Source organism: Camellia sinensis, chromosome 10, assembly GCF_055761805.1.
Source record: "Camellia sinensis isolate YWXY chromosome 10, ASM5576180v1, whole genome shotgun sequence".
Classification (NCBI taxonomy): Eukaryota; Viridiplantae; Streptophyta; class Magnoliopsida; order Ericales; family Theaceae; genus Camellia; species Camellia sinensis.
In genome coordinates this window covers 177,445,079-177,581,613 of record NC_138970.1, presented here as the reverse complement: position 1 = coordinate 177,581,613, position 136,535 = coordinate 177,445,079, and the positions used below count along the sequence as shown (strand labels likewise).

The following is a 136,535-nucleotide window of genomic DNA, read 5'->3' as shown; positions in this document are numbered from 1 at the left end:
TTGATGAAACAAAGATGAAGCGTTAAAGCATTAGTTTTGTATAATTTTTCATCAAATTTAAATTTGATGAAACAAAAGATGAAGGATTGGAGATGGTGTTAAAATGTGATTTAATTGATTTTTTGTTAATAAGGCATTGTTGGAATTGATTATTTTAATTAAATTTTTATATAAAAAAATTGTGAAAAAAAAAAAATTGATGTGATAACTTATAGTGAATTTTTGACTTAAAATCAAAATTTCTAAATGAGATCTAAATTAAAACAAATAGTAATATGACGATTATAGTTGTCACACGTCTATATTTTGTTAATTATTTGAACGTGATGTAACTTGTTAAGAAGTAAAAAATTGATTATTACAATGAAAAACAGAAGGGTGAAATTAGATTTCATGCTAAGTGTACAAATGGTAAGTACACTAAAGCCTCGTTTGAGAATAAATTATTTTAGTAATTTTTTAATTTTTTGTTAAAATATGAGATAAAAAAATTAATATGTTTAAAATGATTTTTTAGTTTTTTATGAAAAGATATACAAAAAATAGAAAGAAAAGAAAATATTTGACTTTTTGATATAAGTTATAGGTTTTTTAATTTTTTTTTAAATTACTTTTTGATTTTTAAGTTAAAATAAGCACTTTTCAAATGAGGTCTAAATTTATGTTGTTTGAACATTAAATATCAATTTTAGTGTACTAATCGATTCATCAGCTAGATATAATATCAAGTAAGGCTTATGTTAAATGATAAAATCTATATGAATGTCGTATGTTTTAGTTGGTGTGTAAGTTAATATATTAATTAGTGTTTGTTTATAGTATCACTCATTCCATTTACACCTGTTAAATTTTTGTCCTACAGTCGTAGTTGACAAGAACAGTTAAAAAAAAAAAAAAAAAAAAAAAAAAAATCATAGTTAACAAGATGTGAGGAGACAAGTTTGAAGATAAATTGAACGTGTAATTGGGTGGCAGTGATAGGGACGATGTCAATGGGGACAACGGACTTTTAAACATATCTTATTTTTTAGATTATATCTTTAAGTAAATCAGTGATTTTCTCTGGATCTTATTTTTGTTGTTTAGTTAGAATGGCCCTTTGGGATCTTGATTATATACTGTTATTGTCTTTTATTAATATAATGTTTCCGATGTTCTGAAAAAAAAAAAAATTAATGTAGTATTTGGTTAGGGGATTTGAGAAATGATTTAGAAAGGCAAAAGGAAAATGTATGTGAAATTATGTGAAACGTAAGTATATTTTATTTACATTTTACTTATTTTTTTCATTTTTCTTTCTAAATCCCTTCTCAAAGCCTCAATCAAACACAGTTTAAAGAAATGAGTAATGCTATATGCAATAATTGATATACTAATTAGTATACTAACAGATGATGTAGTATAATTTTAGACGTTTTGAATATTTGTAGTTTGTATAATGAGTGTGATTATAATTTTAAAATAATATATGTTAATACACTAATTGATATATTAATTAATACATGTAATATTATTGAAAAGAAATTACTCACTCATATTTTTGTATGAAACCAAGGGTCATTGGTATAATGAAGAAAAACAAAAAAATCCCTGGATCAACCAGGCTCAACACTCGAGTTTAATTCTCGAAATCCTCTTCTCTTATTCTCGTCCTCCAAATAAAAAATAAAAATAAAAAATGGGTATGAAGGATTTAATATTTCCACATTGTATCATTTGGGGGTTGCTGAATTAAATTATAAACCAAACTCTGGTTTTCCAAGACTTGAAGACTATTGCTTCTAATCTAGCCTAGTAAAGTTTGGGTCATAGAGAGTTAATTAAAGAAATTCACAACCCACATGCAAAGTTTCAAGGGAATATAATCCAATTTATTAGCTTTTGTTTGGCTAATTTAGTTGGACTAAAAAAATACAAAAGATAAAATAAGCTAAATAAGTCAATAAAACAAAACGTTATATTCAAATTATAATCATTTCACTTTTTTTCTCACAAAAGTCAAACCAAACGAACTTTTTAATCCTAAACTAAAAAAGTCTAAACTCAAAAAAGTCAACTAAAAACAGTTAATGCCAAACCGCGACTTAGTGAATTGAGACTTTGTATGCACCTATAAACTTTATGACATTTTTTTTTCCTTTTCAAATTGTTGGCTAAAATGTTGGCTTATTTTTCCTACGAAGGAAAATATCATAAATGCGAGCGTGCCAGCAAGGATTGAAAAATCCTTACAGATTAAATTCAAGCCAATTATCAAGCGATTGTGTTGACGGTTCTTTTGCCTCAACGAAGAGGACTTCAAGATTGCCAAGTGTAAAGAAAAGAAAAATTAAAAGAAGAATGGGGAACGGAGAAAGATGATTGAGTGAACAATCAAAGTAATAATTACTTACCTCTACTCCTATGCTTCGAAATGGAAATGCTGAAAATAAATGCTTCGAAATATAAATCTATGTTAAACTACTCCTAAGATAAGGAAAATAACAAGAAATATTGAAATCAAGTGTCTTTGATTATGAATTCTGGATCCTTTACAATGTAGCCATTAATGGCTATTTATAGAAGAAAAAATACAGCAATAACTACTTAGTAACTACCCATTTCTTCCATCTTCATTCTTGTCTTGCCATGTGTCCTTCCACTCATCCACTTTGTCCTCCCACTCATCCACTTTGTCCTTCATTTTCTCCATTATCTCTATAACTTCTTTTAACTTCCAAATGAATAAGAGGATGCCACGTGTCCTGCAATTATATAAATAATAAATAATAATAAAAATTGCAGATTTATGGTGTTAACATTACCCCCCGCGGCCCTTAAAAATGATGTTTATTTGAATTTTTGAAGGGCCGAACCAAGCACATGACTAACCTAAGCAGCAAAGTGCTTCGAATGATGTAACAACACCAATAAAGTGCTTCGAATGAGTATGAAATTATGACTAGATGACTCGAATTATGACTAGTAACAAGCTTCGAAAGTGATATAAAGGACCAAAATCATTCTTCGAAGGTCGATGGAACCGACCAAAGACGAATTACATCCTCAAAAATACTCGACAAAGCTTCGAAGGTTCACAACCACCATTATTATTTCTTCGAAGCTGTTGTTGATGCAAGATAGAGAGCTTCGAAGCTTACAAAATTATGGCAAAACAGCTTTCGAAGCAACTTATGGCAAAATGGCTTTCGAAGCTGTTTTTGGCCAACCATTGTGGTTTATTCAAAGCTTATATGTTCTGGTTCACACATAATTAATGGAAATATTAATTTTGTGCTTCGAACCAATTATTATTTCTTCGAAGACACCAAAACTGTTGTTCTTCGAGCCAACTTATGATGCCAAAAACAGGCATTATTCGACAACTAATTAATTGTCATTTTACATATATTTGAAGAGATGTACACATTTCGAAAGTTTTCAAAGTTTTATACAGTTTCGAAGGTGAAGTAATCAACCTTCGAAACAACTCTTGATGTTTCGAATGTATCTTCAAAGCTTTATACAGCTTCGAAAGTAGAGTAATCAACCTTCGAAACAACTCTTGATGCTTCAAATGTATCTTCGATGCTTTGATTGTGTACATACAAACAATTGGCCATCAATTTGAAAAGATAAGCCATTTTCAACCATTTATTTAAATGCACAGGCTTTTTCTAGCCAAATTCATGCATTTTAAATGGTCATCCCTTGTTCTTAGTGCTTCGAACTCATAAGAACAATTTGTTAATTTTATTAGCCACATCATCAAAATTATATTTTGATGTGAACCACAAATCCAAAAAGGATTTTGAACACCAAAAGTCATGGTATAGTGTGACCATGAAAATTCATACTTTTTGACATTTTGAAAAATGTCAAAAATTCTGAATTCATGAACAGTGGCTTGTTCAGTATCCTTGACCATGTTTGTTTTAAAAACATGACTTTCGCCGAATTGATTTTCATAATTCTTTGGCAAAGTAGGTTGTTTTTCCATGTTAGCCATTAATGGCTTATGAAAATCCCCCATAAGAATGTTATTTTCATGACTTGACTCTCTAAAAATTGATTTTTGGACCCCCCGAGCCATGTATGAAACATCATTCTTAGCCAAATTTGGCTCAAAAACATGCTCTTTCGTTATGTTAATTTCATAATTTGGCTCTTTAAAAACGGATTCTTGAACCCCCCGAGCCATTGATGAAATCAACTCTTTGCTTTTGCTATTTTTAACCAAGGAAAAATTCTGAAAAAATTCACCAATTCCGGCCATTAAGGCCTCAGTTAAAGACTTGGTAGTGAGAGTTGATAACTCATCATTCCATTGGCGAATTTCCATATCAAGTTGATGAATTTCTCCAATTAAATGGTGTCTTTTTTCTTCCACCAAATAATATTGTAAGGGATGAAAATTTATTTCATCAAGAAAATGGATCTCTTCTTGAAGATCCAAAATTTCTTGTTTACGCCAATAAATTTCATCTAGACTATTTGAAATGGACAAATCCAATTCATTTTCCATTTATTACACTTGACGTCCCACTGGGCGTGCCAAAAAATGTTGGCTTATTTTTCCTACGAAGGAAAATATCATAAATGCGAGCGTGCCAGCAAGGATTGAAAAATCCTTACAGATTAAATTCAAGCCAATTATCAAGCGATTGTGTTGACGGTTCTTTTGCCTCAACGAAGAGGACTTCAAGATTGCCAAGTGTAAAGAAAAGAAAAATTAAAAGAAGAATGGGGAACGGAGAAAGATGATTGAGTGAACAATCAAAGTAATAATTACTTACCTCTACTCCTATGCTTCGAAATGGAAATGCTGAAAATAAATGCTTCGAAATATAAATCTATGTTAAACTACTCCTAAGATAAGGAAAATAACAAGAAATATTGAAATCAAGTGTCTTTGATTATGAATTCTGGATCCTTTACAATGTAGCCATTAATGGCTATTTATAGAAGAAAAAATACAGCAATAACTACTTAGTAACTACCCATTTCTTCCATCTTCATTCTTGTCTTGCCATGTGTCCTTCCACTCATCCACTTTGTCCTCCCACTCATCCACTTTGTCCTTCATTTTCTCCATTATCTCTATAACTTCTTTTAACTTCCAAATGAATAAGAGGATGCCACGTGTCCTGCAATTATATAAATAATAAATAATAATAAAAATTACAGATTTATGGTGTTAACACAAATATACACACATACATAAGTTATCTAAGTCCAAGAATCTTGGTCTTATTGAGTGATATGTGTAATCAGTTTCAATAATTAAAAAAAAAAAAATTGTCTTAGAGGGTTTGATCTAGTAATAAATGGAGTCGTGTACTAAGTATGATTAGTTTTAATGGTAAATAAAATTAAGAAATCCACTTTTTCTAAAAGAATTCTTGATTTTGTCTGAATTTATTAGTTATCAATTTATGACTAGATTTTTTTGTTATCCCCAAAAAAAAAAAAAATTATTTAATTATTTTTACAAAGAAAAATTTATATGTGAATTATGCATATTCACCAACACATTTATTATTATTATTATTAATATTATTGTGGGATGATGATTAGTCCCTTCTTCCCTTTGTGTAGCATTTCTTTTCTTATAAATGCAATGGGCTGGCATTTTATCATTTCTTATATGATTTCCTTTAGTTTCCATGCTCTTTCGTAACCACTAGGCACATGGCAATTATGTTCTATTATTGACTCAATTCCACTAACTTATGACAAAAAGGAGAGAGAGAGAGATAAGTGTTTTTTTCTTCTTTTCTTCTTTTTGTTTTTGGATTCAATGGAAAGAAGTTCTTGTTCAAAAAAAAAAAAAAAAGTAAGTTGTGCACTAGTAGGACTAAAAAGTGAATATAATGAAATTATTGCAAGTAATTGACCCCAACTGTTTTTTTTTTCCTTCTCTTCTTTTTGTTTTTGGATTCAATGGAAAGAAGTAAGTTGTGCACTAGTAGGACTAAAAAGTGAATATAATGAAATTATTACAAGTAATTGACCCCAACTTAGGGTATTTTCAAGAGTTGGAATGTAAAAAAAAATACCACTGATGGACGAAATGTGTGTAGCTTGAAATAATAAACCACAACCTCATAATTCACCTACAAAAATTTCTTTGAAAAAACAATATGCTATTTATATTCAACTTTTACAGGATGAAATTTATACTTAAATTGAATTGATGTCATATATTTTTTATCGATATTTTTCTCTGCATAGATATTTTGTCTGTACAATTTTCATCTATTCAATTTCAATGTAATAAGTAACACGTTTGATGTTTAGACAATATTTGGTGAGAGTTTGGTTCCCAATCATGATTTTCTTATTACGATTTTATTATACTTTTTATGACAACAAGACACGTTGAAAAGATAGATAATTCAATGGTTCAAGTTAAACATAAGTTGCAAAATTATTACAGTAAAATTATCACAAAGAGATGTATTGCAAAAAATTCTGATCCCATTGGTGAACCAACTTGAAAGCTTGTGAGTAGCTAGCTAATGACCCTAGCTTATATGATACCAATATCATTTTGCAATATACAATCTTTCAAAGTACCTCTTTGAGTTTCTTATTTCTTTATCTTTTCTTTATTTTTTGGGTCCATTAATATATGATTTGTTTAGGTGGGGGTGGTGACATGAAATCACTAATAGTGGTGTATCTAAAAATGGGTAGTAACATACATTATTTGTTGTGGACAACTAGTTAGGGACATGCAACCATTGGATCCCTATAGCAATTTGCCCCCACACTGTCTCTCTGTCCTTCATAAAAGCGCGCACACACATATATATATATATATATATATGACCATATGAATCAAGCCAAAAGCTGGTGTTATAGAATCAAAATCATACGCAGTGCATGGACTGTAGTACCCTCCATAATGCTTCAATATAAAAACAGCATCATTTTGGGGCAAAAGGAGAAGAGAAAAGGGGAATGTTATGTTCTATTTTGGGACATTATACGGTGCAGTTTATGCAATGCACTACAAAGGATCCAAATTTAATTTTATGGGTTCAGAAGTGACTCAATTATTAGGTTATTTAGGTGCCGTTTGGTAACACTTACGTTTTCTGTTTTCTGTTTATATTTACAAAAATTTAAAAAACTCAAATAAAAACTTGTTTGGTAAAATTTTTGATTTATAAATCAGTGATATCAATTTATAAATTTGGCCAAAAAATGTGTTTCCATTTTGAGTTTTCAGTTTTTTTTTTTTTACCACCCAACACTAGCCACCACCCGCCACAATTTTCTACCATCGTCTTCCGCCACCACCACCAACCACCCCCCCACCACCTGCCACCACCACTCACCACCCACCTGCCACCACCACCCACCACCCGCCACCACCACCTACCAGCCACCTACCACTACCCACCACCCACCTGCCACCCACTCGCCACCACCATCCACCCCTCGCTACCATCACCACCACCACCGCCACCCACCACCCACCTGCCATCCACCCGTCACCACCACCCACCCGCCACTACCATCCACCACCCGCCACCACCACCCGCCACCTACTTGCCACCACCACTCACCACCCACCTGCCACCACCACCCACCCGCCACCCACCTGCTACCACCCACTAGTACTACCACCACCACCCGCCACCGTCACCCACCCACCCACCCACCACCACCCACGACCACCACCACCGCTACCACCACTTGCCACCACCCACCACCAGCCGCCACCACCGCCCACTTGCTACCACCCATCACTCGCTACCGTCACCCACTCACCATCACCACCCACCACCATCCGCCACCACCCACCATCATCCGCCACCACTACCCATTCGCTACCACCCACCACCGTCACCTATCCACCCACCACCACCACACCACCCGCCATCCGCCACCCACCTGCCACCGCCACCACCACCACCACCACCACCACCACCTACTCGCTACCACCCACCACCCGCCACTGTCACCCACCCACCCACCACCACCACCACCACCACCACCACCACCACCACCACCACCACCCACCCGTTACCACCCACCCGTTACCACCCACCACCACCAGCTACCCACCGTCATCACTTTTGACCACCGTCTTCCGCCGCCACTTACCACCACTTGTTATTTCTCACTCTTTTTTATATTTTTAAATTTTTTTAAACATTTTGTCAATTACCAAACGCGTTTGTAGTTTATGTTTTTCTAAAAATAAACAAAAAATAAACAAAAACCAGTTTATAAATTTTTTGTAAATATAAACTGAAAACGTAAACGTTACCAAACATACCCTTAGCTTGTAGCCTAGAACCTACCAATTTATTTATTATTTTTATTTATTTATTATTTTTAATTTTTTATTGTTGAAGGCTCCAATTTTTTATAGCCACAATAAGATAAAATCTCATTTTAATATTGATGATGTATCGATTCCCGGGTGGATGGGTCGGACCGGCCCAGGTTCTCCAGACTCCGGCTCAGGAAGGCTGGCTCCGTCAGATGACCTGCAAGCAAGTTCAGGGGGGGAACGGGGTAGTCCCCCAGTGAACCCTCCGGTGCAAGAATTAGAAGAGCAGAGTATGAAAAGACTGTATATCGAGAGATCAAGAGAGAGAGCAACCTAACCTTCTTTTTTTTCCTCTTATCCTTGCTTATATCCTTTGGTCATCATTTTTCCTGTCTCTTGTGACGTGCTTTTTCCGCCGAAAGCCTGTGCCATAGCTCATCTTGTTTAGGGTGATGGAGGCTCTGTTCCGGCGGGGAGTGCTGTTGTAATAAATGCTGTGATGGGTTGCATTAATGGTGATGTGTTGTGATAATAACTCTGCAGATCTTTGTCTGCTGATGTGGCCCGTGTCCCACCTGCCGTGTGCCTAAATGCCGTTGGCCCTTCATGTCTAGGTGGCCTCCAGCTGTTCTGGGCCTTGTCACCCAAGCAACCGGGTTGTGCCATTGGCCCCAAGCACTGGGTTCGGGGTGGTTTACCGTGGGCCGTGTGCCTTGTGGGCCTATCCATGTCAGTAGTCCCCCATTTCCGAGTGCAGCTTTAGACCAACGAAGGGAATAGTGAGAAGGGAGAGAAGTGTGAAACGGGTGGAGAGGCCGACTGGAAGGTGGCCGAGCGGGAGAGGTCGGCCGTGAGGCGGGGCGACCACGAGGGTGGCCGAGCGGCAGGGGTCGACCGTGAGACGTGCCGATCATGAGGGTAGCCGCGCGGAAGGGGTCGGCCGTGAGGTGGGCCGACCACGAGGGTGGCCGAGCGGCAGGGGTCGATCGTGAGAAGAGCCCCCGCTAAGGTAGTCACCTCCATTTGGGCGGAGCATAACCCCCTCAGCAGGTCGGCCTCACTATACCCAGATGCCGCGCGCAGAGCTCCTTCGTCCACAATCCTCACCAGGCGGTCGGCTCCCGCCCTGGCTGGGCCTTCTTCTCCCTCCATCCTCCCAGCTACCGCGCGCGCATGATAAATAGCCGTGGCCACACGAACCCCCCCTTCCTGGGGGTCGGGCCTCCCCTGAACCTGTTCCCTCCCGCTCGGCGCCGCCCCCCCCACCCCAGCCTCCGCTTGTACTGGTGGACCCACCTCCACAACCTCCACCGTTGGGATGATCTCCACTTCCTCTGGGGCGTCCTTTGCCGCAGACTCCTCTGCATCCGTTGGGGCCACCTTCGCCCTCTTGGCCCCAGACTCCTCTGCAGCCTCCTCTGGAATTATGACTTGGAATATAGTGGGTAAAAGAGACATCGATTTTTTCTCTTTTTTTCCCGAATGAATATGGAAATCCAAAATTAACAATACGACACCAAAATGTACAATTTGGATTTGGATTTGGATTGAACACTGCCGATAATTACATAGAAAAGCCGGCAATCTTTGTCGATAATTACATTACGCACTTTGTATCTAAGTTTAACACACCAACACAAAAATAATAATAATTAAATTAAGTTCATGGCCAGCAACCACTAAAATTTATGAGTCAATATATTTATTTGGATCTTGTGATGGGGAACGGAAACTCAACAGTACTATTTAATTAAGATTACCAATTAGAGAAAAGTTACACAATGTCGTTAATGTACAACCCATGCATTCAGTAGTTGCTCAAGATTTTTTGAAACTTTAGACTATATATATTTGATGATGTATCGATTCCCGGGTGGATGGGTCGGACCGGCCCAGGTTCTCCAGACTCCGGCTCAGGAAGGCTGGCTCCGTCAGATGACCTGCAAGCAAGTTCAGGGGGGGAACGGGGTAGTCCCCCAGTGAACCCTCCGGTGCAAGAATTAGAAGAGCAGAGTATGAAAAGACTGTATATCGAGAGATCAAGAGAGAGAGCAACCTAACCTTCTTTTTTTTCCTCTTATCCTTGCTTATATCCTTTGGTCATCATTTTTCCTGTCTCTTGTGACGTGCTTTTTCCGCCGAAAGCCTGTGCCATAGCTCATCTTGTTTAGGGTGATGGAGGCTCTGTTCCGGCGGGGAGTGCTGTTGTAATAAATGCTGTGATGGGTTGCATTAATGGTGATGTGTTGTGATAATAACTCTGCAGATCTTTGTCTGCTGATGTGGCCCGTGTCCCACCTGCCGTGTGCCTAAATGCCGTTGGCCCTTCATGTCTAGGTGGCCTCCAGCTGTTCTGGGCCTTGTCACCAAAGCAACCGGGTTGTGCCATTGGCCCCAAGCACTGGGTTCGGGGTGGTTTACCGTGGGCCGTGTGCCTTGTGGGCCTATCCATGTCAGTAGTCCCCCATTTCCGAGTGCAGCTTTAGACCAACGAAGGGAATAGTGAGAAGGGAGAGAAGTGTGAAACGGGTGGAGAGGCCGACTGGAAGGTGGCCGAGCGGGAGAGGTCGGCCGTGAGGCGGGGCGACCACGAGGGTGGCCGAGCGGCAGGGGTCGACCGTGAGACGTGCCGATCATGAGGGTAGCCGCGCGGAAGGGGTCGGCCGTGAGGTGGGCCGACCACGAGGGTGGCCGAGCGGCAGGGGTCGATCGTGAGAAGAGCCCCCGCTAAGGTAGTCACCTCCATTTGGGCGGAGCATAACCCCCTCAGCAGGTCGGCCTCACTATACCCAGATGCCGCGCGCAGAGCTCCTTCGTCCACAATCCTCACCAGGCGGTCGGCTCCCGCCCTGGCTGGGCCTTCTTCTCCCTCCATCCTCCCAGCTACCGCGCGCGCATGATAAATAGCCGTGGCCACACGAACCCCCCCTTCCTGGGGGTCGGGCCTCCCCTGAACCTGTTCCCTCCCGCTCGGCGCCGCCCCCCCCACCCCAGCCTCCGCTTGTACTGGTGGACCCACCTCCACAACCTCCACCGTTGGGATGATCTCCACTTCCTCTGGGGCGTCCTTTGCCGCAGACTCCTCTGCATCCGTTGGGGCCACCTTCGCCCTCTTGGCCCCAGACTCCTCTGCAGCCTCCTCTGGAATTATGACTTGGAATATAGTGGGTAAAAGAGACATCGATTTTTTCTCTTTTTTTCCCGAATGAATATGGAAATCCAAAATTAACAATACGACACCAAAATGTACAATTTGGATTTGGATTTGGATTGAACACTGCCGATAATTACATAGAAAAGCCGGCAATCTTTGTCGATAATTACATTACGCACTTTGTATCTAAGTTTAACACACCAACACAAAAATAATAATAATTAAATTAAGTTCATGGCCAGCAACCACTAAAATTTATGAGTCAATATATTTATTTGGATCTTGTGATGGGGAACGGAAACTCAACAGTACTATTTAATTAAGATTACCAATTAGAGAAAAGTTACACAATGTCGTTAATGTACAACCCATGCATTCAGTAGTTGCTCAAGATTTTTTGAAACTTTAGACTATATATATTTGATGATGTATCGATTCCCGGGTGGATGGGTCGGACCGGCCCAGGTTCTCCAGACTCCGGCTCAGGAAGGCTGGCTCCGTCAGATGACCTGCAAGCAAGTTCAGGGGGGGAACGGGGTAGTCCCCCAGTGAACCCTCCGGTGCAAGAATTAGAAGAGCAGAGTATGAAAAGACTGTATATCGAGAGATCAAGAGAGAGAGCAACCTAACCTTCTTTTTTTTCCTCTTATCCTTGCTTATATCCTTTGGTCATCATTTTTCCTGTCTCTTGTGACGTGCTTTTTCCGCCGAAAGCCTGTGCCATAGCTCATCTTGTTTAGGGTGATGGAGGCTCTGTTCCGGCGGGGAGTGCTGTTGTAATAAATGCTGTGATGGGTTGCATTAATGGTGATGTGTTGTGATAATAACTCTGCAGATCTTTGTCTGCTGATGTGGCCCGTGTCCCACCTGCCGTGTGCCTAAATGCCGTTGGCCCTTCATGTCTAGGTGGCCTCCAGCTGTTCTGGGCCTTGTCACCCAAGCAACCGGGTTGTGCCATTGGCCCCAAGCACTGGGTTCGGGGTGGTTTACCGTGGGCCGTGTGCCTTGTGGGCCTATCCATGTCAGTAGTCCCCCATTTCCGAGTGCAGCTTTAGACCAACGAAGGGAATAGTGAGAAGGGAGAGAAGTGTGAAACGGGTGGAGAGGCCGACTGGAAGGTGGCCGAGCGGGAGAGGTCGGCCGTGAGGCGGGGCGACCACGAGGGTGGCCGAGCGGCAGGGGTCGACCGTGAGACGTGCCGATCATGAGGGTAGCCGCGCGGAAGGGGTCGGCCGTGAGGTGGGCCGACCACGAGGGTGGCCGAGCGGCAGGGGTCGATCGTGAGACGTGCCGATCATGAGGGTAGCCGAGCGGGAGGGGTCGGCCGTGAGGTGGGCCGACCACGAGGGTGGCCGAGCGGCGGGGGTCGACCGTGAGGTGTGCCGACCAGGGGGGCGTGGGGTTCTAAAATGTGCTGATGTGAAAATGGAAAAGACAGGGTAAGGGTAGGGGACAGTGCATCGTGGCCATACACGTGGCAGTGTCGTGGGGGAAGATGAAGCGTTGGGGCAGGAAATGAAGCGATAGGTCAGGGGGGGTTTTGAAAAGGCGGTTTTGGCGGTTGATTTGAAAGGTTTTGAAACGGGTGAAAATTAATGTGGATCCGTGGAATACGGGCAAAACCGTAGGTTTTAGGTATAATGCGTTTTACCTACCGTGGGACAAGAACTCAAAATATCCAACTCTTGCACGGTGTGCGACATATCTGTGTAGCATTCTCTCAACTTTCTTGTGGTTGCGTCAGAAGTGTTTTGTGAGCAAACCCTAGAAATGGCACAAGAAGGAGTAGTTAACGTGAGGGTAGACCCGTTGGGGGACGATGATGGGGAGGAGTTAGCAGCGCAGTACAGGGCAGAGGCATCGGACTTGATATTGGCCCCAAAGCCATTAAACCAGGTGGAGTCGGGGCAGTGGCACACTAAGGCGGACAGATCCACGCTCACGGTGGCGGATTTGGAGGCGATTAGGGGGCGATACCAGATTCCGGCGGAGGTAGATTTACGGTTGCCGACGTCAGAGGAAAGGCCGTCTATGGTGAAGCCAGGGGAGTTTTCCCTGTACGAGGAGGCGCTGAAAGGGGGGCTGAGGCTGCCATTGCCTCAAGTGGTGGTTGATGTGCTAAATCGCCTGGAGGTAGCGCCGGGGCAGTTGATGCCCAATGCGTGGAAGATTCTGATGGCTTGTGCGAGTGCGTGGCCTAAGGCGAATGGAGGAGAGGCCATGACGATCGACGAGTTCTTCTCATGTTACAAAGCGTCGGGGCAGCAAGAAACGTGGGTCACCCTACAAGCAGTGATGGGTAGGGGGTTGGTGGCGGGGCTGCCTACGTCGATCAAGGGGTGGCGGCCACGGTGGTTTTTCGTGTCAGTTAATGGGGGGATGGGGGTGCGCACCATGTGGAAGGTGCCAAATCGGTCGATGGAGTCTAGGCTAGGGGTGGTGGCGGAAGAGAGGGTGAAGAAAGTGAGGGAGTGGAGAGAGAGAGAGAAAGCCAGATGGGACGATCTTGTCCAGCCGTCAGCACTGTTTGAGGCGGGGTTGGGACCGCGGCCGAAAGGTGGAGACCTCGACCGGGGGGAGTTGGAAGAGAGGAGAAGAGCACAGGAGATGGAGGATCGAGCCATTATGGCCAAGGCCGCGAAGTTGATAGAGGCGCAGAGGGGCCGACCGGCTGAACCGCTCTCGCGGGAGAGGATCCGACCGCGCCCTAGGCCTTTGGGGGAAAAAGACTTGGGTAGCTTTGAGCCGCTTCCGCCGCCTGTAGACCCTATAAAGGAAAAGGCCAGAGGGGTTGTGACGGTCATGAAGAAAAAGAAGGAGAAGAAGAAGAGGGGGGCTCCAGAGGAGGCTGCAGAGGAGTCTGGGGCCAAGAGGGCGAAGGTGGCCCCAACGGATGCAGAGGAGTCTGCGGCAAAGGACGCCCCAGAGGAAGTGGAGATCATCCCAACGGTGGAGGTTGTGGAGGTGGGTCCACCAGTACAAGCGGAGGCTGGGGTGGGGGGGGCGGCGCCGAGCGGGAGGGAACAGGTTCAGGGGAGGCCCGACCCCCAGGAAGGGGGGGTTCGTGTGGCCACGGCTATTTATCATGCGCGCGCGGTAGCTGGGAGGATGGAGGGAGAAGAAGGCCCAGCCAGGGCGGGAGCCGACCGCCTGGTGAGGATTGTGGACGAAGGAGCTCTGCGCGCGGCATCTGGGTATAGTGAGGCCGACCTGCTGAGGGGGTTATGCTCCGCCCAAATGGAGGTGACTACCTTAGCGGGGGCTCTTCTCAGGAAAGCTGGGGCCGCCAAGTTGAAGGCTGAGGAGGTCAGGGTCCAGCTGGCCAAGTTGAGGGAGGATAGTGCCGACTGGGAGACTGCCTATGCCGACCTGCCAGCAGTCAAGTTGGAACTGGAGGACACACGCCGTAAGGTTGTGTCACTGGAGTTCCAACTGGCTGGTGAGCACAAAAAATTGGAAGAGTCCGAGAAGGCCTGCGCGGTGGCGGTCGAGAGGCATGAGGAGGCTATGACCAGCAATGAAGAGCTGGTCAGGCAGAAGGATGAAGCGGACTCCAGAATTGGAGACCTGCTGAAGGAGCTGGGGGAGGAGCGCACCAGAGCAGAGGAGGACAAGGGGAGGCTTCTGAGGGAATGGGAGATGGAGAAGGTGAAGATGGCGGCGGAGCTAGAGGGTCTGAGGAAGGGGATGGAAGAGGAGAGGATGACGGCAGCCGCTGGAAGGGTGGCTCTGCAAAGGGAGCTGGACGAGGAGAGGGCGAAGGCGGCGTCTGAAAAGGCGGCCTACCCTGATCTATGCGTCGCAGCAGTGGAGCAGTATAAAGGGTCCTCCGAATTTCAAATGGAGGTGGATGCTGCTGTCGCCAGGAGTCTGGCTGGTCAAGAGCCTGGGGGGTTGGGCCCGTCAAGGAAGACTGCTGGAGGTAGGACAGAATCAGAGGTGATTGAAAGCTTCCAGCAGTCCGACTGCTATAAGCATGAAATGGCCGAGTACTGGGACAGTGGTTGGAAAATGTTCAAGCGTAGAGCTGAGGAGCTGTTTCCAGACTTGGACCTGAGTAGTGTGACAATCGGCGAAGATGATGTGGCCCAGACCCCCCTGGACGAAGGCGTTGAAGAAGAGGATTTAGCATCCAGCGAGGAAGAGTAGCCAAGAAGAAGAAGAGCTGGGCGTGTTCTGTGGGGTTTGGTTAAGTGTATACATTGTAATTTTTGTGCATTGTTTTTTTTTTTTTTTTTTTTTTTTTTTTTTTTTTACATTGTAATTCTATGAGTGAATGAATAAATACGTGAAGAGTTTGGTTAAGATGAATTTGTGTACGAATGTTATTTTGTGTCTGTTGGCAGCTGACTATTTGTGCAGCAAAAGTGAATAAAAACCTTGTGCGGTAAAAATGAGTAAGAAATTTTGTGCAGTAAAAGTCCACAAATGAGGGTAAAGGGTAAGTTACAAGTAGTAGCTAGACAGTTAAGTGTAAATTTGAAAGTGAATGTGAAAAAGGTAAGTGTTATGAGGAGGTTTCAAAACGGGCGAGTGAGAGTGTAAACATGAAGGTAAGAGTAAGTAAGTGTTGTGAGGAAGTTTAAAAATGTGACCAAGTGTGAAAAGATGTAGCCTTGTTTGGTTTTGGAGTGCTTGGTCGAGTGTTCAGTCTAGCTGGGGCTTTGAAGTGCTTGGTCTGGCCGAGGCTCTGACGTGCTCGGTCTGGCCGAGGACCGAGGCTTTGAAGTGGTCGGACTGGCCGAGGCTTTGAGTGCTCGGTCTGGCCGAGGCTTTGAGTGCTCGGTCTGGCCGAGGCTTTGAAGTGGTCGGACTGGCCGAGGCTTTGAGGTGCTCGGACTGGCCGAGGCTTTGAAGTGCTCGGACTGGTCGAGGCTTTGAGGTGCTCGGACTGGCCGAGGCTTTGAAGTGCTCGGACTGGCCGAGGCTTTGAGTGCTCGGTCTGGCCGAGGCTTTGAGTGCTCGGTCTGGCCGAGGCTTTGAAGTGGTCGGACTGGCCGAGGCTTTGAGGTGCTCGGACTGGCCGAGGCTTTGAAGTGCTCGGACTGGCCGAGGCTTTGAGTGCTCGGTCTGGCCGAGGCTTTGAGTGCTCGGTCTGGCCGAGGCTTTGAAGTGCTCGGACTGGCCGAGGCTTTGAAGTGCTGAGGTTGGCCGAGGTTGTGAAGTTTTGAGTTGCTGGGATCGTCATACAAACATTTGAATTATGACAGTGTAGATCTGCAATCGGAATTTGCTTTATATATAAAGAAAAGGGGAATACAACAATATTGGTAATATAAAAATATGAACTTATTGATAGTAACGCTTCAGATGTTCTGCATTCCAGGGATGGGGCAGGTCTCGGCCTTCCATGTCTTGGAGTCGGTAAGTGCCTGGTCGTGGTCGGGCTTTGACGATGTAGGGGCCCTCCCATTTGGCTGCCAGTTTGCCCTCGGCTGGATTCTTTGTGGCGAGAGTCACTTCTCGTAAGACAAGATCCCCGACGGAGAATTCTCGAGGTCGGACTCGGCGGTTGTAGTGTGTTCTCATTTTCTGCTGGTAAGAAGCCAATCTGACAGCAGCGGTTTCTCTGAGCTCTTCGATTAGATCGAGGTGTGTTCGATGGAGCTCTTCGGCTGAGGCCAGATCCGGGTGTAAAACCCTAGGAGTGGGGAGGCCGACCTCTACCGGGATAACCGCCTCAGCGCCATATGTTAAACGAAAAGGGGTTTCGCCGGTGGGGGTGCGAGCAGTGGTTCGGTAAGCCCAGAGTACATTGGGCAGTTCCTCGGCCCAAAGGCCTTTAGCAGCTTCGAGCTTGGTTTTGATGATTTTGAGAAGGGAACGGTTGGTGACTTCAACTTGGCCGTTTGCCTGGGGGTGACCGGGGGAGGAGAAGCACGGTTGGATCTGGAGATCTGCACAAAATTTTCTGTACTTCGCGTTATCGAATTGTTTGCCATTGTCAGAGATGATGGCTTGAGGGATGCCAAATCGGCAAATGATCGATTGCCAGATAAACCTGGTTGTGTTCCGCTCGGTGATTGTGGCAAGGGGTTCAGCTTCGACCCACTTGGTGAAGTAATCGATGGCAACGATTGCGAATTTGGTCTGACCTCGACCGGTGGGAAAGGGACCGACCAGGTCAATCCCCCATTTGGCAAACGGGTAAGGACTGCAGAGTGTGATTAACTCTGTAGGAGGAGCATGAGGGATGTTGGCGAAGCGTTGGCATTTGTCGCATTTGAGCACGAAATCAGTCGTATCCTGACTGAGCGTTGGCCAAAAATACCCAGTACGGAGTACCTTCTGGGCAAGGGACCTGCCTCCTGAGTGATTGCCACAAATCCCCTCATGGATTTCCTGCATTACGTAAGTTGCTTGCGCTGGATTGAGGCAGCGTAGGTATGGCCGGGAGAAACCGCGTTTGTACAATATGTCGTCGATGATGACGTAATTGGACGCTCGGAATCGGACTTTGGAAGCCTGCTGCTGGTCTTCTGGGAGTGCTCCTGTGGTCAGGAATAGGAGGATGTCGGATGCCCATGGGATAGGTTCATTTTGAATGTGTTGTATAGCTTGTAGACTCGGTGAAACGGCCGGGTGGTGTAGGTATTCTATGCGGACGTCATGGCTGAGAGTAGGATGGTCAGCTGAAGCCAGCTGAGCCATTTCGTCTGCTTTGGAGTTGTCTGCCCGAGGAATATGTTTGATGTGGAAGGTATTGAAGAGGCGAGCAAGAGGGAGTGCCAGGTCTCTGTAGGCTCGCATCGTATCGTCCTTGGCGTCAAAATCCCCCGTCATTTGACCGACGACGAGTTGGGAGTCGCTGAAGACTCGGAGGTGGCTGACCCCTATGTCCTTGGCGAGGCGGAGTCCTGCTAATAATGCCTCATATTCGGCTTCATTGTTGCTTGCTTCAAACAGGAAACGGAGGGCACATTTGAAGTGACCGCCTTCAGGAGAGGTGAGGATGATGCCGGCACCGCTTCCTTCTCTTCGGGACGACCCATCGACATTGAGGGTCCAGGAATGAGGGTCTTCTGGCTCTGTTAGAGTTGGTAAGGGCGGGGGTGTGGTGGTCGGGGTCGGTTTAGTGAATTCCATGATGAAATCAGCTATAGCTTGCCCTTTGATTGCTGTCCGAGGTCGGTAAGAGATGTCAAACTGGCTGAGTTCTACTGACCACTGCATCAATCTGCCTGAGAGTTCCGGTTGCTGCATGACCTTCTTCAGGGGCTGGTCGGTGAGGACCACTATGGAGTGGGCTTGGAAGTATGGGCGGAGTCGTCTAGAGGCAATGACCAAGGCCAGGGATAGTTTTTCCAGCAAGGGGTAGTTCTGTTCCGCGCCCCTGAGAGCTCGGCTAATGTAATAGACCGGTCGTTGGACTGAGCCATCTTCTCGGAGGAGAGCCGCACTGACTGCGGTTTCTGATACTGCTAGGTAGAGAAAGAGAGGCTCTCCCGTGATTGCTTGAGAGAGAAGGGGGGGGTTGGCCATGCATTGCTTTAACTGTTGGAAGGCCTCTTCGGACTCAGTTGTCCATTCAAAGGTCTGCCGAAGGACTTTGAAGAAGGGCAAGCACTTATCTGTCGCGCGGGATATGAAGCGGTTAAGGGCTGCCACTCGGCCGGTGAGCCTCTGAACTTCTTTGACCGTCCGAGGTGACTGCATCTCGACCAAGGCTTTGATCTTCTCAGGGTTAGCTTCGATGCCGCGTTGGCTGACCATAAAGCCCAAAAATTTGCCAGATCCTACACCGAACGCGCACTTCTCTGGGTTGAGCTTCATCTGGTACTTACGCAGGGTGGTGAAGGTTTCTCGTAAATCAGTGAGGTGGTCGGAGGAGTATTTGCTTTTGACTAGCATGTCGTCGACGTAGACTTCCATATTCCGGCCTATTTGGTGATGGAAGATGGTGTTAACCAGCCGCTGATAAGTGGCCCCAGCATTCTTCAATCCGAACGGCATTACCCGATAATGGTAAGTACCGCGGTCGGTAATAAATGATGTGTGCTCCTGGTCGGATGTGTGCATTAGGATTTGGTTGTACCCAGAGAAGGCATCCATGAAGCTGAGCATTTGATGACCGGCGGTGGCGTCGACCAACAGATCTATGCGAGGGAGGGGGTAACTGTCTTTAGGACATGCTCGGTTCAAGTCCGAGTAGTCGACACAAAGCCGCCATTTGCCATTGTGTTTTCGGACGAGGACCACATTGGACAACCACCTAGGATAGTCCACGTTTCTGATGAATTGGGCCTCGAGGAGCTTGTTAACTTCGGCGGCTATAAGGGTGTTGCGCTCCGGATGGAAGATGCGCTGTTTCTGGCGGTGGGGTCGAAAATGGGGTTCGATGCTAAGGCGATGGGTTATGAAGGAGGGGTCGATGCCTGGCATGTCAGAATGAGTCCAGGCGAATACATCTCTGTGCTCGGTTAAGAGGGCAGTAAGGTCGGCCTTGGCTTGAGCGGGTAATTGGCTGCCGATCTTGGCGGTTCTGATTGAATTGGTGGGATCAATGTTGACTTCAACAAGTTCCTCTACAGGTTCACCTCTGACCAGCTCGTCCTCGTCTCGGACGTCAAGCCCTTCGATGATCATGGCCTCTTTTAGCTTGACTTCTTTGAGTGAGGCGACATAACACTCCCTGGCTGTGGTTTGTTCGCCTTTGACGGTTCCGACGCCGAGGTCGGTGGGAAATTTCAGGGCCAGATGGTATGTGGAAGTGATGGCTTGGAAGGTATTTAGGGCTGTGCGGCCAAGGATGATGTTGTAAGCGGAGGGGCAGTCGACCACGAGGAAGGTGAGCAGCTTAGTGGTCTGCCGCGGGTGCTCACCGATGGTGATAGGCAGATCGATGGAGCCGATGGAGGTCACTCGGTCTCCGGTGAAGCCGACCAGAGGGGTTTGGAGAGGGGACAGGCTCTCTTCCCCAACCTTGAGTTGGCGGAAGCAATTGAGGAAGATGATGTCCGAAGAGCTGCCGTTGTCTATGAGGACTCGTCTGACTTTGTAGTTGGAGAGGATGGCGGAAATGACAAGGGGGTCATCGTGTGGGTAACGGACTCCGGCACAGTCGGTATCAGTGAAGGTGATGGGTTCGATCCATTGTTTTGACTGTTTGGGAGGTCGGTCCACCGTCATTACTGCTTTGTCTGAGCCTTGTCTGATTTTTCTGAGTTCTGCCTTCTGGGCGGAGCGGGATGGCCCCCCGCAAGCAAGGCCTCCTGAAATGACTCTAATTTCGCCGACTGGTGGGGGGGGATTGCCCGGAGGTCGAGGCTGTGGTGGGGGGCGATCGCGGCCTTCGTTTGGTGGGTCTGGATTGCGGGGCGGTGTGCGTCGGCGATTGTTCCTGGGATGGTCAGTTCTTTGTCGCTGTGGGGGACGGGGGTCTGTGAATCGGCTGAGACGGCCCTGGCGGATGAAGGTCTCGATCTGGTCTTTGAGGTTAATGCACTCGTCGGTGGTATGGCCATGGTCTTGGTGGAAACGGCAGTATTTGGACTGATCTTTCCGGGTGGAAGGGCTTCGGGACGGTAGGGGCCATTTGAGGGGGTAATCCCGCTGGATCTGGTTTAGAACGTGATCCATAGGGGAGTTGAGAGGGGTGTACCGCTCGAACCGACCGGGCGGTCGGGTCGGAATCGATCGGTCAGTTCGGGGGGGGTGGTCATTATACTGGGCGGTTCTGGGCTCGGAGTCTTTCCTCTTCTCTCTGGGAGTCGGATTTTTAGGGGTTGGCTCTTGTCGAGCGGCCAGGGAATCTTCAGCATTCATGTATTTCTGAGCTTTGGATAGTAGGGTTGCCATGGTGGTTGGGGGGTTTTTGGAGAGGGAGAAGAGGAAGTCAGACGACCGCAGGCCGGCCATAAAGGCGGTGAGGATGACCTTGTCGTCATTTTCTGCTACTTGAAGGGCTTCGGTATTGAAACGGGTGACAAAGCTGCGGAGCGACTCCCCCTCTGTCTGACGAATGTTAAGGAGCTGGGTGGCCGGGCGCCTCTGACGCTGGGCTCCAATAAAATGGCTCAGGAAGGAGTCACTGAGGTGTTGAAAGGCGGAGACGGACTCCGCCGGTAGCTGGCTAAACCACAGCCGAGCTGATCCCTTTAGTGTCACTGGAAAAGCTCGGCACATGATCTCATCAGGAAAGGCATGGAGGACCATGAGGGTGCGGTAGGTTTCCAGATGGTCGACTGGGTCCGTCGTGCCATCGAAGGAGTCAATGGTAGGCATCTTGAATTTGGCAGGCAATGGTTTGTCGCGGATGGAGGCAACAAAAGGTGAGTTGGCGGTGGCCGAGGGCTTGTGCTGGATGTTCTGCATGACCCCTTGTAGTTGGAGTTTCATAGCTCGGATTTCAGCGTCCCAGAGGGGGGTGGTGTCGCCATGGTCGGCCAATGGAGGCTGGACGCTGCTAGCTTCCCCCTCAGGGGTCAGTACTGCAACCGGCGGGCGTGGAGGTGGTATGTTTTCATGTTGGGGAGGAAGGTGCTGCGAACCTTCTGGGTTAGGTGGAGGGGGCTGTGGAGCGGGATGGTCTGGGGCTGTTCCTTGGTTGGGGGGAACGTTTGGAGGTGGAACGGGGGGGTTTCTTTGGAGTAACGCATTGATCAGGGCCTGGTTTTGCTCGGCCATGCGGTTAATGCTGTTGGTGAGCTCGATGATGTATTGTGGTGGATTGATTGGGTGGGAGGGGTCTGTTTGGTGGCCGGAGGCATTGTGGTGAGAAGCCATGGACCTAGTCGTGACCATGCACCTAGATGGGCAAAAAGGAGAGGTGATAGTGAGAAGGGAGGGCTCCGGCGGTAGTGAACACTACTACCGCGCGAATAAACCAGTAATTTCCCACAGACGGCGCCAACTGATGATGTATCGATTCCCGGGTGGATGGGTCGGACCGGCCCAGGTTCTCCAGACTCCGGCTCAGGAAGGCTGGCTCCGTCAGATGACCTGCAAGCAAGTTCAGGGGGGGAACGGGGTAGTCCCCCAGTGAACCCTCCGGTGCAAGAATTAGAAGAGCAGAGTATGAAAAGACTGTATATCGAGAGATCAAGAGAGAGAGCAACCTAACCTTCTTTTTTTTCCTCTTATCCTTGCTTATATCCTTTGGTCATCATTTTTCCTGTCTCTTGTGACGTGCTTTTTCCGCCGAAAGCCTGTGCCATAGCTCATCTTGTTTAGGGTGATGGAGGCTCTGTTCCGGCGGGGAGTGCTGTTGTAATAAATGCTGTGATGGGTTGCATTAATGGTGATGTGTTGTGATAATAACTCTGCAGATCTTTGTCTGCTGATGTGGCCCGTGTCCCACCTGCCGTGTGCCTAAATGCCGTTGGCCCTTCATGTCTAGGTGGCCTCCAGCTGTTCTGGGCCTTGTCACCCAAGCAACCGGGTTGTGCCATTGGCCCCAAGCACTGGGTTCGGGGTGGTTTACCGTGGGCCGTGTGCCTTGTGGGCCTATCCATGTCAATAATCAATCAAAACTAGAAACTTATAATAAATTCAAATTTAGGGAGTACATGTAATTTTGTTGCTGTGGGCTTTTCCGTGAACGAATCTTGACATTAGCTTATAAATTTTGGATAATTTTCTAGTTTTGTTTATGGATTTGTAGAACTTCTGTAATTAATCTCAAGTCATAAGCATGTTTTATCTTCGGGTGAAGTTGGGAAAAAATACCACTACTTTAATAGTTTTGACATTATCACATTGGGCTACCTTTTAAGGTTTTAATTCACATTAAAAAAAAAAATGTATATTTGGAATAACTTTTTGACTTTTTATGAAAAGATGTATAATAAAATATTGTAACAAAATTAAAATGACAATTTTACCCTTTTGACTTTTTAACTTTTAGGTAGTTGATTTAAAGGGCAAAATAATAATTTTGCCTTAGTGGCTTCCCCACAAGCTACCCTTGAATAACATAGACTTTTTAATTTTTTCAGTAATTTTTTTGATTTTTTTTAGTTCATTTTTGTTATTAATCATATGGATAAGAAAAAAAATAATTTCACGATTGCATTTATTATATAGGGTGATGCTATGGTACATTTAGGTGTATCATACATTTAGTTATGAACTTATATGATTTTATATCATAACCTATACCATATTAGTGATAACTATCACCATATTAACTCATAACTTAGTTATATTCAATTATTTACTTATACCATATTACTTCATAACCAGGTCATTAAAAGTGACCTGCTGAACAGGTCACTTTTTATAGTTATGAGCTAAAATCATATTTCTTCATAACTATAATCAAATTGATCATAACTTAGCTATAACTACATCTCATAACCAACACCATTTTGTTCATAACTAATATCACATATTTCATAACCACATCTCATAACCAACACCATTTTAGTCATAACTAACATCACATATTTCATAATCATAATCACATATCTCATAACCAACACCACTTTGATCATAACAAATATCACATATCTCATAACTATTGATCACATATCTCATAACCACATCTCATAACCAATCCCTTTGAGTCATAACCAACATCACATATCTCATAACCACTAGTCACATATCTCATAACCAACACCTTTTTGTCATAACTAATATCACATATCTCATAACCACTAATCACACATCTCATAACTACTACCCACATACATCATAACCACATCTCATAACCAATCCCTTTGAGTCATAACCAACATCACATATCTCATAACCACTAGTTACATATCTCGTAACCAACACCTTTTTGTCATGACCAATATCACATATTTCATAACCACTAATCGCATATCTTATAATTAACACATTTTTGCTCATAACCATATCACTTTGATCATAACCAACATCACATATCTCATAACTACTAGTCACATATCTAATAACCAACATCACATATCTCACAACCACTAGTCACATAACCAATATCTCATAACTCATAACCATTAATACATATAGCATAACCACACCCTTTGACACCACTTTGCTCATAACCATTACCCACATATCTCATAACCACTAACACATATAGCATAACCAAATACCCTTTGACACCACTTTGCTCATAACCATTACCCACATATCTCATAACTATTAACACATATAGCATAACCAAATACCCTTTGACACCACTTTGCTCATAACCATTACTCACATATCTCATAACCACTCATAACTATTACCCACATATCTCATAACCACTAACACATGTAGCATAACCAAATACCCTTTGACATCACTTGCTCATAACCATTACCCACATATCTCATAACCACTCATAACCATTACCCACATATCTCATAACCACTAACACATATAGTATAACCAAACACCCTTTGACACCATTTTACTCATAACCATTACCCACATATCTCATAACCACTCATAACTATTACCCACATATCTCATAACCACTAACACATATAGCATAACCAAACACCCTTTGACACCACTTTGCTTATAACCATTACCCACATATCTCATAGCCACTCATAACCATTATCCACATATCTCATAACCACTAACACATATACCATAACCAAACATCCTTTGGCACCACTTTACTCATAACCATTACCCACATATCTCATAACCACTAACACATATAGCATAACCAAACACCTTTTGACACCACTTTGCTCATAACTATTACCCACATATCTCATAACCACTCATAACCATTACCCACATATCTCATAACCACTAACACATATAGCATAACCAAACACCTTTTGACACCACTTTGCTCATAACTATTACCCACATATCTCATAACCACTAACACGTATAGCATAACCAAATACCCTTTGACACCACTTTGCTCGTAACCATTAGCTACATATCTCATAACCACTAACACATATAGCATAACCAAACACCATTTGACACCACTTTGCTCATAACCATTACCCACATATCTCATAACCACTAACACATATAGCATAACCAAACACCCTTTAACACCACTTTACTCATAACCATTACCCACATATCTCATAACCAACATCACATATATCATAACTACTAATCACATATCTCATAGAGCAATGAAGAGAAGAGAAGAGAAGAGCAGAGAAGAAGAGAATAGAAGAGAAGAGAAGAATACCTTCGAATCGATGATTCGATCGCTGCTCGCCGCCGTTGTCGCCGATCGCCGATCGTCGCTAGCCACCACTATCGCTGCTCGTCGTTGCCTCCGTGAGAGAGAGATAGAGACAGTGTTGTTTCGAAAGTTAGGGCTCCGAAACTTGGGCTCTACAAACCTGAAAGGAAATGAAAAAAAATTGGGAAAGACGGGGAAAAAATAGGGGGGAAATTGAGGTTTTGTTAGGTTTAGATTTTCAGAATATTTTTAATATTTTAATTTTCTAAATATTTTTAATATTTTTAATGTTTATACAGGCCTAAAAAATTAATTGACAGAAAATAATTGACATAGAAGTTGTTGGAAAAAAAAAATGATTTGAAAAAAAAAATATTCAAAAAAATTACTTAAAAACAATTAATTGAAAAAAAAACATTTTTTTAGTTGAGTATTTTAAAAATAGTTTGGTTATGACTGTTGATCAAAAATACGGATATGAAGTTATGAGTTGTGTGTTTGATTATCAATTATATGTTGAATTAAGTTTTGAAAACTATTTTGAAAACTCATCACCAAACAAATTTTTTTATTTCACATGTCACATCAAACTTTCAAAACTCAATTCCACATACAATTCAAAACTCAATTCAACACTCTATTAAAAAATCATAACCAAACAATTTTTTTGTAGTAGAGGAAATAGAGCGACAGTAGTGGTGAAAGTGATGGATAAGAGGTGGTGGTGGTGGTGGTGGTGGTGATGGCGAAGGAGATTAGTGATGAAGTTGTGGTAGTGGTATGGGAGATGGAGTGGCGGCGGTGGATGAGAGGTTATAGTAGTAGTAGTAGTGGCGGTAGTGGAGTGGTGGCAATGGTAGTAGTCATGGTAGTCGTAGAGGTGAAGTGGCGACAGTGGAAGTAGTGGTGGTAGTGGAATGGCGTTTGCAGTAGTGGTGAAGGTGGTAGAGGAGATGGGTGGTGAGAGAAAGATGAATGAGAGATAGATAAAGGAGAGAGAGAGAGAGAGAGAGAGAGAGAAAGAGAGAGAGAGAGAGAGAAAGAGAGACAGAGTGATGAGCGAGAGAGAGACAAAGTGGTCGCTAAAAGTGCATTTTCTTGTAGTGGATCGATAAATCGAGAGGGAGCTCAGTAAATAGAGAAGACGGGAGGGAGAGAGTGAGCAACGCAAACATAGTAGGGGAAGAGAGAAAAAGAGAAAGAGAAAGAGATAGAGATAGAGATAGAGATAGAGAGTGAGAGACAGAAAAGAGACAGAGAGAGAAGAGAGATAGACGAGAGAGACAGATGGAGATAGAGAGAAGAGAGATGAACGAGAGAGACAATGAGAAAGATAGAGAGACAGAGAGAAAGATAAAGAGATGAGCGAGAGAGACAGAGAAAGATGAGAGATGAGAGAGGTTGAGAGAAGAGAGATGGACGAGAGAGATAAAGAGAAGAGAGATGAATGAAAGAGACAGAGAGAGAAAAGAGATGAGAGAAGAGATAGATGAGTGAGAGACACAGAGAGAGAGAGAGACAAATAGACAGACAAATAGAGAGAGAAGAGTGATGAGTAAGAGAGAGAGAGAGAAAGAGAAGAAAGAGATGGAAATGAAAAAATGGATGAAAAGATATAGACAGAGAGAGAGAGAGAGAAAGAAAAGAGCGAAAAGAGATAAACGAGAGAGAGACAGAGAGAGATGAGCGAGAGAGATAAAGAGAAGAGAGATGAGAGAGATAAAGAGAAGAAAGATGGACAAGAGACACAGAGAGAAAGAGAGACAGACAGAGAAGAGTGATAAGTGAGAGAGAGAAAGAGAAGAGAGACAGAGACATAGAGAGATAAAGAAGAGTGATGAGTGCGAGAGAGAGAGAGAAGAGAGATAGAAAGATGAAAAAATGGGTGAAAAGAGAAATGTTCAAAAGAGTAAGACGACGTCGTTTTTATTTTTTTTTTGTAACAGAAAAATACCGTTGCATTTATTTAAACCATTTTATGACTATATATATATGAAGCTATCTCAAAGCCACAATATATATATATATATTTTTTTATTTTTATTTTATTTTTTGCAACGGTACGTATTACAATCGCAAAAAACTTTTTTTTTTTTTTTTTTGCGACTGCAGCTAGTACCGTTGCAAAAACTCTATTTTTTTTTTGCGACAGCAATCTCTGCCATCGCAAATACTCTATTTTTTTTTTACGACGGCAATTTCTGCCATCACAAATACTCTATTTTTTGCGACGACAAGTTGTGCCGTCTCAAAAAGTCACATTTTTTGGCGACAGCAAGTTATGCCGTCTCAAAAAGTCACATTTTTTGCTTGAGACGGCAAGTTGTGCCGTCGCAAAAAGTTCCGTCTCATAAGCCCACTTTTCTTGTAGTGAATCGTAGATAAAATTTTTCAACACATTTTTTATTAAAATTTAGTCAAATTATTTATATGTATGTCTATGTGTATATAAATATTTTAAAATGTAGATTGTTTGTATATTACCCTTTTTATTGTATTTAGTAAATAAATCTAAAATAGAGATATGTGGTTAGTGGTTTTGTGTTGGTTATGATCAAAGTTAGGGGTTATGGGTGAAAATGATGTTAGTTATAAGATGTGGTTATGAGATATGTGATGGTGGTTATGATCAAAATGGTATGGTTACGAGCCAAAAGGTATTGGTTATGAGATGTGGTTATGAGATATGTGATTAGTGGTTATGAGTAAAGTGGTGTGGTTGTGAGCCAAAGAATGTTGGTTATGAGATATGTGATTAGTGGTTATGAGTAAAGTGGTGTGGTTATGAGCCAAAGAATGTTGGTTATGAGATATGTGATTAGTGGTTATAAGTAAAGTGGTATGGTTATGAGCCAAAGAGTATTGATTATGAGATATATGACTAATGGTTATGAGATATGTGATGTTAATTATGATCAAAATGGTGTGACTATGAGCCAAAGGGTGTTATGAGATTTGTGATTAGTAGTTATGATATATGTGATGTTAGTTATGAGCCAAAGAGTGTTGGTTATGAGATATGTGGGTAATGGTTATGAGATATATGATTGTTGATTATGAGATATGTGATTTTGGTTATGAGCAAAGTAATGTAGTTATGAGTCAAAAGGGTGTTTGGTTATGAGATATGTGGTTATTAGTTGTAAGATATGTGATATTGGTTATGATCAAAGTGATGTGGTTATGAGCAAAAGGGTGTTGATTATGAGATATGTAATGTTGGTTATGAGTCAAAGGGGGATTGGTTATAAGATGTGGTTATGAGCTATGGGGATTGGTTATAAGATGTGGTTATGAGCTATATGAGTAGTAGTTATGAGATATGTGATTAATAGTTATGAGATATGTGATAGTGGTTATGATTAGAGTGGTGTGATTATGAGCTAAAGGATATTGGTTATGAGATGTAGTTATGAGATATGTGATTGTAGTTATGAAATATGTGATATTGGTTATCAACAAAATGGTGCTGGTTATGAGATATGGTTATGAGATAAGTGATGAGAGCTCATAACTAAGTTATGATTAATTTGATTCTAGTTATGAACAAATATGATTTTGGCTCATAACTATAAAAAGTGACCTGCTTACCAGGTCACTTTTAATGATGTGGCTCAATCTGAGCCATTGATTTTCGATGTACCATACATTTTTTAAACAAAATGTACTATAGACTTTCCCCTGAAATGTGTATCTTCCTCGTTTGCCACGGTCACTCACACTATCCATGTTAGCTGTAATCTATATTAGAAGTTGAGATATATATATATATATATATTTAAAATTTTATAATTTTTATAATTTTATTTTAAGTTCATCCGGGATAGTAATTTGGATGGTCTTGTTTGTAAATAAAATTTAACATTTGATTTTTTTAGTGAAATGTAATGGTTGTGACCAACTGGACTAGTTTAATTTATTTATTTGTTTTCATATTTTTTTGCTTTCATGGTTTGTTAAGTTTAAATGGGAAAAATAAAATAAATCAAAACCATTAGAAAATAGCCAATGGACAATCCTAAATCTCTCCTCAGAAAATAGCCAAATACTTGTATTTTCCTTCAAAACTAAAACTATATTTTTTTATTATTTATTATTTATTTTATTTATTTTAAACTGATTACAAAGGATTGAGAAACCAACACAAATTAAAATATCAACAATGCTACTCTTTGTAATAAATCTTACTAAAAAGAGTTGATTTAAAGGTTATTCAAGTTTAACTTGAAATTTTAATGCGTTTCAAAATGTATTTAGCCTCTGTTTGGGATTGGCTTTTTTGAGCTTTTTTGGCTAAAATAGCCACAAAAAACAAAATAGGCTATTTTAGCCACAAAAAACAAAACATCAAATCCAACCCATAATCATTACAATCCTCTCTCACAAAAAAAGCCAAAAAAGCCAAAAAGCCAAAAAGCCCTTCCCAAACCAGGCTAAAATAGCCCAGGCTAAAATAGCCAAAAAGCCAAAAAGCCAACTCACTTCCCAAACGGAGGCTTAAGTTTAATTTATTTATTTTTAAGTAGATCTCAAATTAATTTTTAATGAGATAAACATGAGTAACTTGGTTTTTATAAACATAGAAGCTTATCGAGCTAAGTTCAAAAAATTAACTGAATTTTTAAACTAATTTGTTTATACAACAAAAAGAATACAAGTTGAACTCATATAACTTTATGCGTTTTACATTGTTTTTGAAAAGCTAAGTAATAGACCATGTGTGCAATAGAGGAAAGAGTCTTGCTGCATACCCCCAGTGGGGGTCGCACCCCCAGTGAGGTGGCGAGCCCCCACTGGCCGAAACTCAAAAAAAAAAAAAAAAAAAAAAAAAAGACAGTTTTTTTTTACCCAATTATAGTGCGCCACCTCACTGGGGGTCGACCTCCAGTGGGGGTCCGAAGCATTTTTCTAGAGGAAAATGGGTGGAGGCTCATTGATTGTTGCCAAAAGATGAAAAGTCTGTTTGGATTCCAGAATTGAGGGATTTTCCATATACTCCTGTGATTAAAAATTGAGGATGCTATGTGCAGCGAAAGAGATTGGCTTGTGCCAGCAGATCCTCTTTTTTGGCGGTCGTACGTTCGAGTTATAGGAGTCATCGGTGGATTCCATTGGTCGTCATAGTCTATCAATTGTGGAGAGAGGATAGGGTCTCCACCAGGCTGTTGTTTTGGTTGGCTTTGAAATATGCTGGATTGTGCCTCGTTAGGCAAGTAGTTTTTTTAGTTAAATAATTAAAAAGTCACTAAAAAAATCAAAAAATTAATAACTAATACTAAAAAATTAAAGATTCTCTTTTCTCTCTACTTTTTGCACATCTTTTCGTAAAAAGTCAAAAAGTCATCCCAAACATACTAATTTTTTTTAGCTCATCTTTTAGTCAAATAGCCAAAAAGTTACTAAATTAACATGTTTCCAAACGAGGCCTAAGGATGGCCTCGCAAGAACCAGATCATCTGCGGTTTCTGGGTCGCCTTAGTGGAGATAGACAAAGTTTAGTAGTGTGGGTTCATGGGAGGGTGGAGAAAGGTCGTCTGTCCAACTGGTGGTGACTGTGGGAGACCATAGAGAGCAAGTCTTCATTCCTATGTCGGTTTATGGGGATGGTTAGGAGAGATTGGCCTTGGTTCTGAAGGGTTTCAAAATGGGGGATGGATGAGTGAAACGGTTTGCTAGTTTGCAAGGCAAGATTGCGATGGTGAAAGAGGTACCGTTAGAAGCTTCCCTAGGTAAGGTCGTTTCTGATGAGGACTTCGCGACACCTTGTATTGAAGTGGGATGGTTCAGGTTACTGGACAGATCTTTGGTGGGTACAATGGAGGGATGAGTTGGTTTGAGGGCTATGCGTGCATGGGTTAATCGGTGGTGGCAGTCTTCAGACAAGGTGGAGGTACATCTGTTAGGGAACCAGGCTTTCTTGTTTGTGCTCACCATTAAGGATGAGGCAGAGACTCTGATGAGGCAGCGGTGGACTATTGAGAGGAGCGATCTGAACTTGGAATGGTGGTTGCCTTTGGCTCTTTGTGTTTCCAGTCAAGCACCAGCTCTGGAGAAGAGTGTTTGGCTTCGTGTGATAGGCCTTCCTGTACATCTTCGCGGTGAAATAGTGTACCGTGACATCGGTGACCGGTGTGGTGGTTTTGTAGCGGCAGACGAGTCAATGGCTGATCTGGATTGTATTCAGCTAAGAGTACGGAGCTCTGAATCGACACCGCCACACATTTTGGTTCGGTGGAGGTCGTGGCAGTTCACTCTTCCAGTGTGGGTGGAGGTTAGGTCGTCGGTGGAGTGTGTAGCATTGTCAGTAGAGTTGTGTGTGGACAATGGTTTTGGTTTGGAATCCCCAGATCTAGGTGTACTTAGGGGGATACAGTGCGCCATTTGGGGTTTAGTGATTATCTTCACAGATTTGGGCGTGAATTTAAAGGTAAGGGTAAACGGGCCAACCCAACCCGAAAAAGGCCCAATCGGGGAAGTACCGGTTCCTTAGGCCAACCATCAACCCAAACTGTTGTGGGCCAAAATGTAGGCCAAGATATGGGTCAACACTGTTGGGCTATAAAAAAAGGTAGTTTAGTGGTGCCCAATGGGCTTGATATTTTGGGTAATCCTTTGGTACAACCTGTTGTGGGCCACATTATGGGTTAACATTGTTGGGCTATAAAAGAAGGCAGTATGGTGAACAATGGGCTTAATGTTTTAGGCCAGTAAGGCCAGGTTGGTGGATCTAGGAGTAGGTCAAGCAGTGGGTCTAGTCATTCTGACCCGAACTCGATTAGCTCATCGGCTTCTTTTATGTCGAAAGTGCAGCATGATGGGTCTGGGCTTAGATAGGTGGTTGACTGTGGGGTATGATCCATGTTCGCAATGCGAAAACTGGCAGGATGTGTGGGGTGCTCTTCACTGGATCTTCGGCAGGCTGACGGTACTGCTATTTTGGGAAGTTTGCATGAACTGGATTGCCAACAAAGAGTGTGACCTTTCGGGAGGCATTGGACGATCGACAACAGGGGACTGTGGTAGAGGCATTGGATAGTCGTTTGGTCTGTTCGATAGAGAAGTTGGCTTTAGTGGTTCGACCAGAGGTAGTGATTTCTAAGACAGAGGTAGTGTATGTAGGTGAGGAATTTGCTGACTCTGTGATCGGGGTGGATTTTCAGGGAGCTGTTCCTCCGCAGCCTGAGGAGGTCTCGGCTTGGGTGTTATCTCGCATCCATGAGGTTAGTCAGCTCTTGGGTGTTTCTTTTGAGGGTCATGAAGTTGAGGCTCTAAAATCATTCTCGATTATAGAAGAATCTTGGAGAGAAGGTGCTCCATTATAGGAGGAGATGCCATCGGGAGGTCAAAACACGAAAAATTCCAGGGAGCTGCATAAATAGGAGTGTTCGATAAATTATGATTGGCACAAAGAAAGGGGCAATCGTGGTGTTAGAAAGGGTCGCAGTGAACAATTATTGTTACCATGCAGTTAAAAATCTTATCCTGGAATGTGCGTGGTTTGAATGATAGGGAGAAGAGGGTTTCGGTAAGATCCTCATTGAGAAGTGTTAAAGCAGATGTGGTATGTCTTCAGGAAACAAAGTTGGAGTGCATTGGGAAAGAGACTGTCAGGGAGTTATGGAGGGGGGCATTTCGCGGATTGGACTGTCTTGCCAGCAATGGGGGTTGCAGGGGGTGTTCTTCTATGTTGGGATCGACAGGTGGTGGAAAAAGAGGATAAGGAAATGAGGGCTTATTCGATATCTTGTTTGTTTCGTAATATTTCGGATGATTACCACTGGGCCTTCACTGGGGTATATAGGCCCCGTGAGGTGGGTGAATCGGGCTAGCTTTTGAAAGGAGTTACATTGTGTAGCTTTTCGATGGGGGGTTTCTTGGTATGTGGGGGGTAATTTTAATGTAGTGCGCTATATGGCGGAGAAGAAAAGGGCGATCAGTTTCAGGCTCCATTCAGGCTTTCTCTTTATTTGTTGATGAGTTGGGTTTGGTGGATTTGCTATTACTGGGGGGTGGTTTTACTTGGTCTAGGGGAAGGGTGATGTCCCGTATAAATAGATTCCTGGTTACTAGAGATTGGGAGGAGCATTTCTCACAAGTGTCACAATCGATGATGCATCGGCTTGTTTCTGATCATTGGCCAGTTTTATTGGATAGTGGGGGGGATTATGAGTGGTCTGACGTCGTTTTGATTTGAGAATATGTGGCTTCATGCGGAAGGGTTTGGCGAGACAATTTGAGGGTGGTGGGACAGTTATATGGTGCTTGGAGATCCCAGTTCCCGCCTTGCTCAGAAGTTTAAGCTCCTGAAGTCTGATTTGAAGCAGTGGAACAGGGAGGTGTTTGGACGGCTCGAGACTCAGAAAGCTAACGCCTTAGCAGTTATTCAAGGGCTGGATGAAAAAGAGGAAGTGGGTCTCTTGTCTGGAGAGGATATGGCTCGTCGGGACTTTAGGCAGGTGGCTCGTATGGAGGAGATCAGCTATCACCAAAAATCTAGATGCTCGTGGATGAAAGGCGGAGATTGAAACATGAGGTTCTTTCATCGTATGGCTAATGTGCATCGCGGGGTGAATCAGGTGAGGAAGATACGGGTCAATGGGGTAGAGTCTTCCACATCATAGAAGATCAAGAGGGCTATAGTGGGCTTCTATGAGCATCTTTTTCAGCTAGATGAGGATGTTTGGCAGCCGCGATTAGATAGGGTTTTGTTTGATGCTATCTCTGAGGAGGATTGTTTTGTGTTAGAGAGGGCCTTCATGGAAGAAGAGGTGTTTGTAGAGCTGCGGAGTATACCTAGAGATAAGGCGCCTGGGCCAGACGGTTTTTCCATATCTTTTTTCCATCATTATTGGGGGGTGGTCAAAAAGGATGTTATGGCTATGTTTGTGCAGTTCCATCGGACGGGACAGTTTGAGAGGAGTTTGAATGCCACTTTTATCGCGCTGATCCCAAAGAAGGGCGAGGTAGAGGATATTCAGGACTTTCGACCTATCAGTCTTTTGGGGAGTATGTATAAGTTGCTAGCAAAGGTGCTGGCAAATCGGCTTCGAGGGGTGTTGGAGGGGGTGGTTTCGGAGTCTCAGAATGCTTTTGTAGGTGGCAGGCAAATCTTGGATGCAGTATTAGTGGCTAATGAGTGTGTGGATTCGAGGTTGAGGCAAGGGAATGAGGAGGTCATTTGCAAATTAGATATTAAGAAGGCCTATGATAATGTTAGTTGGGGTTTCTTGCTGTATATATTGGACAAGATAGGTTTTGGGGTTACTTGGAGACGATGGATTCATTATTGCATTTTCACTGTATGGATGTTTGTTTTGGTCTATGGTTCTCCAGCAGGATTTTTTCCTACTTATCGCGATTTGCGGCAAAGAGATCCTTTATCCTCGCTGTTGTTTATTCTAGTTATGGAGACTTTGGGACGTTTGCTGTCCAGGGCTGCTCATGGAGGTTTGCTGCAAGGATTTAAGGTGGGTTCGAGCCCTGCTTCAGTGCTTGTTTCGCATCTTTTCTATGCAGATGATGCTCTTATATTTTGTGATGTGGATGTAGACCATATTGGACATCTTAGGTGTGTGTTGTTGTGTTTTGAGGCTGTGTCAGGTTTGCGGGTTAATCTTTCTAAGTCTGAATTGATCCCAGTTGGAAAGGTGGCTCGGTTGCCTACTTTGGTGACCATTTTGGGGTGTAAAGTGGTTTTGATGCTGGTGTCGTATCTAGGTCTTCCGTTGGGAGCTTCCTTTAAGGCTTGAGGGGTATAGCATGGAGTGGTAGAACGGGTGTAACAAAGGTTAGCTGGCTGGAAGCGACAATACCTATCAAAAGGAGGGAGACTTACATTGATCAAGAGTGTCTTGTCGAGTATATCGACTCATTTTATGTCTGTTCATGTGATTCCGGTGGCAGTGGCCAAGAGGATTGAGAAGTTACAGCGAGACTTTTTATGGGGTGCTAAGGGGGTGGTTTTTCATTCCTATTTGCTGGCTTGGGATAGGGTGTATGTCTCAAAAGAGATAGGGGGTTTAGGGATTAGGCGGTTGGTCTTGTTTAACTTGGTTTTGTTAGGTAAGTGGTTGTAGCGTTTCGTGGGAGAGCGGGAGCATTTATGGAGGAAGGTAGTTGTAGCGAAGTATGGTTTGGGTAAAAGGGGGTGGTGTTCAGGATGGGTGGAGATGACTTATGGTCGAGGTGTTCGGAAAGGAATTTGGTTGGGTTGGGAGGAATTTTGACGGCGGGTGTGGTTGAAGGTTGGAGTGGGGGATAGAGTGCACTTCTGGCGTGACAGGTGGTGTGGTGATATTTCTTTAGACCAGATGTTTCCGTTGATTTTTAGGATTGCAGAAGATTGTGAGGTCATGGTAGGGGATGTTCGGAGTGGCCAGGGTCAGAAGATTGTTTGGAATGTCCGGTTGGGCCGTTCTGTTCAAGATTGGGAGGTGGATCAGTTAGTGGACCAGTTGGGTTTCTTATATGGGTTGCGAGATGGGAGTGTAGGGAATGATTCGATGTTTTGGGCTTGCCCGGGTTCCAAAGGGCTGTTTTCTGTGCCTTCATTCTATCGTGGGCTTGTTCCTGTAGTTACAGATCTCTTCCCTTGGCAATGTGTGTTGGTCTTAAGTACACCCACCAAGGTAGCTTTCTTTGTCTGGACGACGACTTTAGGCCGTGTTCTGACCATTGATAATTTAAGGCGACGTGGGCATATTATCGTCAATTGGTGTTGTCTGTGTTGTGGAGATGCCGAGTCAGTAGATCATTTGCTTATTCACTGCCCAGATGCTTCTAGGTTGTGGATGCTTCTTGTTGCGACTTTTGGCATGGTTTGGGTACAGCCAAGCACGATGTCGACAGTTTTACAAAGTTGGGCTGGGAGTAGGGTTGGGCGAAGGCGTTGGAAAGCTTGGATGATAGCTTCTCACTGTTTAATGTGGCTTCTTCGATGGAACGCAATAGGCGGGTTTTTCCAAGGGGTGTCACACTTAGTTGCTTGGTTGGAGAGACGGTTGTTTATGGTGTTATATAATTGGGTTACAAGGTTGGTTGATCCAAATATTTTGGCTTTTGTAGATTATATGGAGGATTTATTATCTTAGTTTTTCTTTAAGAGCTTGATTTTTGTATTCTTTGCATCTTCTTGATGCTTTTCTAATAAAGTTCACATATTTATCAAAAAAAAAAAAAATAGACCATGTTTGCATATAAGGGTTGGCATCAGATTGGACCAGGCCAATAAATTGTGCTGAAGCTCGCCGAATGAGATTTTTTTGTCAGACCAACCGATGACTAAAACTTTAGACCCAAGCTCTGCCCAACGAGCTTGGCCTATAGAGGCTAGTGGACTAAACCCAACAAGTCAAGATTCAGGCTCACTTTTTTTGTCAAGCTAGTGGGCCAGGTTGGTAGGTTGACATGTGTCACGAGCCAATGGGTTGAGCCTAGGCAGTATGGGTGTGGGTACGGATATGGATACGCTGATACAGTAAATTCTTTAAAAAATAGGGTATGGATACGAGTACAGGTACGACTAGGGTACGTCAAATTTATTTATTTATTTTTAATTTATAGCTAAACATCCAACAAACAAATCAAAGTTTCAATATCAAAACTAAAAAGAGAATAACTTGTCTAAAAAGTTATATAATTTTTTTTTTTTCTTTTTTGATTGTCTAAAACAAGATGCAAAAGATAGTAAAGCCATGATTCATAGGTAAAGGGTGTTGGAAACAATTTGCCTGATGATTTTCAAAATTGAAAGAAGAATAATAAAGATTGCAACAAATTCTAGCAGCTGTAAAAAAAATAAAAAGCAAAAAATCACTATGTTGTACTCAAAACATATCTAGTCCGTACCCACGACGTACTCATGTTGTATCTATGACGTACCCAAACATATCTACTGTACCCAACATGTATTTGGTGTACCCAATATGCGTGCAGTTGGACCGGTATGTGTACTCATACCCGGTAAGTATCCAGTACTCGTACGACACCATTTTTAGAGTACCTATGTTTCATAGGATTGAGCTAAGCTAGACTTCAACACCTAGGCACATGTCCAACTGAATCCTTATTTGAACTATCCCACTCGCGCGAGATATAAGTTCAAACCAAGTAAAAGAGGCAGACCTTCAAACCAAATGAAGACCTTTAGATGTGACTGAATATATATTCTAATATATAAAGTGAAGGCTCTTAGAGTGGGTGTCTCTATTTACACACCACCTTTCATCTCAAAGCACACTATTAATTAGTTTATTTTTTATTACAATATTAACCTAATGTAAAATGACCACAAAGGACAAAGGGCTATGATATACACCTTATGTAAAATTATCATAAAGGATAATAATGAATACAATACACACATTTCTTCTGAAACGTTACTTACGTATCTTCTCTCTCAATAACCCAAAAACCCAAAAACAAAAATCAAAAACCCTTAAAGAAACAATAAAAAATATACATATTATTGAAAATTTTGATTAGGCTGAATGATGGATGTATTTGGTAATATTGGTTTGAAACAATGGAGCAAGGAAAATGTTAGTTTTTCATTTTATTTTTTTTCGTTTTCATGTACTTGCCGAATGGTAAACCGTTTGTATTCGTTCTGATATCCAGATTTGAACAATGTACTAATGTTCGACTATCTACAACCAAACAAGTTCTAATTATTCGATTTTCTAGTGTTGAACATAGTCCACATGTTCGGTTAATAAGTTCCTAACTTATATAATAGCATTTGTTCGGTTTTCAACAGTCGAACTTTTGATCTTAGCTCAACTTTATATTTCCGTACACTTATAACAATTTTTTTTTTTGTTTTTTCGGGTTTTTCCATAACTGTGCATCCATAGAAGGGGTCATGAACCAGAGAAGAATGGAGTGGAGTCGTCTTCAGCATGAATGGAGATCGGTTTAGATTGGTTCCTAAACCTCTGGGATGACAATGAAACAGAGAATGGAGGGGAACATTGTGTGTGTTTTTGAAGTGGAGGTGTAGAATATGGAAGATTAAAAATTGTGGATGGGGTGTGTGAGTGAGTAAGGGTAAAGATGGAAGATTCTGGATGTGGTGTACGAATAAGGGTAAAGATGGAAGATTGCGGTGTATATTGAATAAATTTCTTGTTTATCAAATTACTAAAGGTGTGCATTGAGTAGTGATGCGCCTTGAGATGAAAGGTGGTGTGTAAATAGAGGCACCCTCTTAGAGTATCTCCAAAATTTACTCTTTTTTTTTGTCAAGTTTGAGTAAAAACTTGATCTGATATCGAGCGTTCCAATGAAATTTCATTAAATCACCGATCGACCGAGAGGACGACAAGAAGGACATCCGGTCGGTCACTCGGCCAGTATAAATTTTTACTGTAAATTGAAAGGAAGGTGGACGTCCGAGGGAACAACCAGCCAGACATCCGACCGGTTGTCCGGTACTACTGCTGCTTTGCATCTGCAAAGATTATGTACAGTATTTTGATGATTTGCTCTAGCCATCCCCAAGTTGATGAAAAGTTGAAGATATTCTCAATTTGATACTGATTTGATGACAGCGTTGGAGCACCAAAACTAAAGTCTTTTCACCAAATTTAAATTTGATGAAAAAAAAGATGCAGCGTTGGAGACGCTCTTAGTGGTGTTGACATATTTGTGTCTCATATTTTGAATTTTTCAAAATACCCTTGTAGTTGATATTTATGTAAAGAAAAAAAAAACAAGAAAAAAAAAATAAAACTTGAAATCAAGATCATAAGTTTGACAAAATAAGTCCTTACCACTTAAGCAACAAACACTATATATACATGTTTTTTTAATCATTATTTTTACACTATTAGCAGTCCGCTAATATATATATATATATGTATATATATAAAAGGATAATTATGCAAATGTACCATAGCTAACTTGCAAGAATTTTTTTTTTAATATTCTAAAAAAAAAAGACTATTTAGAGAATTGACCTACTTTTTAAACTATTTGGAAAACTAATCTACTTTTTGACATCGCATTTTAAAAATGCAATTTTGAAATTGAAATTACATTTTCAACATACAATTTTACCTTGAAATTGCAGTTTGAAAAATGCAATTTATGATGACATGGTAAAATTGTATGTTAAAAATGCAATTTCAATGGAAAACATATTTTTAACCTGTGATTTCAATTGAAATCGCATTTGAAATTACATATTGAAAATGTAATTTTAAAAACAAGTTAGTTCCCTAAATAGTTTGAAAAGTGAGTCAATTCTCTAAATAATTTTCTTTTTTTTTAGAATATTAAAAAAAAAACTCAAACTTGCAAGTAGGAATAGCAACGGGGCGGGGCGGGGTGGGGCCGGGGATCACCCTCCTGTCCCCGATCCCCGATGGTGGAAATCCCCCCATCCTCGGCCCTGATCCCCAACGGGGAACCTATATCTGCCCCCGCCTCCTAACAGGAATCGGGTTTCCCCGACCCCGAAAAATCCTCGACAAAAAAAAATAAAATTAGATACAACAGATTTGTTCATCATCAACAACAACAACGTAGAGAGCGATATATTCATAATTATCATACAGATCTGTTCACCATTAACAGATCTGATGAGCTCAAATGTAAATAAAAAAAAAATTCAGATCTAACAGATTTTTTCATCATCATCATCAACAACATAGAGAGAGAGAGAGAGAGAGAGAGATCTGATGCTCAAATTTAATATATATATATATAACAAATCGATCGATCGATCGAGAGAGAGAGAGAGAGAGAGGAAAAGTGCTCAAACAGTGGTGGCGTTGTGGTGGCTCAATCGGTCGTCGGAGATAGTGACGGAGGTCGGGGAAGGAGAGTGGAGATCGGTAGATGAGGGAGAGGAGGGCGATCGGTGAAGGAGGGAGAGGAGGGCGATCGGCGGAAGAGGGAGATTGGCGGGTTAGAGAGAGAGAGAGAGAGAGATGAGAGGCAGTGATGAGTGTGTGAGGTGCACAGTGTTGTGTGAGTGAAAGGGATGGTTTATATATCTATATAAAGAGGGGTAAAATGGTAACTTTACTTTGGGGAAATTCGGGGCCGGGGCCGGGAACGGGAACGGGCCGGGGCTTGAACACTGATCACCGTCCTCGGCCCGAAACTGATCGGGGATTTAATTTCGAATATCATCCCCGTCTCCACGGGAGTATTTTTTGGAAAAAAACCATCCTAATCGAGGTCGGGAGATCGGGTTCTCGTCGAGCCAGGTTTAAATTGCCATCCGTACTTGCAAGGCATTAAAAAAAAATGGAGAGACCCATGTAGCACATGGGCTGGTTTCTGATGATAAAAAAGCCACAGAGCCTCGTGGGCCACCAGTAACTAGGTGGGTGAGTACAGGACTAAACAATTGGCTTTGTATGGTTGTTTTCAAAACACCCATTGGATCACGAGATTTGATTCCCCCCTTTCCTCTCCCTTATCTATCTATTTTCATTCTCTTTTTCTACTTTGACAGCTACAAATACATTACATGCCAAAGACTCAATGAAAGAAAAAGCAAGAATCTCATGCAAAATGTATGAAAACAATGAGATCTAACTCAAATATGTGAGAAACTATTTGGAACCCTCTAGTTTGTGGAGGGACTTGCTATGGCTTTTGACAACATGATCTTATGGGAATCCTAATCCATCCTCATTTGGAATTTCATGATAGATCTAAAATCTGAAATGCTCACTTCTTGATATTTGAGCATAATAAAGTCACATTTAGATAACAGGCTAGTTTCTAAGAATACAATTTTCGATACGACATACCAACAAAGTAAATTAGACATAAAATTAGAATTGACTGGTTCATAACTAGTTCTCAATATGAACCAGTGACATGACCCAATAACACGGAAAGTAAATAGCTCAAATTGGTCTCAATCTCACGTAATTAGTTTCAAATTAGTCTCTATTTAATAATATTGTGTTAAACAGCAATTACTGTTTGTCCATTCCTATTTTTTATATGTTCTTTTTATCCTAATTTTTATCTTGATTTTAATCGAATTCTTTGATTGAAGGCTTTATAATCCGTTAAACATGATCAATGTTAATCGTGCTATCTGTTTCAAATTTACATTGACATGTTTATATGCAGGTCGGATTAGTGTCTAGATATTTGACACAACTAGTTAAATATGCCATGTAAATATTAAGGGGATTCTGACACAAGCTCAAGATTACACAATAGAACATGACCTCGACCCCACCCGATTCTCACTGCTATTCATCATCATCATCATCAACAGATTCTCATCCATTCATCAGTTTCAACACAAAAGTGCAGGTAAAATAACATATATGTTAGATGGGGAATACATCCAGAGGAATGAAAAATAATTGAGGGTGCAAAAATTCATCATTATCACCAGCAAATTCTCATCCATTTGTAAGTACCAAAACATAGGTGCCTCTAATTGATCAGTTATATGCTAGAAATAAAAAAAACAACTCCACAAATGGGGACAATAGAATGGGAAGACAAACCCAAGCAACCTGCTTCCATGCCTCACTATTAAAACATTTCAGTCTACTTTCAAGTAGCAAAATAGTAGTTCCAGAAAATGAACATCAAGCAGAATTTTTCCATATCGTTAAATGACCCATAACTTATTTACCAAAGCAGCGAGCATGGGAACAACATCGTTGGCTATATAAATTGAAGGATATAAAAATATTGAAACTCCTTCAGTTGTATTGTGGATTTTGTTTTCGTAGTTGATACTAATGCAGAAGTGTAGATATAGCTTCTCTACACACACTGGATCCATCAAGAGTGAAAGGTTTAATAGAAAGGATGCTATGTACCAGTGGCATTGAAGATAAATGTACTCATCAAATTCATATTTTCAAACTTATTTAAGAACAAAAGGAAAAACTTCGACAAAAATAATTCACTAGTACTTTCCCACATGTTATATAATGTCAGTTTTGAATCATATTTCCATTGCTGTAGTAAACAAAGCTACCAAGAATTGCAGCTATTATGAAAATCTCTGATAAATATTTTACAATTAAAACAAAAGGGCTTCTTGTTTAAGAGAATTAATGCTGCTTAATAATCAAAACATGTCTATAATCAACATATTCTAGATCTAAACTCTACTTCAAGATTTGTGTTCCTTCGACCTAAAACATTCAGCTAGTGACAAATATAAGCAGAAGGTCCGCAAGTCATGTGATGTAGGATGAGTAAGGATTACTTTCCTAGTAGTGAGCCCGGGTTATGTATACTGCCAGTAGCAACCATAGACTTAGGGTGTGTTTAATTGGACGGACTAGATAAGGGATTAAAATCCATCAGATTAGAATCTTGGGACTGGGAATCCCCAGACTATTTGGTTGGATTGAATGGGTATCCCGTGTTTGTTTTCTCATGGGATTTGATGTCTAGAAAGGACTGTTTTTAGTAAATCCAATGTTTAGTTGGACGGATTGGATAAGGAACAATGTTCGAAAGACTATTTTACTATTGTAATTTACAATTTATATATTTTTTTTAATATATAATTTTAAACTTGTAATCTATAATTTATAATTTATTATTTAACAACACTAAAAAAATTTAACTTATAAGGCCATAATTTTTAATTAAATTTAATTTATAATTTATATTTTTTATTTAATATATATTTTTAAATTAGCAACACTAAAAAAATAATTTTATTTAATATATAAATTTAATTTTTTAACAACACTAAAAAAATTTAATTTATAAGGTCATAATTTTTAATTTATTATTTTTAATTAAATTTAATTTATAATTTGTAATTTATATTTTTTATTTAATATATAATTTTAAATTAACAACACGAAAAAAATAATTTATAAATGTTCAACTATTTTACCCTTTTCCAATTGTTTACTAAGTAATAGTATGAGAGTAAAACAAACATTTCACACATTAATCTCATGAGATACCAATCCCATAGAAATAATCCCCCCCTCCCGGATTGTTTAGTCCCTCATATGAGGGATATGGAGTCCGGCCAGACTCCATGTCCGGCGGATTAAAATTGCACCACACGATGGACATCCCTCTCTATTGGATAAGCAATCTGAACAGTAAATGATCCTCCCCTAATCCCTTGAATCAAACACACCCTTATAGGGCTAGATTTGGAAGAATTTTGTGGCTACAAAAGTATTTAAAACATAGGAGTTTAAGAGTTTATAAGAGGATAGGGTTTTGGGAATGAAAACACACAAGTGTTTAGGAACAGTTGGTGGTTGTTCTAAGCACTGTGAACAGTGACGTCAACAGTAACCTTGCTGGATAGAAGAAAAAGAGAGAGAGAGAGAGAAGTGCTTCACCCTCACAAGGGATAGGCCAATCATACAAACACAATCTTAAATTTTCATAATATTAACTCTTCTATTGAATCATTAACATTACACATATATTTATACGCTAAAAAACTCTCCTAATTCTATAAGGACTATTTCTCAAATTTAGAAACTAAAAATATTTAGTAATTACTAATATTCTAGACCAACTATGACTTCCAATTCTACTTCAATCATAATAGGACATTTTAATGACTTCTAATTCTACTTCAATATCAAAATAAGAAACTTGGAATTTTGACCACTAAGATTATTTTATACATAATAAAACTTATATATAATAACCCATTTAATAACTTGACCCAAAATAAAATCCATGGGTAACCCCTACAACCCATGTCCAACAATTATTGGAATTACCATTATACCCTTAATTACTAAAATCTACTATAATGACATAAAGACTCAAAATTATTCCAAATCTTTAATTCTTGATACCCTAAATGTGCTTCATATGAAATTTCAGATTTGTTCTTTTTTTTCTTTCCATGATCTTCATCATTATGGTATGAACGAAAGAGCATGAAGTTGTCATTTGAAATGTTAGAAATATTAATACAATCACCTCAACTGGATTTCATTTGCTTTATGAAGGCTTCTATCATCTCAACCGCATCATACATATTCTTCTTCTTGATTTCATCCAAAAGCAACCGACATGTCTGATATCTTGGTGTTATGTCGTGATCTATCATTTCCTTGAATAGGAGGTATGCCCATTCACATTTGTTAGCTCTACAAAGCCCATGAATCAAAAGTGTGTAAGTTGAGATATCAAGACTAATGTGATGTTTATTAACCATGTCATCCAACAAGCCGCTCAACCAACTATCTGTCTTCCCAGTCTTAAAGCACAACTTGAGCAATGGGTAGTATGACTGAGCATCGGGTTTACAAAATGGAGAATTTTCCATCTCCCTAAGAACATTTAAGGCTTGTAGGCGTTCACCATGATGGCAAAACATCGTAATCATTGAATTGTAGGTAGATGTATTTGGTGTGACACCAAGTTTGGGCATTTCCACTTCAAAAACGTAAGCAGCTTCTTGTAATCGGTTAGCTCTCCCCAGTGTATGAATCAAGGCATTGTAAAAAAGTGTATCAGGTATACATCCCGCGGATTTCATTCTCACGCGTATTTGCAAGGCTTCCTCGAACTCCTCCGACTTTGCCAGTGCACACATGATAGTGGTGTAAGTAACAACATTTGCTGGGCATCCTTGAACTTGCATATCATCAAGGAGTCCATAGACCTTATGGAAGCTGGATTGATGACAATAAGACTGGATGATCGTTGAGTAGCTGATGACACAAGGGCGACAACCATGTCCCTTCATCTCCTGGATTGTCCAGACAGCCTCATCAACCCGATTGATTTTGCACCAACCATGAATGAAAATGTTGAATGTGTGAGCATTTGGTGGGATGTGTGATTTGAGTTCCAAGAAGACTGCACGGGCCTGCTCAACTTTGTTCTCTTTGCAAAGGGTGTCAAGCAACAAGTTCATAGATTCTGTATTTTTCTCCAACCCAAAAGTTCCCAAGTCATCGAATGTCCTCACAGCATCTTTCCAATCTCCTGCACCAGCAAGCCTTCGCATAACCTTAGCTACAGTGCTAAGCGTCACAAGATGGGTTTGACGCATTTCATCTACCAACTCCTTCATCTTATCTATTTGTTTTGCTTTACCCAGTATGTCCACCAACATATCATATGATTCTGGTAGGGGCTTATAGCCAGGATGTGATGATACCCATTTAAAAACACCTAATGCAGACTTCCAATCATCTTTGAACCGATAGAGTAATTTATCAACAATTCTGTGAGAAATCTGTACGGCATTGCAAACACGGTCATGGCTGAGTGAATGAAATATTTCATCTACGCTAGTTGCAGCACGGACTTTGGCTATGAGAATGTCAAAGCCCGAACATTTAGTCAACTCTGAACTTCTCTCTTCTTGACAGTCAATTTGAGTTTCCCTTAAGGAGGAAGAGTCCAGTGGGTAAGGAAACGACAATGAAGAATGAAAGCAAGACAAATTTCCGGAGGCGGCATGGGAAAAGGTGCAAGATACAAACAAGTCAACTAAGAAGCCATTTCTTTTAATGTGATTCCGGACACGAAAGATCATAAAGGGGGATTAAATAAGAAAAATGTATTTGAGTATGTGGCTATGTGCCCCTGCATCCACCGAGTAGAAACAAACATCAGGTATCGAACATTTTATTTCATTTTCCAAACTCAAAGGAAGTATTACAGAATAGAATTACAGATGAAGACTTGACTCTAGTAATTAACTCTTACTTTATTCTTTTAACACAGAATCTGAAAACCAACATTAACCTATCTAGTCCTTCACCTGGCATGATAGTTAGAGTAATAATACAACTTATGTTGCTTAAACAAGAAAAACTCCTGAAGTAATAAGTCATTTGTTTTAGTGGAAAATATTTTCCAACCGAAAACATTTTTTACGGAAAACTATTTCCAAAAAATTCTTCTAGAGAGAACGTTTTCCTATGTTTGATTGCAAACTAATGCACTAATGGTAGAATTAGTGGTGGTGGGGGGGATGTGGTAGTGGTGGCAAGATAGTGGCGGTGGCAATGGCAGTTGTGATGGGATGGCGGTAGTGTGGTGGTATTGATAAGACTTTAATCTGAAAAACATTTTTCACCTGCTAAGTGGAAATTATTGTTTACCTAAATGGGTTTGTTTTCATTGACTCGTTTTCTTTTATTCCAAACTCCAGAAAGCGTGAAAAATGTTTTCCGCCCAAATTAACAGCGCCTACATTATTAGGCCTAATTGCGCAAGGTTTTGGTTTTTCTAAGCCCAAAATACTAAAGCCTATGATCGAAAATTTTCAATTCCTGTTTGTTTCTTAAACTCTTCAACAGCCAAACTAAGCAGCGCTGAAGAATTTCCCAAGAAATTTTTTTTTTTCCTTACAATATGCACACCAAAACCAGACGTTGACACACACACAACATTCATCAATACATCAATTGATGATGTTCGAAGACACGTATACCTTTGAGACAATTCATCGAATATGTGGAGGCCATTATAATTCATTTCATATACAAACGCACACACTAGTAGCGATCGATTGCAATGAGACTCAACACCATATAAGAAAGAACATCTTTGAGAGAGAGAGAGAGAGAGAGAGAGAGAGAGAAGGATTACCTAAAAATCTTCAGACTATTTGCAGAGGCAGAGGAGTAGATGAGGAGGAGAGTGGCCGAGTGAGAGCACTTGGAGCTGAAAGTCTGGACTTTGGACTCTGTGGATCTGCCGTTGCCGGTGCCGGAGCCAGGCTGATCGGACTGGAGTCTGTATGGGGACGCCGGAGAGCTTCGCGATGAGAGAGGGAGAGAGAGAGAGGGGGGGGGGGAGAGTGAGAAATCACAGCCCCAACGCGAAAATAAAGGGGGAGGGTAAACCGCTCGGTCTCGCTGAACCGGGAACGGTTCATGAACCAACCTCCGGTTTGAGCCATGTTTACAAAAGAAATAGCCGCTTTTGGTATCAAACCGTTTAGGAGTATTGTCTGGAGACTGGACCTAAGCTGAACTGACCATAGGACTTCAGACCAGCCAAATCGAGTCAAGTATGGGTTGTTTAGGTTTGATTGGTTTAACGAATTTTTTTATGAGTCGAGTTTTAATACTTTGATTTTTTATAATGTTTATAAAATTGCCGAGTCCAGTAGTATATTATTTAAATTTAGTTTGAAATTTCACAAATTTAAAATTAAGTTTAATTTTGACTTGTTTATGTAATAAATTGATCTTGAATGAGTTTTAATAAGTCAAATGTGACTTAAGCCTCAATAACTTGGCTTGTTTAATAACCCTAATTGGCTAGTTTGATTCAATTTTCAAAACGTTGCATTCAATATCTTGTTTTCACAAGAGAATTCATTTGATGTTTCAAGTGTCACTCAATATCTTGTTTTCACAAGAGAAGTCATTTGATATTTCAAGTGTCACTACGTGGTACCCTAAATTGAATGTGATTGATGGAGATAGTGAAATTCACTGATTTCTATCAATGAGGAGAGTAACAGGAGGCATGACAATTGGTGATTAATTAGAAACACTGACACATAACAATCCTAAAGTATCAAATAATTTTTGTTTTTATGATCGTGCAAACAAATGTTGATTTCTATTTGATAAAATGTCAATCTCTATTTGGTGCAACAAAGACTGCTTGTAATTTTTATTTATTTATTTAAAAGTTTGTGTTCTAATGCTTTGTGCAATTAAGTAAAAATAACTTAAAAAGCTAATTATTAAAAAAAAATGAGAGAATGATATTTCTAACTTTGCTATTTACTTTTTAATTATCAACGTCCACCTTGCAAGAAGCTATAAGCTATACCAAATAGACCTTTTGCACCATCCTTCACGGACATCAATCAAATAGAAGAAGAAAATAAAGAGTATGGTGGGTGTGAAAATGAATTTGTTAACCAATTCACACAATGTAAAACCACATTTTGACCACAATTGAATTAACTCTCCCTCTTCTTCCCTGCTTTTTTTACTAGCAAAAGTTAACTAATAAATCGAACAAAATCCAACTCAATCCTTTTTATGCTTAAAACCACGCCACCGAAGACATGATGGTATGGATTACACGTCAGAACCATACAAAAACAGTTTAGATGTGCAGAGAATACATCAATAAGCTTGTAACCTTCTTAACATTCCATATGAAGGCTTAACCTTTGGTGGTCCTCTAGCCGAGCATACAGAAAGGCATAAAAGCTCACAAAAAATTGTTATCATTGAATATGAAAAATTTAATATCATTCCAAACCCAACCCATATCTTAAAACTATAGTAAATGAAGCTTTTACAGGAAATAACAATTAATTATAATAAACACTCCTCAAATATATTATACCAACTTTTCGTATATTACAGAATTTTCGATTATTTTTCCTATGAACACAAGGGAAACAAAGATAGCACAAAGACTCCATAAGTAAACATCCAAAACAAGACTACACAAGACTCTTGCGCAGTTTATTCCAAACCAAAACCTCAGGGGACCTAAAACACTAACCAGTACGACACAAGCAAAACAAAGTCACCCTCTATCACCTCATGAGATTAGCATCAAGCTTGAACACAAGCCATGTGCACAATCAAGTCAACCACACGTGAACTGCAAAAGCATAGAAGATTGTGTCACGGGACGACGCAACGTTGCGTGCAAGCAACGCGAGTAAAATAGAGTACTGAAATTACCTGTAACCCCATTCATTGTCATACCAAGCAATAAGTTTCACGAAATGTTCATTCAAAGCAATCCCAGCCTTGGCATCAAAGATGCATGACCTACATAAAACACACAAATTCAGTAACAATTTCATGAGATCACATCCACTGAGTGTCGCCCACAAACCTTATCAGCCAGAACATTAGGAAGGAAAGAATAGTAGGACAATCTACCTGCTGTCACCCACAAAGTCTGTTGAGACAACGTCATCTTCAGTGTACCCCATAATCCCCTTGAGTTTGCCCCCTGACTCCTCCCTGAAATTAACCAAGAAACGGAATCAAAGATCAGAAAAAAACAAAAGTAAAACCCAACCACTAAACGAGAATTGGCAGTTAAAGAAACTTCATACTAACGTGTTATTGTTCTGACAAATAAATACAATCAAACAAATCTACTAGGCATCTCAGTTTCATTGTCTAATACATAAAACAACGCAGCTAGTTTGAAGGAATACTATAAACACTCACTTGATCGCATCTTTGATTTGCTGGTAAGAAGCTCTTTTCTCAAGCCTCACAGTGAGATCCACAACTGAAACATCCACTGTCGGAACTCGGAAAGCCATTCCAGTCAACTTGCCATTCAGTGCTGGCAGAACTTTTCCGACTGCCTGTTAGAGTAGAAGAAAGCAAACACACATGCAAATTAATCAAAAAGCTCAACACCATAAGAATATGAAATAAATACCCATTGGGAGTGCACAAAACAGAACAAAATACAGTACCACATTGACACTCCGCATCTCAAATGATATTGATATCAAATCAAATACAGGCAACAATTATCACATATAAGGACAGCGTCATTTACATAATTTGCTGACTACCTTTGCAGCACCAGTGCTGCTTGGAATGATATTGAAGGAAGCAGCTCTTCCACCCCTCCAATCCTTGCTTGATGGCCCATCAACAGTCTTCTGAGTGGCTGGGTGACGATTTACAAGAGAGAAAATTGAAAAAGATACCACAAATCATATCCCGAAGCAACAACCTAACCATGTAAGCACTCACCAGTGATGGAGTGAACAGTAGTCATAAGGCCCTCAATAATGCCAAACCTATCATGAATAACCTGGCAAAATTGTTGAAATAGAAAATTTTAAGCAAAGCAATGTACCAATTTTAACTAAGCCAACAATTCTAGCCGATTCTAAATTGGTGTCAGTGTAACCTTGGCGAGGGGAGCAAGACAGTTTGTAGTGCAGCTAGCATTGGAGACGATGTCAAGATCGGGCTTGTATTCCTTCTCATTAACACCCACAACAAACATAGGGCCATCCTTACTTGGGGCAGAAATGATCACCTTCTTTGCACCACCCTAATTACACCAAACAGGTTAGCCCATTGACCAGAAACAGTATAACGAATAGCAGGAGTATTTTTACTAAACTCATGCCATTTCCAAAACTCTGAAGTAGTTTTGAACTTACTTTTCAAATCTATCTTGCTTTATTGTTTTGAGAACTCGTGTTTTGATAACATGAAAACACGACTTCAAACTCAGAGTCATGTTTTCGAATTGTGATCTACTGATTTAATCAATTTATTGTAAAAAATTTTGAAATCATGTTTTCAAAACAAGATTTCAAACCAGAACTCAAAACATGACTTTTCAAAACGATTTGAATTTGGGAAGTAAGTTCAAAATGTCTTGCATTTGGAACACAAATTTTGTTATACCTCAGGTTTGGTAAAAAACACAAATAAGTTGATCTGATTAACAATCATTGAAGAGCATTTTCATGTATTTTTTATTACATATACACCAATCAAACTTTTTGTTATAACTCAGGTTTGGTAAAAAAACACAAATAAGTTGACTTGATTAACAATCATTTGAAGAGCATGTTCATGTATTTTTTATTACATACACACGAATCAAACTTTAGTCACAGTTCATCGTATACATCAAACAAAATCAAAAGAATCATACAATCCAACTGATGCATAAAAATCAATAAACAAAAAAGGTAATCAAAATTGAACCTTCAAGTGGGCAGCAGCCTTTTCCTTGTCAGTGAACACTCCAGTGGACTCCACAACAAACTCGGCACCGGTTTCCCTCCAGGGGATTTCTTCAGGGTTCCTGAAAATTCATGCAAAATATGCCGAGAATGACCCTGATTTCATTCTGATTCAAATGCAGGAAAGTTAAGTGGTGCTAGAAATGGCATAAATACCTGATGCCGAAAACAGTGACTGGTTTCTCCCCGAAAAGAAGGGTCTTTGAATCCTTAACCTTAACATCAGAATGCTTCCAGTGGCCATGAACACTGTCATACTTGAACATGTATGTCTGCACATATCACAATAACAAAATCGCACTTAGCAGTCATACATATATTCTATTACATAAAGCCTACAAATCAATGAAACTTTGTCACAGATTTTTCATTGTCAAATTACCCTACAATTGCTTCACTTTTTATTTAATTTCAAATTTTTATAACTTCTTCAACTTTCTTTCTCTTTGTCTACAATAATTTTTTGGGTCAGTAAGTAAAATATGAACTGATTGATTTTCATAGCTCACTCATCAGATGTACACATCATCTAGTCTATTCTATTATATAAAATCTACAAACCAGTGACAACTTTTTTATTATCAAATTTCCTAGCAACTACGTCCCTTTTTTATTTAAATTGAAATTGTTTTAATTCATCCACTTTTTTTTTTTGCATAAGTTATATTTTGCAACCTTATATTTTACGTCAAATCCCACTTTGTCACAAACCTTTTAATTGTCACAAATAACCCAAGACTTTGAGTCAAGTTAAAATCATAATTAACACACTGCACTTTTTAAAACAAAGTTATACCTATATGACTAGGCCAATAACAACTTCACTCAGAGTTAAGGGGGTTAGAGGGTGTAGACGTCCCCGAACGCCCCGGGAGGAACGAGCTCCCGTTCCGTTCATATTAGGGGTCACTACAGCTCGGACTCTCAATTTTGTCACGGTTCTTAGTCTGAACCAAAGAGTCCAAATCCAGCAAATCGTTTTGAGAAAAAACAGATTTTTGAAAGAAGTGCCAAACATGGACTGCTTTGCCAGATACAGAGTCGCCACCTAAATGTTTTTTAATGGGAAATTTAGGAAACCCTGACTCGGTGCCAAAGGCCACGTGTCCGTCATCACCAAAGTTGTCTCGGCTCGGGAACTTGGGTACGATTGGGGAAGGTCACTTCGTGAGCACCCCCGCTCGCCCGATCAAAGATCGGCCTCTACTAACCATGATATCTATTTTTGAAAGCATTGTGTGTTCTTATTCCGGTTATTAGCCTAGGTTACTATGTGATGCGCACAGCATACAAGTATAGACTGGGTCACCTGAATTGGAACAAAACATTTCATGTTTGTTTTTTTGAAAGATGGTTTGCTACTCGCAAGTAGGCTTAAAATGCAGATTTTGCCACCCTCGGGTGGGCTTAGAAAAGATAGTTTTGCCACTATCTAGTGGGCTTAAAACAAATATTTGATGAATTGTCCCAATCCAAACAACCCAACCTTCACCCACAGGCATTCAGGCAGTTATATCATATAAGCAATTAGCCTCATGGTAAGCATGCTATTATGGCAGTCACTCACACGCATGCAAGGATGCTAAAGCATAGAACTTACCGAGTACTCCAAGCCAAAATAGAAACTACATTAGAAATCATGCATGATCCTAAGTATACAAAAATGCCTAATGCAACACATGCAAAAATGCAACTATAGCAGGCTCGGCTATTCTAAACATGGCATATGGAATGCTACAACTATCATGTATTCAATTTAGAATTGAAAGTACAATGCAGTTAGTATGATGCGTCGAGCCCGGTGCATGCAATACAGATGAATGATGCAAACATGCTGTCATACTGTATGCTAATTTAAACATGCCCTAATCTAACCATCATAAGCGGATAAATAAAAGGGAGAAAGACGTGGGGTTGGAAGACATACAACACATGCACGCACACTTATTACAATTATGCCCTCGCGCAGAGGGTCTGAATAAATATACAGTCCCAAATAAAAGAATATTACAGTCCAAATATTACAGTCCAAATAATATACAAATTCCTAATTAATTAACAAATTAACTAAGAAAATAAATAAAACTGGCATGCAAGCCAGGGACTGCCTTGCTTCTGATGGATGATGCATGTCCGGGTTGTCTTGCGCGAAAATCCACCGGGATGCCCCAATTAGCCTCTGTTTAGCAGTTATTCTTGGAAAGCGTGCCAAGCTCCGAAAAGTTGCTGATTCTTCATTTTGCTGCAACAGAGAGCAGGAAAGGGGCATAGCAATGTATTTTCACAGATATATGCATGTCTCGATCCTCGTGTCACCAATCACGCATATCGATGCATGATGACCGAGGAGTCGAATTGCACAATTCAATATAGAATGAATGCACGTAAAAACACAACAAGACCTAACTCCATCATGGATGATCCGGAGTGTCGGTGACTAGGGAATTGAGACACATTCCGTCACTCGGAGTACGAAATGCACCTCGTTTCCTGTGCCCGGGCTAACTTCTATTCCGAACACGATGCAATATGCATGACATGCATGAAATGCAACTAAGATACAATCCTAACATACACAATGCTATGGAATGACATGCCTCGAAATGCGTGCACACGAGCACGCAAACCGAGGAGATGCATGAATGCGATCTAAGATACAACCTAGTATGCACTATGCTGTGAAAATGAGATGCCTCGAAATGCGTGCGCACGGGCACGCAAACCGAGAAAATGACATACGCAATGCAAATGACATGGAAATATGATATGGGCTTACACTAACATGAGAGAGCCTCAGCCACACTCACATAAGAGGCCGATAGATGAAAGTGAAGTGCCTCGAAATGCGTGCACACGGGCACGCAAACTGAGGCAATGGTATATGCAATGTAATGGCATGGAAATGGCATATAGAATGCAACATGGACTTATACTAACATGAGAGAGCCTCAGCCACACTCACATAAGAGGCCGATGGATGAAAATGAAGTGCCTCGAAATGCGTGCACACGGGCACGCAAACCGAGGCAATGGCATATGCAATGCAAATGACATGAAAAATGATATGCAAACATGTTAATGGATTTTCAGCAATGAAATGTGGGGGAAAACAGCCCCGAAATGAGGTGAAAACACACCCGATGCATGGAATCTCTCCCAAAATGCAAAATTAGGCACCCGAAATGGCCTATAGCTATACCAAACATGCAAAATTGGTACATGAGATGAAAAGACAGAAGCAAGGCAGCCTCAAACTAAGCATTTTTACAGTACAAATCATGGCCAAACAGCAAACCAAGACAGGGCAAAATTAGCATGCAAGAAATGGCCCTAAACATGAGATTAAGAAGCAACTCACATCTGCTGTCCTCAAACAGGTTATGGCCCTTCAACAAAGTTGAAGAGAGGCCCAAAATATGATGTTTTCCAGAACTGTAAAAACCCCAAAAACAAACGCAGGTATGGCTGCACTCCCATGCAAGAAAAAGGGCCAAAAGGTGGCCAAAGAGGCAAGTGGTATATGCAAAGCCCAAACTGAAAAATTCCCTTCTACAACATTGAAGAGGGACAAAAAATAAGCATATTTACAGAACTGTAAAAACCCAAAAACAGAATAAAAACATGCTAGAAATGCAATGCAAAATGAGGCTCAAAAAGAGGCTATAACATGAAGTATGCAAAGCATTCACCAAACAGCCAAAGACCCTTAATAAAACATGTTAAGAAGGTCAAAGTAAGACTATCTCTAGGCCTTTAAATCGACCAAAAACAGAAGCATGATAGGCTGCCAAAGCATGCAAAAATGGGGACCAAAAGAGAGATATAACATGAAGTGACATATGGAGGTCCCAAACAGTGATGAGCCCTTTTTCAATATTGAAGAGGGGCTCAAAATAAGCCTACTTACAGTTCATGATAAACTCCAAAATAGATCACACATAGGCTAGAAAAAGCATGCAAAATATTGACATACAAAGAGGGTATTGAAGCAAGTGCAAGATGGAGGGCTCAAACAGTGTTGAGCCCTTAATGAGACATGAAAATGAGCTCAAAAAAATGACCTTTTCAGTTTTGGTAGGAGCTCAAATATTCAAGAAAGAGAGGCTAAGAAATGTTGCAAAAATGAGCTCAAAAAAGGGGGAAATGGACTCACCCTTGAAGATCAACACTTTTGTTGCTTCTTGGACCAAATTTTTTGCCTCTTAGCTGCTGGAATTCCTCTCCTTGCTACCGAGATAGAGTGGTGGTGGTAGAGCTTGGTGGTGATGAAGAAAACAAGGTGTAGGACTTGGAGTTTTCAAGCAAAATGAGAGGGATGGAGGGAGAATTATGTATCTAGCCTTGAAGATCAAATTTTATAACCCCTAAATGTGATGCCACCAGCTGGTTATATGGACAAGAAGAGAGGAGTAAAGGAGGGGCAAAAGGTAGGGGAAAATAGGCAAGTTTTCCCCCACAAAATATCCCCCGGATTGGGATATTTTCTGGGGGAAAAAGCTACACAGCTGTAAAGTTGATGTTGCAAGGAACATGGCCGGCCCCTTATTTTTGTTGCAGGTGGTCGGCCGGCCACCTCCCCTAGCCGGCCGGCTAGGGGTCAAAAGGGTCAAGTTGAAATAGTGGCCGGCCACCACAAAAAGGTGGCCTCCCAGGTCTCCTCTTCACAACCCTGTGGTTCGAATTTGGAAATTCTAAAACAGGAGGGAGAACAAGCCATTTTGAGGAGGGGTTCAAAAGGTTCAAATGGAATTAATGGCCAGCCATAAACTTTTAGGGTCCTCCCATGTGTGTACATCACAAATATGTGGTTTGTGGTTGAAGAAAGTGGCTCCAAGGTGTTCAACATTGGCTCGGAAGGAGGGGTTCAAAAGGGTCAAGCAACATTAGTGGCCGGCCATGACCTTTTAGGGTCCTCCCATGTGTGTACATCACAAATATGTGGTTGAAAGTTCAAGAAAGTGGCTCCAAGGTGTTCAACATTAGCCCGGAAGTGTGAAAAACGGGCATCGGAGGGCGTCGGAGGATATATAACTGGTTGCTGCAACAATTACTGGCCTCCCACCTTCTACGGCCTTCCCAGTGATAAAACAGAGGTACCTGCCAAAAATGAACGAAAACCGTTGCAAAACGAATGTTCGGGGGCCAAAACGCGCAGTTCGGGGTCCCGAAAATGGGCTGTTAAGCACCGAAAGTGGCATTCGGCCACGAAGTGGGTTTCTCAGACCCCAGTGTCCCTCAAAAGGGAGTAAATAAGATGTATGCCAAAATTTAGAGCAAACGGAGATGGTTAAGCGATCCCGAACCGAGGCACACGGCCAACGGTCCCGAAAAACCGGAAACCGGACTCCGAAATGGGCAAAATGGCGTGCGGCCACAAAACGTAGCCCACGGCCACTGAGAGATGGTCTACGGGACCTCTCCCTCCCCTTGGGAAAAGAAACAGAGAAAACCGAGTCTGGTTCACAAACCGAGACAACGCACAGAAGAGGGTTCGAAAATCCGGAGGCGGGGCTCGCAGCCAAGACTCTGAAACTTCTGAACGAGCACATTATGCCAGATCACCAAGTGCTCAACTAGTGACGTCTGAGTCTCAAGGTCGGTCAAAAATGGGGTGTCTACAGAGGGACAATTAAAAGATCAATAAAAAGTAAAAAAATTAGACCATTTTTATAGTAAAGCCATCAAGAGTGTGCAAAACCCTCTAATATCTATATATCTATACTATATATAACGCAGACAAGTCATTTGATATGAACACTTTGTCACGCAATTTTGATTCCTAAAAACCCACAACAATGGTATTTTCTCCAAATATTTTTATCTTACCTAGCCATTACCATAAAGATCAAAAAGTACATAGTATGGTAAGAAAAGAAAAAAAAAAATATTGTGATCTCTCATGTAAGTAAGAAAATAAATTATTTGTGTTTTCTCACCAAACATGATAGGTAAGAAAGCAAAACAATCATGCTTGGATAGGTAAGAATGCAAAGCATGTGAAAGGGACATGAGTGAGATTTCTTTTTTGCAAACTATATATATAAAAAAATCAACTTAGGGTTTATTTGGGATGCAGGTTGACTTTTTGATTATTTTAACCTGGAGTTAAAAAGCCTCATTTGGAATAGGCTTTTCGACTTTTTTGACTTTTGCGAGTGAAAAAATAAAATAATTATGGGTTGAATGTGACATTTTATCCTATTTGGCTAAAATAGTCTATTTTGTCCTATATGGCTATTTTAGCCCAAATGGGCATGCCAAACGGGGTTTTATTAACTTATTTAAGCCACATCATCTCTATTTCTTTACACATCAACTTATTTAGGGTATATCACCACTCTACTTCTCTTCTCTGTATATCATTTTGTAACTAATATAAAAGCCATAAAAAAAAATTAAAAAATTAAAAACAAAACCATACCCATCACTAATGCTATGTTTGATTGAAAGATTTGACATTGGATTTAAAAAGGAAAAAGATGGGTGAAATTACGTAAAAAAATAAGTATATTTTATTTATCTTTCACTTCTTCTTCTTCTTCTTCTTTTGTTTTTTTTTTTTTTTTTTTTCAAATCCTGCTCAAATCTTCTAACCAAACACATCATAAACCTTCCTTTCTCCTCATTTCTCACCCAACTTAGACCATCTCCAACGCTTCACCAAACCTGGCATCAAATTTAAAATTTGGTGAAAAAGCACTTTTTCATGCTCTAACGGTTTCACCAAACTGGTATCAAATTGAAAATTCATCAAACAAATCATCAAAGTGAGGACAAAATACAGATTTCAGCAAATCACTGTGTGTGACCGTTGGAGGGAGGAACCGGTCAACCAGCCAGTTGACCAGCCGGTTGACCAACCAGTCGACCACTAAAAGGTTCAAATAGTTCAAATTTATAGGTTCAAACAATTCAAAAAAAAAATTTTGTCTTACCGGTCAACCAGTCGGTCGACCAAAAGGTTCAAACAGTTCAAATTTACAATTCAAAAAAAAAAAAAAATTCCTCTTACCGGTCGACCAACCGGTCGTCCCCGGAGCAGATTTGATGAAAATGAACCATTAGAGCAACTGATATCAAATTGAGAAAATGAGTCATTTTTTACTCAAATTTGGCGAAAAAAGAAGTTCACCGTTGAAGATGCTCTTACAAACCAAACATGAGAAAGAATTCCATTTCTCATAATTTCTTATTATTGCTCACCAAATCACCCCATCCAAACAGAGTAAAAGCATATGTATAAGCATGCATATACAAACACACATACCATGTAATCAGTGGCGATGAAGGGATCATTAACAGCAACCAGTTCAACATCGTTTCTCTGCAGAGCAACTCTGGCTACCAGACGACCAATTCTTCCGAACCCTAAATATATTTCAACATAGATCAATTAATTCAACAACTTTCCACTCCAAAACAAAAAAAAAAAAACTTAAAGCAAGAGAGAAACACTACCATTGATACCGATCTTGATCATCTTATCAGAACCTACAGGACAACCCACCGACTAAAATTAGACATTGATACACAATAACAAATTTTACGAGACAATTACAGAAAAAAGTGATTACCCATTAGTTTAGAGAGACAGAGGAACAAAGGGTTTGTTGTTTTTTAGATAGGGAAAATGAGTTGGGAAGCAGAAAGTGAGTGAGAGAAAGACAGGGGTGCGGGTTTCAGGCTTCTATTTGAGGGGTGGGATTTTTAGGGTATGTTTGGTTTGTGTTTGAGAGATGTGTTTTAGAGACAAAAAGTACGAAAACATGTTTGGTTTGGTTTTTTTTAAAAGATGTTTTGGAAAATTATTTTGAGATAGAGTTTTGGAAAAAGTGATTGATTTGATGTGTGTGAGAGAGAGATTTGTTTGGAAAACTTGTTTGGTTTACAAGTTTTGAGAAATTTTTTTGGGAAAATTTGTTTGGTTTGATTATTTTTGAAAACTTGTTTGTAGAGAAAATTTCCCAAAATTTTTTCAGAAAATCAAACCAAACGAGCCCTTAGCCTCTGTTTGGAAGGATTGATTAGAAGAAAATAAATATAAAAAATTATTAATTTAGTATAAAGAAATAAAAACTATTAATTGTTTTTATTTTATTTTATTTTTTGAGATGCAAAAATAATTTTTAATATTTATTTTTATCAAATTAATTTATATATACTTTTAAAATTTTTAAAAAAATAATTTTGAAAATGAAATCAAACAAAACTTTCTAATTATCTGTTTAAAACCATAAATGGTGAAAAATAATAAGAAATTTAAATATATAAGAATCTGTTTTAAATTTTTTTTATAATTATTTTTAGAAGATTTGGATGGATAACTGAACTTACCAACTTTGTAACATTTCTGTTTTTGTCTTCTTTTAATAGCGTGATAGTTTTTAATTTATTTTATTGTTTTTGGAAAGATTACTCTTTTAAATTGTCCAATTGAAGAACAAAATCCATATTATATTTTCTTTATTCTTTTTTACTACTTTGACATGGCTGTATCATTCGTGAAGCGGTGAAGAAGCGGTGATCACGTGAGAGAGCCGTTTTTAGTAGTGGACAAAAATAAGATTTTTTATTTCACAATTTACTTTTTAAAAAAAATATTAAATTTTAGTTTGGGGAACAAAAAATAAATACGAAAAAAATTATTTTTTAAAACTAAAAAACTATTTTCACACATAAAAAATTAATATGAAAGCAATGAGTATTTTTAATTTCTCCCCCACTAAAGTAGGTTTTATATGTTTTTAAAAACAAACTACGAAAAAGAAACCAAACAATATATATTGTTACAATTTTATTTATTATTTACCGTGTCGTATATATAATTTTTTATTATGAAAAATGTAAAAAACAACTTTAAAAGATATTATTGGTCTTTATGTAAAAAAATATATTAAAATATTACCGTTCTAAAGTCTATCACCAACATAATTAATTTATAATTTTTAAAAAAAAATTAAATTTTTTTAAAACATAAAAACGTTTAAACTAAAATTATTGAAAATGTAATGCACATTACTTAAATTTAAATTTTATATTATACACTTTTATTTAGATTTTTTTTTTTTTTTTGAATTTTCTATTTTTATGCAATGGGTGGAAATTACCATATGATTGGGTCTAGAATATTGGGAAGTATTGTGTGGTGATGGGAGGGCCAGCTCAAAGCAATGGAGTGGAACAAAGGAACAGTCAAATTTGTGCACATTAGCATATTCACTTTTGGCATTTCCAAAAGTTTGCTACATCAAATTGATTTTGCCCAATGCGTTGACATTTCTAGATAATGGTTTTTTATTTTATTTTTTTGGTTCATGGTGTATGAGAGGGTTCAAGAACATCATTGAAAAATTCAAAATTCAAAATTTTTCAAAGATTCTTGAAGAAAAATTCAAATTCTCTAAAAAATGATTAAAGACTTAGATTTTTCAATAGTCTCAACGAATAACACAAAAGCAAGAGATGATAGAGATAAGTGATTGGGTGAAGAAGAAGATAAAGTAGCTAGAGAGAGAATAATGGCAAGGTTCTCCCATGGATCTCTCACTTTCACTCTCAAGATTGATAATGGTTGTCCGAGGAGGTGACCTCTCTGAGGATGAGGAAAATCCTCGAAGAGGTTCCTCGAAGAGGAGATCAACCTCTCGACGAACCCTTATTCTTAGCCACACCTAACCAATGATCTCCAATTATCCCAAAGGGTCAGGGGTAGTCTCAGAGGACATCTTGCCGCAGAAGGGGCAGGGATAGTTCAAGAGAATACCCTGCCGCAAATATTGCCGAGTTTCAAGGACCTCCTAAATCCTGCCACCTCGACCCAGATATAGATTAGTTTAACCAAAGAGTTAATTTATCTCCACTCCGTCTTCGGGATCGGGTCCTTGTTCAGACTCCATTATGCCCATGGTTCTGGTGCGTAGATCCTGGATAGCTCCGAGTCCGCAAATGTTCTAGGACTCATTAATGGAGCGGCTTCTAAATTGTGTTTGAATCCGTTCGAAACCAAGTACTTCGGATCTCTAGATTTGTGAGTCTAGGCCTGAGTAAGTCTCTTAGTTCGTGGATCCGAACTCTTTCGAGGCTTAGAGCAATTCGGTCCGTTTGATGGCGATAAATCCGGGCCCACCAATCTTGGACTTGCTATAAATTCGGGTCCACAAACCTTGGACTATTGGGCCTAATTAATTTAGTGGGCTCAAATTAACTCCTCTTACACATGGAAGCCTAAAAGTTTCTCTAAAATATAATTAGGCTTGGTATGTGATAACTTACAAAAGTTAAAAAGTCAAAAAATTACTAAAAAAATCAAAAAGTCCATACTATTTGGGAAAAGCTTGTGAGGAAGCCTAGAGGATAAAATTATTATTTTGCCCTTTGAATTCAATTGCCCAAAAGTCAAAAAGTCAACAAGGGTAGAATGATTATTTTGATTTTACTATAATATTTTATTACACATCTTTTTGTAAGAAGTTAAAAAGTTATCCTAAACATACATTTTTTTTTCTCTACTTTTTTAGTCAAAAAGTCAAAAAATGTATTTATATAGCACATCCCAAACAATTCCCATGGTTTTTAAATTTTTTTCTTATTTTATGAAGTTTGATACTGCATTACAAATACATCATTTCATCAATTGATTGTTAGGTTAATAAATTTGTTCCAAACTCTTTTTTTTTTTAACTATTGGAGTTGGCTCAATAGTCAAAAATTCTAAATTCATAATTGATCATATGATATATTCTTTTTTTTGAAATGTATATTATAAAATTTCTCAAGTAGAATATGTTTTGTGAAACACATTTGATTTTGGAGAGGGAACATATACAGTGTTAAATTGGAGCTATGAGTTAGATGAGTTTGAAGGACAACCTTCCTTGATGCAACATTATAAGAATGCAAACAGATACTAATTTTTAGAAAAATCCATAAAAAGTAAAAATTGTAAATATCTAATAAGTTGTAGAAATTGACAAAAGAAAATGCAAAAATGCCCAGAAATAAGAGGTTGGTAAACAATCACTACCCCAACTTACTATGAACTTTCTTTTGACACCAAACTACAAACTAGTGTTTGATAATGAACAAACAAACTTAGATTAGAAATTGGGTTTTCATATTTATATTAAACTAATTAAAAAGATAACTGTTATATATTATCTATTTTTGTCACCATTTTGGCCTCGTTTGGGAATAGACTTTTTAAGTAATTTTTTGACTTTTGACTAAAATATGATGTAAAAAAAATTAGTATGTTGTGATGACTTTTTGGTTTTTTATGAAAAGATGTGCAAAACATAAAGAGAAAATAGATTCTTTGATTTTTTGGTATAGATTGTTGGTTTTTTGACTTTTTTAATAATTTTTTGACTTTTAAGCTAAAAAGTGATATTGCAAAGAAGGGTTTTGTATCACCAAGTATATGGCAATATATTACTTGTTATCATTAATGTCTCGGTTAGATCTCCAAATAAAAAAATCAACCATACATATTTATATATATACACAGGTGATACAAAATTGTGACAAATAATTAGTTTCCTTATTATTTTCAAATTCTAGGGCAAACTTGGACTTTGCTTCTGGCCGCATGGATAGGATGGTATGATGGAGGTGATCCAAGGGTGCATGACTTCATTCTTAAAATCAATAAATAAAAAGCAAAATTGAAGATTATGAACCTCCTATTTAAATTAAATTAATTTTTTTTAAAATTTTTAAAAAGAAAGTAATCTCACGGGTGTGACTCTTGATGTCATTTAATGGTTTGCTTGATCTTGATATATATTCTCAATTCATTTAAACTAAATAGTGATATCAAGAGATAAATTGATACTTCTTGTTGTTGTTCTTATTGTGTAGCAGTATTGGGTGATATGTATAGAAATTAGTTAACGTAGTTGTGAATTTTTCAAAATCTTCACCTGTAAAATAGAATTTAATGGCAGTCAAACAGACTGTATCAATTGTGAATCGAGTATAAATTGATATATATCAAGAATCGACTATCACTATAACATTTTCTTAGTTTAGTGACATTTGAAAGTGCCACAAAACTATTAGTTTAATGACATTTTTTAGTCTTGTGGCATTTTAAATAAGTGTCATTTATATCCGTGCCATAGTAGATACTTGCAAGTGTCACTACACCATCATGGCTAAAAACTTTCAATGACATTTTGATGTCATGATAGATATTAATTGTGACAATATCAAGCGTCATTAAAAAAAGAGTTAGTGGCACTTCAATGACACTTGTAAGTGCCATTACACCATCAGGGCTAAAAACTTTTAGTGACACTTTAATGTCATGGTAGACACTATTCGTGACGTTATCAAGTGCTATTAAAGAAGACTTGCAATCTAAAAAATGCCACGATATGGATTTTTAATGACACTTGTTATGTCACAATTGACATTTATAACAACTTCAAAAAATGTCACTAAATCCAATTCATTTGTGCCATTAAATGGATATAAGTGCCATTAGAACTTATTTTAATGACACTTTGCAAAGCTACTATCACTATTACAAAATGTCACTCATGTTTTTTTCATTGACACTTTTAAAAGCTACAACTAAGTATGCGTGAATGCCTGTAAAAATTGAATCGATTTTATAAACAACTGAATATTAATTGCCACATCCTATATTAATTTGACATACATTCATCCTGTAATATTTTCATAATAATAAACAAATATAATCACCATAGGATCATCACATCAAAAATCAAAAAAAATTCAAACCACAATCAATTATTTATTATTGAAATATAAATTTATTTATATTGTAATAAAAATCCCTTGCCAAAATTATAAAATATTCTACCACACTAACAAAGTTAAAGCAAAAAAAATGTAAAAGAAAATTATTCCAACCATAAGTTTTGAAAAGCCATAGTGATATCCATTTTCCAGAGAGACAAATTATCAAAATAAAATCAGTTCCCAAATTCGCAACCTCACTTGTATAAATATTCTCGGCTAACATCCATAACTTGCGAAATCTGCATCCAAAAGATAAATATACAAAAGGATCAAAATCAAAAGAGAAGCAAAGCAACTACAATAATGGAATCAGGAAAAACAAAATAAAAAAAGAGTAAATGTTTGTAAGAATAGTTTGTGAATAAATTACTCATCAGTGAGTGACAATGGTTTTACAAAGCTTGATGAAATTGAATTCAACAGTGAACCTATATCGGAGTTTCCATGGTTCCCACCACTGACACTCCGACCAAGTCTCCAAAAACTAAGTGAGAGGGTAATTTTTGGGAAAATTGGGCCGAGCTTCGAGTTGGGTTTTGAGGCCCAAAACGCAGAGGACTAGGTAAAAAGGCCGTACTGAATACTCCGGCCTAGAGGGCAAGGTTACTCCGGCCTTGGGGAGACAAAGTTACTTCGGCCCAAGGAGGTGAGTTTATTCCGGCTCAAGAAGAGATAGTTGCTTCGGCCCAAGGAAGAGTAAGGCTACTCCGGTCCAGAGACAACTCGGAGTAGGGCCGGTCTTAGAGTTAGTCCGGTCACAGTATGTTCTGGGAAGACCGGTTTCAGAATTAGTCCGGTCGTGACACAATCTGGTTAGGTCGGTCAGAACTTGTTACTTGGAAGTTTGAACTAAGCATATCAAGGTTGAACAGGGTAGCCGAAGTAAAGAGTTGGAGGAGAAGACCGAGCTAAGGATAGTTCGGCCCTCTGCGGCTCGGTAAAGCCAATTTTACTTCGGTCAAATGGAAGTTCGGCCATAAAGAAAACCATCCCACTTGGTTTAAGCAGTGGGGGAGGGTGTAAAAGGATAAGCATTATCCTTAGGAGAATGAATCCTAGGAGGACTCTGCATGGAGAAATACAAGTCCTACTAGGATTGTGCCGCGGGAAACTTATAAAAGCTCACAAGCATCACCTTGGAGGAGGTAATTGAACACAATCTTTCTGAGAACTTAGAGCTTTGTCTATTTGTCAAGCTTTCTGACTTAGGCATCGGAGAGGTTTCCGGCACACACCCGCCGGCTAGCTCACGTTTGTGTTTTCAGGTAACAAAGCGACGTCGTACGGAGGAGCGTGGACTTGGTCAACAGGATTATACGAGGAGAATTATTTCTTCCCCGTACAATTGGCGCCGTCTGTGGGAACAACAGACAAGAACAAACACCTCTTGACTAGGCTTCTCCTTTTCTCATTCAATGGCACACATTGAAGACTTGCCGCAGTCCGCCGTCGACGGACTAACTCCAGAGGGGGGCGCAAGGCGCGAGGGATTACCTGCTGTCCCTCCCATGGCGGACTTGGAGCCCCAACAACATAATTCCAGGAGGAGCGGCAGGGGAAGGCGGAATGGCAGCCCTCGTCACTCTCAAAGTCCCGACAGGCAAAGGAGGAGGATTGATCCTCAAGCCCTGGAAGATCGCGTAAAGGAACAGGATGAACTAATTCGAAGGATGGCGGCGGACATGGAGGCCTTGAAACGCCAGATGAAGACCAAAGATGTGGCGACAGGAGAGGGGCGCAAGCACAAGACGCCCCCTCGCCACTCAGAAAGTCGTAGTAGGAATACTACACCCTCTCAAGGAGAGAGCAGAAGCCTCAGGACAGGCGACACTCACTCCTTACCTTCAAGGACTCGTCACTCCAGGTCTGAGAGGACGAGATCCGAAAGATCATACACTGAAGGAAGCACGTATCGGCCTTCACATTCACACCAAACCGGATCCAGACAAACCGAACTACCCAGGTCATCCGACTTACGAACCATGCTAGAAGAAAAAGCACGATGCAAGGAAGATGCCAGGGCAAGGGATCCACACCGAGTTTCGGCCTTACAACGGTTGGCTCCTCGGACGCATGGAAGCGTCGAGGTTGGAATGCCAATACCGCGACCGGCCTACGAACCAACGGACAAGGCATTGGCAAGACTACAGACTTCGCCGTTTGTCCCAGCGATCGAAAACGCGCCCCTACCATCAGGCTTCCTTCAGCCGAAATTCAATACATATGAAGGGAAGACGGACCCGTATTCACACTTGAGCCACTTTCGCCAAGTCATGGCTGTGTACAGGCGAAACGAGGCCTTAATGTGTATACTCTTCCCGTCAAGTCTTGGCGACCTAGGCTTGACTTGGTTCGAAAAGCTCCCAGAGGGCAGTATAGCCTCCTGGGCCCAATTGGCGGAAGCGTTCGTAACAAGGTTTCGGACAAATACTAAAACACCGGTGGAGATAGACCAGTTACTCTCCATCGACATGGGTGAAAAAGAGACCCTCAGATCTTACAACAGTCGCTACTGGGAGACATTCAACCAGATTGGAGACTGCCCCACCAATCTAGCCATTGCGCAGTATAAAAGAGGCCTTCCAGTAGGGAACAGACTAAGGGATTCGATTACCATGACGCCACCCCTCACCATGGAGGCCCTGATGGAGAGAGTACATCAGCACATCAGGGTAGAAGAGGATGGCGCACGTGCAAAAGCAAAATCTAGTACAACCACAATGCCAGAAAAGAAGACCTCAGCAAAGGTCAATACAGTAGATCGACAGAATAAAAACGGACGCGGCAGACGAGATAACGAAGAAGATCCAGATAAAAAATGGTTGAGAATCCGCACTGCCATAACAACGGTGTTCAAGAAACCAATATATCGGATTCTGAGCGAAATAAGAGATGAGCCTTTCGTCAAGTGGCCAGCCAAGCTAGGAGAAGCCCAGAAAGACTACGACGACAGATCACGGTGCACCTTCCACCAAGAAAAAGGGCACCGAACTGAGAATTGCACGCCACTGAGACAGCACTTGGAAGAATTGGTGGCAGCAGGACACTTGGATAAGTACATTGAAGGAGGGATGCAGCCAGCCCCCCAGGACCATAATAACCACCCCAATGGAATGCCAATAGACGCCCCGCCTCAAGGCGTCATCAATGTCATACATGGAGTCTTTGAACCTGAGCGTGTATGCGAGCTCAGGGGATCGATCAAAAAGGCAGAACACTTTAGAGAAGTACTAAGTGCCCAACCAGCCATCAAGAAAGGGAAGACGGAGGCAACAAACGTCATGACTTTTTCTGACAAAGACTTGGAACGAATTTACTGCCCCCACAATGATGCCCTGGTCGTCACTCTCCGAGTCAAGGATTTTGACGTCAAGCGGATTCTGATTGACCAGGGTAGTTCATGTGAAATCATGTACTACGAGACATTCAAACAACTAAAGCTGCAAGACAAAGACTTGGCACCTGCAGTTTCTCCCCTGATTGGATTCAACTCCATGCCAGAATGGCCTGTCGGCAAAATAATCCTTCCAGTCAGAACAGGAAGTGTATCAAAACAGGTGGAGTTCTGGGTATTGAAGGTCCCCTCCACTTACAACATCATCTTAGGCAGAACATGGCTGCATGCCATGCGATCAGTGGCGTCATCCTACCACCAAGTAATGCGGTTCCCCAACAACACCGGCATAATTGAAGAAGTCTATGGAGATCAGATCATGTCAAAGCAATGCTTCGTCACGGCGAATGGCAGCCGCGCTGCCAAAGGATATGTTCATTCGGTGGAAGAACCGGAGAGTAATGAGCTATTCGCAGATGTCGGAAAAGCGGCGGATCGGAAAGCAGTGGAGGACCAGGAGATGGCAAGTTAAGGCCAAACTGGGACGGTCCTTACAAAGTGGTTTGGTTAACAGACAAAGGGGCATACCACCAAGACAAGGACGGCAAAGCAATCCCTAGGCCATGGAACACGGCCAATCTCAAGTTATTTTATTTTTTTCTTTTTCAAAGACGTATAATTTTTTCTTTCTTCAATAAAACAAGCGATTCTTTTCAGCATGAGTTGTTCTCTGTAAAAGTTAGCTTTAGTGTAGATTAGGTACATAGCAAGCATTTTATTCTAAGTTGGCTGGAAAAACTAACTTAGAGGTTGGCTGGAATAAACCAACACCCTTCCTAAGCCCAGGATAAGGATCCAGGTTGCAGGACGTTTGGTCGGAATAACCAAACTTTATTCTAAGTTAGCTGGAAAAACTAACTTAGAGGTTGGCTGGAATAAACCAACACCCCTCCTAAGCCCAGGATAAGGATCCAGGCTGCAGGACGTTTGGTCGGAATAACCAAACTTTATTCTAAGTTAGCTGGAAAAACTAACTTAGAGGTTGGCTGGAATAAACCAACACCCTTCCTAAGCCCAGGATAAGGATCCAGGCTGCAGGACATTTGGTCGGAATAACCAAAAACTAGAAGTTAGCTGGAAAAACTAACTTCAAAAGTTGGCTGGAATAAACCAACACTTGTTACTCTTCAGCCGAAGTAAGTGTAAGGCTGAAGAGTGGTTGGCTGGAATAAACCAACACTTGTTACTCTTCAGCCGAAGTAAGTGTAAGGCTGAAGAGTGGTTGGCTGGAATAAACCAACTCTTGTTACTCTTCAGCCGAAGTAAGTGTAAGGCTGAAGAGTGGTTGGCTGGAATAAACCAACTCTTGTTACTCTTCAGCCGAAGTAAGTGTAAGGCTGAAGAGTGGTTGGCTGGAATAAACCAACACTTGTTACTCTTCAGCCGAAGTAAGTGTAAGGCTGAAGAGTGGTTGGCTGGAATAAACCAACTCTTGTTACTCTTCAGCCGAAGTAAGTGTAAGGCTGAAGAGTGGTTGGCTGGAATAAACCAACACTTGTTACTCTTCAGCCGAAGTAAGTGCAAGGCCGAAGAGTGGTTGGCTGGAATAAACCAACTCTTGTTACTCTTCAGCCGAAGTAAGTGTAAGGCTGAAGAGTGGTTGGCTGGAATAAACCAACACTTGTTACTCTTCAGCCGAAGTAAGTGCAAGGCTGAAGAGTGGTTGGCTGGAATAAACCAACACTTGTTACTCTTCAGCCGAAGTAAGTGTAAGGCTGAAGAGTGGTTGGCTGGATTAAACCAACACTTAGTACTCCTCAGCCGAAGTAATTATGTCGGCTAAGGAGTGGTTGGCTGGTAAGTATAGTTTAACCAACCAAAAACCGAAATAACACTTGGAGTAATAGAAGACATTACAAATGCAAGCATACACACAATAACCGGAATAAGAGAAGTAAAATTTTCATTGCAAGAGAAGTCATTACAAGGGGGCTTAGTTCGGTTACAAAGGAGAGAGTAAAAAGTCAAGAGAAAAGTTCATCAATTTCAGCGTCGAAAACCGCATCGGCATCAACTTGAAGACCGGTCTCTGGAGGGAGCTCATTCACACTAGGGTGAGCCACTTCGACTACGGTTCCACTGGGAGGATCAACAGTTAGATCTTCAGCAGTGGGCACCGACCGAACTGGCTGGTCCACATTTTCGGCCGGAGTATCTTCATCAGAGGCATCGTCAGAGTCAGAGTCTTCCAAAAACTGTTGTTGCAGAGCAGCCGCGTACTCCGCCAGGGACTTCGGTATAAAATAATCTGGAGGGTTGAAGACCTCGGTCTGTTGATCTTGACCGAGCTTCTCCACTGCCGCCCTCCAGCCGCATTTGAAGAACAGCTCCTTTGCAGCGTCACATTGTTTGACATAGGCGTCTTCGGCCTTCTTGTAACCTTGTTTATAGCCCTCCTTTTCGGCTTCCACCATGTTTTTTCTTAATTCGCCTATTTCGGCGTCTTTCCTCCTCTCAAGCTTCACCAACTCCCGCAGATATTTATCTTTCATAGCAATGGCCGCTTTCTCCTTCTCCGCTTCAGCCAAACTAACAAGATCGGCAAGACGGTTGTTCGTGGCTTCTAGCTCGGCCAGTTTCCTTTCGGCCTCCGCTAGTCCGGCCGCCTTTGCCTCGGCTTCTGCCATTGCTTGCCTTGTAGTTCTCCTTAGTTCTTGAACTTTCTTGTATGTAACATTGTTCTTTTGTAAGGCCTGGCAAAGCAAAGATATCTTTAGAACCGAAGTAAGAGTTGGAAAATTTAGACAGGAAAAAGCAGACAGAGCTACTTACCAAAATCATGGACTTGGAAGCAGACCGAATTGATTTCATTTCGGTGTTCAGTTGCTTCAAGTGGTGCTCCATGTCCTTGGGAAGGCACACACTTTTGGCCAGGTTAAAGGCCAGTTGGTGGTCTTTTTCAGCCACGACCGAATCAGTGGCTTTGATGTTTCGGTCATTGAAGATCAAAGGCGGAGCCCACTTCGGAGATCGAGCTCGATCAGTTTGCTCTGGTAGGGAGGCAGGATGAGGACTTTGGGGGACGGATTCGACTTCATCAACAAGTTGCTGCTCGACTGACGTAGTTCGGGCGCGTTTTGAAGGACGTGATGAAGAAGGCCGTTGTGAAGGAAGGGCTACGACGGCGGGCTGAACCTCAGTAGTTGGTGTTACTTCGGCCCTGGTTGTCGCGGTCAGGAGGGCCCTAACTGTGCTTTTCTTTGCCATTTCTTCTTCAACTGTTAGGGGGACAAGTCTTATCTCGGGCAAAGTGGGGTCCGGTTCTGGGTCTTCCTCGAGAAGAAAATCGGTTACCTTTGCTTTCCGTCGACTGCTGTAACGGTAGGTCGGTTCGAAATTTAGAAGCCTGGCCCAATCTCTTTCTTTAACCCGAAATGCGGCTCGCAAAACTCCGAGGTTGGGATAGCTATACAAGGAATGGAGATGGGCGAAATCTGCAAAAAAGAAGTGTTAGTTCGGCTAACAGACTAAACAACCGAGATAACTTACAAAGCAGAAGACCGAAGTAAAATTACCAGGCTCTCCCATTTTCCAATTTATAGGTCGGCCAGGAATTTGAGCTTGAAAATCCTCAAAGTTCCCAGAGACCCAAAAGAAATCATCATCATTTAGATCTTTATCCGGAGTATGTTTAATTATCTTCTCTCGACGGCGACGAATTCTAAGGTAGTAGACCCACCCAGCATTCTTTGAGCCAATAGAGTATTGATGAAAGATCTCAGCCAGACCAAGATTCAGTCCGGTTTGGTGGTTTAATGCGGCTATCCCCATTATAATACGATATGTGTTGGTAGATAGTTGGGTGGGACATAACCTAGTCTGTCTAAGAAATTCGCAGATTAGCGGTTGGACAGGAAACCGTAGTCCGGTTTCTATTATGGATTGAAGGGTAAAGGGCACGAAGCCTTCATTGTTCCAGGGGGTAGCATCTTTTTCGGCCAACGCCAGATGGACATCGTCAGGAATCTGGTAATCTTGCCTAAATTCGGCCATGCCACCAGGGGTTTCGACTAAATATCTATACTTACCCATTTGTCGTATAATTTATGAATAAATTATTTCGGTACAAAAACTAGGCTCAGTAGCTCGGTTGAGCACACGCAGGAGTGCCTGGGCAACCTAAGTCTGCAAGGTAGAAAACAAAGGGGTTAAGCACAGATTGTTGGACCGCGCTACAAATTATAAGCAAGATATGCAAATCCTACTTCGGCTTAGTGGGCCGGTTCTACCTCGGTTTGTCAAAAGGTTTGTTAGCTCGGTCTTGAGCAGACTAGACCGGTTTATCGTCTAGGGGCAGCTTTCTGAGTTCGGCCTAAAGAACTAAAGAAAGCTGGTCTAGCCCCAAGGCCTAAATCAGTTGTGGAATGAATAAAGTTACTTCGGTTAAGTTTCTAGGGGCGGCTTTCTGAGTTCGGTTTAGGAACCAAAAAGACCGGCTTGGCCCCAAAAGCTTAGTTCGGTTGATAGCCGAAGTTCCTAGTTTCCTATATTCAAAATTTGGTGGTCTTATTTCGGCTAAAGTGAGTCAGGCTCTGGTAACCCACTGAAGCATCCAAGTTCTAGTTCGGTTCTTGCCTACAGAGATCTACCTGTGGGGGCAAACAGGATCCTAGTTCGGTTACTATGTGATTCTGGATCTAAGACTGATTTTCTACATAATAGTTTATACCTACATGGAGTTCTACTGGTGCGACTGTAAAAGTACGAAAGCAAAACAGACAAATGGAGAAAAATGTTTGCAAAAAGCATACAAAACAGAAACAAATGGTAAAACAAACAAAAAATTGCAAGATGGTTAGATTTTCTTACCAGAGAAGAGAGAAAGAAGACTGGAGTCGGAAACGGTGGCAGCAAGAAAAGAACACAAGCTCAACACAAGCTCGAGTATGGGAGAAGTAGAGATACAGAAAGAAGATGAAAACAATAGAGTGAATGATTCCAGAATCGAAAGGGCTGTTTTGTGTAAAAGGGAGAGAGAAAAAGGCGGCAAAAAGAAGCGGGAACAGTACAAAAATTCTGAAGGGCGGCATGACTGTTGGTCACAGCTTATCAAAGTTTGCCACGTGTCACTGGAATGGGAAGCGTTACAGTCGCTGTGATTGAAGAGACGTTTTGACCGGACATAGTGATACCCGAGGTAAACTTAGTTCGGCTGGAAAGGCTAAAAGGGTTTTTTAGCTCGGCTGAAAAAGCGTAACAAACTCTAGCTCGGCCAGAAGGCTGGTAATCCCAATCATGTTGCACAGATGGAATTAAGGGGCAATTGAGAGGGTAATTTTTGGGAAAATTGGGCCGAGCTTCGAGTTGGGTTTTGAGGCCCAAAACGCAGAGGACTAGGTAAAAAGGCCGTACTGAATACTCCGGCCTAGAGGGCAAGGTTACTCCGGCCTTGGGGAGACAAAGTTACTTCGGCCCAAGGAGGTGAGTTTATTCCGGCTCAAGAAGAGATAGTTGCTTCGGCCCAAGGAAGAGTAAGGCTACTCCGGTCCAGAGACAACTCGGAGTAGGGCCGGTCTTAGAGTTAGTCCGGTCACAGTATGTTCTGGGAAGACCGGTTTCAGAATTAGTCCGGTCGTGACACAATCTGGTTAGGTCGGTCAGAACTTGTTACTTGGAAGTTTGAACTAAGCATATCAAGGTTGAACAGGGTAGCCGAAGTAAAGAGTTGGAGGAGAAGACCGAGCTAAGGATAGTTCGGCCCTCTGCGGCTCGGTAAAGCCAATTTTACTTCGGTCAAATGGAAGTTCGGCCATAAAGAAAACCATCCCACTTGGTTTAAGCAGTGGGGGAGGGTGTAAAAGGATAAGCATTATCCTTAGGAGAATGAATCCTAGGAGGACTCTGCATGGAGAAATACAAGTCCTACTAGGATTGTGCCGCGGGAAACTTATAAAAGCTCACAAGCATCACCTTGGAGGAGGTAATTGAACACAATCTTTCTGAGAACTTAGAGCTTTGTCTATTTGTCAAGCTTTCTGACTTAGGCATCGGAGAGGTTTCCGGCACACACCCGCCGGCTAGCTCACGTTTGTGTTTTCAGGTAACAAAGCGACGTCGTACGGAGGAGCGTGGACTTGGTCAACAGGATTATACGAGGAGAATTATTTCTTCCCCGTACACTAAGTATATATGACATTAATAAAAAGAGATATAACAAGCTACAACATGATACCATATATCGAGAAGTGTCCGTCGAGCCACCAACTTCTTAGAAGTGTCCGTAATCCTTAAGTTTTCATGGTCATGCAGTTATAAAAGATTATCTTTTTCACAATTTGTGATTTTCTTTTTGGGAATTTGTGATATATTGGCTCCGTTGGAGGATATTGAACTTCAGTCAAAATTTAAAAATGCCACCTCGATGCTATAAGAAGCTATAAGTTTTTTTAAAGCATGTACCTTTGGTGACGAAATTTTTTTTAGTCGCCATTTTTAGTCACCAAAAGTGTAATTTCCTGTAGTGATAGTAGTGTATCAAAAATTTATTTATAAATAAATTTGTTCACATTTTAAATAAATAAATATATATTAATTTTGATCTTTATATTTTTAATTAGATCAATTTTAATTTTTAATTTTGTGTCAATTTGGTCCAATTAATAAGACCGTTAGTGTTTTTGACGAAAAATGATCACTGAATTTGTTGAGGTTAACTTACCGAGTTGAGCAAATTTATTATTTTGCCTCTAAAAAGAATGACACATGTCTTTTATATGCATATGTCATTAAAAAATGCTAACAATTAGGGAAAATTACACTATTAGTCCCTCTATTTTGGCTATTGTGTCATTTTAGTTTTTGTAATTTCAATTGAATCGATTTTAACCTTGAATTTTTTATTTTGTCTCAAATTGATCCAATTGATAGAATGTTATATTGAGTTCAATTCATTTTTTTTATATTTATTTTGTGCATTTTAAAAAAAAATGGAAGTATATTGATATTTTTTGTGTTTTTTCAAAAAATGACATTAGATAGCTTGGAAGAAATTTTTTGATTTAGTGACATTTCTCAAAATACCATAAAATATTTATTTATGACACTTTTCACTTAATGCCATAAAAAGTAACTTACATTTATCTAGTTTAGTGACATTTTAAAAAAATGCCATTACTATTAAAGTTTAGTGGCATCTTTTGATAAATGTCATTAAAACAATTTTTTGTGTCATTCTTTTATAAAATGCCATAAAATTGATGCTATTAAATCGCATTTTTATTGTAGTGATGTGACACTTCCTTATTGAAATGCCACTAGAGCCTTGTATGTTTATTGCTCTGTGACATTTTTCTAAAACATGCCACAAAATATTCTTTTTGTGGCATTTTTTAAAAACATGCCACTAGTGTAGTGCCACTACAGTGTAAATTTATTGTAGTGACATTTTTGTTGTAGTGAAATGACACTTTTTTAATTGAAATGCCCCTAGAGCAGTGACATTTTTTTAAAACATGCCACCAAATATTCATTTTGAGAAATTTTTTAAGAACATGTCACTAGTATAGTGTCACTAAAATGTGCTTTTGTTGTAGTGTATTATGTATGTGATTCTCATTTCTTACGATATACTAGGGTATATGAGTATCGGAAGGCTAAAATAAAAAACGTATCGGCTGATTATGATAACAAACTATATCTCATCATTATTATTAGTTATTAGGGAGTTGTTACAGTGCCATCCTATGCACCATACTATAACATACATAGCATAACCAATAGCTCTGTAACAAATACCATAACATACCATAATTTTTCTCACTGATTCGTAACATTTCTCACCACTTCGTTCATAAGATAACAATAACTTTAGAGGGCACACATTCATGTATTCGTAATTTTACAACAAAAAAAGTGTAACACACTATAAACATTTGTAATTTTCATCATAAAATTTATTTTCTTATAATAAAGAGGTGTACATGGTAAGATTTTTCTTATTATTAGTAGCTAGACTAGAGGCAAGTCCAAAGTTTGAAAGTATCTCAAATTTTTTTTTACAGTTTTGAAGGGCATGAAATTACTTTGTATAGAAGTCCCATAAACTTTGGGAGCATTGGTTTAATCAGACATGACCCCCTCCTTTTGAGTGCCTCCACACAAAACTGTGGCTCCTAAAATTGGTCACACACAATCCTTCCCTCTAAATTTTTTTTTGGGTTTGTATGTACACACACATCTATATATACACATAAGAGATAGAATAGTCTTGTGTGCTTCTGTAGACATTTTTGTTTCTTGGTGAGGGGGGGACTTATCTCTCTCTTCTCTCATCCCTTTCTCTCTCATCATCCCTTGCAGCTCTATCTTGGCTTCTGTCAGATGGATTAGGCCTGAGGTATTACCATTCTTTTAAGGAGCTATGCATGTTATTGTATACATGAACCTTTGCCCACGCTAGTCATATGAAAATTGATATTCACACATAATTTTTTATATAGAAATTAATATCATAATAACGTGGCAATGACATTTTTACAATTATATATTATAGTGATAGGCATTTTGATTATCAGGGTTTTGTTAACGACAAGCTATTGGACGTTCTTTAAGAATCAAATAATGCCAAAATAGAATTAAAATAAATATACACATTTTACATGTTCTCATATGTTTTTATATATTTATATCTACTTTTTACTTATTTCCTTTTTTTTTTTTTTACACATTTCCATATTAATCACTTGCCCATTAAACAGTGATTAGCATTTTGATAAATGCTATAGACTCATGATGATGTGAGAAGGGAGTTGGGTCTATACAGTAGAGTTAAGTGTGTGACAAATTAAATTTGACACCTATTATACTATTATTATGTGTCAAATTATGAGTGTTTTAAGGATTTCAAACATTTTCTAAATAGGTATGAGAATAGTAATAATGAACCAGACCAATTTTTAAAGAAATGTAATAAACATTATGAAAGGCATGGTTTTGAGATGGTGATTTTGAGCATTTAATTTAATTTTTTTTTAACCCATAAAATTAGTATTGCAGGTTATTTAAGTGAAATTACAAGCCAGTCCTTCGGAAAAATGTGATTTGATTAATTGTTCATTTTTCTTTTTCAAATTGATAGGTATATCCCACCTTTGCGGCTGTTGGTACAGTTGTTGGCATTTGCAGCATGCAACTAGTAAGAAATATTTGTTCCAATCCTGAGGTGCGGTACATACTATTCAATAATGCTACTTATTTTATAAAAAATAAAAAAATATCCAACATTTGAAATATATGAATCATATTTGTCTTGTATGTAGCTCACATCACACTAAATCTACACCGTCTATATATATATATATTCATATTCTAGGCACGTGTTGTTAGGGTGATAGATTGGCCTTGGCATAAGGTAAGATTACTATATTATGACTTGGGCATCATAAGTTCAATCATAAAAATAGTCTCTCTGAAAGTCTATATATATGATCCTCTCAAGCCCCACAGTGAAGGAAGCTCACGCATAGGGAATGCCCTTTTACAATAGGATCTATTGTAATATTAGAAGCCACAAGTCTATCAATGGATTTAAATTCATCTATTCTATTATATAAAGGGCCGTTTGATAGAGCTGTGGGAAAGTAATTGTAGATTATAGCTTAACAGATTATAGCTTCATTTGGTAAAACTTATTTGTAGCTTAAAGCCACTTATAGCTTAAAATAAGTTATTTTACAGTGTTTGGTAAAAATTATTTCACCAACTTATAGTTTAAATAAAGCTAATTTTCAACTTATTTTCCAAGTGGGTCTGGAGGTGCTTAAGGAGATAGCTTAAGCGCGCAACTGTTATACAGGGTGCTAAAATGACTTAAATGCCCCTCCTAATCTCCATTATTTACGAAAATGCCACTATATATACACCACATCTCAACACTGTTCACGAACCAGAGAGAGACGCATGCGATTTCCGGCGACGTGTCCCTCGCTCCGGCGATGAAACAGAGATCTCTCTCTACTCTCTCTCTCTCTTCCCCTCGTTCTCTCTCTCTCTCTCTCTCTCTCTCTGTGTCTCTCTTTTTCTCTGCGCTACATCTATGGCGCCGATCGATCTCGGGTTCATCGCCATCACGATCGCGAAGCTCTGTCTGTTTGAACCAACGTCGTCGTCGATCGATCTGAACCAAGCTCCGTCGTCGATCTGAACCAATGCCGCCGTTGATGTCGTCGTCGATCGATCTGAACCAAGCTCCGTCGTCGACCTGAACCAATGCCGTCGCGATCTGAGCTGTCGCCGGTCGTCGCCCCTGTGCTTTTGAAACCCTAGAAAATAAATTGAAAATAAAGAAAAATATCAATATTAATATTAATTAAAAAAGAAAAAATTACTTTTCAGAATTAATAAAAACAGAATTAATAGTTAATATGAAAAAAAATTTTAAAAATTACTTTTCAGAATTAATATTTAACACAATTTATTTCAATTAATATTTACTTTTCATAATTAATATTTACTAAAAATGAAATATTACTAAAAATAATTAAAGTGAATAATAATAAAGAATAATAATATTATGAAAAATAATAATAATAATAATTGATGGACAAAATGATACTAATTTTAATATTTAACACAATTTATTTCAATTAATATTTACTTTTCATATTAATAAAAAAAAGAAATACAGAGAAAGAAGATACGAAAAAAATTAATAATTTTGATAATGAATATATGAAAGATAATATGTAATGAAATCACAACATTAATATAAATTAGAACATGAATATTAATTTTAATGAATTAATAAATTAAAAAAAATTAACAAAGAAGAAAGAGAAGAAAAAAAAATTAAAAAAAAGAAAAGAAAATAAGGTGAAAAAGAAAAGAAAATAAAATAAAATGAAAAAGAAAAAGAAAAAAATGTATTTTAAATGAAATCACAAATTTTATATCTTATAAGGGCAAAAATGACAGTTATACAGAAAAAAGCTATTTTACAGCTTATTTACCAAACATTACTCTGCTGCTTAAATCTATAATCCCACAGCTGCACCAAACAGGTTATCAGCTTATGTTCACGCCTATAAGTTATAAGTACACAACTCATAACAATTTTGAAACTTTGTCATATTTTTCTTTTCTTCCAAGAATACCCATATTGTTAATTGCTCCAATAAATAAATGCTAAAAGTTTTCAAACTCAACCCATCTGTCCTATTCATCAAAACGCTAGAAAATGTATGCGTTTTCATCCACTACTAGTTGACAAAAGGCCTCCATTCATTGCCTCTCATTGGTAATTTTGTTTGTTCAATATCAGAAACCATGTTGGACAACATTGCCATTGTTGAAAATGGCATCAACCTTAGTAACATTAAAATTGATTGATATCTAAAGCTTCCAAATTGTTTTCAGGGTTAACAGAGTGAACAGAGCTGCAGGAATTCTTGACAACTTCGAAGAGGTAGAGAGATATGCAGAGCATAGGTTGAGGAAGTTTGTGCAAGGAAGAAGCTTTGAGATCACCCCTTCACTCAACAAATTCTTCACTGATCCAAAGTGAAGCACAAATGAGAGTTGTTCCCCCCACCTTTGCCAAGAGTTTGTTTTCAAGTACCTTTTAGTTTTGAAATGTGAGATTGTATTGCATATTTTATGGTGTCTTGGAAGTTGCCAAGTTGTAGATCCATGACATCAATCAAATATATAACTCAATGAAGTTTTATATTTGCAAATTTCTTTTCATCACCTTTGTGTCCATGCTTGAAAAGATGGTATGTCAATTAGCAGTAACAAGTGACGACAACTCTTCTATAATTCTTTTAAATAGAAAGATTATAAGAGGAGCAAAATAGATCAATCTAGGGTTTATAGTCTTATTTATAATAAAGACAATTCTCAGTTACTAAAAATGACCAATTACTAAAGACAATTCCCAGTCAATCAAGTCAAACATTAAAGTCACAAATTTACAAAAATGACAAATTTTAGTTGAACTCGAATTTGGATACTAAAGACCAAAGGAACACGTGCTAAAAAAAAAGTTAGATCAATCAATTAAAATATATGGGATGAAATTGATTTGTATTACACAGGATATGATGTGGCAGGGATACCATTTTGGATGAAATTGGTTTCAGATTCCAGCTGGCAAACATGATAACATAGTTGCATTAATACCTTGGGATTCTATGTGTCTCAAAATTTACAAGTACTGTGTACAATGATTCCAAGTTTTGTTTGAAACCACTCACTGAAACAAAAATGATTTACTGTTCAATTGATTAAAGTTTTGAGCTTGGCGCTTTTGAGCATCTTTTAATTGAAACTGTGGATGGGGTCTACTGGCCTACAATGGCATCTTGGCATATCCTGCTGATGCATTAGTACCGAACTTACTTGCATAGTGTATGAAAAGGAGATTTTTTTTGTTTTTTTGAATCGCCCGCCACATTCCCTGTTAGTAAGCTGTTGAGTTTTGTTTCCCAGTGTTTCTTATTCAGCGACCCACCACTTTGGTAACGTTCTATTTCTGATTGCTACAGGGAAGCATCCTATCTTGTCTCCTGAGCTCTGTTATCAGAATCTTACGATTCGCGATTCGATTCACGATTCGATTCACAATTTTTGCAAAATCGATACGAATCTATAAGTGAATCTCTCTTTTATCAAAATCTTACGATTCGCGATTCGATTCATGATTCGATTCAAATTTTTTGCAAAATCGATACGAATCTATGGGTGAATCTATTTTGGAAGTAAATCTCTAGTGAATCGCACGATTCACAATCGATTTACGATTCAATTCACTTTTTATGATTCATGTAATTTTTTAAATTATTGTGTCCGGCATATTTTCGACTATTTTTTTTTCCATGTTTTTAGTGAAAATGACATAATACAACTTTTAATAGCGTTTAATACTAAAATAACCAACATATATACATAATTTGTTGTTATTTTAGTGATCATGAAATTTTTAATAGAATCCAATCAGATTCAGTCAGACCCAACATATTTTTAACCTTTCTTCTCATTTTTTTTTCCCTTTAAAAATTCCTAGTATATCTTCTAAAGATGTGTAAGATTAAAGTTACAATATGAATTATCTATTACTATTTTATTAAATTGAATATAATTGAATATTACATATGTGAGGTCTGTTATACCTTTGAAAATGTTTTAGGCTTTAAAATAAAATATTCTAAATAATTCTTTCTTATTATTTGCTCATTGTTACTTAAAAAAGTACGTATGCTTATTGTCCAAATATCAATATCGTTATTAATTATTGTTATTTTGAAAATTGATAATTTGTCTATTTGGTTATTATCTTTATTAAGAATGGTTGATAAAAAATATCTAAAAAGAAAAAAAGTAAGATAGTGATCTTAAGTAAGATAGTGATCTTACATAAGAATCTTTGTTAACTTCTTACCTATTAAACTACGTGATTATCACGCAAAATAACATTTTCATTGATTTAAGTCTAAATATTTCATATTCATAAGATATATTTAACATCTAAATGTGTAAATATATATTTTTAAGTAATTTTAAAAAAGTGACCGAATCTTTACGATTCACGATTCGATTCGATTCGATTCGCGATTCGCTACACGATCATTTCGATTCACGATACGAATCTCGATTTGACAACTATGCTCCTGAGTACAAGCAAACTGAGGAGGTTTAGTCCTTCGTTTGGCAGAGAGTTAGGTTTCATTTCTTCTCCCTTTTGTGATTGTCTTCTTCCTCTTCTAGTTCGAATTATGTTTGTCGTTTAATGAAGTGTATTGTTCTATACTAGCTAAATTATCTATATGTGAAGGCACTTCCTTATTTGAGAAATAACACTAACCATTAGATTTATTCAATCTTAACTCTCAACTACGCCACATAAGACCTTTTATTTATTTTATTTATTTTCATTTTCTAAGCTTTAGACTTATTCATATGAACTGTCAACTATGCCACATAAGACAATTTTTCGAAAATTGGTCAGCTTTATTATATATGTGTGTATATGTATATATCTTAGAATGTTCATAATGCTAAACTAGAAAATGATGGCTCTTGATTTTAAACCCAATAAATGTGATTGAAAATAAAAATATACGTATTGGTAGATTTTTGTAAATAAAAAAAATACACTCCTTTGATTGCCACAACCGTTAAGCTTATGCTTATGATACCACACAAATGCGTCAAAATTATGATGTAGGTGTTGACGATACCTAGTACACTTAGTCCCCTCTACAACACAAATAATACTAGAAGATTGCAAGGATAGCAAATTCATCAAATTTAACAAATGCTAGTATCAAATGTGCAAAATATTGAGGAAATTTCAATTCAACCATAAAAACCTCACTGAAGGCGTGATTCAGGCAACTTTAGATCTTATCATTGGCAACAATTGTTAGTATTGCCATGCATAGCAATTGAGATTGCTTAGCAACTGCATATTCTGATCATTTCAACAAATACCCTTCGTGTTGCTTCAACATTTACAAGTTTTTGACATGTTAGTCCTGTATTCTTGAAGTAAAAACTGTACATTCTTCTAGTTTCTTCTTCAGTCATGAATTTCTCGGGTTCTCAGATCTCTTTGTTCTGCTTCCATTCTTTACACCAACTCATGCCATGTACAATCTCACACTGGGATGAACTGGTTGGAACCCTTTTTTGTGTCTGACTTTTACATAATGAAACTTGATTGAGCCTCATGGGTAGTCTCTGCCACGGTTCTCAAGGCAGACCCCAATGGTGGTTACTGCTAGAAGACCTCCTCTTGAATTCCATTACCAGCTTTGAGAAAGCAGAAGAACTGTTTTTGAGCAACTCAGTTGGCGAATCATACTCAACAACCTTGCCTACATTAATCAAGATCCTAATGTAAGCAATTTGATATTTTCCGTGTTAGTACTACCAAGTCTAAAGGCCTGTTTGGGAAGAACTTAAATAAGTAGCTTTTTTTGCTAAGAAACCCAAAAGCAAATAAGCTTGTTTGGGATGGCTTCTCCATTAATAATAATAATAAAAACTATTTTTTAAATGCATAGTTGTAAAAAGACAACTTTTACTCTCAATACTTTTAGAAATTTCACCATGTCCCTACAAGGACTCCACAATATTACTCCACAATATTATAAGGGTAATATGATAATTTCTCACTAAAAAACAAGTTTGAAAAGATTTTAAAAAGTAACTTTTAAGCAAACACAGCAACTTTTTTAGGCTTTGCTGCTTTGGAAGAACTAAATAAGTAGTTTTTGCTATTACCAAAAAAAAAAAAAAAGAAAAAACGAAAAAACGAAAAAAGAAAAGAAGCTTGTTTGGGATGGATTTTCCATAAAAAAAAAAAAAAAAAAAAAAAATTTAGCAATTTTGTGAAAAGATGATTTTACCTTCAATACTTTCAGAAACTCCACCGTGTCTCTAACAAGGGCTCCACAATACAATAGTGAAAAGTATTCAAAAGCCCGAGAAAAGAAAAAAAGACAAAAAAAGAAAAAAGAAAAAAGAAAAGCAATTGCCAAACCCCACCTATTACCTAAGTACTTAACTGAGTATACAACCTTAGCAAAGCATGATAGTGAAAATGATTCCAGTAGCCGATCTTAGCTGATTGTGATACAAGTCTTAGTTTGGCTTTAGTATTTCCAAATTTATCTTGAAATCTAAATCAAGTTTCATTATAGTTGGGTTTTCTTTGCATAGTTGAAAATATGTTTTCATAAATTTATAAGCCTTACCTTCATCGAGAACCAGAACAAGGTCATTGTCAATGATGGTGGGTATCCGATGGGCCACTGTTATGACCGTGCACCGGCTTGTTTCTTCCCTGATTCTCCATTGAATCACATTGTCTGTTGCTGTGTCTACTGATGCCGTGGCCTCATCCAAGACCAATATTTTCCTCCTTTGTAGCAGCACCCGAGCAAGACACACAAGCTGCCTTTGTCCCATGCTCCAATTTTCTCCATCTTCTGCAACTGCACCACCAATTCAAAGATAATGAAAAATATGTAATATAATAGAAATTACATTAAAAGGCTCAATATTTCTTAAATTAAACATCAAAATGTCAATCACGTAACAATTACTATCTAAAGAATGCAAAACTACAATAGAAAATTGTAGTACATATGATATATTTATCTTATAAATATTTCAAAACATATTTAGAGTACACAAATTGTGGTCTAAAGAATGCAAAAACTTTGTTATTATAAAGGGAGTCATCACATAGGGCGTGTTCAGAAAAGGTTCAAGAAGTGTTGTTGAAGTGTCAGTAAAGTGTTCGATATTATGAATTTAATTTTTTAATTAACACACATTTTTAGGAGTGTCCAAAAAGTGTTGGTGCCGGACACGAGTGTCAAATCCTCTGCTAAAGTGTTCATGCTTCTTAATGGACAACTTAGTAGCAGGAAAAGAATGTGTGCTCGCACGCGTTTACAGGGGTGGATTTTCGCACTTTCCATACCTGGCATATCAAGAAGCCTTTGATCGTGTCTTACAATATCTGCAAGATGACATTTGTCCAGAACCTAGCATGCAAAATTGTTCAAGCGAAAGTTAAGCGTCGTGTGCTTCTTAATTCTTAATCTTTAGGAAAACTACTTATTTTATTCTTACCTCCCAAAGTTCTTGATCTGAATGCTGTTGTAGAGGATCAAGATTACTTCTCATGGTTCCTTGAAACAGTGTTGGGTCTTGTGGGATTATACTCAACCTAGACCTCAGATCCTGCAATCCGATCTTTGTAATATCTACTCCATCAATCAAAATCTGTCCTTCTGATGGCTCCACAACTCTGAATAGAGCTTGAATTAAAGTAGACTTTCCACTACCCGTTCTTCCAACAACACCGATTTTCTTATTTCCGGGGAAGGTGCAATTGATTCCTTTGAGAACTCTCGGGAGAGCAGGGCTATATTGGACATGAAGGTTTTCCAGATCGATTCTTCCATTGATTGGCCATTCTTGTTCTGGTCTACAATTTTCAATCACCAGTGGAGCTTCACTTGGTATATTGGTGAATTGAAGAATTCGCTCCACTGATATCATTTTGTTTTCGACGTTGCATAGGTTCCATATAACCCAAGCTTGAAGAACATTTAGATTTAAACCATAAGTAGCCACCAGTCCTGCTAAGCCTGTGATCAGACGAGGAGTCTATTAGTTTAGAATCCATATCTAATGTCCCCACAAATATATTTATTTTTTTGTAGTAAATGCCCTATCTGATGTCAAATATGGTGGAGGTGAAGAGAGTACTCTTGTAAGGCTATTTTTGGATGGCAACAATCAAATGGAGGGAGCAAGAATCACATTGCTAGAAATAAAACTCCAGAGTCAATGCTATTCACATGTTTGGTTTGGTTTTGTTAGGAATTCTTGTTCAGTTTGAGATGTGATTCCTCGTGGAGTAGAAAATCAGGAATCACATTCCTATTCTATTATGTTCCAAAAACATTGGAATCATGAGGATTTGGAATCACATTCCCATTTCCCCTCAGGATTCCTACCATCCAAAACATAGCCCAAGCGTGTACTTTCAGGTTTTCAAAACCTTTTATATTCAAAAAACCTCTTATGTCCACTCTCCAAAAACAATTTTCACTAGCATCTTTAGGAATCTCTCGTGACCAAAATGTAACTTATAGTTCCTACTAGCAGACTAGGTCAATAGAGAATTAGAAGAGCAGCTTACTGGGTTCTATGGCTGACCTTGGCAGGTTCACCAAGATGACAAGAACAAGGAAGAAGACAACGTTGAAGAGAAAGTTGATCCGGACACAGAGCCACTCCATTGTGGCAGAATTGTGGAAGGCAACGCGAGAGTAATCATCAACCAGTCCTAAATTTTTCCTGAGAAAACGATCTTCCTGATTGAAGCAACGAATCGTTGCAGCTCCGGTCAGAGATTCTGAAAAGTGGTGGAGGATTGGAGCTTTCCGAATCCCAACCATCCTTGCTAATTCTCTGGCAGTTGTGATGTAGTAACACTGCAAAAAGTTTTGACTCTTCAGAACTTATAAGAACAAAAAGAAAACACAAAACACAAAACACAAAATAAAATAAAATAAATAAATAAAATTTAAATTGAAGTCGGTTCTTGCCTGGTACCACACTGAGATAGCCAAGATGGCAAGAAAGAGAAAAAAGACCGGCCACGCAATCTGGGAAATAAGGATGATTATACTTAACAACTGAATAAGCGCAAATGCTAATCCAGCCAATCTGTAAGGAATGTCAGTGTCCACGATGCTTTGATCCGTCGAAGACTGTTAAAAGAACAACCAAGTCGATAAATTTCGATGAAATCAAATGTACAACAAACAAAAGCTAATGAAGTAGGATATAACTAAACACTGACCCGGTTGAGAATTCGGCTTGAAGGTGTGGTGTCAAAGAACAATAGCGGTGCCCTGAAAATGGATGTGATCATTCCAAGGAAAAGGCGCTGAGAAGTCTCAATGGCAATGGTTGACAGAAAAACCGCTCTCCCCAATATGAAAATGGAGCTTCCACCAGACATTAAAGCATATATCCCAAGCATCTTCTCTCGGCTTACCATGCTTTTTTCACCAGTTGCCCAAGCAATCCAGTAATTGCTTGCCATCTGTAATATCTGGAAGAGAACCTGGCAGAGAAGGATAACTGGAACGAGAGCTCCTTTATATGCAGAAGTGATAAATGTTGAGTAGACATGCCATTTCACTCGACCAGTTTCTGTTTCTTCTTCGTGTGTTCTCTCCAAAAGATTGATATTTCTAGTGTGTTCTTGAAATTTCTCTTCTGTGACTTCAATTTGATTTTTCTGATGGGTTTTGTTCGTTAAAGATTTGTGATCAGGAGGAGGGTTCACTTGGTTTAGAGATTTACCATGAGCAGCCATTTGTCTAACAAGGTCACCATTAGGATCTGCAATCAAATCTTCATATTTTCCTGACTGAGCAATCCTACCATCTTTCATTACCTATCAGTAAAGAAAAGAGATTAGAAAAAGAAAAAAAGAGAAAAAGAGAAGCAGGCCACAATTGTTGAGACAACTTAGTAACTTACCAGGACAAGATCTGCAGCCTCTAAGAATTCCAGCTGATGTGTTACATAAAGTACTGTCTTCTCAGACAAGAGATGCAGTAGACAAGTCTGCAAATTAAGTTTCAAGTTCTTAATAAATTGATCTAAATGTATAAGAAAAAAATATAAAATCACACATACTTTAAAAATAATTATGATGAAGAGGTGTTGCTTGCCTTGAATAAGTGTGCCCCGGTATGTGCATCAACAGCACTGAAAGGATCATCAAGGAAATAAACATCTGAATCACCATAGATTGCCCTTGCTAATTGTATCCTCTGCTTTTGTCCTCCACTTAAGTTCATTCCTCTCTCTCCCACCACACACAAATCTCCGTCAACCCACATCTCAATATCCTGGTTCAAAGCACATCCTTCCAAAACATCCTCGTACAGGGCCTCGTTCATTTTATTGCCAAACAGCACGTTCTCTCTGACTGTGCCCGTTTGAATCCAAGCCTTCTGTGGAACAAATGCTTTTGATCCATAAACCTTAATACCTGCCCCAGAAATTCGAGGAATCTCACCAAGTATGCTATAGAGTAGGCTTGATTTTCCAGACCCAACCGAGCCACAAATTGCAACCTTGTAACCCTTCATGATTTTCATTTTCTCAGTAATTTTGATGGTAGGTTTATTTGAAGCTGAACTACAAGTTTCCCAAGCATATTCCCCGGTGTCAATTTCAACGGCAACATCACTTGCTTTCGAGGCATGAAACTGTATCGACTTCTTTTGATCTTCTCTAATGAAGTCTTGTATTCGATCAACTGAGACCTTTGTTTGAGCAATCATAGAGATCAACTCCGGGAGATTATAGATGGGCTCTTGTAAAATTCGGAAAGTAGCTAGAGCTGAAAGGACTGTACCTGATGTTAATGGTGTTTTCAATGCAATGCAAACACCAAAAGTGACAACTGAAACAACAGTAGGCGAAGTCCAGAAGAGAAATGCTATGGCTGAGCACGTATAAAGGTACCTCTTCAGCCAATTTCTCTCATTTTCCCTCAGTTGAAGAAGCCTCTTCAAGAAAGTGGATTCCCAAGAATGCAATTTCAAGACTCTCATGCTCTTCAGAGTCTCCGAAGTTGCTTTTATTCGCGAGTCTTTAGCTTCCATGATCTTGCTATGAAGCCTTTCTTGCATATTGGCCAATGGTGTGTTGCTAACCATCACCACAACTGTTGCTAAGAGAGCAGCAAAAGATGGAGCAGCACCAAGATTTCTATACAGAATGATCAGTGCCAACGTGATCTGAACCGGAAGCAACCAAACTCCATGAATGTACCAAAAAAAATCCCCAATCCTCTCGACATCCACAGTGATTAAATTGATGACTCTCCCATTATTCATGCCACCATACTTGATTGACAAAGACTTGTTGTATATCAATACCATGAGAGCTGCTCGAACTCTGATACCAATGCGTTGTGCGCCAAAGTACCATTGTCTCTGAGACAGTGATTCCACTGTCTTCGAGAAGAAGAAGATGAATGCAAGAATCAAACCTTGGTGGATGCTTGAATTCTCATGCTTTGCCGATAAAAAGTTCACAAAGGTCGTGATCAATAATGGACCCGTGTAGGAAGCAATTGTATTAAGTCCTGTAAAAAGTCCAACAAAATATGTAAAATCTATTAACCAGAAACTAAAAAATGAGACAAGATACAGAAACAAGAGGTACCTACCTGCTAAACCACCATTTATAGCCAGGGGTCTCCAGACAGCATGGAGTAAAGCTTTTGGCAATGAAATCGTTTTGGTCTGCTGTTTTCTAAGTGATTCTTCTAACAAAGAAGACGCGAAAAAAGATGTTTCGGATTGAGGAATGGAAGGTATGTGGGGGAATTCAAGTTTCTGTTTTTGACCTTTTTCAAAGAGTGGATTAAGCCACAGAAATGTAAGTTGGCTCCAAAATCCGGCATTGGAAAAGGCATCGTCGCCACATTTTCTGATATTTTCTTCCTCTTCTTGAAGCAATGGATGTTGAATGTCATTGTTTTTTTCACTACCCTTAATGGGCAGAGCATTGAAACAGAGAAGAATCAACAATGGGACGGACGCAAAATCAACAATGGTGGCTTTAGGCAACAAAATTGGCACTTTTAAGGATGTGAAATGGGTAATGAGGTACATAGACACCAGAAGCAAATCATTAATGGTGGAGAAGACCCACCAAATAATGAGAACTATGGGCCACTTTTTGTATTCTCTAAAAACAATTTTGTTCTCTGAGTAGACTGAAATTACACTGGCTAACACCCAATTCAAAGATGAGAAAGCAACTACAACAGAGATGGTTCTAGAATTCCAAAACTCATAAGAACAAAAACCCACATAGAAAATGGAGATTAGGACATTGGAAAGAATAGTAATCTTGGCAAAAACTGTGGATTTTCTTCTTGTGTACTGTTCATCACCACCTTGTCTCCTTTGTTTCAAAATATCTACCAAAACCCATATCACCAAAAGCAGGAAAAATCCCACATTGACAAGATTTAAAGTGATGCCCATTGAATAATTTTTTTTTTTTTTTTAAAAAAACCCTAGTTCAACACAGTTCTCACCCTATCAGAAACTTGAAAGAACACACAGAGAGAGAGAGAGAGAGAGAGAGAGAGAGATCCACTCAGTAGAAAGACCTGTTAGAAAGTTTGAAACACAACCCATTAATGTCTTCCAAGTTCCCAGTACAAACAAAGAAATACCCAGTTCAGAAAACATAATAAAATTCCCAAATACAACATATAAATCAGGAAAATAGATAAAATTGACAAAGAATTAGTTTTGTAAGCAGACCTGCGAAAGTAAGAAGAAAGCACGTGGCTGTTCAAAGGTGGTGACGATATAGATAAATAGGGATCCGAGGAGTTTTACACATAAGATTGGTTTGGTCACTCATAAATTTTCTATATATAAATAATAACACTAACATTCACATCCTAAGAATCTTTATATTCAATGACTGTATCTCAAATATTCTACTGCATACCATACATGAGAAAATTATCAAATATTACGGGACCAGTCTCTGCAATTTATGGATTATAATCTTTGACCCTCTCTCTCTTTCTAGGAATCTCCATGATTTCAGGCTGTCAATTTTGGAAATTTTTTTTTTTTTTGGGGTGGGTTAATGAGAATGTCTCCATGCATGTCTTCATTGCTAGGACAGATTTTCTTGAGAAAGAAATGAGTAGATATCATGATTCATGTATAAGTTTTTGGTGTTGTTTGGTTTAATTAATATATGGTGTTTTAATTTTTTTTTATTTTGAAAATATGTGTGTATTGTTTTGTTTAAAAAAAAAAAATTGATTATTAGAAGATGCCAGATAAATACTTTGACTTTTACTATTTAATTATCAAACTTTATTTACCCAATTTTTTTTTTTTATTCATCCAAAAAAATTATCAAACTTTCAATTAATAAAAAGTTATACCTATTATACCAAATAAGCCGTTTGTTGAATACTATTCCATGGTGGAATTTGGAATTATCATTATTATTATTGTTTTTCATTTTGTGCTTCCTCTCAACTTTAAAAATAGGGTTGCAGTATATTGGTTCCGATATTTCATTTAAATTCTTTCCCTTTTTTGTGACTATTTGACCATGTTTAGACTTATTTGGTTCAGTTTATAACTTTTTTCCTATTTTAGAATTATATTTATATTTGATATAACTTCTGCTTATAGTGTGTCAAAAAAAAAAAAAAACACTTAAATAAATTTAAAAAAAATTAATTATTGAAAAAGGAGAGAACGATGTTTTTCACTTTTCATTATCAATTTTCAACAAAATATGTTGTATGTTTTGTTACGTTATGATGAATTTATAATGTACATGAAACATTTATTATTCATAATTAGATTGTCTTTTAATTTTAAATTTGTATGGTATAAATAAAAAAGGCAAAAAATTGAATGAAATAAAAATTATAATTATTTTTATCATAAATTTCATATTTTTATTTCTTGTACAAAATTTTGTCACAAATCAAATATCCAACTACAATAATAACTGATAATTAAAATGATGAAATACATGGCACGTGTCACTTTTCTTGTAAAAGAAAAATTACTCATAAATCTCATTTGGGAAAATGTTAGTCCATTTAGTCTTACATATTTTTTTATAAACCAAATAGTCCTTTTTATTTATAGTATGTATTATTGATTTGATTTATTTGAGTTTACTTGTTTGCCCCTTATTGTGATTATGTTTTTGATGTTTTTTTGGGATTGAGTGTATGTTGATAAGGTATGATTTAACATTTCTATTCTTTTAGAGATTTTGTGGAGTAATTGTGGGGATTATTGATGTCACATACTTAGTGTTACATTATTGATGTTAAATCATTTGCATTTTCCTGGAGAGGTGTGTGGGTTGTAACGTTCACATTTACCTACATAATATTAGCCTAGAACCACATGTCGTACCATTAAGCCTCTCACTAATAACCTATAACATTAGCATCAAACACCAACCACATAAGATAACATCGATACAATCTGACAATTCCCAACAATTAACAGCCCTACCTCCTACTACCACCAAACCCACCAATACTTTCAGGAATACATCCACCCACTGGCCCCCAACATTACAAAATACACACCTAATCATACAAACATCAGCTATAACACCATGCGTCTGTTACATTACATACATGCACAACATCACATTTACAATCACTAATAATCCCCAAACCTGTGAAAATATTACAACATTAACTAACTGTTGTTCAAATTGTAAAATTAAATAAATAGATTCACGAATAAATTAAAAAAAAATACCAAGAACACATGCTGAGAATTACAACAGAAATACACAATACAATAAAATAGTAAAGAAAGCAAACCGAAGCCTGCACGGTAGCAGTTTCCTTAAAACAGATTTTGCCGCCTCACGGGTCAAGTGCTTGAGGAATTCCGGCGTCTATCTCTCAGGATACGACGGTCAAAAACCAACTACGGCAGAAGCACTTTTTGTCTAACTTAGCGAATAAAACCAAGGCAGCACTCTCTCACTATAGGAACTTTCTAGCAAACTGACTAAAGAATGAAAAAAACAATTTCTATGTTTGAGACTTGACAGGAGGGTCTCAATTTATACATGTATAGGGGAGAGAGGAGAAGCCTCCAACCTTTAAGGTTGGTCACTAATGCACCATTAACCTCTGCAATAAAGGTAGGAGTTACAAACCCCATTAATGCACTATTAAACTCTGTAATAAAGGCAGAAGTTACAAACCACATTAACTCTTTCATGAAGCTAACTTCATGGGGCAATTTCTCATTCAATTCTCAATGGTTTTTGGCCATTCTATTTGTAGTGTAAAGACCTCATTACAAAGTATCTAGACCCACTTGAACCCAACACAATAGACGGTTGGGACCCACTTTAATATTTAATTAAAGTCACCAAAAAATCATTTTTTTTTCCAACACTAAGAAAACCATGTGTTTGTCACATTACAAACATGCACAACATCACATTTGAAATCAATGGTAAATCCCAAACCTGCGACGTGAACAAGATCACCTAAAACTCCACATGACGCACCAATTAAACAAAAATCCATTTCGAGTATCGACCTTGATGTCGTATTGTTTCACAAACAACCAAACTAACATCGACGACACCCATACCTGTTGTCATCGCACTAACACACGATCAACGATTCCGTTGACGGATTAATTTTAAATCGCCGACATTACGTTCTCAATGTTAATCGCACTCCAAGATGTCCCAGTGTCCACGCCGCTTTGCCTTTGTAAATTTGATAGAAGGGATTCCCATAATTTTCTAGGATTTTTTTTGGGGTTTTGTAATGTTATTTGGGAAATAACGAATTCTGGATATAATGTTCCCAAATCCAGTGTTCAACTCACACAAACTAAGGATCAACACTGCAACATCATCAAGGAAACATTGACGTTTCCATTTTTGAGGTTCCGTTTTGTTTGCAATGGAGAGAAAAGGAAAAAAATGCTATAGTATACTTTTGGGTTTTTTGGTAATTACAACATCACCTAAACACCTAATATACCCCCTTCAAACAGCCAATCCATGCGTTACATTCGTGGGCTCAAGTGTAATTAACATTGACATAGGACCAATCAATTTACAAAATAAATTGCAAGACTAAATGGTTCATGTGGGGAAATATTTTCTGAGTACCAACACGTGGCAAGGTGACGCCGACGTGTCAGCCGAGGTGCCACGTGTCTTGGTCGTTGTGCCGAGGTCATCTCGGCTAGGCCGAGGTTGCCTCCGAAGATATCGGAATTCGAGATAAGCGGATAAGGGACAAGAGTCCTAGAATGAAGAGGGAACTCAACTTAGATATGGACAAGAGTCTTAGATTGGGAGAAGACTTCAGTTTGGGTAAAGATAAGACTCTTAGAGAGTTTATCATAATCCCACTGGGAGTCCCAGATTAGCAGTAATCCTAAGTCCATTAGGGCCAGGCTCCTATTGGGACTACGATTGTATTGGCTATAAAAGAGAGGCACCTCCATGAGTCTGAAGTATGCTTTTGATACTCAAGCTTGTGAGTTTAGTATTTAATTTATCTTTGAGAGATATACTGGCTTGATCGTCGGAGTGCCCCCGGGTGGTCGAAACCACCGCGGGATTCTTATATTTCTGTTGCAGGTCAGTTAGGTGCCATCTATTCTGCCAGTGCTCTCCAGCTGGTTACTAAGCGGGCAGTGTGGTCGAAAAATCACCCACACAATTTGGCGCCGTCTGTGGGAAAGAAAGAAGAATAGATGGCCAATGACAGACAGAAGGATCAGACTGGAGACAACGCTCTTGCTGGGAATAGGAGATCTATCAACCTCGACGTTGAAGGGGACAATAGCAACACAGAAACTCATGACCAGAGTCATGGAGTGAAAGAAGCCGGTCAGGAAGGTGACGCACCAAAGACGACAGATCGAAGCAACGGAGATGACCTCCAGGTATGAAAGGATAGATACCTGCGGAGGAATGAAGACCCTTACAGAAGGGATGCAAAGACAGGGGGCATGAGCGCTCCTAAGAAAACAACATTCAAGTATAGAAGAACTCATCCTGAGTGAGCAGATCTCCGATTCCAGATCCTGGATCACGGATCCGAGAAGACATGATCTCAGCCTAGACAAGTAGGCCCGAGAAGACGAGAGCTCAACCTAAGTGAGCAAGATAAGATCTCAGCACCTGAATCCGAGAAGAGAAGAGCACAATGAGCAGATCCCAAATCCCAGAAGATAAAAAGAAAAACACACAAGATCAGACTAAAGTTGGCCAGAATTGAGAAGTATGCTAGGGCCAAGGAGGATATGCTGGGAACAAAGGCATCGGAACAAGAAAAGAGAAACGGCTCGCCGATGCGAGGCCGAAAATCAAACTCAGGTTGGAGCCAAGTAAGATCAATAGAGAAACCAAGGCCGACAACCTCGGCTTGAATTCGACCTCGGCGACAAGGTCGAAGCTACATGTATGATGAGAATCCAAGTGGATTTTAAGTTCACACTGGGGGCGCAGAGAAGAAGAATGCGTTTACCGCTTGTTGAAATTTGTGGACAATTTACAAGTTGGTTAAACGGAGATAATGCTTAACCGAAGTTAAGCCGAAGATGATGTTTAACTGAAGTTAAACCAAGATGATGCTTAACCGAAGTTAAGCCGAAGATGATGTTTAACCGAAGTTAAGCCGAGATAATGCTTAACCGAAGTTAAGCTGAAGATGATGTTTAACCGAAGTTAAACCAAGATGATGCTTAACCGAAGTTAAGCCGAAGATGATGTTTAACTGAAGTCAAGCCGAGATAATGCTTAACCGAAGTTAAGCCGAAGATGATGTTTAACCGAAGTTAAGCCAAGATAATGCTTAACCGAAGTTAAGCCGAAGATGATGTTTAACCGAAGTCAAGCCGAGATAATAGTTAAGCCGAAGATGATGTTTAACCGAAGTTAAACCGAGATGATGCTTAACTGAAGTTAAGCCGAATATGATGTTTAACCGAAGTTAAACCGAGATGATGCTTAACCGAAGTTAAGCCGAAGATGATGTTTAACTAAAGTTAAACTGTCACGACCCAAACCCGGCCCTATGGGTTTAGCACCGTAACCGGCCAGTAATCCGAGATTACCACAGGCCTGCAGAACAGTAGTACAGTAGAACAGAGTACAGGGCCTGGCGGAAGCCAAAACAGTAAATAAACAATGCCCAATGAGCTGCGACAGTCTATATGAAAAGATTTTTCATACATTTATACGTAAACAGTACAGAACGGTATGCACAATATTTACAATCATTCAGACTAGGGACTCAACCCTAGATAACAGTACGGTAAACATTCAGTCTATACAGAACAGTGAAACAGTACAAAAGGGGGAATTGTAAAACACCCCTAAGCCCTCACACGTTAGGCTCGGAACCTCGCAGTGAGGCACAAAGGCTGGCTTGACAAAACTGGAGTCTAACCCACGCTCCTAGCTCCGGTCTGGTGGCTGAGCACCTACATATATATATAAACAGTGAGCTAAAGCCCAGTGAATAACATAATGCGTAAAGGGGTTATGAATGAAATGTCCTTACAGTAATGAAATCAGTTCATTAAACAATACTTCAGTCTTTCAGTCAGAACAGTTATTCAGTCATATGTGGTACATCCATTAGCATAGCAGTAAACAGTAGGTCTTAAAGACCGAACAGTAATGATGGCCATCAGTCAGTAAACAGTAGTGGTTCCACGAGGGAACTGACAGAGATCTCTGTAACAGTAACAGTAAACAGTAGGTGCTAAGGATGCCACAATACAGTTCAGAATATAGGACATACATTCATTCAGTAAACAGTATCAGTTCAGTAAACAGTTCAGTTCAGTATTCAGAAGATAATCATTTTGAACATATCTTTACACAATTGTTACTCACAGAGTTCGGGCTACAGTAAGCTAGAGCGTGTCTCCCCAGTCGCCAACCCTACACAGTTAACAGATTGAACACACTAAGCTACGCAGTTGGGAAATATAACAACTTAATCCCTAATGCCTCGGTGTGTTCTACATCTATATCCTCAACAAGATGTCTACAACTAGGCCTAAGAATGCCTAGAATGAGATGAGGATGCAAAGATACACATTTAAAAGCATTTTCAGAAAAACAGAGTTCCGCTCGAGCTCAGGTTTCCCCGCTCGAGCGGTAATGCAACAAAGGTACACGCTCGAGTGTAAACTTTCCCGCTCGAGCGTACTGTAAAAGTACTGGATGGGTGAAATCTCCGCTCGACGCCCGCTCGAGCTTAAGACATGACTCCGCTCGAGCGCCCTATCCTCCGCTCGAGCGGACTGTAAAACAGTGCAGAGAGATGCTGGTTGCTCGGATTCCACGCTCGAGCAGAAGTGCGAAATCTGGAAAACCCAGATTGTACCTCCAAGCTCAAACCAAGTTCAAAAGCATCAAAACTCGACCTCTTGGGCTAAATTTCCAGAAAACACATGTAAACTCATAGTTAAACATGATTCAAAACTCAATTTGAGAAATCAAAGCCCAAGGGTGTTTTATTCAAACCCAATTCAAACCAATTTCATGAACAATATGAACATGCAAACATGCATGATCTTAAATCATTTTCAAAGCTTTAATGCTATTTCAAAAGAGCTCAAACCTTCAAAAACAAGATGAACTCATGGAGTATGACCAAAAGATGGACATGCATGTGAGGAAACTTGGACTACAACCTCAAAACTTCAATATATGTACATGCATGCAACAATTAAGCCACAATTCAACATCTAAATCATGTTTTGGCTCTACACTCCATCAATATGACATGAACCATGCAAGAATCAACTTAAAACATGAACAAGAAGACAATGGAGCTACCTTTAGTCTTGTAGTTCAAGAAGGGAGCTCAAATATGTAATCTAGCCTTCAACAATTCTTCAATTTCCAAGCAATATTGAGATGAACTCAACTCCTCAAGTCTCTCTCTCTCTATGGTCGGCTAAGGGTCTCACAAATAGGCCAAAGAAATGTTTGATTCAATGTATAAGGCTCAAGTGTGTGTGTGAGATCGTGGTCCACTAGGGGTAGTTCGGTAAATAAGGCCAACTCTGCAATTGATCAATATTTAATCTAATTTAATCGTACCTAATCAGTTTTCAGATAATTATACCATAAAATCATATTAAATATGACGATCATAATACACTAACCCATTTCCGGTTCGGCCGCCGATAAGGCCTTCAATTAATAGTTTAAACATAAAACACGAGCAGATCAAACAAACAGTCAACAGATAAAATGCAATTCAAACAGATGTATTCACTCAATTCAGTTTCAATTTCGGTCAGTCAGTTCAGTACTTTAATCAGTTCAATTCTCAGTCAGTTATCAGTCATTATCAGTTCCGTTTAACAGTAATCGGTGATTATCGGTAATCAATCAGTCATTAATCAGTAAACAGTATGAGGGTTGTTACATAAACTGAGATGGTTCCTTATCTTCACTTGTTGAAATTTGTAGCAATTTACAAGTTGAAGTTAAGCTGAGATTATTCCTTATCTTCACTTGTTGAAATTTGTAGCAATTTACAAGTTGAAGTTAAGCCGAGATGACTGTTTCTCTTCACTTGTTGAAATTTGTAGCAATTTACAAATTGGAGTTAAGCTGATTCCTTATCTTCACTTGTTGAAATTTGTAGCAATTTACAAGTTGGAGTTAAGCTGGTTCCTTATCTTCACTTGTTGAAATTTGTAACAATTTACAAGTTGAAGTTAAGCTGAGATTATTCCTTATCTTCACTTGTTGAAATTTGTAGCAATTTACAAGTTGAAGTTAAGCCGAGATGACTGTTTCTCTTCACTTGTTGAAATTTGTAGCAATTTACAAGTTGAAGTGAAGCCGAGGTTATGATTTGCACACTTATAGCAATCTACATGTTGGTCCAACCAAAGAAGATGCTTAACACTTGTTGAAATTTGTAGCAATTTACAAGATAACGTTAAGCCGACATATGATCATCTGTTGAAATTTGCAGCAATTTACAGGTTGAGGAAAAAGCTAAGTATGTTGTTTAAATACTTGTTGAAATTCGTAGCAATTTACAAATAGATTATTGTTTAACACTTGTTACGTTAATCCTTGTTGATCCCTGTTACAGTATATGTTAATTCTTGTTAAAACACTTGTTGAAACTTGAGAAAAAGTTTGCAAAGTTAACATTGAGTAGTATATGTTTCACACTTGTTAGAATTTATGAAAAGTTTACAGGTCAGTATCTTGCCGAAGTAAAAGTTTTTGTAGCTATTATACCCGAGGTATGTAACCCCGAGAAGATTGCACAAAGGAGGCAAAGTATGAAAGGCATGCAAAATATTCTAAGTATAGAATCATGCAAGAGCAGATAGAAGAAGATCAAAAGAGAATTCATGGAGATTGAAAACGAGGACATAGAGGTCCTAGATGATGTCGACAAGGAGCCAGCCGAGAAGAGTGAAAAGGCACTGAGGAAAATCCTCATCCAGGAGGGGGATGAAGAACGCTTCTTTCTTCTCGGCTTAGGCTTAGCCGAAGAAGAAGAAAGGAAATTGGAAGCTTTTTTGAGAGCAAACATTGGGGTATTTGCTTGGACACCTTACGAAATGCCTGGCATTGACCCTGAGGTCACTTGCCACCAACTGAACGTCGACAGGTCGGCCAAACCTGTAATCCAACGAGCAAGAGGACCGACGTTGATGCACGTCGAAGCAGTAGAGAAGTAGACAGACTTTTGGAGCTCAGGGCCATCCGAGAAGTCAATTACCCGACATGGCTATCAAGTACAGTGGAAGAAGAAATGATAATTAAGGAGCAAGGAATGTTAACACTTGTTGAAATTTTTGAGCAAATTACAAGATGAGTTAACCGAAGATTATGAAGTCTACCACTTGTTGAAATTTGTAGCAATTTACAAGTTTGGTATAGCCGAGATAACACTGAAAGACGTTTCCGAGATATGATCAACCGAGATGACCAACTAGCTTGTTAAGAGCTGAGAAGGTTGGCAAGTACAAAAATGAAGACCTTAAAGAACTAGGGACTGAAAGCAAGAATGTCGGACTAATCTGCTTCAACGGACGACAATGGTTCGGCCTCAGCAGTCAGTTGGAGGAGCTTCTCTACCGCTACCTCGGCATCAATTTCAAGAAGGAAGCAAACTACTCGGCATCAGCGGTAGGTTGTGTCTCACCCCCAGAAGACAGTTGGAAAGAACTTCTCAGCAGCCTTCTCAGCCACGAGCTCAGCATCAACCTCCTGAAGAGTTTGATCAAAGCTCTTCTTGGCGATTGGCACCTCGGAGTTTTGAAAGCAAGGATTGAAAGCAAAAATCTGGGAAAAGACACAGAAAACAGAAACAAGAATGTAATTCGTAATCAAGAATGGTGATGAAGCTATCAGGAAATCAAGACAAAAAGATTGCACAAGTGTGTCAAGCCAAGAACAGTGGCAGAAATCAACAGATGTGTGAACAATGTGTATTCAAGAAGATGATTTGGAAACAACGGGTAAAACAGCAATGGTGATTAACAATGAAGCAGAGCTTCTTGGAAAGCAACAAGAAATAAAACCAGGAGGAAAAGTGTCTTACCAGAAAGAGGGAAGCCTGAATGAGAATTGCCAAAGTCTGACGACGGATGCGAAAATAACAGAATCACATAAGCTTCACCGGAGAAGAGGAAAAAAGACAGTTACAGAGCTTGAAAGCTTGGAACAATGGCGGATTTGAGGAAAAGAGCTAGAAAGAGAAAATTCAGAGTCAAGAAGACAACAAAGTTTATGAATAAAGCCAAGTGTACAGACATTAAGTAGGTATGTGAAGAACAAGAAAAGTAATGACCCAGGCACTATGCTAGCAACAGAAAGTAGATATAGCGAGAACAGTGCCAGACATTCAAACAACTCAAAACTTGAAAACAGACGAAAATAAAAAACAACAGAGGGCAAGTAAACGGATTCAGAAAAGTTATGAAAGATCGAGCTTAATAGCAAGTAAAGAGTTTATGAACCTACCAAGTGAAATGAACACTGATATGAAAATTTCCGGAGTCAAATAGATGACTAGAAATCGGGAACTCACCAGAGAGTGTGAGTGAAGCAGTTGCAAAGCTTTTGGAGTTTACGAATTAATGGAACCAGAACCTCAGCTAGGAGGTGCGATTTCAAGCAGCTTGGAAAACATGAAACTTGATTCTTGACACCAGTGGACAGTAAAGTCCAAGAAACTTTGAGGTCGGCGAGTTTGATCTCGGACAGAGGGGCACAGATGAACGAACAGTATAGGTTCCATCACCTCAGAATGCCGAGGTAATAGAACCTAGGGGGCAGTTGTGGGGAAATATTTTCTGAGTACCAACACATGGCAAGGTGACGCCGACGTGTCAGCCGAGGTGCCACGTGTCTTGGTCGTTGTACCGAGGTCATCTCGGCTAGGCCGAGGTTGCCTCCGAAAATATCGGAATCCGAAATAAGCGGATAAGGGACAAGAGTCCTAGAATAAAGAGGGAACTCAACTTAGATATGGACAAGAGTCCTAGATTGGGAGAAGACTTCAGTTTGGGTAAAGATAAGACTCTTAAAAAGTTTATCCTAATCTCACTGGGAGTCCCAGATTAGCAGTAATCCTAAGTCCATTAGGGCCAGGCTCCTATTGGGACTAGGATTGTATTGGCTATAAAAGAGAGGCACCCCCATGGATCTGAGGTATGCTTTTGATACTCAAGCTTGTGAGTTTAGTATTTGATTTATCTTTGAGAGATATACTGACTTGATCGTCGGAGTGCCCCCGGGTGGTCGAAACCACCGCGGGATTCTTATATTTCTGTTGCAGGTCAGTCAGGTGCCATCTATTCTGCCAGTGCTCTTCAGCTGGTTACTAAGCGGGCAGTGTGGTCGGAAAATCACCCACACAGTTCAAATTATCTAAACTTGAGATTTATTACTGTTTTTCCCATATTAATATTTATGACAACACTCTTGCACATTTTTTTTAATAATCAATCAATCATATCATTTAAATATCATTAGGTTAAGAAAATAAGTATAGAAAGTGGATTTTTATACCATTTTTCAATTAGTTTATGGTTTCAAATCTTGAATAAGGAATTGGAGAATTCATAATGATGGAGAGATTAAGAATATCTATATATATATATATATAGTAACCATTGTTGCCAACATAATGTTATTTATTAGTCAATTAATGTTATCGTATATTGTATTTAGTTTTTTTGTTTTTTTAACTAGATATTGTATTTAGTTTGATTCTTAAAAGTAAGGCTATATATCCATATTTGATGAGATTGTTATTAAAGAGAATTTACCCCAAATCACATCCCATATATAAGTAAATAAATTAGCATAACAACTAATATAACCCATTTTGACTCCTATCCGATTCATTCTGTCTTTTTTCTAAAATAAATAGTGTTTTTGGATTCAATAAAAGATTCGGAAGGTGTTTTGAGTATATAAAAAATATTTAATTTTTTATTTATAGTAATTTAAAATTTTTAAGTAATAAGCCATACTTTTTTGTTTTGGCAATAACCTGATTTAGTTAAAAAGTTAAAAAATATTTTTAAAAATAATTTTTTTATTTTTCACACTTCTTTTTATAAAAAATTAAAATACTCAATTTCCAAAATAACTATTGTTGTATTGTTAGGGTTGATGATGGTATATAATCTTAGTATTTAGTGTTATTTCATTGAGATTACAAATAAATGGTAAATTTTATTAGTATTAATAATTAAGGTCATAGATTTTTCTACCAATCAGTATAACTTTTTGACAATACCACTTATTCGTAATTTCTTCTATATTATATATTTATGGGGTAATTGCACTCCACTCAAATTTTGGGAAAAGAATTATATATTCATGAAAAAATTTATAATTTTAATTGTTAATATTTATAAAATTTCTCATTGATTTTTAATTATTTTTATAAAGTTGTACTAATTTGATATTTTCACTTTATAATTCTTAATAGAATTTTTAAGAGTGTCTCCAACATTTATAAATCAAACGTTTATAAATTTGATGAAAAAAATTTAATTTTGGTGCTCCAATCATAACATCAAATCAATATCAAATTGAGAATATTTTAAACTTTTCATCAAACGGAGGATGTCTGAAACGTTTTATCAAATTTGTAACTGGACATTCAATTATATATCAAAAATAATATTACAAATCAAACTTATAAATTCACAATTTATTCTGAAAAAAATTAATTCAAATTTATTTTATTCATAAATTTTATTTATATTTTATCAATTTAATTTTTATTCTACAAATACATTCAAAATAAATCATAAATTAATAAGGAGGGAATCATAACATTTTTAATAGTATATTCGTTGGCCTGCTGGGCTTTAGCCATGTGTGTTCCCAAATGGGTGCAAAGGCCCCGCATTTAATGTACAATCATCTCATTAGGTCAGCCACTAATCGGAGGAGGTTCGTGGTGACCTAGTGAATCTGATATGATCAGACACGTGGTCAGTAAAGGATGGCGTGTGCACAGTTAAAGCTGTGTCACTGTGGGGGTGTGTTTGGCTCTTGCCCAATGCATGGACAAAAATATGAGGTTAAATTTTTTTCAAACACATAAGTTAAAAAAAAAAAAAACAAAGGCGCTAGTCTAAAGCTGTATCGTATCACATGGCTAGCACAAGTAGCTCTTTGCCTTTTTGTTTTTTGTTTTAAAAAATTATATGGTCGTTATTCTGGACGAGCAAGGATTCTATCCTTGCAATTTTTTACTTAACTCAGTCTTTGTAACGGTTAAGATTTATTTAAGGAGAATTTAACGATTTAAATCATTTTATTAAAAAAAATTAAAAATTAAAAAATAATTTTTTTTTAATAATTTGAACCATTAAATTCTCTTAAGATAAATCTTGATCATTGTAAGGAGGGACTCAAGTAGAGAAGGTAAGGAGAGGATCTCTTCAAACTTAAAAAAATTACAGTAAATTTTATAATTTTAATATAATTATATTAATTTCTATTGAAATTTTATTTTATATAAATTTTACTAATTTTTTTATCAATATTTTTTTAGTTATATGTGTATTAGCACAGAAATAATCTTCTCGTATAATCCTGTTGATCAACTTTGCACTCCTCCAAACGTCGTCGCTTTACCACATGAAAACACAAACGTGAGCTAGCCGGCGGATATGTGCCGGAAACCTCTCCGATGCCTAAGTCAACAAATAGACAATAGATACAAAAGCTCTGTGTATTCCAAAGTAAGAATTGTAAGAATTGGAATACCTGTACATAGGTCCTGCTATGAGTTTTTATAAATTCTGCATGATGCAATCCTAATAGGATTCCAACTATCCTTATAAGAGTCCTCCTAGTAAGATTCCAACTCTCCTTATAAGAGTCCTCCTAGGAATCACACTCCCAGTGAAGAGTATTTATCCTAATAACACTTTATTCACTACTAACCAAGTGAGATGGTTTGTACAATTCCAGTAGGACTCTAACTCTCTTTAGCAGAGTCCTCCTAGGAGTCTCATGCCCAAGGATAATGCTTATCCTTAGAACACCATCATCACTGCAAGCCAAGTGAGATGCCCACTCCTTTATGCTCGGATATACATTCCTGACCGAGCTGCCTTATCTCGGTCCCATATCGTTCGGGCCGTGTGACCGGAAGCCGATTTACTGAATTGCACCCTGCCAAGCTACACATATCTCAGCCATCTCCATTGACAACATCTCGGTCCGATAAAAAACTACCTTTAGATAGCTAGGTCCAGGCCCTAGCAATCCATCTCTGGCCAACCTAGTGTCTTCTTAGCCCAAGACCGAGCTACATCAGCTTTTATCTCCGCTCATTGCGCGGCCTAACTTCCAAAAAAGACTTTTTCTAACTCAACCCAATTTGTTCACAAATTACCCTCCCAATTTGAATAAAGAAAATGATATAATCATCTCATTTACATAAAAATATATTTTATATATATTTTTTTTTTGTATTTTTGCACTATTTGTATTAGTTTTAGTCCATTTAACCAAAGGAAAAGTTTTTCGTGATATCAATATAATTATGTCAAAACTGTGAATTTACTGTATTTTTTCTAAATTTTAACAAAGATTAGTGTAATTGACCCCAATTTTAATTATACTGTTTAGTTTTGAATTTTTGAGTTTTTTTTTTTTATTTTTAAACAGATTGTCACAGGTGAATTGTGGGTCTAGTTGTGTTGAAAAGAATTAACGAATCAATGAAATATAAATCAATATTAGTCGAATAAAACATTATAAGAGATTAGTATAAATTTCCATACTAGCCATTTATTGTAAGTTTATGGTCCTATTTGATACAATTTGTTGGGGATATATATATTTTCTTAATATGTGTAGAATATTTGGTGCATCATTTGTTTACAGTTCATGAAATAAAAATAAGAGAGATAATTTAAAAAAAAAAAAGCTAATTATTGAAAAATTAGATAGAAATGTTTAAAATTTTTATTTTCTAATTATCAAATTTCAATTTATAAAAAACTGCACTCAATAACCTTACGTAGATTGTTTTAATATTACTCAATGTGGTTAGTCTCGCAAAGCTTCATGAGTGGTTTATTTAAAAATATATATATATATATATATATGAATTTACATAAACCAATTTTCTTTTTCTCTAGCAGAATTTAAGCAACATGTCCATTTTTAAATGTGGTTGCACACCAATCAAATTGACTACATTCTCATATTAAACTTTTAGGGAGTTATTACATGAAATATTTTGAAGGATAATCCTTAAACAAAATAAGATTTTAAATTTTTTTGAAGGTGCTGAATTGAGATGGGGGCGGAGGAATTACATGAGATACAATTTTTTTTTTTTTTTTTTTTTTTTTTTTTTTAATAAATTGTATGAATTGACACAAAACTCTTATATGATTCATATATTTAAAGTTATATATTTAATGAGTCTTATCTTATTTAAGAGCTATATTTGATTTTGTAATTGAATTCTATATACATCAAATTTTGTAAGGATAAAACTCATTAGACTTGCAGTCCAGTTGTTGAGCAGGCAAGTTTTATTTATTTATTTTTTTTTTAAGTGGGACTGGCCATAGTCCATGGCCATCAGAGCAAGTTATTGGCAAATGAAAGAGGTGAAGCTTTTTTTTTTTTGTAAGTGGGACTGACCATAGTCCATGGCCATCAGAGCAAGTTGTTGGCAAATTAAAGGTGAAGCTAACTTTGAGGGCACAGCATACAGACAATGTCATTGTGTTGAAGCACTCGTGAAGACCAATTTCTATTTCTGTCAATGTGTCAGGGGTCCCAAATAACCCGCAATAAAAAATTCGATATTATTTATTTTGACCAATTTGTCTCGTGGGTTGTCTCAATCCATTTGAGTGCTCGGCTTATTTCAATTCAAAAAAGATGATTTAGGATTTTGAACGAAAATTTATAACCCGAACCCACCTAGATAAGTCTAATATTTAGTCTGATTTTTTTTTCTCATTTTAAAGTTTTTATTTTTTTTCTTTTCATTTTTTTCCCCTCTACTTGTAGGTACTATATTTTACTTGATTATTTTTTATTATATGACATGTAAAAAGGTTTAAAAAAAAAAATCAAAATACTTGAATTATGTTAAAAAGTAAACAAGAAAAATAACTAATGAAAAGATTAAAAATATATGAATGAAAAACGTGTAAAACTTAATAATGTAAGTGTAATGAAAAATATGCAGTTTGGTTCAGTTTGATTTTGATCCGTAAGATTTAGACTTCTGGATAGAATGTGGTTTTAATTTTTTAAATAGGTCCTGCTCATACTAGTCCGTTGACTGATCGAAACTTGAAAAAACCTGTTAAAATATGAGATTTAAACATAACAATTGTGGGATAGGCAAGCCCTACCTATCCCATTGATGACTTGTTAATGTAAGTTTGTTTTCTTTCTCAAATTCACCCAACCATAATATTTGTTTGGCCAACATTGTTGCACATTCGAAAAAGCCAAATGTGAGGCTACTAATTTAAATTTCACAGTTCAATCATAATGGTGTTTTACGAGACATAGGACTTACATGATTTTTTTGTGTTAAAATGATTCATATTAATGTGAAATTTACATTTGTCTCACATTTGTATTTCATTAATTATTTTGTATGCATGCCAAGTTCACTATAAATTTTATATAATAGTATAGATATAATATAAACTTATTTGAAAGCAAATTATATATAAATAAGGATTATTCAATTGTTGAGTCAAATGATTTTGTATGATTTTTTTTTCCCAATAAATTAACAAAAATACCTTTTAGTGATTCATAAAAAGAATTTTTTTTTGGTGTCTGTGTGAAAAATTTAGTACATGGTAGACAATAGTGCGCTAGAAGACCTTTAATCTTTCAAGAAATTGATCAAACTACCCGTTCAAATTTTTGCTTTTTCTCTTCTAAGGCCTCGTTTGGGAACAGGCTAATTTAGTAACTTTTTGGTTAATTGGCTAAAAAGGTAGGTAAAAAAAACTTGTATGTTTGGGATGACTTTTTGATTAATTACGAAAAGCTGTGCAAAAAGTAGAGAGAAGCCGTAATTGTTGACTTTTTGGTATGACTAATTGGCTAATTGGCTAATTTAGTAACTTTTTGACTAATTGGCTAAAAAGGCCTCATCCCAAACGAGGCCTAAGTTTGCTCATGTGGGTGGGTTGGTAGATAAAGATAAGAGGAGATCTAAAAAGTAGTTAAAAAGGTACTCTCTATATATTAGTCACATAGTAGGACTCTAGGAGGGCAATTGAAAGATGGTCCCATAGTGTACAATCTTGACCATATATTCATTATTCACATTCAAATATGAATAGACAAAAGTAAATCGTTGCCATTTTGTCATTCTATTTTCTTTTCAAAATGACAAAACTTTAGTCACATGGTTATATGCGGTTGGTCTGGTTTTTTTGGAGCTTTGTGTAATAAAATATTGTCTTCTTTTATATATATATATATATATATATTATGGATTAATTATATTTTTAAGTCTTTAACGTATGAATTTTATGTCATTTTGATGTAAAAAATTTAAATTATATTAATTGAATTCTCAATATATAAAAGTGTTTCTAATTAGTTCTTCATGTTTAAATGATGTCAATCCAATCGAACAATTTTTTTATACATTGGAGACTAGATTGACATAATTTAAATATTGGAAGTCCAATGTGAATCAAACTGTATGATTTGGTTTGGGCTAGACTTATTTGCAAGTTTCTCAATTTTTCTTTTCAACTCAAATGTTGTGTTTGAATCATAGACATAGATAGAGATTTGGAAAAAAAAAAACGAAATTGAAAATAAAAATTGACTTATATTTGATGCACATGTCTCTCACCTCTTAATTTCCTTTTTAAATTCCTACCCAAATTAATAATTTAATGATTCGTAATAGACTCACAAATATAGAATACACAAATCCGATCACATATAAACTGGTGACAACAAAGAATGGCCACGAGACGGGTTTGGTGTAATACCCTAAATATATAATTAATACCACAACCAATAATAATAATAATAATAATAATAATAATAATAATAGTGGTAGTAATAGTCGAATAACATATTTAATTTTATAATGGTATGTGATAAGTTGTAATTTAATTTACATCAGAGGTCATTGTATAGGTCAAAAAAACTAGTAATGCAATTACTTTAGTAATTGGGCCCAAGTATAACTAAGAAACTAATCTAAACTTATGATGATCCCGCCAAAATAGATAGGCTACGTGTATGGCTATGTGTCACCCAAAACATGCTGAGCAAGTATTATATAGTATAAAAAGGAGGAGTGGTGCTTTGAACGGAACAAGGAAAACAAAATAAATAAACAAATAAAAATAGTATAAACATAACGACAGAGGAAGTCAACTCATGGTGAATGGGAGTATAATTAGAAGTCGCCATTTAAGTGGGTTATATTATATCTTGATTTATCTTAATATATTTTATGTATGTTTTGAGTTGTTATAATTTATTTTGTATAAGTTAGGTTCTATAACTTATACTTAGATTTCAAGTATGTTAATTATTTTTTCTGAACTCCAATTCCTTAAATTGATACTCATGGATATGATTGTTTAAATTTTAGAAATCATTTGACAATGTTTATATAAATATTTATTTTTGGTGAGTACCACCACAGGAATCCCATGCTTTGGGAGCTTAAATAACCATTAGCCGCTGATTGGTCACTTTGTGGCCTTCTGTTTGTCATGGATCCATTGACCTCCGTTCTGATTGTTACTCCAGTGACCTTTATTCTGTTGTGTACCATGCTTATGGTTATTTACCTACATAATTTCTGAATTTCAGTTTTTGTCACGTAAATAATTTGTTTATTCAAAATAAGTTATGTTTACTGTTTAGTTTAAACAACTATCCATGTTTATTTTGTACTACTATACTCCTGGCATAATATCTCTCACTCTGCTATGTATTTATAATTGCTATTCCTTTCAGGTGATGAAATATAACGAAGGATTATGACCTTGTGTAGTGGACCAGCACGAAATTTATTGCCGACATTTTTTATTTTTATCTTGATTTTTATTTTATTTTATTTTCTTTTCTTCCTTTTTTCTTCGTTTTATTGTTGGTCACCGAATAATACATTAATAAAAGCAGATGGATGAATTTTCTTTTTATTTAAATAGTAGGATAGTCAATGAAGTTAATTATCTATTTAATTATTTTCTTAGTTTTATTTAGCTTCCGCTTGTGCCACTTAATTTGTTTAATTAGAATTAACAAGTTACCCTAAGCATCCGGGGGTTCGGTCATGACAAATGTGGTATTAGAGCAAAGATATATATCTAGACATTAATATTTCTAGAATATGCTGACATGAGAGATCTTTTCTTTGCACCATAGTTAATTGTTAGGTGATGTAGGGATGTCCGAGCAAATTCTTAGTGAGGCATTCTGGAATGTGCTCGAGACCCTGAGTCTGGTGGAGATCTTAGGAGTGCACCATACCGCTGCCTTGCTAGAAGGATGGGCAGAGTCCGAGAACATAGTCAAAGAGCTACACCACTACTTAATTTGTTCAATTAGAATTAATAAGTTATGATTCCAACCCTAAGCATCCGAGGGTTGGGTCGTGACAAATGTGGTATCAGAGCAAAGACACACACACACACACACATATATATATAGACATTAATATTTCTAGAATATGTTGACATGAGAGATCTTTTCTTTGCACCATAGTTAATTGTTATGTGATGTAGGATGTCCGAGCAAATTCTTAGTGAAGCATTCTGGAATGAGCTCGAGACCCTGAGTCTGGAGGGGATCTTAGGAGTGCACCACACCTCACCTCTCCAAAAGGATGGAGAGACTCCAAGAACATAGTTAGATAGCTACACTCATGCCTCAACTAGCTAATAGGTCGACTAGTATATCTACAGGTTGATCCTGATGATTTGGCATATCTATCATGGAGACAGAGCCGTGTCTATACTCGAGAACGGTATCTCAGACTTACCTATGTAGTTAGCCTTGCCCCAGGACTAGATTGCCCTTATTACATAGTTGGCCCTTTGCCCCTGCATTTTGCTGAGAGGAGGGGAAATGTTTTTCCCAGCAACTACATACTCACCGACATCCCTAACCCCCTGGACGTTATTAATGTTCAGAATGTCGATTTCAATAATGACTTAACATATATCTAGACACTTGGGTAGATCGTTGACCGAGCGTTTTGGGGATACCTACAGTCCATCTCCATTTATACAGTTTAGGTAACATGGGTCTATTTTAGGGTAGTGCAGCTAGGATGGGAATTTGAGCTTCTCATGCAGCAATACTTTCCATGGCTGTTTGACTAGACGCTAGTGAGGAGGATCCTTTTTGTGAGCTAACCATGATTAGTTTTAATCCCTATTTTTGTACTCACAGATTAGACACTAACATAACTTTTAACTTTTGGATAAGAATGTAGTACTAACACTATATTTGCATCAATAGGAAAGCTGGTGTTCTATATATATGCATGATGCTTTATACATATGATGTCGTGCTCATTAAATTATTTCTACTAAATTTACCTTGTAATAATGGCCAATGATGGTAACGAAACCGAGTCATCAGTCAGCGGAATAGAGTTAATGGAAAGAATCATGGAAAGAGCAGTGACCAGCTTTTTACAAGCCTTGCAAACCGACATAAACAATGGAATGCCAGAACGGCGAGAAGAGCTAGTTACGATAAAACAGTTTCAGGATCTGAAGTCCATCACATTCACCGGTAGCTCAAACATATATATAGCAGAAGCTTGGGTTAGGGACATGGAAAAGATTTTTTACGCGCTGCCTTGCACAGAAAGACAGAAGGTAACTTTTACTACTTTCATTTTTAAAGATGATGCGTAGGAATGGTGTTTTATTACCCTAGAAAAAGAAGAAATTATGACTTGGGCAAGATTCTTAGAAGTATTTTACGAAAAATACTTTCTGAATTCACTACGAGAACAAAAGTCATCGGAATTCATACATCTTAAGCAAGGATCAATGACAGTAGCCGAATACGAGAGCAAATTCACGCATCTAGCTCGATTTGTGACATATGGTATTCCCACAGAAGCCTGGAAAGCTAGGAAGTTCGAAGTTGGCTTAGATGATGACATCAGAAACAAGATTGAGGTTCTAAAAATGCTAACCTATGCAAGAGTGGTAGATCGAGCTTACATCGCGAAAAAAAGGATTAAGGCCTCACATTCTAGGGAAACGAGCCAAAAGAAGTGATTTTAGAAAAAAGACAACAAAAGATTTAGTGTTACAGCTCCAAAGAAGGTAAATATGGGCTTAACTAGTCCAAGCAATCAAGGTCCTACTAATCCCAGAAATTACACCATTCCAACTTGCCCTACTTGTGAAAAGACTCATTGGGGATGGTGCCATCAAGATACGGGAGCATGCTTTAAATGCGGACAAATTGGTCATTTGTTAAGAGATTGTCCAACGTTTACCAATCCTATAGCAAGTCCCTCTGAACCAGCCCCAAAACTTGCAGTACCTGGAGAAGTGGGGGAGGACCAAAAATGCCAAGAAAAAGCATTCGCCTTGGTACTTGGAAACCTAGAGGTTACTGAGAACGTTGTGTCAACTACACTTTCTATTTGTGGTCATTTAGCTCATGTCCTCATTGACTCTTGTTCAATTCATTCTTTTGTTGCACCACACTTTGTTTCCAAGTTAGCATCAATCCCCAGACCCTTAGGATATATACTGTCTGTGTCTTTTCCTTCTGGTAATTCTGCCATTGGTACTGATATGTACAAATCTTGCATGATATCCTTAAAAGGTGAAACCTTATACGTAGACTTGATTTCTCTCCACATTGGTAACTTTGATGTGATCTTAGGATTAGATTGGTTGGCTGCCAATCATGCCTCTATTGATTGCAAAGCCAAAAAAGATCTGCCTCCGGTTACCAAACCAACTCAAGCTGGTCTTTGATAGAACTGGAGTTTTCACCCCTCCATGTGTTATATCCTTCATGACAACCCAACGACTTCTAAAAAAGGGTTATTGTAAGTATATCTGTTATGTGATCGATACTCAACAAGAGGCCCCTACACTTGATGCAATCCCCGTGGTTCGAGAATTTTTGGATGTTTTTTCTAAAGACCTACCTGGTACCCCAGTTGACCGGGAAATTGAATTCACCATTGAAAGTTAACCTGGTACACAACCAATATCAAAAGCCCCTTATCGCATGGCAATAACGAAATTGAAAGAACTGAAGACCCAACTCTAGGAACTACTGGACACAGGCTTTATTCGACCAAGTACCTCGCCCTGGGGAGCTCCAGTACTATTCGTAAAGAAGAAGGATGGTACCATGAAATTGTGTATCAATTATCGAGAATTGAACAAGGTCATCATCAAGAATCGGTACACCGCTGCCACTAATCGATGACTTATTCAATCAACTTCAAGGTGCCCAAGTATTCTCAAAAATCGATTTGCGTTCTAGCTATCATTAACTAAAAGTTAAAATGGAAAGCATCGAAAAGACTGCCTTTAGAACACGTTACAAGCGCTACGAGTTCCTCGTCATGCCATTTGGCGACACAAATGCTCCAACGGCCTTCATAGACCTCATGAACCAAGTGTGTAAACCCTATCTTGATGAGTTCGTCATCGTCTTTATTGACGACATTCTCATATACTCCAAGTCATTGGTGGACCATGAGCAACACTTGCGAACGGTTCTACAAACACTACATGATCACAAATTTTATGCCAAGTTAAATAAATGCGAATTCTAGATCACTAGTATACACTTCCTCAGTCATGTCATTAACAAGGATGGCATCTCGGTTGACCCTCAAAAAGTTGCAGGAATCATAGATTGGTCACGCCCTACTAATGTGTTTGAGATTCGAAGCTTCTTGGGTCTAGCTGGCTATTATCGATGCTTCGTTCATGATTTCTCGAAGATAGCATCACCCTTAACCCCGCTAACTTAAAAGAACATACCCTTTGAATGGACTAACAAGTAGGAATGTTGCTTCCAAGAGTTAAAAAACAAACTTGTATCAACTCCTATACTAGCACTCCTTAGGGGAACGGATGGGTTTGTAATTTATAGCGATGCCTCATACAATGGTTTAGGTTACGTTCTCATGAAAAATGGAAAAGTCATTGCATATGCCTCACGTCAACTAAAGACTCACGAGAAGAACTACCCAACCCATGATTTAGAATAAGTTGTGGTGATCTTCGCACTCAAGATCTAGCGTCATTATCTTTACGGAGTAATCTACAAGATTTACACTGATCACAAGGGTCTTAAATATCTGTTTACACAGAAAGAACTGAATATGAGGCAACGCCGATGACTAGAATTTATAAAGTTCTATGATGTAGAGATCCATCACCATCCAAGCAAAGCTAACGTGGTAGCAGACGCGTTGAGTCAAAATACTACTAGAAATTTGGCATGTACCCTTGTCCCTTGCAAGATCAATGGATTGCTCGCCAACATAATTGTGGAACCCACGTTGATTGAAGAAATTAGAGCACGCCAATGTGAAGATATACTTTTGAAGAAAAATTACAAAAAGCAAATAAATACGCTCGATCCTGACTTCACTATGAGCAATGGGATGCTAAAATTTCAAAATTGAATGTGCGTACCCGACAATCCAGCGCTCAAGAAAAAGATATTGGTAGAAGCTCATAGCTCAAGGTTTGCGGCTCACCCTAGCAATACAAAGATATATCACTATCTGAAGGAACACTACTAGTGGATGGGAATGAAAAGAGACATAGCAAACCACATCTCCAAATGCCCATATTGTCAAAGCGTTAAAGCAGAACATGAGAGACCTGCAGGAACGTTGCAACCACTCCCTATTCCTAAATAGAAATGGGAGTACATTACTATGGACTTCGTGGTCGAGCTACCACAGTCAGTCTCGAAGAATGATGCAATATGGATTATAGTAGACCGATTGACAAAGTCATCGCATTTTCTACCAATCAAAATCACGTACTCCCTTAATAAGTTTGCCATTTTATACATCAAGGAAATCATTCAATTGCATGGTACCTCAAGGAAATCACCCCTGTGTTGGACGGAAGTTAGAGACAAAAAATTATTAGATCCTAAAATTGTGTAAAATAACAAGTGATAAAATTTAACTCATCCAACAGCAAATTCGCACTACCCAAAGTCGCCAGAAAAGTTATGCAGATACACGAAAACGGGAATTGGAATTCTAAATAGGAGATCATGTTTTCCTAAAGATCTCACTAACAAAAGGGGTTGTCCAATTTGAAAAGCGATAAAAGTTAAACCCACATTACATTAGGCCATTCGAGATACTAGAAAGGATTGTGTGACAACCCTCACCACTGATTAGTGCTAATCTATGATTAAGCATGTTAACTGACTGATTGACTGAAATTCTGAACTGATTGATTCAGTGCATTAGTTTAAATGCATGTCTATCTGTTTGACTGCTAAATTATCTGTTCGTGTATTATGTTTAAACTGCAAATTGAAGGCCTTATCGGCGGCCGAATCCGAAATTGATTAATGTTTTATGCTAATTGAAATTTATATGATTTTATGGTATATTTAATTGAAATGTGATTTGGTATGATTAAATTAGATTAAATAAGCTAAGTTGCAATAGTTGGCCTTAATCACCATTTTGCCACTTAGTGGCCCACCTCATAAAACACATTTGAGCTTTATTTCTAGCACTTTGTTCAGCCATTTCTTGAGCCTAAACCGACTAGAGAGAGAGAGTTGGGAGGAAAGCTTGATTTTATCTTGTTTTGGCTTGGAGATTAAGAGAGTTGAAGGAAATTTGCATAATTGGGCTTCTACATTTGAAATTGGAGACCTAAGGTAGGACATTTACCTTCTTGTTTGTGAATTCAAGTTAGTTCTTGCATGGCTCATGATAGATAGGAGCCTAAGGTCATAGATTGGTCTTAAATTGTTGAATTGAAGCTTGAATCATGCATGCATGTACATATTCTTGCATTTTAAAGTTGATTTTCATGAAATCTTGCATGCAAGTTTACATTATTGTTCTAGTCTATGAGTTCATCATGGTTTTGAGTTTAATCTTACTTTGGATCATGTTTTGAGGCACTAGAATTCACTAGAATTCATACATGTCATATGTTCTTCATGTTCTTGAAAACTTCTTTGAAATTGTGTTTAATTGAACTACCTTTGGGCTTTGATTTCTCAAATTGATCTTTGAAACATGTCATATTATGAGTTTACAAGTGTTTTCCAGAAAATTAGCCCAAAATAAACGAATTTGATGCTTTAAAGTTGAGTTTTGAGCTTGAGGTTCAAATCTGGAAATTCTAGATTTTGGACTCATGCTTGAGCAGGGAACTCCACGCTCGAGTGTACTCACTGAGTTCATGCAGTCCGCTCGAACGGGGAAAGTGACGCTCGAGCGGGAAATGCGTGTATCCAGTACTTTGCATGTGTTTACAGTCCGCTCGAGCGAGGGAATGCACGCTCGAGCGAGGACTTCTGTCTCACGCTCAAGCGGGGATCGAGCGTCCGTCGAGCGTGAATTGCATGCATCTAGTACTTTTGCATGATTTTACAGTCCGCTCGAGCGGGGGAAACCACGCTCGAGCGGAGCTCCTTTGTTCTGCATGTCCGCTCGAGTGTAGAAAGCCACGCTCGAGCGTGGACCCCTGTTTCAGCAAATTTGAAAAGTGTTTCTAAGTGCATCTCTGCATCCTCATTCCATCCTAGGCATTCCTAGGCCTAGTTTAAGGCATCTTAATAAGGATATTGATGTAGAACCACACCGAGTCAAGATAGGGACTAAGGCATTGTTTCTCAAATGTGTAACTTAGTGTGTGTTCATTCTATAACTGTGTAGGGTTGGCATTCGGTGACGCGCACTAGCTTATCTGTAGCCCAGAACTCTGTGAGTAACAATGTTGTAAAGATATATTCAATCATGAATATTTTCTGAATGATCAACTGTACTGCTTTCTGAAATGATATTTCTTACTGAATGAATGTTTGTCCTATTTGTGAACTGTATTCGTGGCATCCATAGCAATTTACTGCTACTGTACTGTACTGCTACTGTCACAGAGATCTCTGTCAGTTTCCATGTTTGGAACCACTACTGTTTACTGATATGATGGCCATCAACTGACTGTTCGGTCTGTTAAGACCTACTGTACTGTTTTGCTATTGGATGTACCACATATGACTATTATAGTTTCTGAATGACTGTTATGGCATGAAATATGAGCCATAAACTGAATGATTGATATACTGATAAATGACTGTTTTCAATACTGAAAGGACATTCATTCTTAACATTTTTACGCATATGTTATCCACTGGGCTTTAGCTTACTATTTATATATATATGTAGGTGTCCAGGCACCGGATCGGAGTTAGGAGCGTTGGGTTAAACTCCTTTTTTGTCAAGCCAACCAACGTTTCTCACTGCGAGGTTCCAAGCACTGCCAAGCTAAGGCTGCTTGGGGGTGTTATAGATTCCCCCTTTTCTGTTTCTGTTTTGTATAGACCGTATAGACTTGTACTGTACTATTATGGTAAGGACTGGGTCCCTAACCTGAATGATTGTATATGATGTATGTATATACTGTTTTTGTTCTGAATGTGAATATGTTATGAAAAGTCTTTTTGCATACAGACTGTCACAGTTCATTGGACATCTTTTAATTACTGTTTTGGCTTCTGCCAGCCCCTGTACTCTGTATTACTGTTTTACTATTAAGCAGGCCTTCGGTAATCTCGGATTACTAGCCGGTTACGGTGCTAAACCCATAGGGCGCGAGTTTGGGTCGTGACAGTTTGGTTCTGTGGCATATCGCCTTGCACTGCTACCGACATTGTCCAATGTCCACAATGTGTTTGACGTTTTGACGTTTCGACGATATCTTCAAGATCCTGAGTATGTTGTCGATTATGAGAACTTGGAAGTTCAAGAAGATCTCTCTTATGAAGAATAACTAGTACAGATTCTCGATTGTCGTGATCAAGTTCTCCGAAATAAGACTATATCTCTGGTAAAAGTCTTATGGCGAAATCATCGTGTCGAAGAAGCTACGTGGGAAACAGAGAATCAAATGCGGGGTCGATATTCACACCTTTTCGAAAACTAAGATACGACAAGTTTAAGGACAAATTTCTATTTAAGAGGGGAGAAATATGACACCCTAAATATGTAATTAATACCACAACCAATCATGATAATAATAATAACAATAATAATAATAATAATAATAATAATAATAATAATAATAATAATAATAATAATAATAATAATAATAGTGGTAGTAATAGTCGAATAACTTATTTAATTTATAATGATATGCGATAAATTGTAATTTAATTTACATCAGGGGTCATTGTATGAGGGGGGAAAAAAAGAAGCTAGTAGTGCAATTACTTTAGTAATTGGGCCTAAGTATGAATAAGCAACTAATCTAAACTTATCCATTTGAGGGAGAAGATTCAAATCTAGAGCATGATGATGGCCGCAAAATAGAGATGCTATGTGTTTGGTTTGTGTTTGTAGAGTAGTTTTTGAGATAAAAAAGTACAAAAGCTTGCTTGGTTTGCCTTTTTCTAAATATTCTTTTTAAAATAACTTTGGTTTTCTTTGTAGAGTAATTTTTGAGATAAAAAGCACAAAAACTTGTTTGGTTTGTATTTTTCCAAATATTCTCTCTAAAATAACTTTGGTTTTTTTTGTAAAGTAGTTTTTGAGATAAAAAAAGTACAAAAACTTGTTTGGTTTGCCTTTTTATAGAGTAGCTTTTGAGATAAAAAGTACAAAAATTTGTTTAGTTTGCCTTTTTTGCAAACATGTTTCAAAAGTAATCCTGGAAATTGGATAACCAAACACATTTCTGAGAGTTTTTTTTGAGAAAATTTGTTTGGCTTGATTACTCTTAAAAAGTGTTTGTAGAATATATTTTCAAAAAATTTCTCCCAAAATCAAACCAAACAAGGCCACGTGTTTGGCTACGTGTCACCCAAAACGTGTTGAGCAAGTATTATACCTTAGTACAAAATGAAAGAGTGGTGTCGTGAACATAACAAGGAAAAAAAAAAAAATCGTACAAACATAACGACAGAGAGAGTCAGCTCACAGTGAACAAGAGTACAATTAGGAGTCGCTATGTAGGTGAGTTATATTATAACTTGAGTTACCATAACATATTTTACATATATTTTGAGTTACCATAATTTATTTTATACAAGTTATATTCTATAACTTATATTTAGAATTCAAGTACGTTAATTATTTTCTTTGAACTCCATTTGCTTAAATTGAAACCCATGGATATGATTGTTTAAATTTTAAAAATTATTTGACAATGTTTATATAAATATTTATTTTTGATGAGTACCACCACGAGAGTCCCATACTTTGGGGGACTTAAATAACCATTAGCATCTGATTAGTCACTTTGTGGCCTTCTGTTTGTCATGAATCCATTGACCTTCGTTTTGATTGTCACTCCAGTGACATCTGTTCTGTTCTGTACTGTAGTTATGGTTATTTACCTACATAATTTCTGAATTTCAATTTCTGTCACTTAAATAATTTGTTTATTATGTTTACTATTTAGTTTAAATAACTATCTATGATTATTTTGTAACTCTATACTCTTGGCATAATATCTCTCACTCTGCTATGTGTTTATAGCTGTTACCCCTTTCAGGTGATGAAATATAAGGAAGGATTATGACCTCGTGTAGTGGACTAGTACGGAGCTTGTTGCCGACATTTTTATTTTTATCTTTATCTTTATTTTTATTTTTATTTTTTTCTTTTCTTACATTTTTCTTCGTTTTATTGTCGGTCACCGAATAATAAAATAATAAAAGTAGATAGATGAATTTCCTTTTTATTTAACTAGTAGGATAGTTAATGGAGTTAATTATTATTTTCTTACTTTGATTTCACTTCTGCTTACGCTACTTAATTTATTCAATTAGAATTAACAAGTTGCAATTCCAGCCCTAAGCATTTGGGGTTGGGTCATGACATTTGGGGCGGGTTTGCCATTTCCTTCCTCTGCCCCCGCTCCCGTCCCTGCAAACATACCCCACCCCTGCTGCGGGTAGAATTTTTTAAGGGGTACTTACGTGTAGGTCTTAATAAGTGAACTTATTGTCTAATAGGTCTTATGAAAAAAATTTATTATAAAAAATCGTCACTAATTATAGATTTTAGCGACAATTTATAAAAATCGTAACAAAAGAAGTCACTAATTGTCAATTTTTAACGACGTATGTAAAAAATTATCACAAAAAATTATTTTTAGCGATAATTTTACCAAGACTTATTTTCAATAAGATTTGATGGGAATTAAGTCCAACTATTAAGACCTATTGGTAATTTACCCATTTTAATCCCATCCCTACGTCCGCGGATACCCGACCACATTTCAAATAGCTAAAAAAATTAGGTATTATTTTAAATACTTAGCACACTAAATAATTTTTTTTGTTTCTATATATATAAATAATAAGACTTTCAAGATTATTATTTATTTATATTTAAATAGAACCACAGACTTTTTGTATTCTTTTTATTTATATTATATTATATATTTATATATATGTCAAATTTACATCAAGAGAGGTGATACCCGCCTCCGTCCCAACTCTATAACGGGTTATCAAAATATAATTACTCCCATCCCACGTAATTGTCGGGATGAACAAAATTCACCTCACTTAAATGGGTATAGGCAGGCCCCATCCCTAGTGACAAGCCCTATCCGTATCATTTATCTTGCAAGTTCCACAAAACCCAATCACATATTGACTTGAGACGAGGTTTATCCATATCATATCTCTTTCAAGCTCCATTATTAAATCTAATAGTTATATGGTACTTCTAATTACATTGGGACGGAATGCTAACTTTTTGGAATAAGTGAATACATGTTTATGACTAAACACCATTTAGTCAAATTAGCTTTTGGCAGACTGGATGCAGACATGACTTTTAACTTCTTAATTCATTTCAAAAAGAGTGGTATGATAGATCCCAAAAATTTTATTAAATTTTTTATTAAATATCTTATATGGATGTGAGATTTATAATATAGGTCTCATGTGGGCCTCATACACTATATGAGACTTTTAGTAGAATTTTTAATAAAATTTTTGATATCTTTAACATTTTTGTTTAAAAAATATTGAAAAAACTTGTCATAAAAACGCAGCTGAACCCGTCTAAAAATTAAAAAAAGGCAATTACAAAATAAACCCTTGCTTAATATTTTATCCTTTTCTTTATGAACAGAAAATTTATATAAAAATTTATTAAAATTAAATGTTTTTTATTCATTTATTTCAAATAAAAACACCTTTAAATTATTTAAAAAATATTATTATCTCATTATTCTGATAGGGTTTTGTCTATAAACATCTTATTTGCAAATCATCTTTCATATTCTTTGTTACTTATTATGTTTGATTAGGCTCTAAAAATAGGAGGAAAAAAAAATCATTTTTATTCCCTAAATTTTTCCTTAAAAAAATCAATTTACCATAACCTAAGCGTATATATTATCAGTTTACGAAGTGAATTATTTTAAATGCCTATCAATATGACCTTTGTTGATATCTTATTTTAAAAATTCATGCAACAACCTTTGTCATAAAAAATTAACGAATCTTGTCCATAAATTGATCATTTACCCTACTATTTGACATCTTCGTAATTTTGCACACCTACTTGACAATTTTCATCTAAAAATTGACGACACAATTCACATTGATCAATAATATGGGAGTGAAATGAAATTTTGTCTTCAAAGTGAACCTGTCAAATGCATTGCTGTGGTCCATGAACCACCTCATTTTCCCTAAATATCCAAATCATATTGTTAAAGTTTCCAACTATGAAAAAGATACTTAATATAGTAAATATGATGTTGATGATAATGGTGTAGAAAATGTTAACAAAATGATGATACTTGTGGAGTCATAGTGTCGACATTGTTTCTCCAATGGTGGATGAGAATGAGTCTATGACACTGCAAGAACATATATATCAATATATATGGAAATATAGAGAGGAGGAGGACCATCAACTTCTAGGTCCATTTTTCATCACGTCATTGAAATTTTACTACCTTTCAAAATGTGAGTAAGAACCAATCAATGACCCTAGAGCATACATATCAAGTTGGGATTGAATCTTCTGTCCCTAAATTCTTTTATCTCAACATGTTTCCAGTTACACGATATAGTTAGATTTTAAAAATAATGTACTAAAACCTAAAGATTTGGAGACAGTAGCCTAAATAGAATATAGAGAGGACAATCACCTCTCTAATTTTGTGGCATAATTGAACCTATAAAAGTGCAATGTGACAAAAAAAAATTTGAAAATGAATGATTTTGTGTCATAAACTTAGATAAAATGTTGAGGATTATGTTAGGGAAAATCGATGTGATTCCCCACAAGTAAATCAATCAATGGGAATAAAAACTAATGCGGAAAAATTAAATCAAAGGCAACACAAGAATTTTTACGTGGTTCCCTCAATGTGAGGTACGTCCACGGGATCGAAATCCGATTCCACTATCAACCAAATAATTCCAAACGATTACAAACGAGACACTAATGGTCTCACAAACCACCCTTAGGTGAATTCCAAATAATCACAAATAAACAAAGAGGAAAGACCTCACCAAATAGATGAACCAAATCTTCTGAACCAAAGTTGTAGAAGACCCAAAATAACGAACCAAATTATCTTCAAAACGAAGCAGCCGAACAAGCACACTAATGGTGCTTCCAAGAACAAAAACCAAAGCACCCAAAATTTGATTCCACCAAATTGATTGATACCCCAACCACTCTCACGGAAAGAAAAAGAATTGCTACTGCTGCGTTTTTATTTTCTTGGGAAAAACAATACACATCATATTTTGAATCTGGGGTTTTCTTCTCAAAACCTAATTGTATCCAAATTGAATTGGGTTTCTTCAAATATAATATATAAAAATATATTATACTAAACCAAGCCAAATTAAACCTCTTTTAATAAATCAACTGGGTCCCACACTCCAATAAGGAGGTATATCCCAACAGATTATCCCCTTTTCTTTCATCAATTTTTAATTTTTAATTTTTTTTTTTTATAATTGAAAATCTATCTTTGGACAGCTTTTTTGAACCCGTCATGTAAAGGTAAGCTCGATGTTCAAGAGTTGTACCTAAGCCAATGAACCGGACAAACCCAAGGGTAAGGGGTATTTTCATCATTTTGGGAAACTTGCAGACTTTGAATTTTACTTTCTCTAAAAGTTATGCAGCTATACATCAACAATAAGGCCAAGTTTAGGATGTTAAAAATAATTCATTTTTTTTATTTTTTTATTTTTTTTATTACATCACTTCTCTATTTTTCTGTATATTTTTTCACAAAAAGATAAAATGTACACTTATTTAGGTCATCCCAAATAACTCCTAAATAATGGGTGAATTTTTCAACTCTTTCTCCAATGGTCCTGGAATATGCTCAATTCTCTCTCTCTCTCCCTAAGAAAAAAAATAGGAAGCATCACATGTGATTCACATGCGATTGGAAACGCATGGTTATTAGGTATTCTTACCTCGTGGTTTAAGGTATTGTGATTGGTAAAGAAGGAACAAAGTCTATGATTTTATGTCAGATAATTGAAAAATATAAAAAAAATATGATATATGTTGATCAATCTTAAAATACAAACACCTGCGGTATGTTTGGTAACGTTTACGTTTTCTGTTCATATTTACAAAAATTTTATAAACTGATTTTTATTTATTTTTTGTTTATTTTTAGAAAAACATAAACTACAAACACGTTTGGTAATTGACAAAATATTTAAAAAAATTTAAAAATATAAAAAGAGTGAGAAATGGCAAGTGGTGGCGGAAGACGGTGGTGGAAAGTGGTGACGGTGGGTGGTGGGTAGCTGGTGGTGGTGGCTGGTGGTGGTCGGTGGGTGGGTGACGGTGGCGAGTGGTGGATGGTAGCGTGTGGGTGGTGGTGGTGGTGGTGGTGGTGGCGGCGGGAGGTGGTGGGTGGCGGGTGGGTGATGGTGGGTGGTGGCGGGTGGGTGATAGTGGCGGGTGGTGGTGGTGGTGGTGGCGGGTGGTGGGTGGGTGGGTTACGGTGGCGGGTGGTGGTGGTGGCAGGTGGGTGGTAGGTGGTGATGGTGGGTGGGTGGGTGACGGTGGCGGATGGTGGGTGGTAGCGAGTGGGTGGTGGTGGTGGTGGCGGAAAGTAGTGGCGGCAGGTGGGTGGCGGATGGCAGGTGGTGGCAGGTGGGTGGCGGATGTCAGGTGGTGGGGGGTGGGTGGTGGTGGCGGGTAGGTGGCGGGTGGTGGTGGTGGGTGAGCGAGTGACGGTGGTGGATGGTGGGTGGTAGCGAGTGGGTGGTGGTGGGTAGTGGTAGCGTGTGGGTAGCAGGTGGTTGGTGGCGGTGGGTGGCTAGTGGTGGCAGGTGGGTGGTGGTGACAAGTAGGTGGGCGAGTGGTGGTAGTGGTGGGCGGTGGATGGTGGTGGCGAGTGGTGGGTAGTGGCGGATGGATGGCAGGTGAGTGGTGGTGACAGGTGGTGGTGGAGGGTGGGTGATGGGTGGTGGGTGGTGGTGACGGAAGACGGTGGTGGAAAATGGTGGCAGGTGGTGGCTAGTGTTGGGTGATAAAAAAAACTAAAAACTCAAAACGGAAACACATTTTTTGTGTTTTCATTTTTTGGCCAAATTTATAAACTGAAATCACTAATTTATAAATCAAAAATTTTAACAAACAAATTTTTATTTAAGTTTTTTTAATTTTTATAAATATAAATAAAAAATTAAAAATATAAGTGTTATCAAACGACACCCGGACACTTTAGAAGTATTGAATAACTTTTCGATTCGAAACTCATGTTTTATCATTTGGAAGTAAATGAAAAATATTTAATTTCCACTACCCTTTCGTTATATGCTTGTCCCTATAGTGGACTAGTACATCTTCTTGTGATATCAAACAAAAAAAATTAGTACCATACGACAACAATAATGTGGTCATTGTTTCGGAAATTTATCAAAACAGAGCATATTCTAAGCCGACCTAGACCAGTCGATGTCAATGAGATAATGAGTCTTCGTTTGGCAACTTGAGTTGAGTTTCACGTTATTTTAATTACAAAAAGATAAAACAAAATTTTTTATTTAATAAGATAAAATATCACGTCTAACTTATAATTATTATATTTTTTTTCATAAAAAGTCAAAAAAATTAAAAAATCATTCCAAACGAAACTTTTAACCCCAAACTAAAATAATTAAAAAATCAAAAAATCAAAAAGTTAACTCCCTTCCCAAACAAACTGTGAGATTATGGTAGGAGGACCTAGACCAGTCGATGTCAATGAGATAATGAATGAAATGTGGCATCCTCTCAACCAAAAATAAAATAAAATAAAATAGTTTGCTTGGTGAATCATATCCGCATAATTTCATTACATTTGTTTAAAAAGGTAATATTTTATTTTTAAAATATATATAGCATGAAAAAATGAGGTTAAATTTATTTGTTCAAAATATAAATATTTTTTAATATTATGAGCAAAATATTAAAGTTTACGAAATGAATGATTTGGGTAATTGAAACATGGAAAACCCCGTCGATCTAACTATTTCTCTCAAATATAAACTTGAGAGAACTACTTGCTCTTCTAGGACTATCAATATATCTCATTCATGAAAAAAAATTAAATCGATTTGATAATTATATAATTTTTTATTTTATTTTATTGGGTTTGTCTCTGAAAAAATTGGCAAGAAGTTGAAAATAAACCATCCATTTTTTTGACGCAAATGTGATAAAATAAAAATATTACAATTGTCGAATCAACCTAATTTGTTTTATGAATAATATATACGAAAAATTTTACAAAATAAATAATTTAAATTATCGAAATAAAATATATAGGATCAATTATAAATACACCACTTGAGATTTACTTAAAATACAAATTCTCTCTTGTGACTTGAGAATTACATTATATCCCTTCAAATTTCTAATGACATAACCAATGACAATTTTTATTAATAATTTTACGTCAATTAATAATTTTTAATAATGTTATAAACATATTTAATTAACAATTCTATTAATTTTCTTATTGTATAAAAAAATAATTAAAAAATTTATTTATTTTTTATCAATTTTATTAAATAAATTTTTTTTATAAGATAATATTTGTAAATTTTAAAACTATAAAAAGTAATTCCTATTTTAGTAAACTTCAGATGACATATTCGTAATTTATGTATATAATGGGCCCTGAGACTCTCAAAATTTTAGTTTAAATTCCAATAATGAGTTGGTCTCAGAGTTTCACTCTCTTCTTGTATAAAGTTTTCGTACTGTGTTCTTTGTTTTTTCGGCCATAACTGAATCATTTTATAACAAATTATGGTGCATTGGGTGTTTTGGGAAGTGTCCTTTTTATTTTGTTTTGTTTTGTTTTTTTTTACTTATTTTTATTTTTAGTGAATTTTTTATAAAAATTTTCAAAAAGTTTAAGGTTTCTAAATTCAGTTCGACAAGGAAAATTATAATCTTTTTAAAAAATTCAAAAATCAGAAAAGACAAAAATATCGTCTTTTGTGATTTTTTTCTAAAATTTTTCAAAATAAATATACTTCTTAGATTCGTTTCAACAAGACGGACCGGAAAAGTAAAAAAATTTGATATAATTTTGAAAAAAATCACTAAAGACAAAAAAAAAATTCAAAAAAATATGTGGCTTTCTTTTTTGGGCTGCCAAAATGGATCTAAATGCAGTTGCTGGATTCATTTATGGGGGTAGGACAGTTTTATTACATCCTTTTTTTTAACAAACTTTTATTTCACCGTTTGAAATTGTTTTTTTAATAATTAGGTATCTGAGCTTGTTTGTAATCTCGATTAATTTTAAGAATATAAAACTAACGACCAGATAAGTTTTTAGTAGCTCATTGGATAACTTGAACTCAAAACCTTGAATCTTATTATCAAGCTTTGCAGCTCCGCCAACTACTTGGGATTAGCCTGTGAAATTGTAAAATGTGGGTTGGGTAATTAATTATTCATTAGTTTAATATTCTAAGTTAATTATGTGATGAAAACTTTTAGGTAAAACATTTTGGGTCAATTACACTGGAGTGTAATTTTTCAAAAATACTTACATGTAGGTAGAAAATTTTATAATTTTTATTATTAATATTTATAAAATTTATCATTAATTTATAATTATTTTTAAAATGTCACTGATACGACATTTCCTTAAACATTTTTACTCATGTAAAAAGTAAATAATATTTCACTTAATATGTATGATAGGATAAATTATAAATACATTTTTTAAGATCGGTCAAAAATATATTTTTACATTTTAAAAATTTACAAATACTCCTTTGTTAGAGTTTATCCTTCAATTGACTTAACAAAAATCAAAATAATATTTTCTAAATACCTTTCGATATGAAAATGAAATTTCCGTACTACCTTCATATCATCCACCCGCCATTAAATTCTTATCTCTAACTTTCATTGGCGATATATCAAATGTTTGTGGGTAATAATAGCAATCCTCCATTAAATTCTTATCTCCAGGCCTTACTTTCATTGGCGACATATCAAGTGTTTGTGGGTAATAATAGCGATCCTCCATTAATTCTTATCACTAAAGCCTAGTTTTCATTGGCAATATATCAAATGTTTGTGGGTAATAGTAGTGGTAGTGTCGGTCGGGAGTGTGAAAGGATGGTGCAATGATGTTACAAGTTGAAAGGAAATGTGGAATGAGAAAGGTGGAATATTAAAAAAAGAAAAAAAAATGTTTTAACTTTGTAAAGTTATAGATATTTAAAAAAAAAAAAAAAATTTACTTACATCATATAATTTGTTAGTTTAATTTAATGATTGATTAACAAAAAAAATTATTTATTATATGATTAAAAAAATTTCATCAATAATTATATTACATGAATAATACCATTAGTACTTGTGAATAATATCAAAATTTTAAAATATGTTGAAATAGGTGGTGTACATTAAACATTTATAGGAGGTGACATTAATGCTATGAAATGTACCTCCTAGTACCTCAAATCAAAGATTCATTTGTACAATCCAGAAGAAAGGGATCAAAAATTTATCCAGAATTAATTGAAAGTTAAGATTTATTTAAAATAATATTAAGGATTTTAAAAAAATTATCAAATATTTTATATCATATGCACATAACTTTAATGGCCCTGTTTGATAGAGCTTATTTCAACTTATTTCACCTTTTAACTTAATTCAAGTTATTTTGATGTGTTTGGTTCAACTTAACAATACAGCTTATAGCTTTTTATAAGTCAAAAATCAACTTATTCTTTGAGTGGAGGAGGAGAAACTTAATTTATAAGTCAAAAATCAGGTTATGTTCACGGTTATAAGCTATAAGCTATTAAGTTATAAGCCATAATCACTCTCACAGATTTACCAAACGGGGCCATGTACCAAATATGACTTATTTATTTGTCTAACGGTATGTTTGTCATGGCCTTACATCAACCCTTTTTTTTTTTTTTTTTTTTTTTTTTGTAAAAAACAAATTTGTTTTAAGGCCTCGTTTGGGAACAGACTAATTTAGTATTTTTTTGGCTATTTGGCTAAAAAGGTAGCTAAAAAAACTTGTATGTTTGGGATGACTTTTTGGCTAATTACGAAAAGATGTGCAAAAAGTAGGGAGAAAAGAGAATCTTTGACTTTTTGATATGGGTTGTTGACTTTTTGGCTAATTTAGTAACTTTTTGGCTTTTTGGCTAAAAAGGTAAGTTCCCAAACGGGGCCTTAGTAAAGATTTTCACATTTAATACAATTTTCAAATGAGAGGTGATATATGCATCAATTAGCCTCCATTTGGGAAGGAAAGTTTGGGATAAAATAGCCATATAAGATAAAATAAGTTATTTTAGCATAATAAGACAGAATATCACATCTAATCCATAGTCATTACATTATTTCTTTCACAAAAAGTCAAAAAATCCAAAAAGTCCTTCTCAAACGATACTTTTTAGTCCCAGAAAAATAGCCAAATAGCCAAAAAGCCAAAAAACTAATATACTTTCCAAACGAACCCTTAATATACTAACTAATGTATCAACACTAGTTATGACATTGTGGGTGTTTGGGAAGTTGTTATTTTAGTAAGTTTTTTTTTAGTTTTTGTTTATTTTAGGAGATTAAAATTTTTGTGTTTCGGAAGATAGTTGGATTTTTTTGTAGTTGGATGTGATATTTGTGAGAGAAAAATTGAAATGATTATCTGTTTGATGTGACATTTTGTCTGGATTTTTTAACCAATTTTGTCTTTTAGTGTTTTTTTAGCAAAAAAAATAAAAAAAACACTTCCCAAACACCACTATTATTATTGACCCCACTCATTAATAACATTACAAATATCAAAAATCTCTTAAATTATGTCACATTATCAATTAATATACTGATTAATACATTAATTATTGTATATAACATTATTTTTTTCAAATATTTAATGTTTTTTCTAAGATGGGGTACTGCCCCGTTAGCCTGCTAAACCCACCCATCTCAGCCTATTTTCTTAAGCATTTGTAATTGATATTTAAGTCTATATAAATTAGGGGTGCAAATGGAGCGGGCTTAATCCGAGCAAAGCGCAAATTTTTTTATGATTTGAAAAGAAAATATTTTTTAAATTTGGTATGGATTTAGATAAAAATTTGGATTAAATTTGAGTGAATTTAGATAAAGATATTAAATAACTCGAGCAATTCAAAACCCGAAACATATATAAATATAAATATATAAAAATATTAAAAATACATTTAGGATTCGTTTGGGAAGAACTTTTTTAACTTAACTTTTAGTTTTTTGAATAATTTTAGCCTAACTAAATTAGCTCCATTTGGGAAATTTTTTTTGACTTTTTTATTTTTTTGTGAGAAAAAAAGTAAAATAATTATGATTTGAATATAACATTTTATCTTATTGACTTATTTTTATACTTTTTTAGTCCTAATGCACTTCCAACTCACTTGCCAAACAATAACTACATACACAATTAACACAATACAAAATCTTGCCTTTTATTTTATTTTTTTTCTCACTCATAAATTGTAAAGACCATTATAATGACAGCTTTTATGTTATATAAATTATTTATTTTGATGTTATTAATGATTTTTTATATAAAAAAAATATAAATAGAGTCTAATTTTAACAAAATTAATTAACTTAATTGTACTAAAACAGAATGAAAATTTATGTACAATTCCGACAATTTTAGTTTAACTTGAGTCGAGTTTGGACAGACAATCTTAGGTTCTAATTCGGGCTTAAACGAGCCTAGATAACTTTCAGCACAATTTGAATTAGACTTAGACAGTCTCTCAACTCATCTAAACCCAGCTAAGTTACACCCTAATATGAATACATATCAAGTTGGGATTGAATCTTCTGTTCCTAAATTCTTCTATCTCAACATGCTTTCAGTCGCACGATATAGTTGAAATCTAAAAGTAGTGTACTAAAGCATAAAGATTCAAAGACAGAAACCTAAATAGAATATAGAGAGGACAACCACCTCTCTAGTCTTGTGGCATGATTGAACCTATAAGAGTGCAATGCGACCAAAAAGTTTGAAAACAAATGATTTTGTGCCATAAACTTGGATGAAATGTAAAGGATTATCCCCATTTCTTTCATCAATTTTTAAGTTTTTATTTTTTTTGATAATTGAGAATCTATCTTTGGACAGGCTTTCTTGAACCCGTCATGTAAAGGTAAGCTCACGGTTCAAAAGTTGTCCCTAAGCCAATGAGGGTTACACCCTAGTATGAATACATATCAAGTTGGGATTGAATCTTCTGTCCCTAAATTCTTCTATCTCAACATGCTTTCAGTCGCACGATATAGTTAAAATCTAAAAGTAGTGTACTAAAGCATAAAGATTCGAAGACAGAAACTTAAATGGAATATAGAGAGGACAACCGCCTCTCTAATCTTATGGCATGATTGAACCTATACGAGTGTAATGCGACAAAAAAGTTTGAAAACAAATGATTTTATGCCATAAACTTGGATGAAATGTAAAGGTTTACCCCCATTTCTTTCATCAATTTTTAAGTTTTTATTTTTTTTTGATAATAGAGAATCTATCTTTGGACAGATTTTTTTGAACCCGTCATGTAAAGGTAAGCTTGAGGTTCAAAAGATGCCCCTAAGCCAATGAACCGGACAAACCCAAGGGTAAGGGGGTATTTTCATCATTTTTGGAAATTTACAGACTTTGAATTTTACTCCCTCTAAAGTTATGCACCTATACATCAACAATAAATAAAGGGTGGATCTCTCAACTTTTTCTCCAAGGGTCCTGGAATATGCTCAACTCTGTCTGTCTCTCTCTCTCTCTCTCTCTCTCTCTCTCTCTCAGAAAAAAATAGGAAGCATGCGTCACACGTGATTGGAAACGCGGAGTTAGTGGATGCTCCAGAACTGAATCATTTATAACAAATTATGGTGCATTGGGTGTTTTGGGAGGTGTCCTTTTGGTTTTTTTTTTTCTTTTTCTTACTTATTTTTATTTTTCTCATAGTTGCATACATATTTTCTCTTTTATTTTTTAAATTTCTTTCTAAATCTCTCAGTTAAATACAGTATATTAGTCAATATTTTTAAAAAAATTTTAAAAAATTTCAAGTTTCTAAATTTAGTTTGACAAGATGAATAAAAAATTATAATTTTTATAAAAAAATTCAAAAAAAAAAAATTAGAAAAGACAAGAGTAAGTTATCTTTTTTTTTTTGTTTATTTTCATTTTTAGTGATTTTTTTCTAAAAATTTTTGAAAAAAATATACTTTTTAAATTCATCTCAACAAGACAGACCAAAAAAATAAAAAATTTTAGCATAATTTTAAAAAAAAATCACTAAAGACAAAAAAAAATTCAAAAAACCATGTGGTTTTTCTTTTTCTTTGTTTTTTTGGCAGCCAAAATGAGTCTAAATGCAGTTGCTGGATTCATTTATGGGGGTAGGACGTTTTTATTTCATTCTTCCTTGTTTTTTTTAACAGACTTTTATTTCATCGTCTGAAATTGTCTTTTAATAATTAGATATCCGGACAATTTTAAGAATTTGAAATTAGCGACCAAATAAATTTCTAATAACTCATTTGATAACTTGAACGTGAAACTTTGAATTTTATTATCAAGCTTTACATCTTCGCCAACCACTTGGGATTAGCATGTGAAATTGTAAAATGTGGAGTGGGTAATTAATTATTCATTAGTTTAGTATTCTAAGCTAATTATGTGATGAAAAATTTCAAGTAAAACATTTTGCGTCAATTACACTAGAGTGTAATTTTTCAAAACTAATTACATATAGGTAGAAAAATTTATAATTTTTATTATTAATATTTATAAAATTGTGGGGATGTATTTTCTGAATACCAACACGTGGCAAGGTGACACCGACGTGTCAGCCGAGGTGCCACGTGTCCTGGTTGTGACGCCGAGGTTTTCTTGGCAAGGCCGAGGTTATCTCCGAAGATATCGGAATCCAAGATAAATTAATAAAGGGTAAGAGTCCTAGAGTAAAGAGTGAACTTTGCTAAGATAAGGATAAAGCTCTTAGGGAGTTTATCTTTATCTCTTGTGAAATCCAAAGTAAGCACTGAATGAGAGTCCTTAGAAGTTAGGCTTCTAGTGGGACTAGGTTTATGTTGGCTATAAAAAAGAGGCACCCCCATGGGTCAAAGGTATGCTTTTTATGCTTAAGCTTGTGAGTTTAGCACTTGATTATCTTTGAGAGATATACTGACTTGATTGTCGGAGTGCCCCCGAGTGGAAGAGCAACCGCCGGAGACTTCTCTTTCTATTGCAGGTTAGCTAGAGGCCATCTATTCTACCAGTGCTTTTCCAGCTGATTACTAGGCGGGCAGTGTGATCAGAAAATCACTCACATAATTTGGCGCCATCTGTGGGAAACTTAGAAGAATAGATGGCCAGTAACGAACAGAAGGAAAACATTGGGGGCGACACTCCTGCTGGGAGTGGCAGACCAATTGACCTTGACATTGAAGGAGACAACCATAATGCAGAAACTCATGACCAGGGCCACGGAGAGAAAGACGTCGGCCAGGAGGGTGACACTTCGAAGAGGACAGACCAAGGCAAGTACTATAACAAAGATAACCTTCAGGTATATAGGGATAGGTGCATACGGAGTGACGAAGAGGTGAAAGAGATGGCAAACAAGTTGGCAGACCTGCAATCGATCGTCAATTTTATGATGCAAAATAACGTCATGCAGTTACCATACCCGTTGCAGGACACGCCGATGCCAGCAGCCAATGCCTAGAAGCAAGGGCAGAAAGCAATTCCAGAAGCCCCCCAGCACAACGGAAGCGAAAGACATTCTCACCGACCTTCCAGGGAGGTCGGACGAAGGGAGCCAAGAAGAGAAGAATCACGAAGGACGCAACACGCAAAGGAGGCAGACCTCAAAGGACATCGGCATGTTTAGAGGCAGGCACTGTGCTTCGACACAACTCATGGAGAAGGGTCAAAAAGGGCTCACCACGAGGCCGAGAGTAGTATACCGAAGAGACTGAAGTCGAAAGATAGCCGAGCTCTTGGGCGGAGCAAAGAAGACTTAAGAGATTACCTCAAGAGGAAACAACAGAATGCCGAAGCCGAGATAACATCCCCAGATAAGCCGAGGACACCATTCTCGGTGGAATTGGACAGGTTCGAGGCACCAAAGAGATTCGGTATGCCGAGGTTTCAAATATACGACGGCAAGTCAGACCCCAACTTCCACGTCGAACTATATTTGAACTCAATGGCATTGTATAGTGGGAACGAGCCGTTGCTCTGCAAAGTATTTCCTTCATCCTTCGGGGAGATTGCATCAGATTGGTTCCATAAACTACTGAAGGGAAGCGTGAAGACTTGGGAAGGCTTGGCCGAGATGTTTGTGGCCCGGTTCGTGACAAATAAGCTACAACCATTAAGGGTGGACGCATTGACGGCCTTGAGGATCAGTAAGGATGAAGGCCTTAGGGTCTATGCAAAAAGATACTATGAGATATTCAACCGAATACCAGAATGTAATCAAGAAGTAGTGGTCGTATCATTCAAGAATGGCCTAAAAGACAATTGTTCGCTACGGAAATCTTTGGCAAAAACTTTGTCAAAAAGCATGGAAGAGCTCATGGCAAGAATCGAGAAGTATGCCAAAGCCGAAGAAGACACATCGGCGAATAAGGAGATAAAATAGGAGAAAGGGAACGGCTCGTCGAAGCGAGACTGAGGTAACAATAACGAGCAGGCAAGAGGCAGAACTAAGGGCCACACAAGCAGTAACAACCGTGTTCCGGATCCCAATTCCCAAAGTCCTGGATTAAATTCGAAACCAGCTCTATTTCAGAACGCCAGAAAGGACTCTAGGAGAGTTCATGAGAAGAAACATTGGTAGGCATTGTGCCTACCACAATGCAGATGGACATACAACTCAGGGTTGCAGAGCCCTAAAAACATATTTGGAAGACCTGGTAAGACAATGACATCTGGGAGACCTTGTTGATGAAACCAGAACAAGAGAAGAACGGGCGAGATTGCCTCAAGCACCAGCAGCCCCACCTCCCCCAGCACAACAGCCACAGGCAGGAGGACCTCGGGTAATCAACGTAATCCACTCAAAGGTCAACGAAAATGAAATCCGAGGAGAAACCCACAAGGTAAGACACCTACAACATGTCTATCAAGTCGGAGAGAAAAGACATCGGGCAGAACAGTACTAGGGACCGATGATAACCTTCACTGACGCTGACCTAGAGATGGTCCAGCACCCGCATAATGATGCCTTAGTAGTATCCCTCCAGGTTGGGGAGTGCCAAGTGAAACGCATCTTGATTGACCAAGGAAGCTCTTGTGACATCATGTACATCCGATGTTGCAAGGAGCTCGACCTTCACCCATATGACATGGAACGCTCCAACGGCCCAATGGTCGGGTTCAATGGAACGTCGACATGGCCACTGGAAGCAGTAAGCTTGAAAGTGCAGGCTGGCACCAGAAAAATCAGGACAGAATTCACCGTCATCAACACACCCTCCCCTTACAACATCATCTTGGGAAGACAATGGTTGCATGCGATGGGGGCAGTTCCCTCAACATTGCATCAACTGTTGCGATTCCCAATAGAGCATGGGATAGAAGAAATCAGGGGTGATCAGCTGCAGGCAAAAAGTTGCTCCATGGCAGCAATGAAGTCTACTTGTAGCGTTCGAGAGCCTTCTAGGACGTGGAAGTCATAGAAGACGTCGGCAAGGAGCCAGCCGAGAAGAGCAAAAAGGCACTAAAGAAAATCCTCATCTAGGATGGGGATGAAGAACTTTTGTGCAAAATTGAAGATTAAGAACTACTTCTCAACACCAAGTTTTTTCCAAAGCAATGAGCAAGCAGAGGCATCCAACAAAAGTAATCTTGGATGGAATAAAGAAGAGGCTGCAGACAGCAAAAGGAAAATGGGTATACGAATTGCCCAATGTACTCTGGGCATATCGGACTACGCCGAGAAGATCAACTGGGAAAATCCATTTGCCATGGCTTATGGCACAGAAGCAGTCATTCCACTAGAGATCGGCATCCCTAGAATCAGAACCTAAGGGGTAGAAAACGGAACTAATAATGTTCTCTTAACCCGAGAGCTAGATCTTCTGGAAGAACGAAGGGAGAAAGCTGCAGTTCAGCTTGCAGCATACCAACAACAGCTTACCAGAGCATACAACAAGAAGGTCAATCCAAGATAATTTCAGAGTAGTGACCTCATCCTAAGGAAAGTTGTCGACAACAAGAAGGATCCCAGAGAGGGCAAGCTTGGCCCAAATTGGGAAGGACCCTACAAGATCATCTCGGTACTGGGAAATGTGGCATACCGGCTTGAAGATAAAGAGGGCAAAGAATTGCCAAGATCTTGAAACACTTGAAATTTGAAATTTTTCTATCATTAGAATTCCTTTGTTCCTTGGTCATTTCCCGAAATAAATAAAAAAAGATTCAGTTCTGTTTTCAAGATACTTGACATTGTCTCTGGAATACATGTATAATGCGAACCCAAGTGAAACTCAGGCTCACATTAGGGGGAAGAGGGAAGAGGGAAGAGAAAAGTATTGCTTAACACTTGTTGAAATTTGTAGACAATTTACAAGTTAAGCCGAGATCATTGTTTAACACTTGTTGAAATTTGTGGACAATTTACAAGTTGGTTAAACCGACAAGTATTGCTTAATACTTGTTGAAATTTGTGGACAATTTACAAGTTAAGTTAAGCCAAGATCATTATTTAACACTTGTTGAAATTTGTGGACAATTTACAAGTTGGTTAAACCGAAAAGTATTGCTTAACACTTGTTGAAATTTGTGGACAATTTGCAAGTTAAGTTAAGCCGAGATCATTGTTTAACACTTGTTGAAATTTGTAGACAATTTACAAGTTGGTTAAACCGAAAAGTATTGCTTAACACTTGTTGAAATTTATGGACAATTTACAAGTTAAGTTAAGCCGAGATCATTGTTTAACACTTGTTGAAATTTGTGGACAATTTACAAGTTGGTTAAATCGAAAAGTATTGCTTAACACTTGTTGAAATTTGTGGACAATTTACAAGTTAAGTTAAGCCGAGATCATTGTTTAACACTTGTTGAAATTTGTGGACAATTTACAAGTTGGTCAAACCGAAAAGTATTGCTTAACACTTGTTGAAATTTGTGGACAATTTACAAGTTAAGTTAAGCCGAGATCATTGTTTAACACTTGTTGAAATTTGTGGACAATTTACAAGTTAAGTTAAGCCGAGATCATTGTTTAGCACTTGTTGAAATTTGTGGACAATTTACAAGTTGGTTAAACCGAAAAGTATTGCTTAACACTTGTTGAAATTTGTGGACAATTTACAAGTTAAGTTAAGCCGAGATCATTGTTTAACACTTGTTGAAATTTGTGGACAATTTACAAGTTAGTTAAACCGAAAAGTATTGCTTAACACTTATTGAAATTTGTGGACAATTTACAAGTTAAGCCGAGATCATTGTTTAACACTTGTTGAAATTTGTGGACAATTTACAAGTTGGTTAAACCGAAAAGTATTGCTTAACACTTGTTGAAATTTGTGGACAATTTACAAGTCAAGTTAAGGCGAGATCATTGTTTAACACTTGTTAAAATTTGTGGACAATTTACAAGTTGGTTAAACCGAAAAGTATTGCTTAACGCTTGTTGAAATTTGTAGCAATTTACAAGTTGAAGTTAAGCCAAGATAATTGTTTATCTTCACTTGTTGAAATTTGTAGCAATTTACAAGTTGAAGTTAAGCCAGGATAATTGTTTATCTTCACTTGTTAAAATTTGTAGCAATTTACAAGTTTAAGTGAAACCAAAAACCAGAACTTGCCAAGGTACATCATCGGTTGGCATAACCGAGGTGTGTCACCCCGAGAAGATTTAACAAAGTGGGAAGAATATGTGAAAGACGTGCAGAATATTCTAAGTATAGAGTAGCCCCAGAACAGCCAAGAAAAGACAAGATTACAAGGATTCAATAAAAGAAAAAAGTTGTATTAACATTCAAAGATAAAAGGGAACGTCAGCCATACAAGAAGATTACATTGTTTCCAAAGATAAAGAAGAAACAAAAGTACAAGGAAAAAAGAAGAAGAAGAAGACTTAGAGCTAAGGCTCCTCTCCTCCAGATTGCTGAATTTGAAGATCAGATACCACCTCGGCCTCCTTCTCTGCCGCTATCTCAGCGTCAATTTCTTAGAGAGTTTTTTCAACAGTCTTGACCTCAGACGGGATGTCGGCTGGTGCGATGTCGGGAACAGCTTCTTGGACAACCTCATCGCCTTCTTCATCATAAGTCAAGTCTAGGACTTGCTTATTCTGAAGAGGGGACTTGGCCCCATCAGCATCTTTTGATTTTCTAATCAAAGCCTCGTCCTCTTCCTCCTCGGACTCATCCTCAGCATCAGATTCGCCGACATCTTCACTTGGAGTTGGGGCTAGAGGAAATGGCAAGGGAATGGCATCGGCCTTCCGCAATGGAGAATCATCAGGGACATTAAGCTTTTTAAGAAGGGACATCCAACCAAGGGTGAAACCCTTGTTGCATGCCTCCTTCACTTGTTTTTCATAGGCCTCAGTAACGTCGGCCATACCCTGTAAGTACGCTTTTTCGTCAGCGTCTTTGATTTCAGCTTCTTTGGTAGCCAGGGCCTCCTGAAGCTCTTTTTCAGCTTGGGCCATTTTTTCCTCGACCTCTCTCATTTGCGATTCGGCCACCTTCCTAATGGCCTCAGCAGCCTCAGTCTTTTCTTCAACTTCGGTCTGAGCCTTGATGGCTTCCTCATCTTGGTCTTCTAGCTTCTTCATTTTTGACTGGAGGCCTTTGTTGGTCTTTTGGAGGCTGGAGACCTCCCTCTTCATCTCGGCAAGCCTCTC

General features: G+C 38.1%; 5 protein-coding genes across 7 annotated transcripts; 1 reads left to right on the top strand and 4 right to left on the bottom strand.

The window, feature by feature from the left end:
• Positions 1-16,607: 16,607 nt before the first annotated feature.
• LOC145800901 (uncharacterized) lies at positions 16,608-18,206 on the bottom strand. Its single transcript, XM_082890653.1, has 2 exons — positions 17,709-18,206; positions 16,608-16,640 (listed from the first exon to the last, which is right to left on the bottom strand). The coding sequence occupies exons 1-2, from the start codon at positions 18,204-18,206 to the stop codon at positions 16,608-16,610; spliced, it is 531 nt and encodes a 176-aa protein (XP_082746779.1).
• A 26,055-nt stretch (positions 18,207-44,261) lies between these two features.
• LOC114265312 (Tetratricopeptide repeat (TPR)-like superfamily protein) lies at positions 44,262-47,468 on the bottom strand. Its single transcript, XM_028206085.2, has 2 exons — positions 47,047-47,468; positions 44,262-46,035 (listed from the first exon to the last, which is right to left on the bottom strand). The coding sequence occupies exon 2, from the start codon at positions 45,983-45,985 to the stop codon at positions 44,417-44,419; it is 1,569 nt and encodes a 522-aa protein (XP_028061886.2). The 5' UTR covers positions 45,986-46,035; positions 47,047-47,468; the 3' UTR covers positions 44,262-44,416.
• A 1,275-nt stretch (positions 47,469-48,743) lies between these two features.
• LOC114265293 (glyceraldehyde-3-phosphate dehydrogenase, cytosolic) lies at positions 48,744-58,900 on the bottom strand. 2 transcript variants are annotated; one of them, XM_082892906.1, is made up of 12 exons: positions 58,753-58,900; positions 58,637-58,669; positions 58,446-58,546; positions 51,335-51,450; positions 51,141-51,240; positions 50,326-50,472; positions 50,166-50,226; positions 49,982-50,079; positions 49,623-49,765; positions 49,326-49,409; positions 49,122-49,211; positions 48,744-49,038 (listed from the first exon to the last, which is right to left on the bottom strand). In XM_082892906.1, the coding sequence occupies exons 1-12, from the start codon at positions 58,754-58,756 to the stop codon at positions 48,990-48,992; spliced, it is 1,026 nt and encodes a 341-aa protein (XP_082749032.1). In that variant the 5' UTR covers positions 58,757-58,900; the 3' UTR covers positions 48,744-48,989. The 2 variants fall into 2 exon arrangements, with proteins under 2 accessions (XP_082749032.1, XP_082749033.1); XM_082892907.1 differs by lacking the exons at positions 58,446-58,546; positions 58,637-58,669; positions 58,753-58,900 and adding an exon at positions 58,191-58,280.
• Positions 58,901-72,226: 13,326 nt separating this feature from the next.
• Positions 72,227-78,861, top strand: LOC145800900 (uncharacterized). The gene is made up of 4 exons (XM_082890652.1): positions 72,227-72,374; positions 75,584-75,675; positions 76,417-76,505; positions 78,693-78,861. The coding sequence occupies exons 1-4, from the start codon at positions 72,227-72,229 to the stop codon at positions 78,838-78,840; spliced, it is 477 nt and encodes a 158-aa protein (XP_082746778.1). The 3' UTR covers positions 78,841-78,861.
• A 2,684-nt stretch (positions 78,862-81,545) lies between these two features.
• LOC114265278 (putative ABC transporter C family member 15) lies at positions 81,546-89,673 on the bottom strand. Of its 2 annotated transcripts, none has more exons than XR_014342963.1 (11): positions 89,171-89,673; positions 88,060-89,013; positions 86,549-87,975; positions 86,355-86,441; positions 85,666-86,268; positions 85,409-85,573; positions 85,017-85,294; positions 83,922-84,442; positions 83,770-83,833; positions 83,036-83,275; positions 81,546-82,153 (listed from the first exon to the last, which is right to left on the bottom strand). XR_014342963.1 is itself a non-coding variant. In XM_082892904.1 (11 exons), the coding sequence occupies exons 2-11, from the start codon at positions 88,883-88,885 to the stop codon at positions 82,029-82,031; spliced, it is 4,353 nt and encodes a 1,450-aa protein (XP_082749030.1). In that variant the 5' UTR covers positions 88,886-89,013; positions 89,171-89,673; the 3' UTR covers positions 81,546-82,028. The 2 variants fall into 2 exon arrangements, 1 of the variants encoding a protein (XP_082749030.1); XM_082892904.1 differs by having other exon boundaries at positions 85,000-85,294.
• Positions 89,674-136,535: the final 46,862 nt, after the last annotated feature.

Coding starts and splice junctions, on each gene's coding strand:
- LOC145800901 (XM_082890653.1), bottom strand. CDS start 18,206: ATGACGGGGGATTTTGACGCCAAGGACGATACGATGCGAGCCTACAGA. Junction 16,641..17,708: donor GCAGGTCCCTTGCCCAGAAG/GTACTCCGTACT, acceptor TTCCGATTGCAG/ATCTACACTGTCATAATTCA.
- LOC145800900 (XM_082890652.1), top strand. CDS start 72,227: ATGGGAGAAGTAGAGATACAGAAAGAAGATGAAAACAATAGAGTGAAT. Junction 72,375..75,583: donor TTCTGAAGGGCGGCATGACT/GTTGGTCACAGC, acceptor TTTCTTGGTGAG/GGGGGGACTTATCTCTCTCT. Junction 75,676..76,416: donor TCAGATGGATTAGGCCTGAG/GTATTACCATTC, acceptor TCAAATTGATAG/GTATATCCCACCTTTGCGGC.
- LOC114265312 (XM_028206085.2), bottom strand. CDS start 45,985: ATGATCTTTCGTGTCCGGAATCACATTAAAAGAAATGGCTTCTTAGTT.
- LOC114265278 (XM_082892904.1), bottom strand. CDS start 88,885: ATGGGCATCACTTTAAATCTTGTCAATGTGGGATTTTTCCTGCTTTTG. Junction 86,442..86,548: donor CCGGGGCACACTTATTCAAG/GCAAGCAACACC, acceptor CTTAATTTGCAG/ACTTGTCTACTGCATCTCTT. Junction 84,443..84,999: donor AAGGTCAGCCATAGAACCCA/GTAAGCTGCTCT, acceptor GTCTGATCACAG/GCTTAGCAGGACTGGTGGCT.
- LOC114265293 (XM_082892906.1), bottom strand. Junction 51,451..58,445: donor TCATCGCCACTGATTACATG/GTATGTGTGTTT, acceptor TGATATGTGCAG/ACATACATGTTCAAGTATGA. Junction 51,241..51,334: donor GTCACTGTTTTCGGCATCAG/GTATTTATGCCA, acceptor ATGAATTTTCAG/GAACCCTGAAGAAATCCCCT.